The sequence below is a fragment of the Sus scrofa genome, chromosome 7, assembly GCF_054392235.1.
Source record: "Sus scrofa isolate SSC_HxYL_T2T_F1_AM1 chromosome 7, Sscrofa_HxYL_maternal_Yorkshire_Landrace_v2.0, whole genome shotgun sequence".
NCBI lineage: Eukaryota > Metazoa > Chordata > Mammalia > Artiodactyla > Suidae > Sus > Sus scrofa.
Genome location: NC_139389.1, coordinates 2534099 through 2640698, shown reverse-complemented (window position 1 = coordinate 2640698; position 106600 = coordinate 2534099). Strand labels below are relative to the sequence as shown.

The window sequence follows — 106600 nt, the reverse complement described above, 5'->3', positions numbered from 1 at the left end:
TAATAGGTCTGATATTTTGATTTATTGAACCTGGTAGATGCAGTTCCTGTACGTTAACCCCTACATGACACTCAATCAGTTGTCACATCTATAACTTCTCCATCTAACCTCCTATGAATGAAAAGTTTATCTTTTATTCTTGTACATATTTCTTTGTTTTCATTTCTTCTCACCTCACCAAGTTGGCCAAAGTGGAAAAGTCCAGTAACACTGAGTGTGGTAAGAACATGAGGAAGTGTAACCTCTGGAGTTCCACACGGCTGCTGGGAGCCCAATTTAGTGACCCCTCGGCGCCGGCAGTGATCAAAGGTCCATTTTGTATTTTGTTTAGGAAACTTCCAGAACCACTTTCCTTTGGTTCTACTTTATTTTCTACGGCAAGTAAACAGCTTATCATTCTAGACATCGCAAAAACTAAAAACTGCTCTGCACCTTCTATACTTTTTTGGGGAAATGGAGACGCCAAGGGGGCTGGGAAACCAATTCAAGTGTTTAACAGTTTTTGAGTAGGAGTTCTCATTGTGGTTCAGCGGATTAAGAACCTGACTAGTATCCACGAGGACGCAGGTTCAACCCCTGGCCTCACGCAGTGGGTTTAGGATCTGGCGTTGCCACGAGCTCTGGTGTAGGTCACAGAGGCACCTCAGATCTTGTGTTGCTGTGGCTGTGGTGTAGGCTGGCAGCTGCAGCTCCACTTTGACCCCTAGCCTGGGAACTTCCATATGCCACAGGTGCAGCCCTTATGAGACACAACAAATTTTTTTAGTAAGTTTATTATAAGTTCAGGTGTATCTGAAAATATTAATAAAGAGTAAGCTTACTCATCTTCCATTATATCCTGCACTGGTGCTGCTTTGTAACCCTGTGCGTTTTGTTAAGAGAGCTGCCCGCCCCCATCCCTGCTCTCCAGGCCTAACCTCTTGCATCTTTTTGCTCTGGTAGGGACTCCGTTCAGCTTAGCCACTCCCACCCCCCTCGTTTGCCTATGAAACAACCACCCAACCACCGAGGGAACTTTCAAAAACACCAGTCCCTGGGGCTCCCCCCCAGAGATCCTGATTAAGTTGGATTTTGAGCCACTGTGTCACACAATTCGACTTAGCAATACAGAGGTTTACACGAGCCATTCATGGCGCAGACACACCTGCCTGCACACACGTTGATGTCTATCTTTCGCCTTCCTTCGGAGGCTGTAACTTGGGCGGACTTTTCACATGAGCCATCCTGCTCCCGCCCCTCTGACTGACGGTGCGACGTGGGGAAATTCCTTCATTCTGGTGTCCTGGTCCCTCCTCGGGAAAACGGAGGTGGTAATCACAACAGACTTTTCAGCGCTGTTGCGAGCATCCAACCGCATTATACATGCACGTAAAATGGAGAGCAGTTTGCAAATGTTAGTCATCCTGGGTCTCCCGCTCAGCACGGCCATGTGCTGTTTGAGGTACAGCCGCAAACACTCCTGTGCGTGTGGCGTTGTTGTCATTTCCTGTTTATTTGTGTATGTGTCCTTATATTTAGAACCTAAACCTCAATTCAATTAAGGCTTTTTTTTTTTTTTTTTTGCTGAGGGGAGAACACGGTCTATAGTTCTTTATTATATTTTATTTTCTCCGTTTCCAAAGACAAAGTGAGAGTCAGAAAACATTGAAGTGAGTGTATTAGCAGAAACATAGTTTATAATTTAAAGAATGTTCTTCTCTTGCAGTAAATATTAACACTGGCCAGGAGATTTTGGACGTGTACACATTACATATGTATATGTGTGTGTGTGTGTGTACATTTCTGTAGTGTGTATATACATACAGGTATGTGTGTATATATATACACACACGTGTATTTACACACACACATATAAAATATGTGGCAGGAACCTGTTTTGCTGTGTTGACCTTTGATCTTTTCCTCTCCACATCTCTCCTTTTCCTTCCTACCACTTTCAAGTACCTACTTGGCTCACTGATACTTGGTCGATTGTCTGATGGGCGGGTTGTGTCAGGATCAAAAGCAGAGCTTGCCTGTGAGACCTTTTTAGTTGAGTTCCTAAAAGCCTAAGCCCAGAGTTCCCACTGTGGCCCAGTGGGTTAAGAATCCAACTGCAGGAGTTCCCATCGTGGCGCAGTGGTTAACGAATCCGACTAGGAACCATGAGGTTGCGGGTTCGGTCCCTGCCCTTGCTCAGTGGGGTAATGATCCGGCGTTGCCGTGAGCTGTGGTGTAGGTTGCAGACGAGGCTCGGATCCCGAGTTGCTGTGGCTCTGGTGTAGGCCGGTGGCTACAGCTCCGATTCCACCCCTAGCCTGGGAACCTCCATATGCCGAGGGAGCGGCCCAAGAAATAGCAACAACAACAACAACAACAAAAAAGACAAAAGACAAAAAAAAAAAAAAAAAAAAAAAAAGAATCCAACTGCAGCAGCTCAGGTCACTGTGGAGGCCCTGGTTCGATTCCCGGCACAGTGAAGTGGGTTAAGGATCCAGTGTTGGCTGTGGCATAGGTTGCAGCTGTGGCTCAGATTCGATCCCTGGCCCGGGAACTTCCATATGCCACGGGTGCAACCAAAAAAGAAAAAATAAATTAAAATGAATAAATAAAGGCCTAAGGCCAAGCCAGTGAAGGGATGTGGGGCACAGACAAAACCAAAAACCATGGTTTCTCCCGCCAGAGACTGGGGAGAATACAGACTTTTCCCATCCCCAGTCAAAAAGAAGCTTTGCCTGGGCTTAGGAGAGAAGTGGACAGCGAGAGGAAAACTGTACAGGGAGGTGTCGAGCCCTGAGAAGAGGCTGGGAGGGCACCTGGGGAGACGATTTCAGTGTCCTCGCCATGACAGGTAGAGAGCAGCTGGACCTGAGAAGGGTGGCTGGTCTCCATGGCAACTTGTGGGAGCAGGTGGTGATGGAGGAGATTTTCCCATAACTCCCCGTGTCTCACCACGGTATAGGGTCCTGCAGCCACGCTGTGGGCATTGTAGTGGAGGCAGAAGCTCATGAAGCCTGAAGCTAACATGTCTTCATAGCTTGTGAGCCAAATAGAAATTAAATGGTTCAAGAAGCTAAAGAAATTTCTAATTCTTGGACATTTGGAAATGTGGGCTGTCATTTACAACTGCCACATGGATGCATATGTGCATATGTGCTTAACAGCTACTTAGATTTTACATTTGCATTTACACACACCCCCAACACAATTCAAGGTACTCTGCTGGAAGTGACCCTTGTATTTTTCTCTCTAGGAGGGAAAATGCCCATGAATCACCTTGGACTCCACTGGGAATGCCCTTGAGCATTGCCGTGGAGTCCAAGTGCAAGGAAGACATCACCTGGGGCTCTCAGCGAGGTGACAGCCCTGTAGTAGAAACGCAGAGGTCAGCCGCTAAAGGACAATATTATATAATGTTAATATTTTCCCATCACTGTTATGTTTTAGCTGATAGGAGAGTTGATATAGTTTTATGGGAAATTAGGAATGATAAAACTAAGGTCATCTAGTTAACAATGGCAAGTGGACGTGATAACAGCTAGTGGCAGTGACGTCCATAGCAGGGGCATCGCTGGGTTTTTTGAAATGAGTCCTAACATGAAGCCCATGCGGGAGTTCCTCCTGCGTGGCCTGAGGCCCGGGCCCTCAGAGACTCTGGCTTTGCGTTCTTATGAGAAGGAAGCGACACAGTGGGGAATAATGAAGGAAATTTGCCAGAAAAGAACGTTGTTTGCATCTTGGAATCATGACTTCCTCCCCATCATGTTCCCTTTGCCCTTCCTCCCGCCTGCCGTGCCGCCAAGATATCTTTTAATAGAGACGTCTGTCTGTGATGCAGCCTGGTTTTGCGATCTTGAAGACAAAAGCTGCTTGGTGACCAAGGCAGAGGTGGGAGGCAGAAGACACCAGGCTCTTGACGACCCCCTTCAGCAGGTGGCAGTTGCCCACGGCTGCTGCCTTGGGGTTCGTGCTACAAGAGGAAACTAACCTCCTTCTGCCTTAAGTCACTGCGGTTGGATGTTCTGTTTCCTGCAGCTAAACGGGTCCCTCCCATCACATGAGGACGGCTAAGATGCTGAGGAACAAGATACACTCTGGGCAGGTCTCACTGTTCATAACAGTGAATGCCCGATTCCAGAGGTTGCCCGGGTGATTTTGAAGACTGTTGGCAGAGACCTTGTCACATGAGGTTGGATGGCCACTCCTTTCACTCGCAGTGGGGGTGATTAAGGGCCTCTGCCTGGAGCAGAGGTGCCAGTGTTGCCCCAGTTTTGCTGTTCATCTCTGCTTTGCACTATTAATATTCTTCAGTCTAGAGAAACGTTTTTTCTTAAATCCTTTAACGTCATCATTGTGTCTTATGGGAATTCGATTAATTAAAACATTGGGATCAAGACATGCATGAAATCAGAGTCAAGCAGAGAGCAAAAGGGGCCTCTCCTCTGAAAGCCAACAAACAAAGGAGAGCCCTGGTCCCTGCCCCCCCCAGACGCAGACGCCGTCCCTTCCTCAGGACCTCGCAGCCGTATGTGATGTACGCATGAGCAGAAGCCTCACTGGTAGTCTGAGGTGAAGCAGTAGAAGAGCTTAACTTACTTATTTTAGGAATTAAAGTAAATATGGACAATGGTACATTGGACGTTCTGAAGGGATTTCTAAAGGAATCTTCTGTTGTAATACAGCTAGATTTTGCATAAATGCCTCCCTTCCAAAGTATTTCTGAGCCATTGCTAAGCTTGCAAGAAAGTCTGGGAAATTTTCAAGGAACCAAAGTAACCAACTCTCACATCTTATTTAAAAAATTAACTCAACATGGATGATGCACGTATGTGTAAAATGTAAAACCAGAAAACTTTCAGAAAAATTTATAGGATGAAATCATCAGGATCTAGGGCCAGGCAAAGAGTCCTGAGACTTGGCACCAAAAGCGTAATTCATAAGAGGAAAAACAGTACGTTGGACTTCATCAAATTTAAAAACCTGCAAAAGACCCTATTATGAGGATGAAAGGCAAACTGCAGATGTGGAGAAAATATTTGCAAACCACATATCTGACAAAGGACTAGGATCTGAAATATATAAATAACTCTCAAAATCAGCAGCCAGAAGCCAAACAGTCCAGTTAGAGAATGGTGAAATGACACAAAGCGACATCTCACTGGAGAGGATACACAGACGGCAAATAAACATAGGAAAAGACGTTCAGAATTTTTAGCCACTGGAAATGCCTATTAAAGCCGCAATGAGCTATTACTACATACCCATTGGAATGGCTAAAATAAAAATCAGTGACAACCCCAAATGCTGGTGAAGATGAGGAGACTCTAGATCATTCGTACACTGGGGTGGAAGTAGGAAATGGTGTAGCCACTCTGGAAAACTGAACATGCAGTTGCCATGTGACCCAGCAACTGTACTCCCGGGCATTTGTCCCAGAGAAATGAAAACTTAGGTTCTCGCGAAAATCTGTACATGAATGTTTCTGAGAACTTTATTTGGGAGTTCCCACTGTGGCTCAGCAGATTACAAACCCAACTCGTATCCATGAGGATACATGTTCAATCCCTGGCCTTGCTCAGTGGGTTAAGGATCTGACATCGCTGTGAGCTGTAGGTCACAGCTGCAGCTCCAATTCAACCCCTAGCCTGGGAATGCATATGCTGTAGGTGTGGCCTTAAAATTAAAAAAAAAAAAAAAATTTCTGTAAATCAACTCTACTTTATTAAAAAAATACAAAAATGAATTCCAGATGAAGCAAAGATTTAAATAAAGAGGGGAAAACTCAAAACACATATAATGTATAAATAAAACCTGAGAATCTAGGGAGAGCCTCCATAATGACTTTTGATATCTGGTTCTGTGAATCATCTAGGCTTTAATTCTCCAGATTATCTTGGCCATTTGGGGCTCCGCTCCCTTTGAACATACACCATAGGGTCCATGTGTCTACAGAATAAAATGCTGGGATTAGACTTAGAATTGCATTGAGTCCATAAGAAATTTGAAGAGAATTACAGTCTTTAAAATATTGTCTTCCAAGCCATGAGTTAACTTAAAATCCTCCATTTCTTCAACAAGTTATATATTTCTCAAAAATGTTTTACAATATCTATTGTTGTGATTTACATGTCTTTACTTACATTGATATCCAAATCAAGGTTTCCCAACTTCAGCACAAAAATAGAAAAAAAATTTAAAAAATTAAAACAGAACTTTATTTGTAATACTCCAAACTAAAGACAAGCTGGGAGTTCCTGTCGTGGCGCAGTGGTTAGCGAATCCGATTACGAACCATGAGGTTGCGGGTTCGGTCCCTGCCCTTGCTCAGTGGGTTAATGATCCAGCGTTGCCGTGAGCTGTGGTGTAGGTTGCAGACGCGGCTCGGATCCCGCGTTGCTGTGGCTCTGGCGTAGGCCGGTGGCTACAGCTCCGATTCAACCCCTAGCCTGGGAACCTCCATATGCCGCGGGAGCGGCCCAAGAAATAGCAACAACAACAACAGCAAAAGACAAAAGACAAAAAAAAATAAAAAAAAAATAATAAATAAATAAATAGATAAAGACAAGCTGGATATCTTTTATTATTTATTTATTTATTTTTTGTCTTTTTGCTATTTCTTTGGGTCGCTCCCACGGCATATGGAGGTTCCCAGGCTAGGAGTTGAATCAGAGCTGTAGCCACTGGCCTACGCCAGAGCCACAGCAATGCGGGATCCAAGCCGCATCTGCAACCTACACCACAGCTCACGGCAACGCTGGATCATTAACCCACTGAGCAAGGGCAGGGACCAAACCCACAACCTCATGGTTCCCAGTCGGATTTGTTAACCACTGCGCCACAACGGGAACTCCCTGGATATCTTTTAATAGGTGAATGGTTTGGGGGAAGAAAAAAAAAAGTGATCCACACCATGGAATACTATACAGCAATAAAAAAGTGATAGGCTATTGATACAACAATCTGGATGAATCTCCAGGTAATTATATTGAATGAAGAAATTTTATCCCCCCAAGTTACATATATGATTCCATTTTTATAGCATTCTTTAGAAGATGAAATCGTAGGATAGAGAACAGATCAGTACTCAGGATTAAGGATAGGGATGAAAGAGATGTGGATGTGTTTATAAAAGGGCAACACGAGGGATTCTTGTGATAATGGAGAAGTTCTGTGTCTGACTGTATCAACGACTATCTCCTGGTGGTGATATTGTACTCCTGGCAAATACTGTTTGTCAATATGTTTTCATTAGGAGAAACTGGATAAAGGGTACGTGGAGTGTCTCTGTGATATTTATTACAACTGCATATGAATCTAAAATTATCTCAAAATAAAAAGTTTAATTTAAAAAGGTAAATACGTAAATAAAACAATGTGTTCAAATCAGAAGACGAGGTATAAGCAAACTTGGGCAGTAAGAGTGCCAAGCAAATACAAACGCCAGCAGTTGTGGTCAACCGAGTAAATGTTAAGTCTGAGGCAAAAGGAAGGATCTAGAAATAAATTGGGTTTCTTGACTATCTCAGGAGTAAAGCACCCCCAATATAGGCCCTCATGATCCCTACAGATTAAGTTCAACCAAGTAAAACATCATAATAGAAGAATTACCGAATGCACAAGGAAGTAAGTCACCATAAAGGGGAGCCAATGGGTACAGTCGATGAAGATTGAGATTCTCGAGAACATCAGATACTTGTTACTTTTCTGATACAGGGTGGAAAATGGCTATGATTAAACTCAATAAAAGGTGAAAATAAAAATAAATAAATGTAAATAGATTAAACTTGCCATCAAAAGACAGAGGTTGGCAGAGTGGACTAAAAATAGGATCTAACCATATGCTGCCTGTAAGAAACTAACTTTAGAGCTAAGAACACATATACATTGAAAGTGAAAAAACGGAAAATGTATTTTAATGCAAATAGTTACCACAAGAGAGCAGATGTGGCTATATTAATCTCAGACGAAAGAGTCTTTAGGTCAAAAACTTAGGAGAGACAAGAAAGGATATTAGATAAAGATAAAAGGGTCCGTTCACCAAGGATTTACAATACTTATAAGCATACAAGCACCAAACATTATAACTCCAAAATCGGTAAGGCAAATATTGATAGAACTGAAGGGAGAAGTAAATGGCTCTCCAGTAAGAGGAGGTTTTTTATAACAGTCTAAACCACACAGAGATCAGTAAGGAAAGAGCAGACTAGAAAAACATTACAGATCAATTGAACCCAATAGACGTGTCAGTAATAATGCTCCACCTCTAACAAACCGAACATCGTTTTTCTAAAGGAACGTGGAACATTCTCCAGCAGAGGCCATGTGTTAGGCCACAAGACCCTTAAAAATTCTAATAAGATTCGAATCACAGGCCGTATATTTTCTAGTCACAGATGAATGAAACACGACCTACCAAGATGAACAGTGACGAAACAGAAAATCCGAGCAGACCCGTAATAGCAGAAGGAGACTGAGTCCGTCGCCAAGAGCTCCCAACAAAGAAAGGCCAGGGTCAGACGGCTTCCCTGGTGAGTTTCATCAAACATTTTAGAAGGATTAACAGCTCTCTTTCTCAAACTCTTCCAAAAATTTGAAGAGGAGGAACCCCTTTCTAATTCATTCTATGCGGCCATTATTACCCTAGTATCAAAACCAGACAAAGATACCTTAAGAAAAGAAAACTGCAGACCAATATCCCTCATCACTATTGATGCAAAAATCCTCCCCAAGATGTTCAGCTAAACAAGTGGGATAAAACCAGAAAGCTCTTATAGAGGAAAACAAAGCAGGAAAGTCCTGTAATGCTGGGTTTGGTAATGATTTCTCGGCTATGACGCCAAAAGCACAGGTAGCCAAAGAAAACGTAGGTGAATTGGAGCATGTTAAAACTTAGGATTTTGTGCATCAAAGGAAACTGTCAACAGAATAAAAGGCAACCCACAGAATGGGAGGAAATATTTGTTAGTCATTCATCTGATAAGAGGTTATTATCCAGCATAAACACAGAACCCCAGAAACTGAACAACAAAAACAAAAATCTGATTTAATAATGGGCAAGGGAACTTAAGTAGACATTTCTCTAAAGAAGATGCACGGATGACTAGTAAGTACTTGAAAAGATGCTTAACATTGCTAATAATTAGGGAAATGCAAATCACAATGACAGTGAAATACTACTTCATACCCTTAGGGTAGCCATTATTTAAAAAATGCAAAATAGCAAGTATTGATGAATATGTGGCAAAGTTGGAACCTTCATGCACTGCTGGTGGGAATGTACAGAGGTGAAGTCATTGTTGAAAAGAGCATAGTGGTTCCTCAAAAAATTAAAAATGGGATTACCGTATGATTCAGTAATTCTGCTTCTCCATATACACCCAAATGAATGAAAGCAGGACTCAGATATTTGCACACCCATGTTCATAGCAGCATCATTCACAATTGTCCAAAGATGAAGCAACCTTAGTGTCTATTGACAGATGAATGGGTAAACAAAATGTATGTACTTACAATGGAATATTATTCAATCATGAAAAGGAAGGAAATTACAACACAGTTTACACCGTGAACAAACCTTGAAGATGCTATAGTAAATGGTATACTATTTAATAAGATTTGAGTCATATGAAGTATATTTTCCAATCACAGTAGAGTAGTAAGTGAAATAAACCAGTCACAAAAGGACAAGTGTTATATGATGTCACTTATATGAGGTACCTAGAGTTGTCATATTGATAGATACAGAAGATAGAATAGTGGTTGCCGGAGGCTGGGAGAAGGGCACAGGGGGAGTTAGTGTTTGAAGGGTACAGAGGTTCCGTTTGTGAAAATGAAGACGTTCTGGAGATGGGTGGGGCTGGTGGTTCCCCAACAAGGTGAATCACTTTAATGCCACTGAACTGTACCCTTAAAAATGATTAAGCCGGTCAGTTTTATGTTACATACATTTTTCCTCAATAAAAATTACAGTTAATATAAATAGAAATTATAACACTTTCCCCAAATCTTGGAGTTCCTGTCATGGCACAGTGGAAATGAATCTGACTAGGAACCATGAGGTTGTGGGTTCGATCCCTGGCCTCGCTCAGTGGGGTTCAGGATCCGTTGTTGCTGTGAGCTGTGGTATAGGTCGCAGACGTGGCTCAGATCCTGCATTGCTGTGGCTGTGGTGTAGGCCGGCGGCTACAGCTCCGATTCGACCCCATCCTGGAACCTCCATATGCCGCGGGTGCGGCCCTAAAAGGACAAAAGGCAAAATAAATAAAAAATAAATTCTTTCCCCAAATCTCAGTGGATTATTTCATGCACCATGTGGGTCCATGTCCTCTGCTTGGACAGTACGCACCTAGAGTGTCCCCGATCCACCAAAGAGTTGAGGTTTCAGCTTCCTCTCGCCTTAGTCATTTAGTGGTGAATCTGTAGGACAGCTGGAGAACCTAATGGGCGACCTTCCAGAAAGCCCGGTAGACTAGACCACGTGGAAGATTTCTCCATTTCCGCCATGTGGTAGCGCAGCCTCCCGTTTTACCTGCCCCCCAACCCTTTCCTCCCGTCTCCCTGATCTGAGCCCTGTGTATCGTACTTTTGTCACCAGGAGTTTGAGTTCCCGTCATACGTGTAGTTTCATGTCAACATGCCTTCATTCGTTTGTTTGGACCATAGTCGGGGATTCCATTTCTGCACCTGAACATAGATTGTCTCCGATGGGAGGTTAGTTCCAGGACCTTGGATCCAGGACTTAAGTTCCATGGATGCTCAAGTCCCTTCTGTTATATGGCGCAATATTTTATATAACCTATGCGCATTTCCTTGTATGCTTTAAATCATCTCTATTACTTGTAGCACCTAATACAATGTAAACGATATGTCAGTAGTTGGCAACGTGCAGCAAATTCAAGTTTTGCTTTTTGGAATTTCTGGAATTTTTGATCCACGGTTCGTTGAATCTATGGATGCAGAACCCGTGGATAAGGAAGGCTGACTCTACTCGTTTTTATAGAGGAAAGTGTTCTCCAACTTGAGTGAGTCCCAGGATACTTACTAGTGTATTTTCGGATGAACCTGGTCTCACCGTGCATATAATACAAGACAGGCACATTGTGGTTATGGCTTGGAGAAACAAAACTATCCAGTTCGGTGGGCTGGTATCCAGAATCAGTGCCTTCTGAATTGACCCGTGGCAGTTAATGCATCTGACGTATCTTGGGATGCTTAGCTGGCATATGTGGAATCGCCACAACCCCAGATATGAGTATTGGCTTTGTTCTGATGTCTTTAGTTCCACATGTGTTCCCACTCCTCTGCCAGACCCACAGATTTTATTTATCTTTTCTGCATCTGTTCCCAGATTATTTCTGTTTAGCAGAGAAGCAATATCAAGAAACCCTACTGTGTTAGTAAGTTTATCAGACAGCAATAAAGCTGGTCTACTGGCCAGAAATTGTGGATGTGAATTTTTTAGTTCTTTTTCTTTTTCTGTTTGTTTCGCTTTTTAGGGCTGCACCCGCAGCATATGGAGATTCCCAGTCTAGGGGTCGGATTGGAGCTGTAGCCACCGGCCTACACCACAGCCACAGCAGTGTGGGATCTGAGCCATGTCTGTGACCTACACCAGAGCTCACAGCAACGCCGGATCCTTAACCCACTGAGGGCGGCCAGGGATCAAAGCTGCAACCTCGGGGTTACGAGTCAGATTTGTTTCCTCTGTGCCACAAGGGGAACTCCTAAAATATATCTTGTAAGGACTAATTTCTAACATTAAAAATCTCTTGACTTTGAATCAGCCATGAACTTGTGACTCATGTTACATAACATCTTTACATTTGCTAAGCAGTTCCATTCACCTTTTCTCATTTAACTCAACCATAAATACTGTGTAGCTCTCATTAATTCTGTTTGATAGGGAAAGTAACTGATGTTCAAAGCTCCTGAGAAAGTTTTTCCTATGGCTCTTAGAAATGTGCTAGAACTTTCAAAATGGGTGAAATAAATCATCCTAGCCATTCTTCATTGGGTGCCCCAGGCCCCTGGAGGTGTGTGCAGATATAGACAGTCTGTGTCATTCAAAAGATCGTCATGAGACTATTTTATGTCAGTGATGATAAGTCGAACATGTTTTAGTTTATTTGGAGAAGCATCTTTTAGCCAGACATTCGCATTCATGGTCGTGTTGGTGCCAAGTGAGGGCTGCACGTCCCGACATTGTAACTTTACGTTTAGTGTGGCGTTTCTCAAGGTAGGGTGGGCAGAACTCTTCCAGGGATCTCTGGGCGCTCAGACGGACCAACCCTGAGCAAAGCGGGACAGAGGAACACAAAGGTAACACGTGAGCATCCGCGGAAGGCTTCTCCTTCCTCTCTCCTGGAAGACGAACGCTTCGTTGTTGTGTGACTGGCATGTGATGGAGAAGGGCAAGGAACTTGAAATGATTTACTTGTATTTCAAAGAGCAGAAAGCTTTGTACTGAAGGAAAGTAACAAGTCCAGAAAGGAAGCAAAAGCAGGTGGGGAAAAAGAAAGGGATGGGGAGAGATCGAGAGAGAGAACAGCACAGGGCTGCTGCTCCATCTACAGTGGAAGAGAAAGAAAAGGGAAAATGTAATAAATTCATTGAGTAATAAAAAACAAACCGAAAAAAACAAAAAGAAAAGGGAAAAGAGGATTTTAACAAGCACACCGTGCATTAGGAATAAAAATTCACTGTGTTCTCTCTTTTTGTTTTTGTTTTTGTTTTTTGTTTTTTGTCTTTTTAAGGCTGCATCTGTGGCATATAGAAATTTCCAGGCTAGGGATCAAATTGGAGCTGCAGCTGCCGGCTTACACCATAGGCACAGCAACCTGAGATCCGAGCTATGTCTGTGACCTATACCACAGCTCATGGCAACGCCAGATCCTTAATCCACTGAGTGAGCCCAGGGATTGAACCCACAACCTCATGGATCCTAGTTGGGTTCGTTACTGCTGAGCCACAATGGGAACTCCACTTTGGCATTTTTTTAGGGACTGTTTTAAAGGCTTGAGCAGCTCTGCAGTTGCTTTGGGTGTTAGACTGGTGTCGGAATGCAATGCGTGGTTGACATGGCCGGTGAAACATCTTCGCTTTATCTAGATTATTTTATTAGTTAACTTTGGATCTTCTGTGAATGTCAGAAAATATCAGTGAATTAAAGGAGATAAATATTTATCTATATTGTTATAAAGGCAGCCCTTTAGGGATTTGGGCTTCTATTTGTTAATTCTGCCACATCCTAAACATGTGGTTTTTACCTCATAAGTCAAGATGGCTGCCCCAGCTCCATCTGTTACATCTGCATTCCAGCTGGCAGAAAGGAGAAAAGTGGGAGAAAAAGCAGCAAGAGGTGAACGTTACTGTATCTTAAAGAAGATTCCTGGAAACATTACAGGTTTATATCCCATTGGCTAGCAGTTAGTTCATAAACTAAACCTAACTGAAAAGGAAGCTGGAAAAATGTAGATTTCGAGGGACCATATGCACCCAGCAAAAACGACAGAAGACGAGTATATATATTAGGATCAATTTACAACCACTCCATCTCCCTGGCTCCCTCACCTCACATGAGCACCTTTCTTTTCTCAAATAGACCATAATTTTCCCCTACTTGGAAAACAAGCAGACGAGCTCCCGTCATGGCTCAGCAGTTAACGAACCCGACTAGCATCCTTAAGGACTCGGGTTCAATCCCTGGCCTGCCTCAGTGGTTGCCGTGAGCTGCTGTGGTGTAGGTCGCAGACGCGGCTTGGATCCCGAGTTGCTGTGGCTGTGACGTAGGCCGGTGGCTGCAGCTCCGATGGGACCCCGACCCTGGGAACCTCCATATGCCATGGGTGAAGCCCTAAAGAGACAAAAAAGAAAGAAAGAAAAAAGAAGCACACAAACTGCAGAGCCCCACACGGTTCTGAGTCATCGTGTATTCACCACGTATTTTATTGTCTGTATTCTGATGCTTTGACCTCCTGGGACTTGCTGACCACAGAGAGACTGGCCCTCTCACGTTTAGCCAGTTCCTGGAGATAGTAAACAGTTTACCCACAGGGAGCCTTTCAAACGCAAACCAGCCCACGGAGAGCCCACCGCTCCACCTCCTCCTGCATCAGCCCTCCTGCTCTGGGCCAGGATCCACGGGCCCTCACCCAGGGCCACTGAAATCATTCGAACCAGCCGATCCTAAGCCTGCTCGGCTGGCCTCACCTCTTGCTTCCCACAGAAGCCCCAGGCGAGGCTCTTCCCACAGCTCCCCCTCCCCTGCCCCTGGCCCCAGCTGACCTGGGGCCTCTGTGCAGCCCCTGCGGCTGGTGCCTCTCCCTTTGGGATCAGTGAGTAACAAGTTATCTTTTCAAAGACAAGCTTCTCCTGATCTGTGGGCCTTACCATACCTAAAGAACAATAAAACCTGTATTTCTGCCCCGTCTTCTGTGGTTATCTACGTGGGAAGAGAATCAGGGAGAATGGATATGTGTGCATGTGTGACCGGTCACTGTTGTACAGCAGAAATGATCACAGCCTCATAAATCGACTCGACTTCCATGAAATTAAAAACAAAAACTAAAACGAAACTGTATTTTAAAACATAGTTCAGGAGTTCCCGTCGTGGCGCAGTGGTTAACGAATCCGACTAGGAACCATGAGGTTGTGGGTTCGGTCCCTGCCCTTGCTCAGTGGGTTAACGATCCGGCGTTGCCGTGAGCTGTGGTGTAGGTCGCAGACGCGGCTCGGATCCCATGTTGCTGTGGCTCTGGCGTAGGCCGGTGGCTACAGCTCCGATTCAACCCCTAGCCTGGGAACCTCCATATGCCGCGGGAGCGGCCCAAGAAATAGCAACAACAACAACAAAACACAAAAAGACAAAAAAAAAAAAAAAAACATAGTTCAGGAGTTCCCATGTGGCTCGGCAGGCTAAGAACCCCACTAGGATCCATAAGGATGTGGGTTCAATCCCTGGCCTGTCCCTCTCTGTTAAATATCCAGCGTTGACGTGAGCTGGATGTAGTGTAGGTCCCACAGGCGGCTCAGATCCCTCTTTGCTGTGGCTGTGGCCTAGGATCGGCAGCTGCAGCTCTGATTCAACCCCTAGGCTGGGAAATTCCAGATGCTGCAGGTGTGGCCCTAAAAAGAAAAAAAAAAAAAACAGAAAAACCGCATAGTTCAAAGTCTAATCTGTCTGGGTGATACACAGCCTTTTTCCTAGTGCAGACAGATGCCTCCTGTTCTGGTGACCTATAAACCAGGAGAGGAGTGCCCTCCCCCTGCACCCCCGGGGCACAGTGTGAAGTAGGAACAGGGCAATCACAGAGGAAACTCCAGCAAGAAATTCAGTAGAGGGAGAATGGGAAACAGTACCAGCCCCGGGAGGTTAGAACGGGGGAGGTGCGCTCCTGTCAGGAGTGGGCCCCCAGAGTTTCTAGTTCAGCAGGGGGCCGGAGAATGTGCACCTCTAACACATTCCAAGAGGATGCTGATTCCGCCAGTCTGGGGACCACGCTTTGAGAACCACTGCTCTTGGGAAAGAAGTGGCAGCTGGAGGATGGAGCTGGCAGAGTGAAGTCTCCTCCGTCCGAGGGACCAGCTCGAGTGGCCTGCACCCCCCAGTTGGTCCACAACCAGCATCATGCGACGTGTTTTTGCTTGTCATGTGTTACACTGAGGCTTATTTCCCAAAGTCTCTAAAGTGAAAGGCGTATTGACGTGGGACCCGAGTGCGGGGACCAGGGGCTCCTAGGCTGCGCCCAGTGCATCCACAGGACCAGTGGCTCCTAGGGGGTGCCCAGCCCATGCTCACTGAGTGCATCTGCAGGACAGTGGCTCCTAGGGGGCACGTAGTCCACGCTCCCTGAGTGCCCCACGCTCCGTAGGTGCAGTTGGGAGCTGTAGGCATTTCGTCTTTCATCCCCTACGCAAGGTGGGTGGAGTTTTCTCCCTGTTCCACAGATGAGGAAACAGTGACAGAAGCTGGTTTAAGCAAATTGTCTGAGGTCTCACAGCCAGTTAGTGGAGGAGTGGGGCCTGAGCTCAGCCAGGCTTCTAACCACCACACCCACCGTCCACACTGACTCCTGGCTGCCCCCTCACGCCTCTCTTCTGTGGGGCCAGAGAGAAGACTCCTTCGAGGAAATTCCTGGGAGGGGGGAGACTGTGTTCCTGAGGGAGCACACGATTCTCCGTGTGGGGGAGGGCACCCCCCTTCCCCACCCGCCCTGCCTGGCGGCTTGGGGATCAGCCCAAAGCTCAGCATCTCCAGGGCTGCCTGCTTCCTTCCTAATGGGAGGTAAGCTTTATTATCAGTCGGGGATGGGGAGGCCAGCAGCTCAGGAGATGACAGCCATTGAAAGACGGCTTGCTGTGCTCACTGATCCCAAGACGCAGGGCCACATGGGGCGCACCAGGGTCAGGCGTGAGGCAGGGGGAAGGGAGAGCCTTCATGTGGTTGGTTCCTGTGGGAAGGAAGCCGTGAGGCAGGGTGAGCAGACTTAGGACTGGCCAGTTAGAGTCATTTCATGGGACTCTGGGGCACAGGGCTGTCCCTCGTTGTCTGGTCCCCAGCCCTGGGTGATGAGGGCTGAGAGCTGATGGTGGTGGGGCTATGGGCTGGGTTGGTCGGTTTGCCTCTGAAAGGCGCTCACAGGTGCGTCTTTACGGCTCTAGGCCTTGGCTGACCCTGGGAGGGGCACTTCCTCCAGGGCCCCCCCAAGATGCCAAAGCAGCCAATACAGAAGCTAGGAAATGTGAGCATTACAGAAAGCCACACACAGGCTGCGTTAGGAACTGCTGCTCTGTTCAGCAGCCCAAGCCTGTGATCAGAGAATATCAGAACAAGGAGAGCAGCCCGCATGCGGTATAAGCAAGGACGGTCTTTCTTGGTATAGACATAAAGGGATGCTCTTTGGGGAGGGGTGAGGACAGCATCTCAGGGCGCAGGCAGGGCAGGATGAGCTGAGATGGGCTTGGTGGGATGGCGAGAGCGCCGTGAGCACAAGGAATGACCCGTGTACTCCCTGGGGATGGACAGCTCTGAACAGGTGCCTCTTGCTCTTCAGCGGTGCCCCTACCCTGCATGCTCTTATTTCACGTGATTTCAGTGTTTTCAAAAGAGGCAGTTCGAGAGATCTGCCCCTCACAAAGGATGCCCCACCCCAGTCTGGAGCCTCCCCCCTTCTCAATTTTGCACTGGAGGGATCGCCAGCCTCAGCAGGATGTGTGTCAGTTGTCCAGTCCCCATTCCTGCAAACGGCAGCCCATTAGTCACCCCTTGAGGATGGTCATTTGAAAGGGGAACTCAGAGTTCCCTGGTGGTACAGTGGGTTAAGGTCTGGCATTGTCACTGCTGTGGCACAGGTCACTGCTGTGGTGCAGGTTTGATCCCTTCCATGGCATGTGGTGGACCAAAAATTTTTTTAATTAAAAAATAAAATATGGAGTTCCCATTGTGGCTGAGTGGTTAACAAATCCGACGAGGAACCATGAGGTTACGGGTTCGTTCCCTAGCCTTGCTCAGTGGGTTAAGGATCCAGCGTTGCCGTGAGCTGTGGTGTAGGTCACAGATGCGGCTTGGATCCCAAGTTGCTGTGGCTCTGGCATAGGCTGGAATCTACAGCTCCGATTAGAGCCGTAGCCTGGGAACGTCCATATGCCACGGAAGCTGCCCTAGAAAATGCAAAAAGACAAAATAATAATAATAGTAATAATAAAATAAAATAAAGGGGGAACTTGTCTTCGGGGGGGACCCCTGGCCCTGTGAAGAGGGGCACATCTGGAGAAAGGCCAGAGTGGGCCCAGTCACCCGAGTCTAAGCCCTGTACCCTAATGAAATACCACTCATTCTCATTGCTTCGGGGGCTTCTCCCGATGTTAGAGACACAAAACTTGCCAGATCATCTGGCCTTATCTTGGGCTTGAAAAAAATGGGGTATAAAGAGTGTCCCCAACTTTGAGCCCTCCTGCTGTTTGAAGGCCCTAGGACCCAGTGCTGTGGCAACATGCTTTGTGAAGGGCCAGGCCTACGAAGTTTCAGTGTCCAAGGTGGAAGAGTGACCTCTCTGTGGGAAAGGGATTCTTTCAAGAAAGCAGAGTCCCTCGGGCTTCAGAGCTGCTTGGGGGTGATTCAGGGAGCGCCAGCTTCACGTTTAAGCAAAGCCCCCAGCCCTCAGATCCACAGCGTCAGCCGAGAGGCTGCCAGGGAGACTTTTAAATGCAGGGCAGGGAGGGAAACTAACAACTTTGCTTTGGCCCGAGGATCTAGCAACGCAAATACAGAGTGAATTGGAGTTAGGCTTTGGTGCAGGAAGAATTGAACGACACAAACATGAAATGGAAAATCCACTTTCTGCTGTCTTTCTGCAGCCTGGACAAGTGCAGAGTTTAGTCTCAGATGGCCAGACTCACCAACTTATAAAAGGGTGTCAAGCCAGAGTGCTGTTTGTGCAAGGAATTTGAACTCCAAAGGACCGCCTTGCCTGCGGAGGTGCCTCCCGTAACCAGGCGGGTTGAGTCAGGTTTAGAACCCAGATTTGTCCACTAGGCTGAGAGGGCGGCTCCAGGTAAGACCTCAGTTAATAGAGTCTTGACCAATGGCAGGGGGAAAGTGGCTATTTGCATATTTTACTATTCATGACCTCCAGACTAAAGGAACCAGAAGGCCAGCAGGTGCTAGTCTGTCAGGCTGCCCTTTCTGAAGGGAAAAGCAATTTGGTTGGTGGATAAATAGGCATTTTATGTGCTACCTTATTCTGCTGGACCTGAGGTACCGTCAACTCCAAGTGTGGGAAGTACTTCTCAGAGGAAGAGGAAGAACTTTGGTGAGAGTTATTAACCCAAATGCCCAAGATGCATCTATGGCACTGAGATGGAGAGCCAGTGGGCAGACCCTCCTGGAAAAGGAGCAGGGTGAAGTCCCAAGAGGACAGGGACCCAGGGAGGAGGGTCAGACTCCTCGATTCCTTGTTGGCCCTCAACCAGGAATGGGCGGGGACCCCAACGTCCCAGCCGGCAGCAGGCAGACTGGGGTGATGCCAGCCCCGGGGCTCTAGGCTTGTGGGTGCTGAGCTGTCCTTTCCTGCTCGCCCAGGTGAACTGGGTACCGGAGCAAGCTTTCTAGGGCGAGGCGTTCTGGAATTAAGGATTCATGAAAGATGTCATCAGAAGCTGGGGCGAGGCAGGGTGTAGCGTGGTAAGATGGGGTAGGAGTCTCCAGTCTGAGCGTTTCTTCTCTTTCCAAAAACATCCTCTTCCCAGCTGCCCCGCCCACACCTCCACCCAAACAGAGCAAACCAACTCCTAGGGCTCCGTGCGGACTTCCCTCCGCCTCCTCCTGCAGTTGCTCTCAGGAAAGACTGAACCACCAGTCGTTCAAACTCTGGGACGCTTTCAGGGCAGATAGAACCTTCTGTTTTTCTACATAAGGACTCCAGTTTTCCCAGCACTATTGTTAAAAAGACTGTCTTCTCTCCGTTGACTTGCTTTTGCTCCTTTGTCAAAGATTGCTTGACTCTGTGTGAGGGGCTATTTCTGGGCTCTGAATGCTGTCCCACTGCTCCATCTGTCTGTTCTTTCACCATCATGTTCTCTTGATTCCCAGAGCTTTATAGTAAGTTTAAAGCCAGGTCGTGTTTGTTCTCGAACTCTCTTCTTTTTCAGTATTGTATTGGCTATTCTGGGTCTTTTCCCAGGAAAACATTGGAATCATTTTTTTCAACATCCACAAAATAACTTCCTGGGATGCCTAGTGTGATTGTGTTGAATTTATAGATCAGGTGGGGAAGAGCTGGCATCTTAACCATATTGAGTCTTTCTTCCTATCCGTGAACTTGGAATATGTCTCCGTTCATTTAGATCTTTAATTTCTTTCACCAGAGGCTTGTAGTTTTCCTCATTTGGATCCTGTATGTATTTTATTAGATGTGTGCCTATTTTTGTTTTTATATGACAAGATAAATGGCAAAGTGTTCATTTTTTTTTAAGACTTTTTAAAGAGCAGTGTTGGGGTTACAGCAAAGTTGAGGGGAATGTACCGAGACTTCCCATGTACCCCGTTCCTACACATGCCCCGCCTCCCCTGTTATCTACACCCCCCCACCTCCAGGCGTGCATTTGTTATGACACTAACCAGTGTCCATAGTTTACCTTGCAGCTCACGCTTGGGGTTAACATTCTGCGGACTTGCACAGACATGTAATGACGTGTATCCATCACCTTGGCATCACACGGAGTATTTTCATTGCCCTAAAGAGCCTCTGTGCTCCGTCTTCATCCTTCTCCCCACTGCCCTCCAACCCTGGCAACCACGAATCTTTTCACTCTCTTCACAGTTTTGCCTTTTTCTGGGATGTCATGTTGTTGGAATCCTACGATATGTAACCTGTTCAGATGGGCTTCTTTCATTGCGTAATATCCCTTTTAAAGGTCCTCCTTATCTTTTCACTGTTTTATCGCGCATTTCTTTTTGGTGCCAAATAACACTCCATTGCCTGGATGGACCACAACGTATTCACCCGATAACCTACTAAGGGAGATCGTGTTTGCGTCCACATGTTGGCATTTATGAATAAAGCCGCCATATCCATCCTCGTGTAGGTTTCTGTGTGGACATCAGTTTTCAACTGCTTTTGGTAACTACCAAAAATTATGCTTTCTGGATCACATGGTAACATTATGTTCGATTTTGTAAGAAACGGCCAAACTGTCTTGCAAAGTGACTGCACCATTTTGCATTTGCCCCAGCAGTAAGTCAGAATTCCCGTGGCTCCACATCTCAGCAGAATCGGTGCTGTCAGTGTTTCGGATTCTGGCCATCCTAATAGGTCGCAGAGGCCGCACGTTGCTGTTTTAATTTGCACTTCCCTGAGGCTGTCTGATGGGAGGAGTGCTTTCATCTGCTTGTTTGCCGTCTGTGTATGGTCTTTGATGATGTATCTGTTAAGGCTTTGAGCTTTTGTTTGTTGACTTATTGTTGAGGTTTAAGAATTCTTTGTATGTTTTGTATAGCAGTCCTCTATCAGAGGTGTCTTTGGCAAATATTTTCTCCCTGACTGTGGCTTGTCTTCTCATTCTCTTGATGTTGTCTTTTGCAGAGCAGACAGTCTTAATTTTAATGAAGTCTAGCTTATCGAGTCTTTCTTCCATGGGTCAAACAAACCTTTACTGTTGCATCTAAAAAGTCATTGCCATGGCCAAAGTTATCTAGGTTTTCGCCTATGTTATCTTATAGGGTTTTTGCAGTTTTGCATTTTCCTTTTAGGTCTGGGATCCATTTTGAGCTGATATTTGTGAGGGATGTGAGCGACTGTCTTTGCTTTGTTGTGTCACCTTGGCTCCTTTGTCAAAGATCAGGTGACTGTATTTATTTTGGTCTATTTATGGGGCTCTCTATTCTCCCATTGATCTATTTGTCTATCCATTCACCAATACCATACTATCCCGATTACTCTAGCTTCATGATAAGCCTTGAATTCAGGTACTGTCACTTCTCAAATTTGTTCTTCTCCTTCACTGCTGTATTGGCTATTTTTGGTCTTCTGTCTTTTCATGTAAGTTTTAAGATCTACTTATTAATATCCACAAATTAACTTGCTGGGATTTTTATTGGGATTGCGTTGAATCTATAGATTAAGATGGGAAGAACTGATGTCTTGACAATAGCGAATCTTTCTATCCATAAACATGGAATCTCTCTTCATTTATTTATGTCTACTTTAAAATTGTTCATCAGAGTTTTGTGGTTTCCCTCGTATAGATCTTGTATATGTTTTGTTAGATTTATACTTAAGTATTTCATTTTTGGGGTGCTAATGTAAATGGTATTATGTTTAAATTTCAAATTGCACTTGTTCATTGTTGGTGTATAAGAAAGCAATTGATTTTTGTATATTAACTTTGTATCCTGCAACCTTGCTATAATTGATTTTTAGCGTCAGGAGGTTTTTGTCCATTCTTTTGGATCTCGTCCACAGTCAATCATGCCATCTGCGAAAAAAGCTTGAGGAGAAGTCTGATGTAATTCTTATCTGTGCTCCTTTATAGGTAAGAAGTTTCCCCAACTCCAGGTTCTTTCAAGATTTTCTCTTTGTCTTTGGTTTTTTTTGCCATTTGAATATGCTCTGCCTAGGTGTAGATTTTTATTACTTATCCTGCTTGGTGTTCTCTGCCTTTTGGATCTATAGTTTGGTTTCTGTCATTAACTTTGAAAATTCTCTGCCGTTATCACTCAGATATGTCCTCTGCTCATTCCTCTTCTTCTCCTTGTAGTGTTCTCATTACATGTGCCCTAATACCCTTTGTAATTGCCCAACACCTTTTGGATATCATGTTCCTTTTCTTCCTTCTTTCCTTCCTTCCTCCCTTCCTATTTCTGTCTTCCTTCCTTCCTTTCCCCCTTTCCTTCCCTTTTCTTCCTTCTTTCTTTCTTTCTTTGGCCGCACCCACAGCGTATGGAAGTTCCTAGGCTAGGGGTGCAGCTGCAGCTGCAGCGGCCAGCCTACACCACAGCCACAGCAATGCTGGATCCTTTAACCCACTGAGCAAGGTCAGGAATCGAACCCACATCTTCATGGATACTAGTCAGGTTTGTTACCACTAAGCCACAACAGGAACTCCCCCTTTTCTTTTTAATTATTCTTTTTTCTTTGCTTCATAGATTTGGAAATTTCTACCGACCTAGCTCAGAGCGCATGGATGCTTTGCTGGTCTGTGTCCCGTTCACCAGCAGGCACAGCAAAGGCTTCTTCATCGCTGTTGCAGTGTTTGAGATTTCCAGTACTTCCTTAAATTCTTTCCTACATGTCATTTCTCTCTGTTTGCATCGCCCATCTGCTCTTTCCTTTGCCTGCTTTTTTCCATTTGAGCCTTTAGCATATTAATCAGAGTTGTTTTAAATTCCTGGTCTTCGAATTTCAAAAAGCAGTGTCATATCTGAGTCTGGTTCTGAGTCTGGTTCTGGTTCTTTGTCTCTTATTTAGACATAAAAAAATTTTTTAGCACACCTTATAATTTTATTTTTAAAGCTAGATATTATTTAATGGCCATAGAAGCTGAGACCAGAAGGCTTTTAATGTGGAGGTCTCTGTTTATCTGGCTAGGAGTTATTTGGTGTTTGTAGCTGTACCTGTCAGAGCCCTCAGATGCCTCCCGTGCCTCTGTTTTTGTGTTTTCAGTTGTCTTGGGGTTTCCCTAGAGACTCCCTCTTTAAAAGGATCTTAGCCTTAGGGTTCTTTCAGCTGTCTCCCGCAGACATTAATAGACAGGATGCTATGGATTGGTGGGAAGGTGCAGCGAGTCCTGTGATTGAGACTCAGTCTTTGGGTGAGATGATGCCCCTGCGCCGTGACCTTCACAAGTGCTTCTCAGCTTTTTATTCCCCTTCCCGGGTGCGACAGGGAGGCTTGTGCTTCCTCACATTTGCTAAGTCTCTGGTAAAGCAGTTTTCTCTGAGGGAAGCCCTTTGTGAATCAGGAGGGGCTCTCTGGGTGTATTTTTAAGTGGCTCTTTTTCCTCTGCCCCTGGTGGGGGCTGGAGGGGATTTTTCTCTCACCTTCGCCCTGAGAGCCTGCTGGATGCCCCACCCCCAGAGTTGGGCCCCCCTTGGGCCACAAGCTGCTTCCCACTCAGCCTCAAACAGTGGTGGTCCGTTACCACGGAACTTTCCCTGACCTTCAGCTGCCTGCCCCGGGGGCTTCGTGCCTCCAGGAGGCTGTGGTTCTCTGGGCCCAGCTGCGACTTTCTGTACCTCCCTGTCTCTCAGTGTGGGGGCAGCCGCCCGCCCTGCGACCACAGTTCTCTCAAGGATCTAGGAAGAGCCGTGGGTTCTCCGTGTGCTCAGCTTTCCCGTCGTGGGGTGGGCGTGATGACTTCCGAGCTTGTGACGTGTTGGGGCAGGGACGTCGGAAGTCTAGGTGACTTCCGTGTGAGGCATGAGATGAGGCGAGCGCTCGTTTTTCGGCTCACGGGTGTCCGAAGTTTCGGCACCACGTGTGAAGGACTGCTCTTTGTCCCCGCAGTTGCTCTTGCTTCTTTGTTGATTGATCTCTCCCAACCGACCTGAGACACTGACGTTATGGCATCAGATGCCCGCATGTACGCAGGCCCGTCCCTGGATCCTCTCAGTGGCATTAACTTGTCTGCTTCAGTGGCTATTAATCGAGGACAGTTTTGCCCCCAGAGGACACTTAATAAAGTCTGGAAACGTTTGTTTGTTTTTTTTTTTTTTTTTTTGTTGTTGTTGTTGTTGCTATTTCTTGGGCCGCTCCCGCGGCATATGGAGGTTCCCAGGCTAGGGGTCCAATCGGAGCTGTAGCCACCGGCCTACGCCAGAGCCACAGCAACGCGGGATCCGAGCCGCGTCTGCAACCTACACCACAGCTCACGGCAACGCCGGATCCTTAACCCACTGAGCAAGGGCAGGGACCGAACCCGCAACCTCATGGTTCCTAGTTGGATTCATTAACCACTGCACCACGACGGGAACTCCTGGAAACGTTTTTGATGGCCGCAGCCGAGAGGAGAGGGGCACAAATGGAATTTCAGCCAGGAATGCTGCTCAGCATCCTACAGTGCACTCAACAGCCCCCCACAGTGAGGAATGACTGGCCCCAAAAGTCTGCCAGGGGAGCCAAGTGAGAGCCCTACACTTCGCCCACTGAAGGTGCTGCAGCATGCTGCTGAATATTAAGTAAGCGTTTTCCTTCACATTATCCATGCTTTCCCCCAGGACTTCTCCCGACTGGGCTTTCATGACCCCTCCTTCCTCCCACCCCTCCACAGGAACTGGAAGGTCCGTTCTTCTCGCTCAGGCTTTCTCGGCCTCGGTGCTGTTAGCATTTTGCCGTGGGGGCGGTCCTGGCCTTGAAGGATGGTTACATGGGCATCCCTGGCCTCCACCCGCTAGAACCCAGTGGTGCTCCCTCCCGCATTCGTGAGATTGTCACATGTCCTCTCGGGGGCCAAGCCACCACACATGAGAACCCCTGGCCGAGATGATAAAAAATGAGTCCTGGAGCTCCCTTGTGGTGCAGCGGGTTAAGCATCTTGGGTTCCTGCTGTGACCCGGGTTCTGTCCCTGGCCCAGGAACTTACATATGCCATAGGCATGGCAAAAAAACCAAACCAAAACAAACAAAAACACTCCTGTTGGTGTTTTTGTAAGGTTCACATGAATTTTATGGATTAAGGATATTTGACGTCTTTGCCATATGAGAGCTGTCTAAGAACACAGTGTGCTTCTCCTGTTAGTATTTAACTTTTCTGTGCACCCTAGTAGAGATTTACTATTTTATTTCTGTAAAAACATGCACATTTTAAAAAGTTAATTCCTATATGTCTTACAATTTTGGCTTCAATTATAAATGGTATATTTCCTTCATTATATTTTTCAACTTTTTTTTTTTTCTCTTTAGGGCCACACGCAGCATATGGGGATTCCCAGGCCAGGGGTTGAATCGGAGCTACAGCTGTTGGCCTCCGCCACAGCCACAGCAACACCAGATCCGAGCTACGTCTGCGACCTACACCACAGCTCATGGCAGTGCCGGAGCCTTAACCCACTGAGATTTGTTTCCACTGAGCCACAATAGGAACTCCTCCACTGGTTATTATTTGTACATGAAAACTAGTGATTTTACTTCTTAGGTTAATAACTGGCCACCATACTGATCTCTTTTGCTAATTTTTCCTTATTACTTTTAAATAAATTTAGGTTTTCCAAAATGAAAACCTAAGTCTGGACATTATCCTTTTAGTTCTTTTTTTCCAGTTTTTGCACCATTTATTTCTTCTTTCTTTTGTGCAGTTGTGTTTACTTGGGAGACTCCCAAAAAACACTGTCCAATCAGCGTATGATGGTGACATCTTGTGTTGTTCCTTCTTCAAAAAAGTGCTAATTATCAAATCTGTTTTTCTGTGTGGCAGTTGTTTTATTCCTTTCAGTTCTCTCCAAAGTAAATGTATGCAGCAACTTCTCTTGCAAAGTTTAAGAGCAGTGTGGCGTTTACAGCTTAAGGGGAACTAGCTCTGTTAAGAACACAGAACATTTGCCGTCTTAGTCTTTGCTGCAAGGGGGCAGATACGTTTACCTGTCCAGGGATTCCTCCCAGACATTGGCTCAGGAGCTAGTGCTGCAAAGAAGCAGGGGCCAAGGAGAGGGAGCCAGGTTTCTGAGTCAGGAGGGGGTGGCTGTCTGTAGCCTGCAGCACCAGGTCTGGGCGCCAGCTGTCAGGCGCCCTGGGGCAGCAGTGTCCTCACCAGCCCATTTCGTGGTGTGACTGTGTGTGTCCATTCTGGCTGTGGAGACGCTGAGCCGGGTTCTCTGGCCTGTCCAGCAATCCCCGGCCTACCCGATTGCTTTTTTTTTCCCTGCCGAATCCGTCCAGAATTAGTCACTGTTCCATCCCCTTCAGAGCCCTGACCGCTGCGATGTCTAGGCCGCCCATGCAAACTGGGTTCCCTGTCAGGTCTTCTAACCTCCCACGCTTCTCCTTCAGACCATCTGTGATTAAACCGGAGCGACTGTTTCTGTCTCCCCACTGACGAGGCCTCACAGGCCCGGGATCCTATCTGTTTGCCATTGAACTTCGCACATGAACTCAATCAAGTAAACAATAACACTGATAAGACATGAAAGTAGAAACTTCATGCTCGGAGTGAAACCCAGAAGGATTTGGCAGACCAGGTCCCTTAAGCCTGTTTCTAGGTGACCACAAAGCATGAGGTACTGGAACCATGCCAGCTTCCCCGTCCCTTGATCACTGTGTCCCCCAGATACGCTCAGATCACATGTCTAGGTTTGGATGCCGTAAATCCTAGTTGCACGAGAGAAGGAAAGCCACCGATGCCAATCATAGGTCACTCCCCTGACGAATGCCGTGCCCTGTTCCCCTTTGTGTCAAATGAACGTTACCTGCCCACGTGGACCATACCTTCGTTTTGCCGTGCGCCGCTGGAGACCACGATGGCACCTGAGTGACCGCAGACGGCGTGTTCCGACCACGCTGCTCAGGACATGTACAGTGGTTTTCTGCCCGGTCAGGAGAGGCCTTTGTTGGCCGTCAAAGCTCTCAGCAGTCAAGAGTGACAGCTCCTGCAGACCATGTGTCTGGGACCGTGACAGGTGTCTCACATGCCAGCTCCACTCTTGGCTGACGGTCCCGTGACGCAGGCCTCTGCTCTTTCTCTGCCTCTGCCATGTCTGGGCCCTCCACGGTGCTCGCCTTGCGGCAGCCCAGCAGGAAACATGAGCAGTCCGATTCCAGTGACCCCTTCCCGCATCCTGAAGCTGCTGCACGGGCCCAGCTTTACGGCCGGGAGAGGCTCGGGGAGGCTCAATGACCCGTTTCAAATCGCATCCTGTGTAGAGGGCAGATCTGGGATCCAAAGACATGTCTGACTCTGGATCCCAGGCTTCCAGCCTCTACACTCTTGTGTCCCCTGTTTCGTGTAGTCTGTATGGTAGACACATGTCCCAAAGAAGGCACAGCCAGGAAGATTTGGGACTCGGGTCAGAAAGCGGAAGAGCCAGGGTGAAATGAAACGAGATTAAGCGCGTGGCGCGGAGGCTCGTTGCTGCGATACAGCAACTTGTCCAGTGTCCAGTGTCCATGAAGAAGACAGACTGCATCCAACACTCAGGGGCAGAGAACCGTCAGGGTGGCTGTGATGGTTCATTTTCTGTGTCAGTGTGGCTAGGCCATGGCACCTCGGTTTGGGTCAGACATCGGTCTCGATGGTGCCGTGAAGGTATTATTCCTTTTAGATGAGATTAGCATTTACATCAGTAGACTCTGAGTAGGCAGATAGCCCGCCCTAAGGAGGGTGGGCCTCTCCCTATCAGGTGAAGGTCTTGCGAGAAAAGGACTGAGGTCCCTCAAAGATGAGGTGACTCTGCCTCCGGATGCCTTCAGACTCAAGCTACACATCAGCCCTTCCCTGGGCCTCCGGTCTGCTGTCGGCCCTGCAGAGTTCACACTTGCCAGCCCCTACAGTTGCACGAGCCAGTTCCTTCATATAAATCTCTATCTATCCATCTATCCATCCATCCCGTTGGTTCCGTTTCTCTGGAGAATCCTGACTACCACAGTGACCGGGTATAGCCTCCAGAAAACATGCCTGGTCTGGTCTGCAGAGCCTGAAAGAGAAGTGTGTGTGTGGTCCCAGCACAGGATGCTTCTGTGCTTTCTAGATCAGAGAGCAGGGCCCTCCAGTGCACACCCCCCTGAGGGGAGCCAAAGGCCGGGTCTATGCATCTCTGCCTGTGGCCAGGGGTCTGGTTCTAGTACCATCTCTCCAGGAGAGCATCTCTCTCATGATGCCCTGTGAACCACCCGCTGCCTGTAGAGATGCGGGGAACATGACCCAGACTCTCCCCACGTTCTGCTCTGAGTCTGGGCTCATCCGGTGACATTTGCACTCCCGACTTAGGTCAGCTGGAGAGTATGTCCTGGCTGCAGCAGGAGCCGCTCGTGGACAAGGGCGGCAAGTCGGAGCTCTCACTGATTACTCCGCCTCTTTTCAGTTTCTTAGCAGTGTCCTCTTAGAGACCCTCCGTGGTGTGGGTCCTTGGAGAAGGATTTCTGTACGCTGTCACCAAGGAAGACTCCCTGGAGAGCCGTCATCAGGGCTGCTCAGCCCAGGGGACCTGGAGCCTGGGTTACAGCCCACAGTGGCCCAGCCCACAGCAGGTGTGGGCTTTGTCCCATGGCTGGGGACATCTGCCGGCTTTTAGGTGCTTCTGGCTCTCCAGCTACTGCCAGGCAGGAAAGCCAAGGAGCTGGAGGCCAGAAGAGCTGCAGGTGCTGCCGTTTGCTTCAGATGGCTCCAGTGGGATCTGGCAGGGCGTTGACACCCTGCCAGGTTCTGCTGTGACCTCGCTACGACCTGTGATGTCTCACCTGCCAACCTGAGGAGCCAGGATCCACTGGTCTAGACCCAGCGTCTACCCGTCTCTCCTTTGCCATCCTTGGCACACTATCCTGAGAAGTCCTCTCTGCTCTGGGTGGCACTAACAGAGACACCACCATTCACTTCTCACATGGACAGGGGCGACGGCTGCCAGGCCTGTGTCATCCGGACATCTGTTTAGGGACACGTTATTTACCAGGTGACAACCAGGCATCTGGGATCCCGGCCTCGGTGGGGAGAGGACAGACACAGTCCCTGACTTTTTGGAGTCATGTGTGGCTCTGTACAGCCACCCCAACTAAAAAGACTCAAAATGCAAAACCCAGCGCCTCGGACCCACGGGCTGCAGTGCGAGGGCTCAGTAGCACATGAAGCTGGTGGCTGCTGCCCTGGCTGTGCAGACACGGGCGTCTGGACCCTCCCGTGTCCTGTGAAGCTCTCAGAGGACATTCACACCCGCGATGGCACTGAGCCTGGTGACATCTCTGGGCTTACTGTCTCTGGCTGATGGAGTTGCTCAGTAGAGGGAGACCTGAGGCCCTGGACGCTGCTGCTCGCCGTGAGGAGCTGGCAGTTGGTGGAGGGCAGCCCGGCCTGTGGCTCTCTGATCCCCGGGCAGCGCACTTCCCGGCTGCCGCAGCCTGTCCCAGACACCCGCGTTCTCAGGGCCCTGCGATGCCTCAGGCCGCCCAGCCTCGGGCCGCGGCCTGACATCCCTGCTCTTACAAGCAGCCGTGCCGAGGGGACATCTGACACCTAAAAATACTGTCTCCAGCACAGTGCAGGACGTCCCTCTTGCTGCACCTCCCTTTTGCTGGTAAGTGCAGAGGCCAGCGTGTCCATGTGAAATAGTAAAAACAGAGCAAATGCAAGCGCCGCCTCCGAGACCCCAGACGCCGTTCCCGGCACTTCACGCACAGGCATCGAGCTCCCCTTCACAGCCCCCCTGTGCTGCGGAGGCTGTAATTATCCCCGATTGACAGAGGAAGGAAAGAAAGCCCTGGGAGGCGGGAGTGACTCGCTTCACGGCTCGGAGCTGGCGAGCGGTCGACCCAGTGTTTGAACCCAGGCCACCTGCTCTGGCTCCCAGAGCGCTGGGCGGGCTGCCCTTCGGCCTCGCGAGCACGTTTCTCTTTGTGGTGACCGCACAGCACTGAAGACAAACGCAGTGCGAGCTTGGAGCCCGGACACGCAGTCGTTTGTAGAGGCAAAGGGTCAGGATGACTCACCAGACCCATGCATTTTCTGAAGCTTTTTGAAAAATGCCCTTTACATAATAGGCTTATTCTTTTTATTTCTCATTACAAGTGTCCACAAATAGTCCACAGGGCCCAAATGAATGGAAGGCAGTTTTGATGATGCTGGAGCTTCTATTGTCAACCGTGCCCCTCCTGGAGCATCAGCCAGGGCTCTCGGCCAAGAACAGAAGCCTCTCTGGACAGCGAAGGCTGAAGGGGATTTGGTACCAGGTCTTCGATGTTCGCACAGTTGCTGGGCTCTGTCTGGGAGGTGCAACAGTTCTCGGCCCCAGCCTCCTGGTTGTAGCTTCTGCTCTGAGTGGGACCTTTGTCCCGGGGCTGCAGAGGGCACAGGAGCCGACACTGACCCCGCAGTACTGAAAGGTTGCTGGTAACGGCGGCTGCCCAGCTCCACCTCCCACGTGGCTGCTTCACATCTGCCTCTCTTTCTACTTCTCCCTGCCTCCAATTCACATCCGGCCTGAGGGTCTCACCTTGGCAGGTCCTCATGGCTGGACAACCCGGGAAAGGCAGCTTTTGCCTCTCTGGCCTTGGCACACCACCAGGGGGCAGGATGGATGCTGGGAGAGCCGGCCTGCAGGTCCCTCCTGCGGGCTACTTAACGGTCGAACTTCTCCCCAACAGCAATAGCAACAGCCTTCCCTGACATAAAGCCGCTGCCCTCATACCAAGATGCTCGTCCTTTCCTCATCAAGGAGACCCCTACTCCCCCAGCCCGAGGCCCTCTGCCCTGCCGGGGCCGGGAGCGGGGCGGGGGGCTTTTCTCCTCGTCCAGTTCATTCGCAATCCAGTTTTGACGTTTTGATTCCGAGACCCAACGTCAAAGTACCCCGTTAACAACCAACAATGTGTAGGCAGACCTGGTTTTACTGCACTTTCCTTTACTGCGCGTCACAGATAATCGAGAGTTTTACCAATTGAAGATTGTGGCCACCTCCCCGGAACACGTCTGTTGGGGCCATTTTTCCAAGCGTTTATTCACCTCATGTCTCTGTGACATGTTTTGGTAACTCTTGAAATAGTTCCACTTTTGTTTTGTTTTGTTTTTTCTTTTTTGGCCGCCCCGAGGCATATGGAGTTCCCGGGCCAGAGATCAGATCTGAGCCGCAGTTTCAGCCTAAGCTGCAGCTGCAGCAGTGCCAGATCCTTAACCCACTGCATCTGACTGGGTATAGAACCCACGTCCCTGCCGCTGTAGACACACGTTGAACCTGTTTCACCACAGCAGGAGCGCCTCAGACTTTTTGTTTGTTATTATATTTGTTAGAGGGTCTGAGATTGGTCATCTTTGGTGTTACTGTTGCAAAAAGATTCCAACTCGAAGACTCAGATGATGATGAGCGTTTTTAGCAAGAAAGCATTTTTAAATGAAGGTATGTACACTCTTTTTTTTTTAAGCATAATGCTATTGCACACTTACTACATGAAGGTATATTGCAAACATAATTTTTATTGCACAAGGAACCCCAAAGTTCGTGTGCCTCACTTTGTCGGAGTATTGTCTTTAGTGTGGTGGCCTGGAATCGAACCCGTGGTATCTCCACGGTGTGCCTGTACTCTTTGTAACATGACGGGGGCAGAGAGAAGGCAAGCGGATGAGCACGCGTTAAGTCCTCACCTGGCAGAGAGATGAGGAAAATGCCTGAGTGCCTATTACAATACTGGTCCTTATGCTGGCCCAGAGTTAGCAGGTAGAAATTCCTTTCTCTTCTTCCCATTTCTGGGCTTCTTCTGCCTTTGATCCGATCCTCCTTTGGCTGGGATTCTTTCCTGTGGAGGTGATGGAAGCCCTTAGGCATGAGCGGCCTGCGGTCTGGCTGTAAGAGTGACAGTGAGATGTGCTGTCCCTCTTCCTGTGTTCTCGTTCTTTCGGCCACTGGTTCAGGGCCCATCCTACCCCCTGGGAACCGGGCGGCCTCACATGGTGCATCTCTTCTGTGACTCTTCTGTAGGCAAGTCTACATTCTTTAAGACGGGCTGTTTCTGGAGTTCCCATGGTGGCTCAGTGGTTAACGAATCTGACTAGGAACCATGAGGTTGCGGGTTCGATCCCTGGCCTTGCTCCGTGGGTTAACGATCCAGCGTTGCCGTGAGCTGTGGTATAGGTCGCAGATGCAGCTCGGATCCCGCGTTGCTGTGACTCTGGCGTAGGCCGACGGCTACAACTCCCATCAGACCCCTAGCCTGGGAACCTCCAAATACCCTAGAAATGGCAAAAAGACCAAAAAAAAAAAAAAAAAAAAAAAAAGACGGGCTGCTTCTAAGTAATAAGAAGCACAGTGAGACCAGTGATCCCCTGGGCAAAGCCAGTAACGCCTCTTTTGGTGTGAAATCAAATTCCTCGGTCAGAAGCAATGCTGAGTGGAATCACGGATGAAACGTAACTCTGTCAGCCTCTGCTGCTGTCTTTGGAAGACGGAGGGAAAGCCTGGACAAGCAGATCCATTTCTCGAAAGCGTCTACTTCATGAAGAGGACACACTGGCTCTGCCGTGGTGAGCGGGCTCTGACGCCCCCAAGCTGTGCGGGTGACCGGCCGTTCCTCCCAGGAGGGGGTGACCGGAGAAGGAGGCTGAGTAAGGTCCATAGACCAGTCTGCACCAGCTGTGTTTTAGTGACTGTCACATGAGTTCCAACAGCTCCGTGCTCCGGACCCTTCTGAGACACGTGCCCGCAAGTATTTTTCCCGAGCATCCCTGCCAGTAATTCTCTTGTTTTGAGGTGTCCATGCCCTTGACCACCTGGCCAAGTGCTCAGGTACTGCTCACGGGTCCGCACAGACCCACCCATGCAGCCACCTTGCCTTCCAGATAAAGTGGACAATCAGACGGACCCCTTGAAATTCCGCTCTGGAGACAACTCCTCTTCCTGCTGTGTCCAGGCCCCCTCCAGCCAGGGACGAAATGCTGCCTGGTCTCCTCGGAGGAGAATCCACGTATCACGCAGAACTGTCCGGTGACCAAAGTTGAATTGTTTCTCCCCCATCGGTCTGGTCCTGCAGAACATCCACTTGAGGCCACAGGTGTAGCTTGAGAGCGAGGTGGTGACGCTGCAGGGCCAGGAGCCACTGGTGGATGCCAGTGACTCGCACCTTACATTCGGGACTTGCTCGGGCCCGTGTGGACACCACTGCCGCTGCTGTTGCGGTGCTGTAGCGCGTGAGGACCGCTGGACTGACAGGTCAGCAGGACAAGTTCACCGTGTGCCTCTCATGCCTCGTGTGCATTCAGACTCTGAAAGGGAGCCGCGAGCCAAAGCCTCCAGGCGACTGGCATGGATTTATTCCAAACCCTGGGTGCCTGTGCCACTTTCCTCCTTCACATCTTGCCGCGGGCTCGGCGCAGCCCCGCTGGTCACACACACGTTGAGATATGAGGTCCGAGCTCCCAAGTGATGAGGCTGCTTGTTCCGCAGCCTGAGCCGCCTGGAGACGCCCTCCCTGGCCTCGGGCCCCGCTCGGAACTGGCTACCTCGTGGTTACCTGGTAAATAACTCCGACAGGTACGCCCAAGGCTGGAGCAAGTTGTCGCCGTAACAAGATATTCATCAGGCTTTGCACCTGGTTAACGGGGCGGGGGCGGCTTCGAGGCCCAGAACTTGTATTTAATTTCAAAGAGGCTACGGATCACGCCCCCCATTGCCGTGCCGTGTGCCAGAAACTTGACTCTACCTCCCGCCGCACTGTAATGTCTTTTAGGAGCTCACCTCCCACATTCCAGGGTACCTATGTCGCATCGAGGTACCTCGGAACCTGCTATTTCCTGCTCCCGAGTCCTGTCAGCATTTTATGATCGCCGCGGTGGGTCGGTGGTGAAATGTTCCTGGACCGAACATGACGCAGAGGCCCAGGACTGTGGAAGGCTTGAAGAAGGCAGTGCAAGGGAACTGTCGTCCTTGCCAGGTGACACGAAGGTGTGCTTGGTGTCCTCTGCTTCTGGGGAGAGAGGAGGGGCTGTCCCCCAGGTCCTGGCAGCTACCTCGTCTTGCTCCAGCAAACAGTCTCCCCTGGAGGTGCCTCTGCAGTGAGCACCCATCGGACGGGCACTCGGTGGGATGCCGGTCTTCTCCGCAGCTCACAGGACCCCCACGCCTGCATCTTTCAAGAGTGATCTGCTCAGAAATCCCCCCTTGGACGAGGCGTTGCCCACGGTGATGGTTGCCGCTGGGAGGGGGATTTCCATAGGCTTCCCCTCGGGGCTTCAACCCTTACCCTCAGGTCCCCAGGGCAATGTGGGGATCCCTAAGCACGTGGGTTCCAGGGTACAGACCAGGGGCTAGGACGGTGACCTCGGAGGACGGCACATCCAGCTCCCAGGGGACACAGATTGATCTGAACCTTTTCTCTGTTCTTTTTTACGGCCATACCTGCAGGCTGTGGAGGTTCCCAGGCTAGGGGTCGAATTAGAGCTGCAGCTGAGGTCTACACCACAGCCACAGCCACACCGATCCTTAAGCCACAGAACAAGACTAGGGATTGAATCCAAATCCTTATGGAGACAACCTTGGGTTCTTAACCTGCTGAGCTGCAACCAGAACAACCTGCAACTTTTTTATCAAGTAACCTTTACAAGGGTCCCATCTCTCTGGTCAACCCCTGAGGCATTCCCCGGGACCCCCAGTGTTGACACGGTCTTGGAGCCAGGACCTCAGGACTGGGTACTTAATTTCATGCTGGCCAGAGGGGCATGATCTTGTGCAGCCGGGCCGCTGTCACAGCATCTTGCTTCGGAATAGCTGTATCCCCTCATTCTATGGCTCTGAACTGCCCTGGGGAGGGCCAGAGGTCTTGACGCTGAAACCATGAGCTCGGCCCTCAGGGTCAGTGTAACGGCCTCCAGCCACCTGGCCAAGCAGCTTCATTGGCTTGTTTGTTTACTTTTATATAAATCAAGTAGCTATATAAATCAACGACTTTAGTTCCAAGGACCTCAGGCTCATAGTTCCTCGGCAGTGATTTTGGGATGAAATCAGTCAGTATGGATACATTTGTTCCAGATTATGTTTTGTTCTTGAACAGCTGGGGAAGATTCTGTTGGGTTGTTTGGTTGACTGAAACGTAGGTTGCCGGCCTGAAATTAAATGAAGACGCCAGAAGTTGTTAGGTGTGTTTACCCGGGGAGGTGGGACAACTGAATGTGTTAACCTGCCTGATCATCTAACCGTGTCCCCAGAGGGGCCCAGAAAAATGCGCCAGGGTCAGAATGCCAGCATCGTTAAAGGGACCACAGCTGTTGCCCACTGTGGACGAGGGAGAAGAGGCAGATTCCAGCTGCCTAAATCGGGGAGGACCGGCCCCCGAGGCAGGGACCAGCAGCAGAGCTGGCGTGTCAGAGGCAGGATGCTGCGACTCCTGGAAAGGCCCGAGGGCCCGAGGGGTGACCTGATCTCCAGTGGGGATGATCAACCATGGGTCTCTCCCTGCGTCCTAAGCTGCCAGAGGAAAGAGTGTCACTGGTGATTCATGTCTCTCTCGAAGCGAGAATCACCTCGACCTCTGGTCCCACGCTTCTCTTGGTAAGCACTGCGCAGGGCTGCAGGGTGCTTGGAGCTGAGCCCATCACACCCGCATGTGCGTTTGTGTGACAAGCTCGGATCTTGTCAAAGGGCAGGTTCTGGCTCAGCAGGCCTGGGGCGCGGTCTGCGACACTGCAGGCCTCCCGGGCCCCCCGCGGTGCTGATGCTGGCGGGCCACGGCTGGCCCGGGCGTGGAGGAGGGCTGCCCCCTCTGCCCCAGCTCTGCTTCCGTCGGAGCGGCTCCCGCTGGCCAGGAGTCTTCTGTTAGATTTCATTTGAAACAAAAGCAGTTCTAATTTAAAAAGGGTCTAATTTTTTTAAAACACCTGGTCTAAAGATTCCGAAGAAAATGTTGATTAAAAAAAAGAGAGAACTGACCAAGCCGCTGTCCAGGTCCCCTTGTTAAGGGAAGGGGGGAAGGAGTTTTACTTTGGGGATTCCTTTCTGACATAGTTTTCAGTTATTCAAGAAATCATTGTTGGAGTTCCCGTCGTGGTGCAGTGGTTAATGAATCCGACTAGGAACCATGAGGTTGTGGGTTTGATCCCTGGCCTTGCTCAGTGGGTTAAGGATCCGGCGTTGCTGTGAGCTGTGGTGTAGGTTGTAGACGCGGCGTTGCTATGGCTGTGGTGTAGGCTGGTGGCTACAGTTCCGATTAGACCCCTAGCCTGGGAGCCTCCAGGTGCCACGGGTGCAGCCCAAGAAAAGACCAAAAAAAAGAAAGAAAGAAAGAAAGAAATCACTGTTTCGAGGCCCTTCTGTGCAAAGCGCTGTGAAGGCTGAATTTGCCTCATGTCGGATTCGCAAAGTGAAATTCTCCGTCTGCGGCTGTTCTGACCGCGGGAACTGCTCCCCTAAAACTGCGGTCACCTCTGGGACGTCGCAGCCTTCCTCCCCGGGTTGGGGTCCCGGCCGGCATTTCCTTGTGTGTGTGCATTTATGTCAACCTGTCGCTTCATTTCCATCTCCTGCCACAGGGAGGGGGCATCCCTGCCCCAGGCCTGGAGCACCCACAGAACCCTCCAGGTGGCGTTTGAGAGGCCCCTTTGTGAAGGCCACACATGCGTTTGGGTGAAATGTTGAGGCTGTGGGGAAAGGCGGGGAACGTGGCTTCCGAGGAGACTTATCACCTGCGTGTTTGACGTGCGTCTACATTTTGGCAGATGCTGATGGCTCTCAGTTCCCGAGAGACAGACTCTTTGCTGCTGGTTCACCTTCTCTGGGTCGCGATTCCTAACGCGTTCGTGTTCTATCTGTTCTTTTCACATTACACCCAGGGCTCCATTTAAATGGCACCTCCTCTGTGATGGCTTGTTGACGGCGGCGTTCTTGTCGGAAATGACTCATCCCTTCTCTGCCTTCTCGTGTCGCTCTGCAGAGGCGCTCCGTAGACTTCGAGTATTAATAACGGATAGTAAATTTTAGAAAGATATTAGACTGTCATCGTTAAAGTAACCCAAACAATTTGGTTAATACTGTCCACTCGATCTGATAAAATACTTAATTAAATTGTGGACCTGCGGCGGGTTTTGGTACTTTTATCACAGCCCTTAACACAGCCAGTCTTAGATGGTGTGCTCTCTTTTTTTTCCTGGCATGTCTGTCATTTTATTTAGTCTTCCTTCCTTCCTGTCTTTTTTCCTGTCTGTCTGTCTGTCTCTTTCTTTCTGTCTTTCTCTCTTTATCTTTTTCTACTTTTTTTATTTATTAAGGCAGAGTTGGTTTACAGTATTGAGCCATCTCTGCTGTGCAGCGGAGTGACCCAGTCGTACGTATGTATACATTCTTTTTCTCATACTATCTCCCATACTCTCCTTTCTTATAGCTTGTGAGCTAATAGAAGGGAAAAGCACATCTATTTATTCTTCACATTAAGCCTAATTATGGCACCGCATCTACAAGCTGTTGAAATGTACAACATGGTAAGTGAAATTTTACAAATTTCTGTGTGAATACAGTTTTCTGAGGGAGGGATCGGTAGCTCTTTAATTCCTTTAAAGAATCTGAGAACCTACAGAAATTGATGATAACCTGTGGCGTAAAGACTCTCACAGTGAGTCTGTTTATGAAGCAAAGCCCCGTTTGTAACACTCCCCACCCGTGCACTCATTCGCAGGTCGTGAGACTTGGATTCGGGGGTGTTTGCTGTGCTTGAAGTGGGCACATGCGTATAGAGTGGCTGGATGATTCTCTGCTGTGGAAAATAGCGGCTCCCTGCTGGCTGGCGCTCTGACCGGGGCCTGTGCAGGACTCGGCACTTCTGCTGGGAGATGAACGGAGGCAGGGAGAAGGGGTTGCAAGCCAGGCAAGGGTTGCAAGCCAGGCTACGTCCTGCGGCTCCCATGGCGCTGACCTGGAGGGGACGCTGGAATTACTGAGCCGGATGAAGTATGGGGGAGTTCCCACCGTGGCTCAGTGGGTTAAGAACCCGACACAGTGTCCATGAGGATGCAGGCTCAATCCCTGGCCTCGCTCATCGGGTTAGGGCCAGCATTGCCTCAAGCTGTGCCATAGGTCGCCAACGTGGCTCAGATCCCGTGGCCCACAGCTGCAGCTCCAGTTTGACCCCTAGCCTGGGAACTTCCATGCACCACAGGTGCAGCTGTAAAAAGACAAAGAGAAAAAAATGAGGTTTGGGGATCATTGCTGGCTATCAGTTATCAGTGGACACCGGTGACCTCCTGTCTCCCGTGGCTACTAGTGACTTAACATTGCCTGTAAGCTAAAGTGGCCTCTTTTAATTAAATGTAAAAGATCAAACTCACAAAGACGGATGAGCCTTGTGGCTTGGGCTGGGGTTCTGGCCTGGGGGAGACTCTGGTTGGCCAGAAAGGGCAGGATGCCATTTTCTAGGCTCTGCTCCATGAAGGTACCCCGGGGGGGCTGTCTTTAGGGGAGAACGGTGACTTTCTCAACCAGGAGGGCAGGGGATCCCCGTGAAAGGGGGGGCAGGAGAGTGACAGGGTGTGAGGTCCGAGACCCCTCTGGGGGTCTGCCCTGTGCTCCCCTCCTTACCCCACCCGAAGCTGAAGCACGATGCTCTGTGAGGAGTGAAATCATATCTGGGCGACACACGGTGCTTCTTGGCGAGACGTGTGCTTCCCGGGCTGCTGTCCCGCCCGCCGGCGCTCGGGAGTAAACTTTGCTCGGCGTGGGCTCTGCGACCTGCAGGTTCCAACTTTCGGCTTCCTTCTCCTACTTCCCCCGCCTGGGCGCTCTGCCACGCGCGGGGTGTGAATCCAGGTGGAAAGCAGACGGCCAAGCGGCGACCTCGGCGTAACGGGTCGAATGCTGCTTCTCCCTGCAAAGCGGGAGCGGGCTGGGGAAGGCACTCGTGTGCCTCATTCCCGCTGATTCCTGAGCAAGGGCATCCAGCCACCTCTTCTGCCCTCGTGCTGGAGAGCAGAGAGAAGCACAACTGGGAGTTCTGCCAGAGGGCCCTGGCGCGTCCACGGGCAAAGCCAGGGACTTGCTGCCGTTCAGCTGCACGTGTGCCCGGAGCGTCCGCCCCGCTGAAGAGGGGGAGGCCTGGCTAACAATAGAGCTCTGTCTCTCCCCAAGCTTTCTGGAACAGCGGAAAAGAAGAGCAACCTCGGCTCCTTGAATGCAGCACCACGGTACCTCCCGCGGCGTGGAAGGTACTCGCTGAGTGCTCGAGGGTAAGTGGGCTCTGGGAACCATATAAATCCAGGAACACACGTACACGTGTACACACACACACACACACACACACACACACACACACACATGCCGCAAAGAGCTGTTCCTGACAGCAGCACTCTTGGATCCTGTGAGCTGCATAAGGTCCAGCAAAGTTAAGTAACTTACTCAAAATCACACAGCAGCACAGAGAGGGCTGCACTTATTTCTAACTGTATTTGTGTTCGGGGGGCCCACAATTTAGCCAGGGCTGCTGCTGCTTTGGGCCCTCTTTCCACCAATTTTCTTTTGCCCCCCGCAAAAGAAGAACCCAAGGAGAAGAAAGTTTACATGAAGAGAAGCAGAAGAAGAGAACCCTGTTTTCTCATTTTGCTCGGAGATCTCTAAACCCAGAAGAGAATCTGCGTGAGCGCGTGGCAGAGGTGGGAGCCAAGCTCCAGGGCCACACGCCAGGGACGCGGCTTCCAGCCCAAAGTCACGGTAGCCTGTCCTGCTTCCCGCTGCCGTGGGGCCTCAGGTCCAGGCACGCGCTCCCAGCCCCACCGTGGGAGGTGCCAGGAGGAGACAGAGCCTGGCATTCAGGGAGCCTGCAGGCCTGAGCAGCTCTCCTGAAGCTGAGCCGTCGTGCTCAGAGCCCTCGGCTTCCTGCTGGGTTCCGGCCGGAGTCTCTGAAATCAATCGGGTCAAGGTCAAATGGCCAAACTCAGGAACGTGGGTTTAGAGAAGAGAACGGACACCGTGCAGCCGGATCCCAGCTGTGACTCAGCGGAAGTTCTGGACAGAGGAGGCCTTACGGAATGTTCGTGGGTGAGAACAGAACTGCGGTTCGTGGAATGGGCCGGAACGAGTAGACAGCGGGGCTGAGGAGGGCGCTGGGGTGGGGGGGGACGTGTGATGTGATGGGGACGCTCCCCCCTCCCCACCCCCCGTGGAGCAGCTCTGAGGACCGTGTGCTTAAGGACCGCCTGCTGGAAGATGCTCGCTTCCCAGTAGGGGCCGGGGCCCCAGGAAGCCTAGCGGGGCGTTTCCCCCCTCGGCAGGGGCCGAGTCTCTGGGCCGGACCCCTAGACTGTGCCTGGCTCCTGGCTTGATGGAGGTGGCACCCGAAGTGGACTGAGGTGGAGGGAGGGCTCCTGGCTTCCAGCCACTGCCAGACTCAGAGAAGCAGAGTTGTGGCAGGAGGGGACAGCTGGCAGGCGTCCCTTGCTGAGGTCACAGCAGCTACCTAGGCGGTGGCCTTGGTGGCCCCCTGACTCCAGGGAGGAGCTGCACTCCAGGAGTGGTGCTGAGGCGGGAGGGACGGGGCCAAAGACGAACATGCCACAGAGACTCTTGTCCTGTGATGATCGCACAGGACGTGGCAGCTGAGGACCGGGGTGAGCCAGGTGTGCCAGGGCCCCCAGGGGCTCCCCTGGCCAGGCAGGACCTTTGGCTCCTGCGACAGCAAAGGGAAAACAGTCACATGCCCACTCTGACCAGGCGGTCAGGGAAAGGGGCAGGAGGGCCCCTTCTGCCAAGTAGATGGACTCCTGCTCTTCTTTCTGTTTATCCTCCCCTGTTAAAGTGTTAACGCCCCTTCCGCAAGCTGTGCCAGCATCTCCACCCCTTCAGATGCCCAGCTGGCTCTCTCTCGACTCCAAGACCATGCATTTATTGGGAGTTATTTATGTGCAAGGCCCTGTGCCTGGCGCTAACACCAAAGCAAGATGAATGGACGCGAAGCGGGTGGCCAAGATCAGGGCTCAGGTTCACCCTGAGTCGCGCCCTCTGCCTGGGTCCGGCACGTCTCGTCTGTGGAACGGGCGGGACCACGCCTGCCTCGTGAAGTGACTCGAGGTCTACATGTGATTGTTTTATAAAAGTCTGCATGGTGCCCGGCAAGTGACAGCCCGTCTCTAGATGAAGGTGCCCCCCGCCCCTCGCTGAGGAAAGGGGCCCAGTAGTCAGACGGCAAAAAGGGTCGTGGAGACCTCAACTGAATCCCAACCCGGGGTGCGTACTTGCTCAGCAGTCCACGGCCACGCGCTGGAAGTGCAGCCGGAGAGGACACAGGCACTTCAGCAGAGGAGCCTGTGAATAGGGCCTCGCGGGGGCCGCCGGTTTTGATCAACCTCCTGCGCCAGTGGGATGGCACAGCCCCGCCCAGGGGCCTCCTGGCTCACAGCCTGCTCAGAGGATGGGGCTGCCTGGGTGCACGGAAGGAGGCAGAGGGCCAGCCTGGGGGGCCCTAGGGGACCCAGTGTCATCCCGGAGGGCACATTTCAGGGCCCTCCAGGGCTCCTCCAGGAGCAGAGGCTGTGTAGTCCCTGACTGTCCCTGTAGGCAGTTCCAGAAACTCTGTGTCTAGGTGACATTCTTCAGTGCCCCGGGGCCCGGGAGCGGCCTCTTTCCACGTGTGTTCCCACAGCTGCAGGGTGTTTAAATTGGGCCCCACTGTCCACTGAACAGCTGAATCTTGGAAACTATTAAAAGAAATACATCACACGGTAGCTTGGAAGTACTGCTGTGCCTCTGGGCGTCACTCAGACTCTTATTAACGTGTAATGCCTGGTCTTGAGCACAGCCAACGACTGTCAAGAGATCAGGGAGGGACAGGAAGGCACAAAGGGGTCAAAGGACGTGGCGCCCTGGGCAGGGAAGGCCGAGCAGAGAGTCAGCTGGGCAGAGAAGGTGAAGACGCACATGGGCCGGCCGTTCCCCCGCAGAGATCACTTTGGGGACAGAAAGGAGGCTCCCAACGCCCCCCGCCCCGCTGCCGCCATGAAGACTGGAGCCAAGTAGGGCTGCTCCAGGGGGCTCCCTTCCCCCATTGCCCATCCACCACTCCGATGAGCAGCCAGCTGTGTGTGCCACCCCCGGAGCTGCCCTGAGCCACTCTGAGACCAGGATGGAGCATGTGATGCAGGGACAAGCAGGTAGGGAGACCTCCAGGCGGCTCTAAGAGGGTGGTCACGGCCAAGGCTTCCGTCTTCGGCTCCCTTGGGCAGTGCCTCCCCAGGACATGTCCCCACGGCCTAGGAAATGCCAGTGGGCTGTGGCCGAGACATGGGGTCTGCACCCTAACCCTGAGCATCGCAAAGGGCCAGGCCCCTCGGGAGGAGCAGGACAGGGCAAGGCCTAAAGCAGGAGGAGTGTGAGCCCCGCCTGGAGCCTGGAGAAGATGGGGTCTCGGGAAGGGAGGTGAAACGGGGAGATCTGGGCCACTGGGGGTGCCATCACCTCCTCCTCCTCCAGACTCTGGCCCTCGGGGCGCTCCCACGAGTGGAAGCATGGAGGGGGTGGCAGGGGCCAGGGGCAGACCCAGATTCACTGCCCAGCGTCAGGGCATAGTAAGCGTTCAGTGCGGGTGTGGAGGCTGCGTCGCCTGGGTCGGCTGAGTTGGGTTTCCCAGGTCCCCCCCCCTCCCCTTTCCCATGGAGGAGGGAAGGGCTGGCATGTGCGTCCCCAAACAGGACCGTCCCTTTGTCTCGATTTCCCTGTTAGGAGCTGCTTCCGGGGAGCAGTGGTCAGACACCCAGGCCGGCCTTAGCCAGAGGCTGGCCAGGGGACCAGGAGTGCACCGCGCAGGTGTGCGGGCGGCTTCTCGCCAGGTGATGGAGAGCCCGGCCGGCTGGGCTTATTTATTACAGAAGGCCTGGACCCACCGGAGAGCAGACACTGGTACAGCCTGAGCAAGGGGGACAGGCCCTGGTCCCCAAGAGCCTACTGTCAGTACCCAGTGAGCACACAGGTGTGGCCACGTGTGGATGTACAGTTTGCACTCCGTGTTTCACCCTCACAACGGCAGGAGCCACCTATGGTCAGTTCTGCTGGACACAGGAAGAAGCTTAGATTCATTCAGCGAGGCAGGGCGGGCAGGCAGCCGGGGTGTCAGCTGCCTTTCTTTACCGCAGCCTGCGCCTGAAGCAGGAGTCGGCCGCGGTCCTGGTGCCCCAACGCAAGTCCCAGACCCCTACGTCAGGGTTGCCCGGGGAGCTCCTTAGACCTGCAGGTCCCATCCCAGCCTTGCTGGAGGAGATGTTCAGGATGGGGCTGAGGCGGGGTCCCTGCCGGGTGCCCCGCTGGCCGCAGCTGGGTGTGGCCAGTGCGTTCCCAGGATGCTCTGTGGCTCACGTTCAACCTCCCATGGCCGATGATGTTCATTTCAGGTTTTTTTTTCAAAGAGGCTTCAAAGGAGGAGCAGCAAATTCAGAAAGAAGGCTGCTTTTTGAGCTGAAACGGATTCACGAAGAGAAGTTCTCCAGGCAGTGAGCAGGCAAATGCTGGCCCCCTGCTTTCTGTGCCGTGTGGCCCTTCCAAGCGGACGTGTTATGTGCCAACGTGCAGACAGGAGAGCCGGGCACCCCGGCCCCAAAACAGAGGCTGTGGAACCGCAGCCCCACTTCCGTCCGGGACAATTGCGGGGGCGTCTAACTCTGCTCGGAGTTTCTGTGCCATCGGGGTTCCTTAGTCTGCGGTGGCGGGAAAGCCCAGTGGCCCACAGGCTTAAATCATGAGGAAATGTACTCTGTCCTATCACAAGGGCTCAGAGTCAGTCTCTGGAGGTGAGTAGTTCAGGGCTGCAAGGAAAGAACGGGCCAGGTTCCTTCTGCCCGGCCACCCCTGGTGTTGGCTTTATTCCGGGCTGGAGGCAGTGCTTGCCCGGTGATCCACAGTCTCTGTAAAGAGAGCAGACTTCCCCAGAAGCCCCCTCAGATGCCCCGGGTCTCGGATAAGCAGCCTAAGACACCTAGCCTGAACCAGCCCCTGGCAAAGGGAGGAGGAACCCACGGTGGGCCTGGACCACTCAGGATCTCTGCCTGGGCCAGGGCCCCGGTTGTGGCTGGGCCTCCCCTGAATCATGTGTCAAGGAAGATGGATTGGGTACCAAATCGGGGGTCTGCTCCGCAGCGGACAGGTGGGTGGAGGAAACTGGTGCAGGACGAGAAACTAACCCACGACAGCACAGCTTCTTCCCAGAAAGGGGCTGGTTTGGAGACTGACTGGCATGGAGCTAATCCAGGGGTGTCTGTTCCCCTAAACGAGAGCAGGGCCTTACTGCGCCCTGCCCACCCCCAACCCCTCTGCCCGGCCCTGCTTCTCCTGGCCGCTCCCCATCCGAGGGAGGGCTCGGGAAGCAGACACAGCAACCATCGGGGAGGGAGGTGGGACAGCCGGGGGACAGTGCAGAAAGCTGCCCCTGGTCCATATCCCCGCATTCCTTCCGGGGGGCACCCAGGCCCTAGACTGCCCCTGCGGGGTAACCCTTTGACCCCTCTAACACCCGAGACCTCTCCATGGAGCCGAGAGCACCCTTCCACACTTAGGGAACCTGGCAAAGTGCCTCAGAGGTACAGAGACCCGGCCAGCGTCTGCTGGATGGGTGTTTGACCAGCTCAGCTTTGTGCTCTTTCCCGTTAGACTTCCTGCCAGGGATGAGGCGAGCTCTGAAGAATGTACTGGTGAGGTCAGCGGAGAGCCGGGACTGGGTCCTGGTGGAGCTGCGGTCCGGTCAGCCCCTCAGTGCAGTCAGGACCCGGTCTGTGGGGACCGCGGCTGAGATCAGCCCTGGCACCCGTTCAACCTCACGCCATGGGGACGAGGGAAGCTGGCTGGCGGGGCTCAGGCGCCTCTGCTGTGCGCTCGGGCCTCAGGCCTCAGGCACCGAGGTGGGGCACGCCCTCCAGTTTTGAAGCCTGGAGTTCCCTGGTGGCAAGGCGGGTTCAGGATCTAGCATGGCTGGGCCTTGGCACTGCTTTGATCCCTGGCCTGCGAACTCTGCGTGATGTGAGTGCAGCCAAAAAGAATAAAATGAAATAAGCTGAGAAAAATTTTGTACTAGAAAACATCTATCTTGGGGGGCAGATACTACCAATATAAGAAACTCAAGTTGAGCTTCAGAAAATACCGATACAAGAGCTCAGTGGAGCCCAGTAGGCACATTGTTACGTGAGCGACATAGTACACTGTGTGGGGGAGGAGACGGGCTGCAGTTTATTTTATTTCATTCTATTCGGCCGGAAATGATAGGCATTTATTCTTTCACTGTTCTGGAGGCCGGAAGTCCGAAGACAAGGTGTCAGCCATGTTGGGTCCTTCTTTTTGGAAAAATTTATTTAAAATTAGGAGTTCCTGTCATGGCTCAGTGGTTAATGAGTCCGACTAGGAACCACGAGTTTTCGGGTTTGGTCCCTGGCCTTACTCAGTGGGTTAAGGATCCGGCGTTGCCGTGAGCTGTGGTGTAGGTCGAAGATGCAGCTTGGATCTGGCGTTGCTGTGGCTGTGGTGTAGGCCGGCGGCTACAGCTCCAATGAGACCCCTAGCCTGGGAACCTCCATAGGCCGTGGGAGCGGCTCCAGAGAAGACAAGACGAAATAAATAAATAAATAATAAAATTAATCATAGTAAAATACATACATCATAAAATTTAGCAATTTGTCATAAATTTTGACCGTTTTGAAGCATAGAGTTCAGGAAGGTGCATGTGCACGCACACACGCACACAGTCACACACTCACACACTCGTGTTGTTGTGCAGGTCGTCTTAGATACCTTTTTAACTGAAGCATAACTACTCCAAAAACGTGCTCAAATCGTGGAGACAGAGCTCGGTGCCTCCTCAGAGTGGACCTTCCTGGATCATCCAGTCCAGATCGGAAGGTAGGCTGTTATCCACGCCCAAAAAGGCCTCCGCGTCCCTCCCGGTCGCCAGCCACCCACGTCCCAAAGGGAACCGCCATTTCGTTCTGCCGCCATCAGAGTTTACCTGGTTCTGAACTTTGTCTAAGTGGAATTAGATCGTCTGCACTCTTTTGTGTCTGGTTTCTTTGGTTTCAGGTCATGTTTTGAGAGACTCCTCCATGTGGTAGTGATGGCAGTCCCTCCCTTTTCAGTGCTGCGTGGTAGTCCATTGTGTGACCACCGCACGATTTATCCATCTTGCGGTTGATGGATACTTGGCTGGTTTTCAGGCTGGAACTGTAGTGAATAACCTTCCTTACTGGATCAGTGAATGCTTCGATGGGGATTTTTGGTCATGCCCTTACGTGCACGTTTATAACGCAAACCAAGAGTAGAATTGCTGGATGGTGGGTTCAAATTTAGTGGATACTGTCCTAGAATTTTCCAAAGTGGTTGTACCAGTTTCTGTTCTCGCCAGCAGGATGTTAGAGTTCTAATTGCTTTATGTCTCTACCAGCTGTTGATTTTTTTTTTTTTTTTTTTTTTTTTTTGCTTTTATGGCCACACTGAGGCATTTGGAAGTTTCTGGGCCATGGATTGAAATCAGAGCCACGGTTGCAACCTACACTGCAGCTGCAACAGTGCCTAAACCTTTAATACACTGTGTCAGGCTGGGGATAGAATCCTAGCCTCTGCAGTGACCCAAGCCACTGCAGTCAGGTTCTTAACCCTCTGTACCACAGTGGGAACTCCACGTTTGTCTTTTGAATGTTGTCCTTCCTGCTGGATGTGCCCTGGAACCTCACTGAGCTTCAATTTGCATTTTCCTGCTGAGCAGTAAGGCGGAGTCCCTTTTCTTATGCTTACTGGCCATTTGCATATCTTCTTTGATGAGATACCTCTTCAAGACTTTGACCTCTTTTTTTAAAGTTGGGTTTTTTTTTTTTTTCTTATCGATTTGTAGGATTTCTTTTTTGTCTTTTTCTAGTGTCGCTCCCGTGGCATATGGAGGTTCCCAGGCTAGGGGTCTAATCGGAGCTGTAGCCGCCTCCCGACACCACAGCCACAGCAATGCCAGATCCAAGCTGTGACTGTGACCTACACCACAGCTCACAGCAACACCAGATCCTTAACCCACTGACCGAGGCCAGGGATCGAACCCACAACCTCATGGTTCCTAGTCGGATTCGTTAACCACTGAGCCGTGATGGGAACTCCTGCAGGATTTCTTTATATATTCTGGGCAGAAGGCTTTCATTGAGCATACGTATCACGAATACCTTTTCCCACTCCATGGCGTGCCTTTTCACGCTCTCTCCTCATAGTGGCTTTTGTTGATCAGAAGTTCTAGACTGTGGCACAGTCCAGATTATCTGTCTCCCTTTAAGATCTGGGTTTTCCGTGTGTTCTGTCTGAGAAACATGTGTCTATCCTGAGTCACGAAGATGTTTTGCTATTGTTTTCTAGAGCTTCATTGTTTTGCCTTCCGCATTTGAATCTATAGTCTGCCCTAGAATTGGTTTTGCATATGACGGGAGTTCGAATCACTTTTTTCGTTGTTTGGTTTTGGACTCAGCTTTGCTTCTTTCAAAAACCAATCATTGTGCTGTGTCAAGCTAAACGAATCAGACCTGCCAGAGAAGCCTGGCTTCCCAGAACCAACCTCCGTATTTGTTACTTTGTCCCTAGGTTGAGAAAAGACTCTCCTTAGTCCAACCTGTAAAAAGAAGAAAAGGGCTGGGCTAAGCCGCATTTTGTTGACAACTGTCGAGTGATAGGAAACTGCGTACCCGTGGGTCTGGAACTTCCTAGAGCTCCATCCTTACAGAGAGGTCGCTCTCTAGTCAATGCTCTTCTGGGGGTTCGTTTTTCTAAAAGTGAAACGTAGGAGTTCCCCGGTGGTGCAGCAGAGGAGAGACCCAGCATTGTCACTGTAGCGGCCTGGGTCCTGCTGTGGTGAGGTTTCAATCCCTGGCCCTGAAAGTTCCATCTGCCTCAGGTGCAGCCAAAAAAATAAAAATTTTTGAAAAGTGATGTAAATAGTTTCCTTTTGCTTGAGTTGCAGCGCCTGGATCGATGAACTCCTGCCTGGCGCCGCTAGTCGTAAAGAGCCGAGGGTCACCCGCCTGGCATTCCTCTCGGGCCTCCCTGCTCCTGGCTCACGTGACCATGCGGCTGCCCCTGACCAGGGGGTACTTCCCCCCCGGTCCCATCACTTGCTCGCTGGGTCCTGAGCTGTCTTCAGCCGAGTCTAGGCAACGACCCCGCTCATCTCCGCGGCTGAAGTCAGGTGGGGAGTCCTCTGAGAGGGGCGTCGTTCCGGCAGGGTTCCCCCTCTCCTCTCTCGCCGGTCCTGCCCAGCACGCCTCCCGGGCATTTTGTCCCCACCTTCTCTGCGGCCTGATGGGTCCCGCCATTGCTGTCCCGTAGCCTGTAGCTGGAGAGTTCCTCTCCTTCGGTGCTCGGGGCCGCATTTTCTCTTTCTCCCCCTTTTCACGTTTTATGCCCCTTATGTATAATCTTCAGGAGCTTGATTGGGCTGCTATTTTGTTTTGAAAGTGATGTTGCTCTTTTTAAGGAGCCAGTTCATGTTTTAGCAAAAATTCATCTTTTGAGTTTGGGGGCCCTTGTGAGTCCTCTGATTGATTTCATGACGTCATCTCCCCACCCCCCAAAACAAGGGCTGAAATTTTACAAGGCGTTGCTTCTACAAAAGCAGCTTTAAATTAATCTGGTTTAGAGAAGCGGTCAAGAACTTTGCAGCAGCACAGCCTGCTGCCACGGAGTGCCCCGCGGTTGGGAGCAGGTGACGCCAGATCCAGTCCCAGGTGTGCAGTCAACGAGGTGCGCGACCGACCTCACTTTTCAGGGTCTCCGTTTTCGTGTCAGTTGAGTGGAGGAATGGGCTCTTGGGGGCAGGTTCAGCCGTAATACTGTAGATTTCGCTGCAAATGGACGCCGCCAAGGTTGAAGAGTCAAGACTATGTATGAATCAGTCATAAAGATTTAGTTCACTTTTCTTAAGGTTTTATATTTTTTAAATCTGTATATGGAGCTATTCCTGTAATAGAAGCCAACTAACTAGGTTTCAACACACACAGAGCAAAATGATGCAAAGTCCGAGTGACGGCGTCTTCGACTTAGTCGTAGTCAACGTGAGGGTGTTGGTGAAGGGCAGTAAAAGACGCTGGCCCCTTTTTTTGGCGCTGATTTCATTATTATTTTTTAATTTTATAAGTTTATTTTGTATAGGCTCATTTAAATATTGATATTTCCATTTTACACTATTTACCTGAGTTTTGAAAATAGATCTTGAAATCAGAGGTACAGCGTCCACTGATTGTCCTCCTTTGATAGGTAGTTTAAAATACATTTTAGGGAGTTCCCGTCGTGGCGCAGCAGAAACGAATCCGACTAGGAACCATGAGGTTGCAGGTTCCATCCCTGGCCTTGCTCAGTGGGTTTAGGATCCGGCGCTGCCATGAGCTGTGGTGTAGGTCACAGGTGCAGCTTGGATCTTGCGTTGCTGTGGCTCTGGTGTAGGCCGGTGGCTACAGCTCTGATTTGACCCCTAGCCTGGGAACCTCCATATGCTGCCCTGAAAAGCAAAAAAAAAAAAAAAAAAAAAAAGCTCTGGCAATGTAGAATTCTGGGGAGTGTTTGCTGTGTCACCATGCACTTGTTGGGCATTTTCTAAATATGAGGCACTGCAAAGATGTCAGAGACATGAAATAAGACATGGCTGGAGTTCCTGTCGTGACGCAGCAGAAACGAATCCAACTAGGGACCATGAGATTGCGGATTCGATCCCTGGCCTTGCTCAGTGGGTTAAGGATCCAGCGTTGCTATGGGCTGTGGTGTAGGCCTGCAACTGTATCTCTCATTGGACCCCTAGCCTGGGAACTTCCATGTGCCACAAGTGCGCCCCTAAAAAGCAAAAAAGAAAGAGAGAAAGAAATGGCTATTGTCCTTAGGAATTCTACAACCTGCGGGGATGAATGAGACTTAAAGAAGTGAACATGCAAATCACAATAACAATGTAAAGAGTGATTAAAGACCCTGATTCCCAGGCGTTTTTTTAGACCCTGATGAAATGATACGCACGTTCATTGGGAAGAAAAAAATGGGCAGAATGGCCAAGAAAAAATTGAAAGGATGATAGGCAGTGATTGGGAGGAGGGCAAGCTCACCCTGCCGGTTACCCCCAAGGACTGTGAATCCATTGCAGTGATAAAAGTCTGCAGTCATTTGGGATCAAAAAAGATAATCAAAACAGATTCAAGTATGTGTGTGTGCCTGTATTCAATGTATGATTTTAAAAATGGCATCTTTAAATCAGAGAAAAAGATGATATTAGATAATTGTTAAACTCTTTGGAAATTATATGAATAGATGCTTCACCATACACATTCAAATAAATCCCATAAAAACTGAAGGTTAAGTATAAAAATGAGCACAAGCACACACAGGTGAGTATTTACGTAGTCTTTAGTGTGGGAAGGGCTCTTTAAATGAACACATCTTAAAGGAAGAGATTGTTGGGTTGGACTAATAAGAAGCGGAGCAAACATTTTGTGTCTCAAAAAGCCCAGATAATTTTAGTCTATGATAGAAAAGGTGGATCAGTGTTGCCTGGGGCCACTGTGGAAACCGGCCGAAAGGGGCATGGAAGGATGTTTACGGGTAATGAGAGCGTTCCGTTTCGGCTGTGGTGGTGGTTACACAGGCGTATGCATTTGTCAGAACTCCCGCTTCACACTTTGAGTGACTTCATTTGAGTCATGTAAATTGTACCTCAATCAAGTTGACTTTAAAGGCCGTGTACAGATCATTAAAAGGCAAACCGGAAACGAAGGAAATTATGTGCAACACCTGTGACAAACTGTCTGAAGAGGAAAAAGAGGAATATCCAGTGTAAAATGGGCAAAGGACATGAATGGGGAGAAGAAAAACAGAGGAAGTCTGGGAAAACCAACTCAACCCCGCCAGGAGTCACAGAGCGTGAAATTGAAGCACGCAGAGGTCAGGCTCACTTACATACGGGTGACGAGGAAAAAGAATACTATGCGTTGGTGGTGAGCATGTGGTGAAATAAGCACTCGCTGATAGGTGGCGTCCGGGTGCAGTGTAGTGAGCCAGCAAACACATTCAGATTTTGAAAGGCACCGGGCAGGTGCACACAGGCATCCTCACGTATTCTTAGCCTCCCGTCTCCATCCTAAACATCAGCTCATCTGTGCCTTCATCCCATCCTACGCCTCGCGCCATCTCTCCATGTTCTAACTGCTACTCTCAAACTTGTATGTGCAAGACGATGCATTGCAACATGTATCAGGTGGGCTTGCTGTGTAACAAACCACCCCGGATCTTAAGCAGCCATTTAATCAGCTCACAATTCTGTGGATCAGCTGAGTGGTTCTTCTCACCCAGGTCAGCTATCCAAGTCCTGCTGGGCTCGGTCATGGGTCTGTGGTCAGCTGGCGAGTTGGCTGGTCACAGTTTGCTCTAGGATAACCGCACTCACAGGTCTGGCCGTCAGCAAGCTGTCGTCAGGGGGTGACAGGGTGACTGGGCCACATATCTCATCATCCTGCAGGGTGAGCTGGCTTCGTCAGGTGGTGGCCATTGTAGGGTTCTCAAGAGCAGCCCGAGAGCCACCCCCAATGGGCAACCATACCTCCAGTCTCCGCTGGTGTGCACTGCCTCACGTCCTCTTGGCAAATCAAGCCCCATGGCTAGCAAAGATTGGAGGACTGGAGAAGTACACTGTGTGTCTTGATAAGGGGTTTTACAGTCTGCCACGACACTGTTCAATAATGACCTTTAGAAACCGTCTAAATGTCCCCAAACAGGGAAGTGATCAAATAAAAACAGTTCAGCAGTGGAGTTCCCACTGAGGCTCAGTGGGTTAAGAACGTAGTCTCCGTGAGGATTTGGATTCGATCCCTGGCATTGCTCAGTGGGTTAAGGATCCAGAGTTGCCACAAGCTGCAGCAAAGGTTACAGACATGGCCGCAGGTAAAAACAAACGACAAACAAACACCCCCCCCCCCAATTCAACCATGCAGTGGGCAATGAATGATATTATAGGAAAAAAATTCTTTTTCGGCAGCACCCTAAACACACGGAAGTTCCCAGGCCGGGGATCCAATCTGAGCCACAGCTGCAGCCTATGCCACAGATGTGGCAACGCTTGATCCTTAGCCCCTTTAGCAGCTGGAACTCCTATAGAAGAAAACTTGATATATAAAGGTGACTTGTTAAAATACAAAACAAAATATTCTGCATAAAATCACTTCAATGAAAAAAAGAATGGAAAAAAAGATGGCCAGAAGGACAAAATTGGAAATATTTTCACCCCATGTCTGAACAGAAAGGTTATGAGACCTATGTTTCCTTATACTTGAAGGTATAGGCCGGTCTCGTCTCAAAGCCTGGCTCTGCCTCTTGTTACTTGTTACTGAAACTCTTTGTCTGTAAAGTGGGGGTTGCACTAGAACCTACCTGTTAGGTTGTCGTGAGGATTAAATGAGATACTTCAAATGAAGGGCATCACAAATGGCCAGGCACGTAATAGTCACTCAATAAATGGTAAATACGAATTCTTTTCTTTTCTTTTTTTTTTTATTTGCTTTTTAGGGCCAAACCTGCGGCATATGGAGATTCCCAGGCCAGGGGTCGAATCGCAATGACAGCCGCTGGCCTACACCACAGCCACAGCAGCGGGGGATCCAAGCCATGTCTGCGACCTACACCACGGCTCACGGCAACGCCGGATCCTGAACCCACTGAGCGAGGCCAGGGACGGAACGCGAAACCTCACGGTTCCTAGTCGGATTCGTTTCCACTGCGCCACGATGGGAACTCAGTCATTCATTATTTTTATAACTAAAGCATATAAATATTGTTTTTTTACATTTTGAGACATAAACATAATTGTATTTACTTAGCATCCGTTGATTGAGGAAGTACATGACAAAGGGTCAATAATCCTTGCTAACATTTTCTCTTGGATTTGGGTTTTCTTAATCCCATTAATATGAAAAGTAGCAGCTCATATAATATGTGATGCGTATTTACTACGTCCACAGATGACGTGTGCTGTGCATAGGGATTTGAAGCCCTGCCAGTGGTTTTTATCTCACGGGTGGGAGCCAATTACTTGAGACAACAAAAGAAAGATGGTACAAAGCAGATCCTGCTCGCTGGCCAACTAAATCCTCGAGGCAGCAAATGGGTAATGCAGGCAGCCCGATCGTTCTTAGGCTATGTCAGACTTATTCTCCACTGCAAATGGCACCAGCGAGTTGCAGGACCCCCAGCAAGGACCAGCCAGGGTGTGGTCCTCCGGGTTTTCCTGCCCCGGGGGCTGGGAGGGAGCACGGAATGCACAAGGCGGATGCTTTCTGGGCACTGCATGTCTGTTATTTGGAAAAAATCTCGCAGGTGACTTTCGGAGTTTGATCCGTTTGGAGTCCACAGCAAACAGCCCAGCTTGTTGCATCCCCAGCATTCTTCCAAACGCCCTGAACCCCCCACACCATGTTCAAGCCGCACAAACCTTTGACGTGGGTGAGAGGCGTGCCCCTTCCAACAGTCCGTTCAAAGCCTGTCTGTTGACAGCAGTGTCACCACGGGAGGTTCTAAGAGGGCACGGCTGCCCTTGATGGCTCCCTTGTGAAAAGGGGCCCCGGGCCCATCCCGACGTCCAGGGCCCACCCCTTGTAACCATCCATAAGTTTTCTTCTTGCGGCTCTGAGACTGCAGGTCCACGGCTTTTCTTTGGATGAATCCGACACGGTTGTATGATTTTCCTTCTCGGCCTCATCGTCCTGGACAGAAGAGGCCACGTTCTGGTTCCCTCCCCGGGAAGGCTGTCCGTCCCTCCAATCACTTTAGACGCCTCGTCAGGGACCTTCTCGCGAGGCCCGGACAATGTCCGCACACTCTGTGCCATGACCACGGCAGCAGGGACTTCTGAAGGCAACACACCCTAACGGGGGCGGGCGTGGGGGGCCCATTCTCTTCCTGATTTCCGTCCCAGCCAGGCAGCGAGGGAGCAGCTAGGGAAAGACTCCGGAGCCCCTAGGGTCCTCTTCTCAGACAGGCGTGAGCCGGCCCCAGGTCAGGACAGTCTGGGGAGTAACCCGAGGATCATCTCTCAGGCCCCTGACGCCCCGTCATTTCACTCCTGCAGGTCCCGTGACCCTGTCCTGCTTTACCCTGACCCCTGGGAAGCTCAGGCCCCTTTACTCTTTGGGGAGAGGGTAGAGCCTTTCCTCCACCCTTGGGAGTCCTAGGAATATAGGATGAAGCATTTGGACTACTCTCCCTGTATCTGCAGTGAGATGAATTTATCTGTGCAGCCAGCCTGCCTTGCGCTCTGGGAGCCTTTGGGTACAAATGAGGCCGTGTTCACGGACACCGAGAGCTCAGCCCTGCAGAGGCCCCATCTGTCTTCACCAACTCTCCCTCCCCAGCGTGTTCGAGGCTCCCAGAGTTCCATGGATTCTTGAGACGGTTCTGATGGGCACTCGAGCACGGCCCAGCGGGACCTCTGCTAGGACCCTGTAGCCTAGAGCCACCGGCTCCCTGACGGTCCCTGAGGCTGTCTCTCCCGTGGAATCACTCAGACTCTTGGGCGCTGCTGCTGCCAAGACAGAGCCAGGCTCCAGCTGGCGTTCCCAGAACAGGGGAAACGGCTGGCCCAGGGGTGCTGCTCTCTGCTGTACCAGGACTCAAGGGCCAAGCCTACTGTCCTCTAGGGCAGTGGTTCCTCTTTAGCCATCTGCTCCTACTGGCCTCGGGGTACACCTTTCTTAATTCACCCTGGCGCTGGAGAAGACAGGGAGAATGCTGTGCTGCATATAAAAACTGCCTGAGCCCTAAACTATAATAGAGCTTGGGGCTCCAGCTCTGTAAACTCAAATAAACCTGAAGCCATGTTCCTCCAGATACACCGGGGCATCGGGGTGGCTGGGTCAGGGGGGCTCCAGTGTTAGCAATACACCCCTGCCTGGAATCACTTCCTAATTTGATCTTTATGCTTCAGAGCTGATGAGGTTCTAGACTCCCAGAGCATCGCATACAATTTGCACAGTAGGCACTGCACAAATCTGAAAAGAGATTAGAAGTAAATAGGGCCCCAGGGTTGTCCAGTGCACAACCTGCACAGCTGGTTGGTGCTTTCTCTGGGGCTCTGCTCTCCTCACTGTAAAATGGATCCGCTCTCCTTTCCAATCCTTGACCCTCAAGAGGTTCAGAGATCCACTTTCTCTCCCCCCACCCACGCTAATTAGCTGTCATAAAAAACGGCAACAGCAAAGAGATGCTGGCAGAACTTCACTCAGAGCATCTGAGCCCCAAGCAGTGTCCTGAGAAATAGCCTCTTCGACTTGTAAGCAGCCACTCCCATCTCTTCAGGGTCTCAAATAATTGGGAGAACTAGAGATCAATAAATCTTGACAGTGAATTAGCGCTCCTCCGACCAGAACCCCTGCCAAACAGCCTGGAACAGGAAACAGAGTCATCACGAGGGTCACGGCCCCCGTTTCTTCTTGACGTCAGCATCTTTTCTGCTGCTCCCTGGTTGGAGACCATCTGTCGAAATGCCCTCCTCCGTCTGTGTCCCCTGTCATCGCTGCGGTAAGGACTGCCGGGGGGGTCTGGGAAAGCCTCTGCATCGCTGTCCTTCTCTGCGGCTCTCGGGGGCTCCGTGCCTCTGCATCGCTGTCCTTCTCTCGGGGGCTCCGTGCCTCTGTGGCCGGGGCCGTTTCTGGCCAACACTTGGACTGTGTGCCCACAATTCAGGTGGCTGCCACTGGGGGACTGTGGCTTTATTTGTTTGCAGAGTCCCAGGCGGCTGCTCCAGACAAGGAGATAACCAGCGGAGCAGTGGTTTGGCGTCCACAGTTTTCCCAGCACAGCCCCTGGGGCCAGGGGAGAAACGGGACTTGAAAGAGTTTACAGGCGGCTCAGACAAGCTGGTCAAAAATGCCAGGGAACAAATATAGCTATATATAGGACTGCCCCGGATCCACCCCTGGCCGCAAGCTTTGATTCCATTCTTGGGGGCATTTTGAAGTCCCAGGCCTCTTTCATCACCCAGCTCTGCTAAATGTCAGCGCTGCTTGTAAAGAACGAGCCAGGCCCTCATTACGCTCTCGTTTGATTTCAGGGCAGCAACAATGAGATAATAACACAGCCCCAGAGTCTGTGGGGTCGTGGGTCAGCGTCCAGGCTCAGCTTTCCCTCTGACCCGCTGTGCCGTCCTGCAGGTCACTTAACCCCTTGTCATTTAAAGGACTTGATTAACAGAGATGAGAGGAAAGTGGCTTGAAAGGCGGGCAGAACTGGGTTTTAACCCCAGCTCCTGTCACTTTCTAGCCGGTCAAATTGCCGAATGCTGGCTTGCTTCCTCTTCAGTAAAATGGGACCGGGCCCACGTTTGACAGGGATAATGACGTGCTTTTTTCACAGAAGAGTAGTCTTCTCTAAGTGCTAGCTTTGCCCTTGTCCGCTTTGTTAAAAACTGGGATTCAGAGTCAGAAAGCCTGGATGACGTCTCAACTCAGTCTCGGTGTGTGCAAGTCACACACTGTCTCTGAGCCTCTCTTTCCACATCTGTGTAATGGTCTTATTGCTGCTGGGGGCGGATGGAACAGTATAAGTGAAAGTGTTTGAAGACCTAGAAGATTGTAGAGTTGGGAGTTCCCTGGTGGCCGAGTGGTTTAAGGATCTGGTGTTACTGCTATTGCTCTGGCTACAGCTGTGGCGTGGGTTCGATCTCTGGCTTAGGAACTTTGGCATGCTGCGGGCATGGGGGAAAAAAGACTGTAGAGTCAGAAAGTGGAGGTCACTCCCCCAGGTCACGCCCAGCTGTCCCCATCTCGCGTCCATGCGCCCCCTCACTGGACCCTCCATCCCTAAAAACTCCCAAGAACTGGGTGAGGATGGGATGGGCCTTCTCAAAGGACCCACACTGTGTCTCCATTTCTCAGTCTGTCTTCTCAGCGAGCATTCTCAGAACACCAGGCCAACCACCACCCAGCCCGGGGCTCCCAGGGACCAGCTGGCAGGTGACTATGCTCTCCCGGGTGTTCCCTGACCCCGGGCGCGCCAGCAGTGAGGGTGGTGGAAGCAGGCATGGCTGCAGAAGAAGCAGGTGAGCCTACTGTCGGAGCCCCAGCCAGGTGGATGCTCAGAGGTCCGTGTGATGGGACCTTGGTATGAGAGCCTGACTCTCGGAGTGGAGGGGGCACCACTTCCCAGGGGCCCCTCCCTGGCTCCTGGAGCCTTGTGACCCCAACCACGTGTGTGACATCCCTCACGAGGGGACACGCAAGCCTCCCTGACCCTGCTGTGGAAACCTCACCACTTCCCTCAGGCCATCCACCTCTGTGACCTCAGCTCAGCCTCCGGGAGGCTGGCCCTGGACACGCATTCTTATAAACGGCTAATTTTAGGGTAATAGAATCAAGTGTAACTGTCCCCTTGCAACACTTTAGATAGACGACCAGGACAGAATTTAGTTAGGTTGAGGTGACTTTAAAAACGAGTTTTCATGGCTGGGGTCTGTGTGGAAACGTTACGGCAATGATGGTTTAGGGTTGTGACAGCCCTGGTGAAAGGGCCCTGTGAATTTTCTTTGGAAGCTAAAAAGCAGTATGCACAAAATGAAAATGTTTTCTAGATATTGAGAAAAGCCTGCATTGATTCTTCCATCTAGTGTTCGTGGAAGTGGTTTCTTCTCTGCAGTAAAGAATCGCTCACAGGAGTTCCTGTTGTGGCTCATTGGGTCCAAAACCCGACTGGTCTCCATGAGGGTGTGGTTGGATTCTTGGCCTGGCTCAGTGGGTTAAGGATCTGGCATTGCCATGAGCTATGGTGTAGGTCGCAGACGCGGCTCGGATGTGGTGTTGCTGTGGCTGTGGTGTAGACCTGCAGCTGCAGCTCCAATTCAACCTCTGGCCCGGGAACTTCCATATGCCACACGTGCAGCCCAAAACAACACAAAACAAAACAATCACTCACTCTCTCGGCGAAGGGAGCTCGGGATGCTGGCTTTACTGAGCATCACATAGAGTGTCTGGTGGCAGGTGTAATCCCATTGCCACCTGGGGGCACCTTCCTCTGGGGCTTCGTCCTCAGGGAGGAAGAGGACAAATAACTCTCTCTGCAGTGACTCGTGTCCAAAGGCTGAGGGCGTTTTCCACCGTGGACAGTGGTCTATAGGGGACAATGGCTTCAGGGCCAGCTAGGCATGGCAGTTGAAGAAGCTTCCCCAAACTGGAGCGTGTTGGGGGGATGGGGGAAAGGGTGGGAGAGACTCGGGACCCGCTTCTGTGGTAGGGATGGCGCACCCAGAAGTGGGACTGGATGTGGGCTACTCTCTTTTTTCTTTGGCCGCATCTGCAGCATGTGGAAGTTCCCGGACCAGGAATTAAACCCACACCACAGCAGTGTCACTGAGCTGCAGCAGTGACAACTCCAGATCCTTAACCCACTGCACCACCAAGGAACTCCTGGGGTTACTTTTTAAGTTGGAAGGGTGACCCCTGGCAGTCACCCATACTGAAGCAAGTTTGGATAAACTGACTAGCAGCTTCCATAGAGATGGCTCTTGTTTCCTGGTTGGTCCTGCCTGGGGGAGGGGAGAGCCCTGCCGGTCCTTCCTGTACCAAGTGGGGCCCCCTCGGCCCCACGCTGCCACCTTCTCCTGCTGTGCTTGTGGGATTGAGACATAGAAGGACCTATCAACATGCACTGAGTGGACAGGCCTGGCGGCGACTTAAGACTCGCCTCTCATGGGACGCTGGGTTGGGCACATCCTGCCGCCCTCGCAGGACCTCCGCCTAACGCCGTCTGGGACTCGCCTGGGATCTCCTTTGAGCCGTAACATCGGCTGAGCCAGACGTCAGCCTTGGGCGGGTGCTTTCAAACAGGCTGGGAGTTGTGCCAGGTCCGAGGAAGGGGCCTCGGGGCCGGGGAGGGGCTGGAGAGACGGAGGGCGTGGCTTGGGGTCCTGGGGCTCCTCCCCGGGTCCTGGGACCCCTGGGGTTGAGCCGGAGAACTTCACTCTCCCGGGCGTCTCCGCGGTTGTAGGACTCCACGTGGGGATCTGTTGGAGAATAGAAAGGGCCCTTCTGCTCCGGGGAACAAAGAAGGCTTGAGAGGCCGAGGGGCCGTGCAGCCCAGGGCCCAAGGGCGGGGCCGCCGATCAGCTGGGGAGCCCTCTGGCCTCGGTTTATCCGTCTCTGAAGCGGGGACTACCGCGGGACGCTCCGCGAAGGCTGTTGGGAGGTCGGATGGCGAGAGCTGACTGCGGGCTGATTCCGATGTGACCACTGCTAAGCGGACCGGCCATCGTGGGCTTCTGAGTGGAGCGATATCATGATTAAATGTTTAAAAATCTCTCTCTGGAGGTGTATTGGAAAATGGACTAGGACAAGGGTGCTAGGCTCGACACCCGAAAGTTATTATCGAAAGTTATCCCCGGCGTCTGTGTAGGGGCCTCAAGCAGCGGCGGCCAAGATGAAGCCGAGTGAAAATATTAAGGAAGCCGGGCAGGAAGGGACCACCTGCTGACTGGGGGTCGGGGGAGGAGAAAGAGTTGGGGGATCCGCGTCCCGTCGGGGGCACAAGCTCTGGATGTTTAGGAGGGAAGGAGCGTTTCCGGGAGCAGAGGGACCTTGCGGGGCCGCGGTCCTGGCGCAGGTGGCCGTCCGGGGTGGACTGCAGGTCTGGGCGGAGCGCGGCGCGCACGGGCACATGAAGAACTGTGGGCTGTCGTGGGTGAAGGTCAGCAAGGAAAAGCTTGGGGAACAACAGAGACCAGTGATCACATCCATCAGAACGCAGGTGTGGGAGCGGAGTGGGGCCAGCGCAGAGGGAGGGGCGTGTCCCCGGGGCTCTCAGCTCATCCAGTAACTGCAGGGCAGCGCGGGTCTGGGGACAGACACACTGGTGACACTGGCAGCCTCTCACTAGGGCATCTCCTCGGGTTGGCTGCTCGTGGAATCGGAGCCTGGCCCCACCTCGGAGCCCAGCAGAGTCCGCGCCCAGGCCAGAGAGCACTCGCCAGAGGGAGTGTGAGTAAGGAGGTGGCTTTTGATGGCTCTCCAGACACTCAGCATGAGTGACAGCTCAGCATGCAGCCGAATCCAAGGAAAGGGGCCTGAGCGGTGCCCCCAAATCAACCCCTACCACTGTGCCCCCTCTTCTGTGGCCCCTGCCGCCCCATCCTGATGCTGGGGACTCAGCAGGCGCTGGACAGAGTGGAGACGGAGCGCAAGACTGTCCTGTGCGAAGGCTTCCCGAGCTGGGACGCGCTGAGAACCCGCCTGCTTTGACCGCGCGCTATCTCCCCGCCCCCAGCCCCACCCCCGTCCGTAGCTCCACCCCTCCCGGCTCCACCCCCTCGAGTCCCCCCCGCCCCCCAGCCCCAGGAGTGGGAGGGCTTTCTCCTGGCTCTTCCACCCCCTGGTAACCCATGCGCTCAGTTCAAGCCCCTCCTCTGGAAAGCCCTGGAGCAGTCCCTACTCCAGGCAGCCGAAGTGAAGGACAGTGGTGCGGGGTGCGGCTGCCAAGTCCTTTCCGTGGCTACAGTCTCGGCTCTGGGCTCCCCACGGCTGGATCAAGTCTGCTTATTCTGCGCTTCACGTGATGCAGTGAAGACAGTGCAGTCCTCAGGGGGTGTCCCACTCTCAGACTTCAGCCTTCCCTGGTTCTGACCATGGAGCTGGGGTCAGGCGGGCAGCACACAGGCCTCCGGAGCACAACCAGGACGAGGTTCAGAGCCGACAAGTGGGGGGTTGGCAGAGTCCGTGGAGCCTGGAGGAAAAGGCCCCCCAGACCCCTTCCCTCAGTTCAAGCCCCTCCTCGCCCCCCCCTCCCCCACCAGATGCCGCCCCATCCTGGCAGAATGAGGCAGCCCCGGGACCTCTCCCTGGGCCCCCCTCCCCACTGGCCTCCAGTTGGTGCCGTCAAGGGGGAGAGCAGCTGGAGACGGGTGAGGCCGGGGCGGTGCTGGGCTGCAGCTAGCTGTCCACCTCTCGGCAATTCTGCATCCAGACCTCACTTTGGAAGCTTGAAATAGGCGATGGGGAGAGAAATCGCCAGGAAAACAGACAAATGCTACAAATTTTAAGGACGTTTCCCCGAGAGCTAGCTATTGAACACTGAGCACTGGGTGGACTTTTATTCTGCTGCTCCAGTTATGGAGTAGCTTCGAGCTGACTTTGACCAAAGGTCATTGTTCTGCAAGTAGCCATCTTCACACACTGGTCTTCTGGGCATGCACTCTCTCGTGGTTCCCAAATTGCCCCCCACCTTGTAAGTAGCCCCCTTACTGATAACCTTCAGATTGTCTTAATGACTGGCCACCTGTCTCCTGCAGAGATCTCGGCAGACACAGTGGGAGGCAGATGAGTCACAACCACTGGCCACGTCATTGTGGGTGTGGCTGTGAGGTGTCCAGCCCTGGCCTTAAATTCTCACCAGGCCATTCAACACCAGCCCGGCTCCCAGCACCTTGGTCCTGCCTCCAAGTGTGATGGTTCCAGAGCTTGAGCCTCCTGCGGAGGGAGAGAGAGAGGAAATCCTTCACCTAGAATGACAGCCAAAATCTGTTTTTTAAAAACAGCTTTTTCTCAAAATCTTTGCCCATTAATGTCTCCTCTCCCAACAACTCCTCTAATACTAGGACATGAAAAAAAAATCGCTTTTCCAAAAGATGACTTTGGAACCTCCAGGCTCCAGTGCAAATCCGAGGGAAGAATCCACACAAGGTGGGGCCAGGGTCTCCTGCTTTGGCAGCTGGTTCAGAGTGAAAAAGTCCCAAACCAGGGGCTCCGAACCTTCGCTGCACATTCCCTCCCCCCACCCCCCCCAGGAGCTGTGGACAGTCAGACACATGGATCCTGTCTGTGTGAGCACAAGAAACCACCCCTCTAAGCCATCATCTCACCGGAAGGGTGAGCAATGGTACCTGTCCCACGGGATCGCTGGGGACTAGCTGGGCGCTAAAGAGGACGTGGCCCTGGCTCACCCTCCTCCCTCCCCTCCTTAGCGCTCCCAGCGCTGTCCTAGGAGAGAGAGTACAAAGCAGGCCACTGGGAGATCTGGACAACTGGCTTCCAGAAAAGTGGCTTCTGGATCCCAGCATCACCTGGGAACTTGCTAGAAACCCAGATCCTCCAGCATCATCCCAGATCCACTGACGGTGACATCCTGGGGTGGGGTCCGCTGTTTATCCTTCAGCAGAACGCCCCAATGGTTCCAACTCTGCCAAACCCGAGACATTGCTGTCTTTATCTGTGGGGACTTCTAGAGGCGTCAGCTGCCTCTTTCCCTGCTCTGGCGCAGGTTGGACCCTTTAGCTGAATGGACTCCCCTACCCCATGGACCAGCCCTGGCCTTAAATTCTCACCAGGCCATTCAACACCAGCCCGGCTCCCAGCACCTTCCACCGGCTCAGCAGGAGTTGTTTGGTTGTCTGAGCACTGGCTGGATTCCAGGGTTCACTGCCCATGGAACTGGGGGGAGACAAGCACAGGGGTGGAGTCCCCAGCGGATCCAGGGCCATCATTTGGGGAAGAAATTACTTTCCTGTTTTGGTTTTGAAGTGGCCACTGCACTGACGGGTAATGACTCCGCTACTTCCCCCCCGCCCAGGACACAGAGGCGGACAAGAGGTCTCCTTTAAGGGCCGTGGGTATGTGCGTGCGTGAGGTTGCTGGCATACATGCCTGTGGGTTTGGGGTCGGTGAGGGCGGGTAGCTGGATTTGAGGAGAGAGAAGGGCAAGCCACGTCTGCGTAATAAAAGAGTTGTGCTAAATGGTCTGGTTTGGAAGTTTGGGACCAAGAAGGGCCAGCGCGGGGATGTGTTGGCCATGGAGATTTCCCAGCCCAGGGTGCTGGGCTTCTCCATGTGCTCAGCTCTCAAGCACGGGGGGGACGGGGCTCTTCCTGCTGTTACCTGGGGCCCCCGCAGACCCTAACCAGAGAGAGGCTCCCCCCGCCTCCCCGGCAGGCAGTCGGGCATGAGGCTGCGCTTTCAGGAGCCCCCCCGGAGAACGACCCTCCTGCTGGGTTAGATGCAGGTGTCAGGCAAGTGTGAATGCGGGCTGGAGAGCAGGCCTTTAGAGTTCCAGCTGGAACCCAGTGTCCCTGGCTGGTGGGCTCTTGACCTTATGAAATGCCTTGGGCTTTTCCCTAAACTGCATTCCTGTCCACCTCTGTGAATTTTATTGAGGCTCCCACACCTACGAAGAGGACTCCGGGATCTTGAGGGCATCGCCTATGCAGTGGATGCAAATGAGCTCAGGCTCTGGCTCACAAAACATGAACTCAACCCCTTGGCTGCTCTTCATTTCGAGGCGTCTTCTCGAGGGACCCAGCAGCAGTGACGACCACAGGGCATGCAAAGAATGAAGAGCCGAGAGCGTGGAAGTTGCTCTCTGCGGGGCAGCCTGGTCCATCTCAGCTGCTGCCAGTAGTTCAGCCACGAGCCGTCCTTGGTTGGCACTTCAACCTGCAGCGTCCCAGGCCATGGTGTCCAAGTGGGGTTTGCAGATGACTCTACAGCAGCAGAAGAAATGACGGGGACCTGTCCCTTAACAGAAAGGGCTCCAGAGCTTTTATCCATAGATGCAAGTATTGCAGCAGCGTTTTCACTGTGAAGCCCAAGCGGGAAATAGCTGAGCCCGTGACAAACACCGCCCGGCCCTGACCCGCCAGCTCAGCCTTCAGATTTTCATCCACAAGGGCTCTTCATGGGGCATCATTTTCTCTAAGTGTTTTACATCCTGAATATATAGATATTCACACGGACTCGGTGTCGCTCCTCATAGCATTAGGATGGTGATGGTTGTGGGTGAATTAAGGGCCGTGATCATAAACGTAAAACGTGTCTAGATGTTTGTGCGTCACGGCGGGGAAACCGCTTTACAGCTCTGCGTAAAACCCTTGTCAACGTCTACGGAATTGTTTTTGAAAAGTGAGGTTCTGGTACCAACGGAGATTTTGGGGGCAGAGACGTTAATAGAAAACACTGGATGCTGTTGCCATGGGGACCAGCGAAGGTGAGGATTGGTCCCTGCTGGGGCCTTCCTGGTTTGGTCAGAGGCAGGAGGCCAAGAGGGATGATTCTTCATGAAAGTAGAAGAGAAAAGGTGACGACGAGGGGACGGTGGGGGTGGGACCCTTCCTCTGACTGACGTCTAGAGCCATCTCCCTGCTTGGGCGGGAAACACACATGCCTCAGCTCCTTCGTTGACTTTGTCAGGAAAACAGGGGCAGGGGGCTGGGAGGAGGCACCCCCTGTACCCTGGCAGTGACCTCTCTGCCTGGGGTGAGCGGCGGGGGTTCCAGACACACTGGCAGAAGGGGCCAGACCAGGCCGATCTGGCTCCCGAAGAATGGTTATCAAGACGACGGCGAGGCCCAGGTACCTGAAGCCCTGGGTCTCGTACGTGGACTGGGGCTTCTCCATTGTGCACATGGGGACAAGGCTGGGGTGAGGCTTGTGCTCCGGAGACAGCCCCTCCCCCAGGACGGAAGTCCCATCCCTGCCCAGCCCCCTCCCTGGCCTGCTCCCCTCACTCCCTGCAGCTCTCCCCCCAGCACTCCCACCCCAAACAGCAGGCACCTTGACCCCAAACAAAAACCGCAGAGCAAACGGGACCTCCATGAGCTCCCCAGGCACACACCGTCCCCGCCAGCACCCACCCTTTGAGCTCCAGCTTCCCGGCCCGGGTCCCATAAAATGAAGGTGCCATGCTGTTTACCCTTCGGAAAGCTGAAACGGGAGGCCACCAAGGAAAAGTACGGAACGGAGTAAAGTGGAGGATTCTCTGACCAATTTTAATAAACCAAGTTTCCATGGCATGGCAATAGCCAATGAAATCATTGCAATGATTTGCAGTTAAGACTGGCTCATGTTGGGGACACACATTCAGCCAATTCTTCTGTTTTGCGGACCCTGTTATAAAAACCATTTGGAATTCACAGTTTTATGAAGTGATTGAGACCCAGTGGAGGTTGTAATGTCAGTGAATTAAAGACCAACCGTTGTATTTATCACGAGAGAGCTGAAATCTTTAGGTCGACGACCACAGACGATGTCAAGAGATCAAGCAGCTTTTTGCAAACAGAGTTATTTAGGGAGGCAGGTTGGGAAACCATATGACCTGTTGATAAAGCCGCCCATGGTATCAGGTCACCCAGTGCACAGGCAGCGTGGTGTTCCGAGGACCCAGGGACAGGCACAGAGCAGGGGGTGGACATCCCAGGCCAATGCTTGCTTGTCCGTAACTTTGCCAATTGCTTAATCACCAAACTTCGGGTTTCTCATCTGAAAAACAGGCACCGACTGCCTGCCTCATTGGGTCACTTAGGGTTTAATTCAATAATGTCTACAAAGCAGCCAGCATGATGCTTAGAGGGGTGTGAGAACCCATCAGACGACCCCCGCTTGTCTGAAAGAAGGGCTACAGTCCTGACTTTGGTAATTCTAAGTGAATATTTATATAATACTTTTTTTTTTTTTCTGAAAGAAGGGCTACAGTCCTGACTTTGGTAATTCTAAGTGGATATTTATATAATACTTTTTTTTTTTTTCTGAGCCCTTGGCATATGGAAGTTCCTGGGCCGGGGGTCAAATCCAAGCCATAGCTTTGCCCTACGCCACATGTGTGGCAACACTGGATCCTTAATTGCACCACAGCGGGCACTCCTGTATAGTACACTGTAAAACTGTAGCAAAGATCACAACTGAATCTGAACAGTGTGTTATTTCAAGCTTTCCTGCCCTCTGTGCGTGTACTAGCACGCACGTGAACACAGATGTGCCGGCATTCCATTCCATTGTACTGTCCGTCCTGCTTTTTGCCCCATTCAGGGTTATTTTCACACAGTCTAGATATGGGCATTCTTGTATTTCATCTGTGAAGGCTACAATACAGAATATCACAGAAGCTGGAGGAGGTGCTGGCCCATGATGCTAACATTTGCTTCCCTGAAGCCCCAGGGTTCTAGGAAACTCACCAAACCATAAGACCCAGTCAGATCTGTTAGCAAGTCACTTACCACCTGCCAGGACCCTCCGGGCAGCCGGGCTTGGTCTTCAAAGCCTGTGTCTGGCTCCTCTCCAGAAGCCTCCCGTCCCCCTCCGTTTGCCCCCCTCTTGCTGAGACCGCTCGGTCCCCGGTGCCTCTTTCTAGGACGGGTTTTCCAGCCCCTGCCTATTAACGATGAGCCCAGAAGAGTCTCTGTTGGGAGTGGGGGGCTGTCCTGTGCACCCCAGGACGTATTTCCACATCTCTGGTCCCGACCCACTCGATGCCGGTAGCACCTGCCCACAAATTATGACAACAAAGGCGTCTGTAGAAGTGGCCGCTGTCCCCTGGGTTGAGCACCGGTGTCACGGGACGTCGTCGGTTTGCTCTGAGCGCCCCTGGCTCGGCCTCCACGTCATTCTCAGCACCGTGTCCTTCCCGGGAGCTTCGTCTCCATCACAGGACTGGAGCTCTGTGGCTGATGCGGAACAGAGCACGTGGCGGCTGGACCAAGCAGGGGGATTTCAACCCAGTGTAGTTATCAGTAGGATAAGGAAGGCCGTCGAGCATAATGGAAAGTCCCTCTGCCTTTCCAGGGCCGGCCGTTCATCGGTAGCCGAGAACAAGTGACTCTGAAGGCCACTGGGAGGGACCGTGTGTCGAATGATGGACTCATCATCCGGCGTTTATGGAGCCGACACCTGGGTTTGGCACATGGCCGCAGGGGAGTGTCCGACAGGCGTCCAGCCTCGGGGGCAGACCAGCGCAGACACCTGTAAAACCCCGTGGTTTCACTGGCAGACGGATGGATGCACGAAGTGTGGTCTATCCACACAGAGAACTAGGATTCGGGTTAAAAAGGAAGGAAGCGCCAAGCCAGGCTACACGGTGGGTGACGCTTAAGGACTTTATGCTCGTTGAAATAAGCCGGTCACAGAACAGACACTGCAGGTGCCACTTAACCAAGGAAAGCAGCCGAATTCACAGAGACACAAAAGAATGGGGGTCGCTGGGAGGAGGGGGGTGGGCAGTTCCTGCTCCTTGGTGTCCTGGACTGATGAGTTGTGTCCCCTCCAGATTCTTATGCAGAAGCCCAACCCCCAGTGGGACTGTAATTGGAGATGGGCCTCAGGGAGGGGACCCAGTGAACCCAGACGGTGAGGGTGGGGCCCTCAGAGGACCCTCCCCCTCCCTTTCTCTCTCTCTCCCCCTCCCCCTTCCCTCCCTCTCTCTCTCCCCCCCTTCTTCCTCCCTCCCCCCTTCTCCCTCCCTCTCTTCTCTCCCCCCTCTCCCTCTCTCCCCCCTCCCTCTCTTTCTCCCTCTCTCTCTCCCTCCCCTCTTCTCCCTCCCCCTCCCCACGCAGGAGCAGAGAAAAGCCCACTCCAGGACTGGGGCGGGAAGGGAGCCACGTCTTCTACAAGCCAGAAAAGAGTCCCCAGCAGACACCTTCCCGACAGCACTTTGATCTTGGCCTTCCAGCCCTGGAACTGTGAGAAGGTCACTGCCTTGGTTTAAGCCTCCCTGTCTGTGCCATTTGTCACAGCGGCCAGAAGACCAAGGCAGCGGGGTGGAATTTCCATCCAAGATGGTGGGAAGGTGAGAACGTTCTGGAGAGGAAGGCGGTGCTGGCTGCACAGCAGTGGGAACTACTTACCGCCACCTCGCTGTGCCCCAGAGTGTTCAGATGGCACGTTTTGTGTGGGTGTATTTTGCCACAATAAAGAAGCCACACACACAGCGGTACCTGTTGTCACAGGGGGCAGGAGGAGGAGGCTGGGGTGGGAGGGAAAGAGTGGGCACCGCGGAGAAGCACCCAAGGAGCAAACGCCCAGACAGGAAGCGGAGGGACCGGCGACTTGTGTGCTGTCGCTGGAGTGGGAAGTGGCGTGCGAGGCAGGAAGCAGGTCAGTGACAGGCCCTGAGGCCACGGCCGTGAGCGCCTAGAACAGCCTGGAATGGCCAGGAGCCCAGACTTCTTCCCGCACATGGCAGGGGCCGTTCAAGGACTGGGGACAGGAAATAGTGGCCAGAGGTGTGGCTGCGTGACGGATGGATGCGAGGCCCCAGCAGGTCGTGAACTCCTGTGCGAGTGTGAGCGGCATTCTGTTGTCGTTATTGCAGGGACAGCTGCAGGTGACACACAGCGTCTGGTTCTGCGGAGGGTTCTGGGGGGCAGCGTGGCTCACAGAGGCCGGGGCAGGAGGCTCGCCTTCTCGCCCAGGAGACCCCTCTGCCTGGAGGGTGTCGCCGGGATGAACAAGGGAGGTGACACGCCTGGGACACAGCCTCGGCCCCAGAGACAGCGGGTTAGACACGAGCGCCGGCCAGGCCTCGGGCTTATCGATGGGGCTGTTACAGTCAGCGGAGTTCCAGAAGACTCGACGCAGAAAAGACAGGACTCTGTGGGGCGTGAGGAGTGACGGGAGGGAAGTTGGCCGTTTCGAAGAATGAGAGCCGCATGGCTCCCGGCTTTTACTCAGGCGGCCAGGGCCCTCCCCACCCAGCACCAGCTCAGCCCCCAGGGGTGAGCCTCCGCCAGTCCCCCCGAAAGCCTGGGGAACTGGGGGGGAAGCCTGACTTTAGGTGAGGGATCCGTGCCTGGCAACAGAATCTTCTTTCCCTGCTGACTTACCTGAGAACCTATAGGCCGTCCGTTGGTTTCTGATAGATTTTCACTTTGAAGGGGGCACTTAGAGCTGTCTCTGTACCCCACGCTTCACTTGTAGCCCCAGGATGGACACGTGTGCGCGCACACACACGCACATACACACACACACACACTCACACACACACACACACACACACAGAGCCCTGTGAGGCAGGTGGCTTTTAAAGGAAGGCCGGGGCAAATCCTTGAGCAATCATTTCCCAGGATTGCTGTTTTGAAAGTTCAGACGAAGAGCAGTGAGGGTCACACTGCAAACACCAGGCAGCAGGTAGGAGGTTCATGGTCACAGGTGTGCAGAGGTGAATTCCGTGAGATACTTAGTGAAGGAGTTTCTCTGTCATTTCAAGGCGAGGGGTTTTTTGTTTGTTTGGGTTTTTTTTTTTTTGCCAATTTGGGGTCATCTTCGTGAATTCGGGGTGTTCCTGAGCCTGCCCCTCTCCCCGGTCCCACATCTCACCCATCCCCATGGCACTAGGGGGAGGACCTGCCTGGACCCCCGCCCTGTCTTGGCTGCCCCGGGGATGGTCAGAGGCCTGGGGTCGGCAGCCTCTGGCCCGGCTGCTCTCCTGCTGCCCATGGTCCTGCCCAAGACGTGGGGCTCAGACCCCCCACCCCTCAGCCACTTGCTGGAGCTGCTGGGCTCAAACCCAGGGCCATTTCTGGTCTGTCCCCGTCCTGCCTCAGGTTAGGAAGGGCCGTGCCCTTCTGCAAAGCTGCTCTCTTCAGCTGTGGCACATCCAGAAGAGAGCCGGCCACTGGACGTGCGCTGGGGGAACAGAGTCCTCGTTCCTAGGAGAGGATCTGGGAGGGGTCTCCCTGGCCTGAGAGCACCTGTGTGCAGTTAACGTGGGAGGGCGGCCGCTCCGCGTGCCCTCCTGTCACGTGAGGATGTGAAAGTAAGAAGCTCGAATTAACATCAGTGCAATTTAGGAGTTCCCGCTGTGGCTCAGCAGATTAAGAACCTGACTAGTATCCATGCGGACTTGGATTCCATCCCTGGGTTAAGGATCCCGTGTTGGCGTGGCTGTGGTGTAGGTCACAGACACGGCTCAGATCCCGTGTTGTTGTGGCTGTGACTTAGGCTGGCAGCTGCAGCTCCAGCCTGGGAACTTCCATATGCCGCAGGTGGAGCCCTAAAAAAAAAGAAAAAAAAAATTAGTGCAATTTTGACTTGGGCTCAAGTGAGTCATGTTAATGCGACCTTTCACCCATCAAGCACCACTCCCTCCAGTGGGGTGGCTCATCCCCCCCTTCCTGTCCTGAGTCCCTTTCCTGTTCTCACCTGGACCACAGGCTGTCGGGCATCGAAGGCACACTGCCCACAGTCAGCTCTAGCCCAGCTCAGCCGTGGGGAAGTGGCAGCTGCAGTGCTGGCTAGGCTGATTGGAAGGATTTCCAATCGCCTCTTGCTCCCATTTCCTTGGAAGAAACCTCCAGTGGTCTCCACGGGGAGTTACAGGACCCGCTCAGGGTGTTTCCCGCACCACTGCTGCAGACGCCGGAAGGGGCTCTGGGACCTGGGACAGCACCCCCCCCCAGCATCCACATCCCCAGAGGAGAATCCACTGGGCACCGGAGCCTGCGGTGCGGACCTGGGCCCTGCTGCAGACGTCTCCCCACAGAGCCAACCCTGAGGCCGGACTCACAGCAGCAGCAACCACCCGGGAACTTTGAAGAATGAGGTTTATTACTCTCAGGTTCTGGAGGAGACACGGCTTGCCTGGCCCCATGATGAGGCTGTTGGGAGGCCGGGAGAGGAAGAGAGAGAGAAGGGCCTGGGGTTCTACCTCTACTGGGTCCAGGGTGGGGTGCCTAGGGTTTGGTTGGTTCGTTCTTTGTGGGTGAATTTATAACAAGAGAGCAGGAATTAAAGTGCAGGAGGGAAAGCAGGGCCAGTTTTATCTTTTATCTTATCTGGGTCACCCCTGGCTTCCTAAAAGGGGAACTTCGGGTGGAGTGGCGGCTCTTTAGCTCCCCGTGAAGGAGAAGGGGGGTGTCTTTGAAGTGGAGGTTTAATGTCCAGAACTTACACTCCCATCAGAAAAGCTAATTGTCGGGCACTTACCCTGCAGGGGTCATCTGGGAAATGGCTGCTCCCACTTGATCCAGTTGTTTTAAGAGGCCCTGAGCCAGAATCATGGGCTCCTCCACCCTGAATCCCTGACCCACAGGAGCCACGTGAGGTAGTCCGTGGTTATTTGTTATTTTCAGCTCTTCCTTTCCGGGATCACTGCGGAACCGAGCAGGGCCCTGCGGGCTCCTGGGCACTCAGGCCTTTCTGGGGCCTCCATTGCTATTTTCAGGGAATAAGCCTCTGCCTCGGTGACCCGTCCTGAGTTCCAAAGGGCAGTTGCTCATCGGGGAAGGGAGGGGACACGGGACCTGGGAGACCAGCGTGCAGCCTCGGGGCAGGTCCTGGTTCCCCCTCAAGGAGCGGGCCTAGCAGTGTCTTTGAGCCTTTCTGCAGAAGTAAAACCCCCGACAAATGGAGGACCTGCTAGATGAAGCCTTCTTCATTCAGGAAGGAGGAGAGCCACCAGCACCCGTCCTGGGGCCACCAAACACCAGCTTTGAAAGACATCGCAGGCTCGCCTCCACCCTGACACGTATCTAGGGCCCGATTTTCCACTCCCCAAAACTATGAAACCACCTCCTAACCTCTCCCAAGGCAGGCGCAGTCTTTAAGGCACTGGCCTGCTGTAGCCCCTCTGCCCAGCAAAGCAATAAAGCTGTTTCTCCTTCACCCCAAACTCTGTCTCCAAGTTTCTATTCAGCACCAGAGGACAGAGGCCGGGTTTCGGGAACAGCTGGTTCTGTAGGCAGAGGAGATGCCGGGAGCAGAGGCAGGAGGCTGAGGTCTGGATGCAGGGCTCCGGGTTGCCCGTGCATCTGGGATGGGTCCCTGTGGCTTCATACGCTGGTGAAGGGAGCAGGGGTTCTGTGTTGGGAAACTTGACAAATGGGTCGTTCTGGAAAAATGGTCCTTAGATGAACTGACGTCCAGTGAATCGATTTTCTGTGAATCACCCAGAGCTGGGATACCTAGTGGGCTTTCATTCTGGAATCCTAGAGCCAGAGTTTCCGAAAGAATTTCCATCGCGGTGTGTTAAGGTGGGGTGGATCGGACTAAGTAATAGGTGGTAAGGACAGGGCTCACCTCTCTGTGTGTCTTCCCCCCCCCTTCCCCCCTCCCTCTCCCTCCCCTCTTCCTCCTCTTCCTTCTTCTTCTCACCTACCCCCCCCCATGTATCTGGGTCATTGTAGAACAAATGTAATCAATTTCCTATCCAGAGATAACAGTACTGCTTTCCAGCATCTGTGACTATGTTTGGGGGTAAACTCACCTCTACGGGATGATGAGAAGGATGTAATTTGCAGGTAAAATAAAAAGAGAAATTGGAGTCATAAATACCATCTCCCCAGATGCTTAAAAGATGCCAGTACCCCTCTCCCAAAGATGTGGGTTCCTCCTTGTACACAGCCTTCTTGTGCCCGCGAGCAGGCAGCCGCCGCTGCTACGGAAGGATTCTGCGAAGCCCAGCTTGAGAAGCCCAGTTTCTCCCAGTGAAGTGGGGAAATGGGAGGCGGGGTTACTGGGCACCCTTGGGGTCGCGGCGATAAGAGCATGGCCCCTTAATCCTCCCCGCTCCCTCTAAGGAAGGTTCCGCTGACCCCATTGCACAGATTGGCAATTCATGTGACGGTGGTTAGGCAAGTTGCCACGAGTCACCTGGCTGGCGATGGGGACCATGTCCTGAGCTGGCCCTCGGTTCTGGGGCTCGTTCGTGCTCTGCTGCCACATGAGGCCTGCATGGGCATTGCGGGCGATGCCCCCCAGCTCTAAAGGCATCGTGGTGAATGCACAGTGCTGCCCAGGAGCAGGGCTGCCTGAGGGCTGAGGCTTCCGGAGGATGAGCAGCGAGCTGAGAACCTAATTACAGGGGGAGGGACGTCCATGACCGTTGGGGGATCAGCCCTGCAGAGTCTTTTGGAACCAGAGCCTGGGCCCAGTGTCTGATCCCGGCCCGGGGCTCTCACAGCATCTGCTGCCTGGTTTGCAGCTTCTGTGTCCCTCTTCCCCCAGCTCCCTGAGGGCAGGGCCATGGCCCAGTGTCCTGGTGTCCCCACCCAGCGGCCAGCCTCACTGAGGGATTTCTGGGAGGATCCGAGGCTCTAACTCTTGGGTCTAGGACTCAAGCGCAGAGCTGGGGCACAGAAGGAGCCCCCCAGCTGCCCTGGGCTGGTGGAGGCTCGATGGCATCTCCACGTGATGAGCCCTCTGGAAGCAGAAGCAACAGGCTGGGAGCAGGTGCAAAACCCGCAGCCTGATCCTGTGCTGAGTCAGGCTGAGGCCTCCCGGGGGCCCTGCATGGAATCAGGGAGGCCCCTCCTCAAAAGCATCTCTAACAAGATGCTCCCAGGCTTTTCCTCTCGTGAGCCCCAATCAGAGTTGTCTGTGCTGCAAACCTGGTGTTTGGTAGGCAGGTCTGCCAGGCAGCCAGGCAATGAGTCCACAGACACAGGCTGGGCCCCAGGGAGGGCCGCCTCGGGGCTGAGGACAGGATGTGGGAGAGGACAGGACAGACCTGCAGGGTGGCGTTCCGTCCTCTCTGCTCTCCTCTGGGCTCCTTCCTCCCCAGGCTTCTCCTTTTCCACATTGTCTCCCGGTCTCTGCCTAACTCCCTCCCTCCCTCATCTCAGAAGCAGGTCTTATGTCTAGTCTTCCTCCTCGTTTCATAGCCCGCCGTCTCCATCAGTCCCTGAACTTTCATTCTCTTTTATTATTTTATAATACCTTTATATGCCATCCCCTGCCTCCAGAAAGGACCTATTCTAAAGGGCTTAAATATGTCTTCAAGGAAGTCTCGATGCTGAAAGCTATGGATGGGGTTATTCTACGTGTGTGCGTATTTCCAGGTATAGTCATTTTCTTTCATTAGACTCACAGATCAATCCGTGCAGCTTGACGCATCCTTGGCCAGCGCGTGCATGAGCGCAACTGTCCCAGTCATGATCTGGAAGACCCTCCTGGCCCCAGAAAGCTCCGTCGTGTCCCTTTTTCGTCAGCCCCCACCCTCTGGAGAACTAGTGTGGAGATTTCTACTTCCCACATTCATTTCCTGCTCTGGAAGTGGAGTCGCCCACTGAACGGTCTGTCACGTCTGGCTGCCTTCGGGCACCCCTGCGGTTCACCCCTCTGCGGTGCTGAGCTGTGTCCCATCGCGCAAGCCTGTGGACTTTGTCCATCCACCAGTTGGCAAGCGCTTGGGTTCACTCACATTTGACTGGTAGGAATGAAGCGGCTGTGAACGTTGGGGCACAAGTCTTCTTCTGGATAAGTACCCCGGCGTGGAATCGCGGGGTCCCTGGGGAAATGCATGCTCAACTCTACAAGAAGTTGGGATGCTGCTCCCAAATCCTGCACCGCGCCATTGCCCGCAGTGCTGGTGGATGGTCCGCGCTCGTGGGCGGCTGAGAACATCTCATTGCGGTTCGGACTGACCTTTCCCCTGGTGGCTTATGAAGTTGGGGATGTTGTCATGGGCTTACCGGCCATTTGCCTTTATAAAGAGTCTAGATCCTTTCCCATTTAAAAAATCAGGTTTATATTTCCACTGAAAAATTTTAGAAGTTCCATCTGTATTCTAGACTTCTGCACTATAAATACTAGGAAAATACTTTTCCCTAGTCTGCAACTTGCCTTTTCATTTTCCTAACGGTGCCTTTTGACAAGCAGACATTTTTATTTTAACGAACTCTATCGTCTCAAGGCTTTTTTGTTTTGTTTTGTTTCCTGGCAGGGGCTTTCTGGTATGACCCAAGAAATCTTTGCCTGTATTCCCCGAAGTTCATGAACGTATTCATCTCTATTTTCTTCTAGAAGGTTTCTATCTTGAGCTTTGAAGTCTAACTCTGTGATCCATCTTGAGTTCGTTTTTATGTGTCATATGACGTAAGGGTTGAGGTTCGTTGTTCTTTCCATACAGTTGTTCCAGCACCATTCGTTGAAAAGTTTTCCTTCCCCCACTGAATTTCCTCGAAGCTTGTGTGTATAACTTACATTAACGGTATTGTGCTACAAGTTCCACTGCTGCTTTTTTACATTTTTTAATTAACGTATAGTTGACGAACAATTTTCCTTTAACTCCGGCTGTACAGCAAAGGGACCCACTCCTATGCACACATACACATTCTTTTTTCCTCACACTGTCTTCCGTCAGGGTCTAACCCAAGAGGCTGGATAGAGCGCCCTGTGCTGTACGGCAGGGCCCCATGGCTTATCCGTTCTAAACGTGATCGTTTCTTAATGTTTTCACTTCATGCAGCGTCTGTAAGACCCTCCGACACTGCCACGGTCAGTCATTTAACTGCCCACCCATATGCATTCATTTAATCATTCAATAAATAGTGATGCGGTGGTGACGAGCACAGAAACTGTCTCTGTTTTCATGAAGCTTATAATCTGGTGAGGGTACTGGCTGGAGTACATGCAGCCAGTGATAAGCGCACTAAGAAGAGTGAGGTGGGGAGTTCCCGTTGTGGCGCCGTGGTTAACGAATCCGACTAGGAACCATGAGGTTGCGGGTTTGATCCCTGCCCTTGCTCAGTGGGTTAAGGATCCGGCGTTGCTGTGAGCTGTGGTATAGGTTGCAGACGTGGCTCAGATCCCGCCTTGCTGTGGCTCTGGTGCAGGCCGGTGGCTACGGCTCCGATTGGACCCCTAGCCTGGGAATCTCCATGTGCCTCGGGAGTGGCCCTAGAAAAGGCAAAAAAAAAAAAAAAAAAAAGAAGAAGAAAGAAGGAAAGAGTGAGGTGGGATGCACAGAAAGAGGTTTTTTGATATTGAGCTGGAGGACCTGTGTATATACTTTGGGTATATTTACCCCTTATTGGTCATACCACTTGCAAATATTTTCTCCCATTCAATAGCTGGTCTTTTCATTTCGTTAATGATCTCTGCTGTGCACAAAGCTTTTTAAGTTTAATTGGGTCCCATTTGCCTGTTTTCGCTTTTGTTTCCTTCGCCGGAGGAGACAGATCCAAAAAGAAAAATTGCCGTGATTTATGTCAGAGTGTTCTGCCTGTTTTATTTTTAAATAGATTATTTGTGGTTGTTTTATAATTTGTTTCAAATGATCCCAGTGTCTGAAGTCTTTAGAGAATACATCTATTTTGGGTTTTTTTTCCTCCGACTCCCATTTAGGGAAGCTTGCTTTCCCGTGATTTTGATGTATCCATATATTTTTAAATTGTGCACTCTTATTTGGCTGAATTCCTTGTGGAGGCCTGAGGGCCCGAATCTGGGATGGTTTCTACCAGAAAGAAATCGCGTTTGATTCCGTTGACACCCAAGTTTGCTACATTTGGAACGATTTTAATTTCATTTGATGTATGCATTTATTTTGTCTTTTTAGGGCCGCACCCTCAGCATATGGAAGCTCCCAGGCTAGGGGTCCAATCGGAACTGCACCTGCCAGCCTACACCACAGCCACAGCAACGTGGGATCTGAGCCACATCTGCAACCTACACTGCAGCCCACGGCAACACTGGATCCTTAACCCACTGAGCAAGGCCAGGGATCAAACTCACATCCTCAGGGATACCAGTCAGGTTCTTAACTCTGGAGCACAAGAATGCCTAATTATAAACGCATGTTTCTCGCCATTGAGGCGGCATAAATTCAACACCAGATCCAAGTGAGGAAAGGCCAGTGATTAGAAATTCTCAGGGGGTTATTGCTGGGGTCATTCAGCAGATGTATTTCTTGAGTGACTCCTTCATCTCGGGCAAGGGTGTTTTTTAAGTTAAGCCTTTTACTAAAAATGGGACCCCTCTGAGCGCCCTGGCTTCACGGGAAGAGGCCCAGGGGTCTCTCGGCCCCCAGATCTTGCCCACCCTCCTATGACAAGCTGTTAACACCCAGCGATCCAGGCTCTTGGGTCCCCGTTTGCCCTAGAACGTTCCCTCACGTACATCCCACAGGCCCTCAGCACCCAGGTCCAGGCTCTGTGCCGGGGCTGGGGCTCCGGCAGCGCTCAGGCCATCAGAGGCCCCTGCCCAGGGAGCCCGCTTCCTCAGGAGGCGCCTGCCTGTCACCTTCACTGACAGCACTTGAGTCAACACGTCATTTGCCGACGGAGCGGGTCCAGACTTGCTTGCAGAGGGACGCGAGATGCTGTTTTAAAACGTTGCAACCTTTATCCAGCCTCACGATGTTCCCGGGCCGCGTTTTCCCGGCTGTCTCGTCCGCAGGACGTCGGGAAGCAGGCAGATCCTTGATTTTTAAAACCCGCGTGACTTCCGTTGCTTCTCCTCAGCCACCTTCATGGTTCTAATACCGTTTCTGAGCTGCGGGAAGGTACACAGACGCTCACTGAAACGTTGGGCTCTGTTCGCTCTGTTCGCTCTGCGCTGGTGTGATCTGTCGTGTGATGGGATGCTGTGCGCTGTCCTTAAATTTCTCACTCTCTGCTCCTGGGAACTCAGCGTTCCTTGCATCTGTCAAAGCAATAACTGCCCTCCTAACCATAAAGAATTAGAAAATCAGAAAACAAATATATTAAACACGTGTTTTCAAACCTTGGACAACGGGCAGCACGAGCCTGGGATGCCCGAGAGAAAGGGATCCTTGGAGGGAGGCCTGCGGTTACCCCAGCTCGTGGCCTGGAGCTGGTTTCTAGGCTCAAGGGCAGGGGGGGGACCCGGGAAAGCGCAGCCGCTCCCCCCGTGGTGAGGGAGGCACAGGATTGGGGAGGAGGAAGCGTCTAGAATTGGCTGGACCCTCTCCCAGGGCTGGAGAGGAGGCAGCGATGCGGAGACAGAGGAGGCCCCTGGGGTCTTGCCGAGCAGACTCCCCGGCCCCAGGGAAGGCCCCGCGGGAGAGCGCTACACCTGGACTCCTGGAGGTCCCACAGGGTGGGACGTGCACAACCCCACCAATTACGAGAGACCGTACAGGTCAGAAGGCACTGGGGAGAGTTCTTGGAAGGGCCACCGATCCACAGCAAAGCCACGTTGTGCCTGGCGTGAGGCTGCTCTGGGTGCAGCCTAGTCAGCCAGGAAAGCAAGGCTGGGAAGGGCCGGTCTGCTCGGCAAGGAGCTCAACTGCAAGCCGGGACCCAGACCAGTGCCTTCGAAAGGAGTACGACAAAATCTAGCCCTCACCAACCTAAAATTTCTTGCTGCTCGACATTTCAGTTTTGATTACAATTTGTATCAATTAATCTTTCTTTTTTTTAAAAAAAAATTTGTGTGTGTGTGTGTGTTTTGGGGGCCACACCCGAGGCACATGGAGGTTCCCAGGCTAGAGGTCCAGAGCTGTAGCTGCCGGCCTACACCACAGCTGAGCCACAATGGGAACTCCCTTAAAATATTTTTTTCACTGAAGTATAGTTGTTTTATAATGTTGTGTTAGGGAGTTCTCGTCGTGACTCAGTGGTTAACGAACCCGATTAGTATCCATGAGGACATGGGTTTGATCCCTGGCCTCACCCCGTGGGTTAAGGACCTGGTGTCGCTGTGAGCTGTGGTGTAGGTCGCAGATGCGGCTTGGATCTGATGTTGCTGTGGCTGGGGTGTAGGCCGGCAGCTGCAGCTCCGATTTGACTCCTAGCCTGGGAACCTCTGTGTGCCATGGGTGTGGCCCTGAAAAGCCAAAAAATAATGATAATAATAAAATAAAAATAAAGGAAATTTAGAGGGATTAGGTACCAGACTACTCAGCAAAATATATATATATTTTTTATTTTTAGTGTCATACATCCCAGCAGCTACGAAGAATATTCTAAATTAGTGCTTCTCAATTGTTTTTTCATTGCTGTCCCCCTAAGGAGACTTTTTAAAAAGCTTTTTTTGTAATTGTTCCATCCCTATGAAATTTTAATACTGCCCTTAAACTGACACCTCTTTAAATGCCAACGCACGAATGTATATAAAACACAAAGAGAATAACATTTTCCTGCCCCGCGGGGTCAGTAAATACCCCATTGAGAACGTGTGCTTCAGATCCTATGCAGGCTATTCCTTCAGTCACTTTAGCTGCTGCAAGTAGCACCTTCGTGGTTATTTGCCTGCCTTGCCGTTTTCTAGCAACAATAAATTAGAAGATAAAGAAAAAATGTTAATGTGTTTAGTGACCAAAAAAAGAGAAATATTTAGGGATCAATCTGACAAAAGATGTTGAAAATTGGGACACTGAACACTATAAACAGGGCTGAGAGGAGTAAGATATCATTTCAGTAGGGAGGTATGGGCACCCCAGGAAGACTCCAGTGCTACCGTGGTACCGATTCTCCCCACATCCATATATGGATTCAATACATTCCAGTAGGATGTCCAGCAATTTTTTTAGTAAAAATTAGCAATCTAGTTCCAAAATATATATGGAAATTAAAAAATCTAGAATAGGAGTTCCCATTGTGGTGCAGCGGAAACGAATCCAACTAGGAACCAGGAGGTTTTGGGTTCGATCCCTGGCCCTGCTCAGTGGGTTAAGGATCTGGTGTTGCTGTGAGCTGTGGTGTGGGTCACAGACGCGGCTCGGATCCCGAGTTGCTATGGCTCTGGTGTAGGACAGAAGCTGTAGCTCCAATTTGACCCCTAGCCTGGGAGCCTACATATGCCGTGGGTGTGGCCCTAAAAACCAAAATAAAAATAAAATTAAAATCGAGAATAGACAAAAAAAATTGAGAAAGAACGACATTGGAGGATTTACACTGATTTTAAGACTTACCACAAAGCTATAGTAATCGACACTGTGGTAATTGTGTGGAGACAGGCATATGGACCCACGGAACAGAACAGAGAGTCTAAAAATAGACCACACACATATGGTCAATTGCTTTCTGTCCAGGCTGCCAAGGAATTTCAATGGAGAGAGGGCAGTCTTTCCACAAAGTGGTGCTGGGATAACTGGATATCCATATGGAAAAACAGGGACACTTACCTTACTCCATATAAAAAATTAACCCCAAATGGATCTTATACCTAGCTGTGAAAACTAACACTATAAAATTTCCAGGAGGAAATCTTTGCCATCTTGAATTAGGCATAGAAGTCTTAGACATGATCTCCCAAAAAAGCATAAATGTAAGAGAAAAAATGACCAATTGGACTTCATCAAAATCAACAACTTTGAACCTTTGAACAACATGGTTAAAAAAATAAAGACCGAGAACATATGTGACATAAAGTACTAGTATTCAGAACGAACGTGTAAAGAATTCTTGCAACTCAAGAATAAGACAACGACAGGTAAAAAATGGGGAAAACATTTGAACAAACAAAATACACAATGACAAAAACACAAAAAAAGATATTCAACATTAGATTACTAGTCATAAGGGAACACAAATTAAAACTACAGATATACTGTAACAACCTAAATGTCCATTGACAGAGGAGTGGATCAAGAAGATGTGGTACATATACACAATGGAATATTACTCAGCCATTAAAAGGAACGAAATACCAGCATTTTTAGCAACATGGATGGACCTAGAAATTATCATGCTAAGCGAAGTCAGTCAGACAGTGAGACACCAAAATCAAATGCTTTCACTGACATGTGGAATCTGAAAAAAGGACAGACTGAACTTCCTTGCAGAACAGATGCTGACTCATAGACATTGAAAAACTTATGGTCTCTGGAGGAGACAGTGTGGGGGGCGGGGGGGATGTGCTTGGGTTGTGGGATGGAAATCCTGTGAAATTGGATTGTTATGGTCATTATACAACTACAGATGTGATAAATTCATTTGAGTAATAAAAAAACTACAAAGATACTAATAATGCTATAACATATGTAAAGTTCAAAACAAAACAAAAAGGACCATCCCAAGTGTTGACCAGGATATGGAGCAACTGGAACTCTCAAACGTTGCTGCTGACACTGCAAAATGGTACAGTCCCTTAAGTTAAACCTTTTTTTTTTTTTTTTTTTTTTTTGGCATGCACCTGCACATGGAAGTTCCCAGGCAGGGGATCAAATCCAAGCTGCAGCTGCAACCAACACCACAGCTGCTGCAATGCCAGATCCTTAACCCACAGGGCCACAGCCGAAACTCCAAAGGTAAACCTATATTTTCTGTATGACCCAGCTTTCTGGCTCCTAGATATTTAACCCTCCACCCCCTGCAAAAGAGAAAACATTGCATATAACATATTTGTAATAGCCCAAAACTGGTAAACCACTCCAAAGTCTGTCAACTGAATGGCTAGTCAAATTCTAGTGCATCCATACAACGCAAGACCCCTCAGCAATGAAAAGAAACAAAGCACCCATCCCCTCGCTGAGGAATCTCAGACGTATCACGCTCAGTGAAAGAAGCCAGACCCCAAAGGAGCCATGTCATCTGATCCTATTTGTATGAAATTGTAGAATTTCAGCAAAGGCAAAACTATAAAGAGGGGATCTAACTGTGGGGTCTGAGAGGGAGGGGGAGGGGAGGGGGATTCTGTAATGGGTCATTAATGAGCTTTTTGAAGTGATGTAATTATTCCATATCTTGATTATATTAGTGGTTACAAAACGTACCCATTTGTCAAAACGCCAGTCAATTTCGTTTTATATAAATTAGTAAATCAGGGTTTTTTTTGTTTTTTTTTTAAGCCAGAGTCCTAGCTTTTGAGCCTCTTCCTAAATTTAGGAATGAGCAGTAGGGCTAGGGGTTTGGAAGGATCTCCTGGGTTCGACAGCCCCTCCCCCATTTGCAGCAGGTAAAGATCCCACGTGGGCGCTTCCATCGTCAGCGATCGGCCCCACCGGCTGGGCGCGGCCAGCGGAGCACAGGCAGGGTTCAGGGCATTCCTGATCTCTCCGCGGCCGTCACTCCTTGACGCCTCGCCCCAGCCAGGCTCTGGGACGTCCTAATGCACCTCCTCACCTTTGGCTCCAAGCTGCGGCTGTTACTGTTCTTAACGCCCCCCCCCCCCCAAAAAAAAGAGTGAGCAAAGTTGGAGAAGAGAAGGGGACAGGGCGACACTGTAACGCCAACGCTCTCCCGCAACCCGCTCCCCAGCAGCCGGGCTCTCCCCCCTGGACCCCGCTGCGCCGGAGGTGGCGCCCAATTTCCGCTCTCCAGTCCGGGCTCCATCTGCTGTCCCCTGGCTTCTTGGGTAGAGCTCCAGGGAGAGAGCCAGCCGCCGTGCTCCTCCGAGACCCCGAAGTCAGCGAATCCCAGACCCATTTGTGGCCTTGAATCTTTGTGTTGGATAAAACCTGGATTTGGTGATAAATGTATGAAGCTATCCCAGCAGTTCTGGGGGCGGCTTGGGAGGGGGCTGCCCCAGGGCGGATCTCAGAAAGGTCGAGAAAGGAGGAGTCGGTGCCATGGAGGGCACAGGGGCAGAGAAGGGGCCGGGTGCCTTTGGCGACAGGAGCAAGGGACCGTGGGAAAGCTGGGGAGCGGGGCGGGGGCCGTTCAGGGACCCTAAGACCAGGTAGAACGCTGGGCGATGAGACCTACAGCTTCCAGAGTCCACCTCCTCCTTTGACAGCTGAGGGGACGAGGCCACGGCCAGTCACAGCGAGTGAGCTGCGGACCTGAGGATTCTGTTCTCCTGATGCTCAGATCAGCGCTCTCTGGTGACAGCACGGCCCGGTGTTCGTGCAGGCGGGGAGTGGCACGTTTTTCTGAAACTGTCTACGAGTGGAGGAAGGAATGCCACAGCTCAAATCACTGGAGAATGACATCCTGGTTGGGTCTTTGCAGCCGATGGTGTCAAAGAAGCTGTTCCGACCCAGTGGATTCGCACACTGCCTGTCCAGTCCACTCCTGCACAGTCAACTCAGTCCCTCCCCCACGCAGGCTGCTTCCTGCCCCAGATGCAGGTGAGCATCCAGCCAGGTCACTTCGGCCCTGAAATGTGCAAACACGGGCTGGACCTCTGGTCTCCCTTTCTCATTGTCAGGTTTGGTTCATATGCAAAGAACACACTTTGCACCACTTTGGGGACTGACAAACTGCTCGGGTGGAAGACAGCTGAGGAGCCCTTGCTCTGCGGCCTCTCGTCTCTGACCACTAACTTTTTTAGGTCACAAAGAGAGACAGAGAGAGCTGAAGAAATTGTTCTCGTTCTCCTGCTGGAAACTGAGTACCTTATCCTATTCTTCGTTCTAAACATCTCATTTCTGCCCTTTCTCTTCCAACACAACAACCATCCGTCGGGAATCACTCCCGGTGAACTGCAGAAATTACACCCCAAATTCCCAGCTTGGCCATTGATGTCGCATAAAAGATCCTTAATGGAGTCCCCATTGTGGCTCGGCGGTAACGAGCCCAGCTGGTATCCATGAGGATGTGACCTTGCTCGGTGGGTTAAGGATCCGGCGTTGCCGTGAGCTGTGGTGTAGGTTGAAGATGAAGCTCGGATCCCAAGTGGCTGTGTCTGTGGTGTAAGCCAGCAGCTGCAGCTCCCATTAAACCCCAGTCTGGGAATGTCTGTGTGCTGCAGGTGCGACCCTAAAAAACAAAACAAAAGACAGACCATTAATAGACTTCTATTAATTGAACGTTTATGAAACAGGCCAAGAATACCGACTGGGTCTCTGTAGGTCTGCAGCAGACCTGAGCCTGGATTCTGAGCCAGTCATCCTTTGAGCCAGGACAGTGGACAGTCAGCATCTCACCTTTGTTAACAAATGCATCCCCATTATCTATTCATTGAGGTGATATCTATCAGTGTTTAAAAACATATCCTGGAATTCCCTTCGTGGTGCAGAGGTTAACGAATCCGACTAGGAACCATGAGGTTGCGGGTTCGATCCCTGCCCTTGCTCAGTGGGTTCAGGATCCGGCGTTGCCGTGAGCTGTGGTGCAGGTTGCAGACGCAGCTCAGATCCCGCATTGCTGTGGCTCTGGCATAGGCCGGTGACTACGGCTCCGATTCGACCCCTAGCCTGGGAACCTCCATATGCCATGGGAAGCGGCCCTCGAAAAGGCAAAAAGACAAAAATAAAAATTAAAAATTAAATAAGTAAATAAATAAAAATAAAAACATAGCCTAAACTCAAAGTTTTTTTGGTTTTTGATGAGTTTTTTGTTTGTTGTTTGTTTTGCCACACCCGAGGCATGAAGTTCAAGTGCCAGGGATCAAATCTGAGACACAGCAATGACATTGCCAGGTCCTTAACTGCTAGGCTACTAGGGAACTCCTTAAACTCAAAGGTTTAATCTTGGCTTGTGTCCAAATCTTTAGGCTGATTAGATAAATCAAAAGGAAATTTATTTTGGCGGCAGCAAGTATGCATGGTTTGTGCCCAGGTCCCATGCACTCCACTTATTGGTTAAAAAAAAAGCCCAAACACATTTTGCTAAGATATGCCCCCACCACCCACGACACACTTCCCCCCACCCCCAATGTGAAATATGAAAGTATAGTGTATGGAGTTCCCATTGTGACTCAGCAGTAACAAACCTGACTAGCATCCATGAGGATGCAGGTTCAATCCCTGGCCCCACGTGGTGGGTTAAGGATCCAGTGTTGCTGTAAGCTGTGGTGTAGGTTGTGGTCTCGGCTTGGATCCGTCATTGCTGTGGCTGTGGTGTAGGCCGGCAGCTGCAGCTCCGATTCAACCCCTAGCCTGGGAATTTTCATATGCTGTGGGCGAAGCCTCAAAAAAGACCCCCCCCAAAAAAGTATAGTGTAAATCACCCTGGAAACATGTGATGGAAGGAAAATTTACACTCTGGTTAAGATAATAAACACAGGTGCTCCCCAGTAGCTTAGCGAATTAAGGATCTGGCATTGTCGCTGCTGTGATTCAGGTTGCTGCTATCACATGGGTTCAATCCCTGGCTCTGGAACTTCCTCATTCCAAAGGCACAGTCAAAAAAAAAAAAAAATTATAATCCACACATGCTGATGACTATTTTTCTAAATGCTTGTGCATTTTTTGCGTTCCTTCCTTCCTTCTAACGCAGAGTTAATGACACATCCCGGTTCCCTCCGGTACAGAAGCACCTCAATCTTGAAAACGTTTATTTCCTCCAGGACTGCTTATCTGCTGCGGTAATTACCAATAAATCTCTCAACATGAGAAATCGCAGGGCGAGCGCCTCTGCGATGAATAGAGAGGGTGGCTGTTTCGTCTCCATTCGTCTTGATAATTTTCATCATCACGTAAACAGCCAGACACATTGTCATGATTCATGTTCAAGAGCCTACCCAGCTCAGCGTGGATTCTGGAGAAATTCTCCCTAATAAGCTGTTTTGTGAGGGCTGAAAGGCAACAGTGGGAAGCGCTGGTGATGGTCTGGACTTGTGAGTGAATGCGTGAGTGGGAGAGAGGAAGACAGAGGGACGGACCTCTGCGATCAGACGCACGGAGCCCTGGATCTAGTCGATGAACCTCCTTCTCCGCCGAGTGGCTCCCTGGCTACTACGCTCATCAGAATCCCGGTTCACCTGAGTGAGCAGACACCAGATACAAAGTGTCAATTCCAGATGTGTGTTTCGAGCACTTCCTCCCTTAACATCCGAACATATACAAGGATTCAGTCCACGGGATCCCTGAAGGACTCCTGAAAAGCTGGGGTGGGGGAGGTACTCTAAAAATATCTGAGCACTAAAGGGATCCTATCCTGTTCCCAAACGAGCCCAGACGACTCTCATCTCAGCCCAGCCGGAAGACAATCCTCAGTGTGAGAAAACACTTCTCAGGCTGGCACCTGGAAGAAGCTAGGATTGCCTCGCTGTCTCCAGTGAACCACCTTCCCGCCCACGAGAGAGGTAACGTCTAAGTGCCAGAGACGAAACCCAAGCAGATGAGATGTGCCTCAGTTCCGAGCCCAGAGGAAACCAGATGCTCCCCGGGCTCCTTCCCTCCAGGGCAGCGCCTGTTCTTACTGTATGTGGTTATTTTTAAACCCTGGTGTAAAATATAGGATAGCCCAGCTGTTCAGCATCACACCCAACATAAGGTCAATTTTATAGAGCTGCTCTTCCTTGAAGAGCTAACGTTAAGTGGCCCAAAAGGCCAGTTTTCCCCGCTAATAAAGGCTTTTCTTCTTGGAAAGTTGCCATTTTGCTGTGAAACTTCTGTCTCCCTATTTTACTAATGCAAACTTTGAACTGTGAAAATCTTGCCGGATTCAATTTTTATACTTTCGGGGCTCGGATTACAAGGTACAGGCGTGGCTCAATTATGTCCATTAATAACCAACGGGGCTGGGTGAGTCAAATCCACCTAGAAGCCCCAAATCGTACAGAGCCCGGATTTAGCCAACTGCACTTCTTTTAAATCTTTGAAATGGTCAGAATTCGCATCTCAGCTGTGAAATAGTCAAAAGATGGGCTGTCCTAAATAGGACGGTCGGGGTGGGAGGGATCCAGCCCAGACCAGGAGCCAGACGCCCCTGGGTTCAAATCCAGACCTGCCATTGGCTGGCTTAGCTGAGTCCATGCCTCCCTCTTGTCCTCTTTCAGAGAGGAGGGAACTGCTGTGAACACTGGAAAAATTTACAGCGTAGAGCTTCTCAGGACGTGCCTCCTGGCATCTGCCTTTCACATCATTACGGAGGCAGAAGCGCTTCTCCGTTGATCGTCAGGCATTTCCTGCGGAGCAAGGCTCATTTTACAGATGAGAAAACCAAGGCTTAGAAGGGTTACATGATCCTGCTCAGGGCGACACAATTAGGAAGGCAGAGCGGGGCTTGATCACTGCAGAGTCCCCTCCACGGTAGGGGTTCCGCTTGGCTTCTGTTCTGAGCTGGACCGGAATGTGTATTTTTAGTGCTTTGAGTGCGCGCCGTCGCCTTCCCTTCATCCCTCCTTCCTTTTCTCCCTTTCTCCTGTCTTCCCACAGGGTATTTTTAGCATCTCCCAGGGCTAGAATGCCCTCTTGATCCTCAGGAAACAGTTACACATCATTAAAACGTGGCTCAAAGCTTTCGACCCGTTTTCCCTGGGGGCTCATCAGTGGCCCCTGCCAGAGTCACCAGCCCCGCGCTGTCAGACCCTCGCAAGTCACAGGTTCATTCACCTGCCCACAGAGAGCTCCAAAATGAAGTTTTCCCAGCTCCCTGTCTAAAAGCGGGCCTCCTGTCTTCTGGAAGACACCCTGGCCCAGTTGGGTTCACCCCTAACAAGCGTATTCTTTCCAGGAGACACAAAACCCTCAAGGGCGCCGCGTGTTCTAGAATTCCCCCCGACAGCGCAGGCGTCCGTGTCATTTTATTCTTTTTGAAACAGACAATGCGTTACACGTGAGTCCAAATGTGATTTTTAAAGATGGGCGTGAGGGCTGCCTTTTCTCCGGAAGGAGGAGGAGGAAGAAGAGGAAGAAGAAAAGTGCTCCCTCAGCAGAAGGCCATCGCGCTGGAGCTCTGTCCCTGACTGACCAGCACGGCATCGCCAGCGCCAGCGCCGCCCGGAAACCTCCCCACGCAGGCCCTGGACGTCGGCGCAGCCTGCGGGGGGACCCAGCGCCCCTGGTCCTCCTGCGGCGTGTTCAGTGCGCGTGCGCGCGAGATGCTGCGCGATTCCTCCCCGCGGGCGGCGCCGGGACCCCGGACTCAGAGGGAAACAGCCTCGGTCCCCAGCCGCCGCGAGCTGCGCGGGACGTGAAGACGGCGTTCCCAGCGGCCAAGGTGCCCCTTTAGGTGGCGTTCCTGCCGTCCCGTGTTCTGGAGTGGATGCTGGCGGGCTCGCAGGCTCAAGAAGAGCCCCAGGAACCGTGGGTAAGGTTTCGGGGCCGTGACGAGTGACGCTGAAGAGGGACTAAGGCGACCTCGTGTCTCACTGAAGAAGAGCTGGGCCTGGCAGCTTCCCCCTGCCTCCCCCCCCTCCTGTCCACAGCCTGAACTTGATTCAGGATGTTCCACCCAGGACTCGATGTAATGGGTGCCGAGGAGAAAACAGATGGAAACGCTTTTGCGGACTGGGGAAGTGGACAGTGAGAGGCTTTTAAAATTGATCCCCCCAAACTCAAGGACGAAGGTGTTTGGAGAGTGGCCTGCCAGTCCCACGCATTAGGTAGAGGGGCCCGTATGACCCCCAGGCTCCACCCGGAAACCTTCCTGAAACCCCCAAATCTGTGAGACCCTGTCATATCTGGGGCACAAGGCATTGCCCGGCGGGGGGTGGGGGGTGGGGGGGAGTGTGAGAGAATGCAGGTCCCTGGCCCCACCTCAGAGACTTCTGTTTAGTAGAGCGGGTGGGCTGGGACTGGGGTGTTTCCCAAGGCTCCCCAGGGGCCCTGAGGTCCCCTCTGACCTTCTCTTGTCACCTGCCCTGCTTCCCTTCTTCAAACTCCTCATGCTGTGGCCACGAGGCTCCCAGGCACATTCACAGATGTGGCCACACACCACAGAGGTGCCCGTTCCTGGGCCTGAGCCCTGCTTCTGAAGGATCAGTAGATCTGTCCTTGGACAGACGCATGACGACTCCCAGAAAATGGTCCTTCTCGTCGAAACTTGGCCAAGCAACCTGTCATGGTTCGGAGGGGGGGGGTCCAAAGCATCCTTGCTCCTCAGCCTGTGCAGTGTGCTCTCAGCCTCTGGCCCTCCCAGCCTGGCTGTGCTGTTGCAGGCTGCTGGACCACGACCACATTCCCTGGCCGCAGAAGGTGACGGGAGGGACGCAGAAAGAACAGTAGTGTTCGGGGGGGGGGGGGGCACAGGGTCAGGCTTTATTCTCAAGAAAATGACCCCAGTGTGTGAGCGCAAGAAGCCTGGAGTGAGGGAGACCAGTTTGGAGGCTACTGGTTTGGCCAGAGGTGAGCTGGCAGGTGCCTGAGCTGCGACCGGGATGGGAGGAGAAGACGGATGTGCGAGCCTTGGCTGAAAGCGCGTCAGTGGCTGGGCGACAGACTGGAGGGAGGAGTCAGATTTGGTGACCGGAGAACTTAGAGAAATTCCAGTGTTTACACCAGATGACCGAGGATCTCGTGACCCAGGAAAGAACAAAAACTGCTGGTCCAAGGGAACTGACAAGGAAGGACCCAGTGACCAGGGGAGACAGTTGCCTTAGAAACCATGGGATGTGCTGAAGCTTATTTTTCAAAGCCCCTGCCACCGACCTGGGAATTGGGCGTGTAACGCTGACAACTGTCAGCAAACTCTAGCCTGTGCAAGGAAATGAGGACAAAGAGTGAAACAACGATCTTCAATGATTTCTGGTTTGACAAGAATTGTGACTTCTCCACAGTGGAGCTTATGCCTTTAGCCAAAATGAAGAGTTGCGTGGTTGTGAAGGGGACACACGTGAAAGCGGCCTGAGCTTCACTTATAACTCCCTAAGATCTTTATCATGATGAAATAAATATTAAATAAGTACTAATATCTCTAAATAGCTATTATTATTAAATTAAACAGACAGCCGTCAAATAGCTTGGTAAAGGCTTTATAATTATGGCTGTCATAATCATTAATGTAATTTACCAAATGGCAGAAACTACTACAGTTTGCTTGGTTCCTTAAAAGGCATAAGAAATTGGTAGGAAATGCCCAAACCCTGGAAGGGTTTTTATTACAACCTAAGAGGACACTACAGTATTGTCATCTGACAGTGAAGAATTCCTCATCTTTTACAAAATAATACTTCTTCTGATTGTGCAGATAACACATGGTCATTATAAAAATGTTAAAAAAAACCATGTAAAATAAAAAAAAAATGAAAGTCAGCCATAATCCTAATAGACATAGCTGTCGTTTAGAAACATTGTGACATATTTTTCATCTTTTCCTATAATTAAGTACATTTTTTAACATATGTGGGGTCGCATTGCATGTAACATTTGTTTCATAAGTTCTTTTGCTTCCTATTATAATTAAAATCTCTTCCACTATCGTTAAATATTCTTCAAAAACATGATGATAGTAGCTCTTTTTCAGTTCTCCTTCGGTAGAAATACTGTGGTGAGGATAAAACATCAAGATGTTTCATTCATTATATCCTTAAATGCAGTCGAGGCAGCTGGGCATTCTCGACTCTTTCATGCAGGTCTTTGAGGAGAAGCCCTCTGAAATGACTTTCCCTGAACTGACTCTCGGAAATAACTGGCCCTCAGTTTATTCTGTTTTTCCAAGCACAGGCTGAATCCTCGAAGCTAGTGGACTACCGTAATTCTCAGACTAGGAGACGACCGTGTTACAGGGACACACCTCTGCCTTCACCAGTCGATGTGTGTGCTCACCAAGAGTTAGTTACATTTGTCCCCACCCTGTTCATGTCAATAGTACACATATTATAATAATTCTAAATTGTAATTACATATGATACAAACCAACGCTATCACAATGTGGAAAGAGTTATTTCCGTAAATGTCAAGTAGCATGCTTTGGAAATACTCTGTTAAGGCAAGTTAGTTAAAATATTTTTGTTTAGGGAGTTCCCATCATGGCTCAGTGGTAACGGGCCCAACCCGTATCCATGAGGACTCAGGTTTGTTTGATCCCTGGCCTCACTCGGTGCGTTAAGGATCCGACATTGTCGTGGGCTGTGGTGTAGGTCACAGATGCACCTTGGATCCTGCGTTGCTGTGGCTGTGGTGTAGGGTGGCAGCTGCAGCTCTGATTTGACGCCTAGCCTGGGCACCTCTGTGTGCCAAGGGTGCAGCCCTAAGACAAAAGAAAAAAGAAACGGCATTTACAGATGTTCTGCACTCGCCAGCCTCGTGAGATTTCTCATCTGCAAATCACCTGTTCACATCTTTTGCCCTTTGTTCTCCTGTGGCGGCTGCTGCCTCTTCCTTGTTGATTCCTGGGCCTCCACAGGGACTCAGGAATTCATCTTCCCGATGACACAAGACAATCTTTCTTCTCTTTTTTTTAGGGCCACACCCATGGCTTATGGAGGTTCCCAGGCTAGGAACTGGAGCTGGAGCTGAAGGCCTACACCATAGCCGCAGCCACCCCAGATCCGAGCCACATCTGCAACCTACACCACAGCTCACCGACACACCAGGTCTTTCACCCACTGGGCAAGGCCAGGGATCAAACCTCCGTCTTCATGGTTGCTAGTGAGATTCGTTTCCGCTGAGCCACGACGGGAACTCCCAAGACGGTCTGTCTTTACTTAACACCTTAAGCTCAGTCTTTCCTTTCAAGGTCCCCATGAGTTCAGCTCTGACTCCTTATCCCTACTTTATGGTTTCAGACGAAGTGGCAGAGGCAGTTAAGGTATCATTCTCAGAGATCACTTCCCTCCCTCCGTCAGCTCCAGGCAGCTGGGAAGGATGAACGGGAGGGAACTCTGTACAAACACAGAGTGGTGCTTCCTGGAGTCACACACTCCACACCAAGAAGCTTTCTTTTTTTTGGCTGAAACTGCAGCACATGGAAGTTGTAGAGCCAGGGATTGAATCCGAGCCACAGCTGTGACCTACAGGGCAACAGTCAGATTTTTTTTTAAGCCACTGCACCAGGACAGGGAGCGAACCCACACCTCTGCAGTGACCCAAGCCACTGCAGTTAAATTCTCAACCCACTGCCCGACAGCGGGAACTCCTGGGATTTTTAAAAAGGAAAATAAAAAAGACTTCCCTGGAGTTCTCATCGTAGCACAGCGGAACCAAATCTGACTAGGAACCATGAGGTTACAGGTTCGATCCCTGGCCTCGATCAGTGGGTTAAGGATCCAGCGTTGTCATGAGCTGTGGTGTAGGTCACAGACATGGCTCGGATCCTGCGTTGCTGTGGCTGTGGCGTAGGCCGGCAGCTGTAGCTCCAATTGGACCACTAGCCTGGGAACCTCCATATGCCATGGGTGTGGCCCTAAAAAGTAAAAATAAACAAACAAAAGATTTCTTTGGCTCTGGGCCTGCGGTTTCCTGAATAGTTTGGTTCAGTATTCTACTGGTTCAAAAATATTTTCAATTAAGAAAGACAAAATTCCCTATCCCAGATTAATCAAAAATCACTTTAAGTGACTTAAATTAGCAACAGGAAAAAAAGCTTCACCAACCTGAAAATTAAATTAAGCAGCATTCAGTTTATTATTTGAGAGTGCAAGTCGAAGGAAAATCTAATAGAAATGTCTTCATAAAACAGCATGGGCTTGAACCTCCCTACGGCAGAATTCAGTAACACCTGCCACGTTGGAGTGTGTACTGAGCCCTGGTTCAGAAGATGCCTCTGAGAACATCCCTGGATCCCGTTACCCCCAGTAACTCGTTCCCGCCAGTTCCTCCCTGCCACGTGGCTTAGTGCATGCTGTTCCCTCTGCCCAGGACACCCTTCCACCCTCTCTTCATTTAGCTTCCTCCTGCTGGTCCTCACATCTCTGCACATCGTGGCCTCCTCAGGAAGGCTTCCCCTACCTCGAAGACCCCAGCGCAGATGCCCCTCTGTCTGCAGTCCTGGTCCAAGGGGCATCCATGAGGCAGGACCCAAGGCTTCTGTCTCTCTAGACCCCCTACTGCTGGCCCCTCGATGAACGTGTGCTGAGTGAATGGGCGGCACCAGGAATTTGCGCAGGCGCTGGAGGGCAATGGCCGTGGAAGCCTTTGCGCTATAGCAGGTGCAGACGCCTTACCTGAGAATTCTGCTTTTCGGTCATTAACGCTGGTTCCCACTGCCCAGATGCTTTTGGTTTACCTGGGTCTTGCTGTCAGAGCAAGGTAAAAACTGCTGATGGCACCTCCTGTTCTGATAAAATTCCCAAATGCCAAGAGAAGGGGGCTCTGAGGTGACACTGGACCCATCCATCAGCAGGTCAAGTTTCAGACCAGCCATCAAGAAGCTCTGACCCCACAGTTCCTATTCATGCTTTTTTTCCTTTATGGCCAAACCCACAGTACATGGAAGTTCCCAGGCCAGGGACTGAATCCGAGCCACAGCTGTGACCTACACCACAGCAGCAGCAACGCTGGACCCTGTAACCCACTGAGCCCGGCCAGGGTTCAAACCCGCACCTCCTCAGTGACCCAAGCTGCTGGAGTCAGAGTCTTAACCCACTGCACCACAGCGGGAACTCCCCCATTTGTTTTTACATTTGGCAGGAGGTATAATCGAGAGAGCCCCAGATCAAGCAGGAGGTCACCTGAGGGAGACGAGAGGGATGGGAAGAAAGAAAAGACTCACAGAGGAGGATCAGGCCTACGCGTTGCTCCTCCCCGGAGCGGCAGCCGCAGAATCCCTGGTACAGCCACTCCGCCTCTGTTCCCTTGGTGGACTTAGCCCTTCACCCAAAGAAGCGCTCCTTGGAACAGTTACTCTCTAATGCTTTCAAACATACTTACGAAGAAAAGACTGTGAATTCCCTTTTAATTAAACAATAGTCTGTGTATATTAAAAGAAATGGAGCCTCAAGCCAACCAGAGAGAATCCAGGTCCGTAACAGAACCGGGCCCCATCAGAGACGCCCGAGGCCGGAAGGCTGCTGTGTGGTCCAGCGTTCTCCCATCTGTGGTCCAGAGGCCGTCGCAGCATCATCCACAGGGAGCTTTCAAGTCAACTTCTGGGAGTTGCCCCGGTGTCCTTGTCATCCGCATGGTGCCCAGATGAACCTGACAAACTCTCTAGTTTGGGAGCCAGACTCCCGGTCTGGTCCAGCCCCTGCTTCACAGAAGAGGAGGCTCAGGCAGGTCCCGGGGTGGGGGTGGGGTCTCAGCAGCCGGGCAGCTGGGAGGAGACGGAATCTCTGACCCGGGCCTTCAGACAGCAGACCCAGAGCTTTCCGCCAGGCCTGCTGGGGCCGGAGATAAAAGTAAGTCCTGCGGGCCAGCGATCGCTGCTTTCCGCTCCGCCCGCCCCTTCTCCACCCTGGGATGGTCAGCATCCTGACCAGCGGCCTCGCAGCAGCTCCAGCCAGAGGGGCTGGGGCTGGGAAAATGTGCTGCCCCCCCGGTCCTTCGAGACCCGCGGGTGGGGGAGACGGTGGGGGGCGGGGAGGCTGACTTCCCGCGAGGTCAAGGCACTGGGAGTGTGGTCAGCTGGGGACAGGTGGCCTTTGGGTAGCATTTCCCCATGTGTTCACAATACCGCCAGCTCGTCACTTAATCAGGAATTTTTATCTGTTCAAATGTACTGCAGATGTTCACAGCCTGTCTGGAATGTCACTGCCGTGTTAGGAGTTCAGGCCCCCTGTCATGTCTCGGGCTATGCAGTCCTCACAGAGGTGACAGGAGCCACCCGGGCTGCAGGCTGCATGGGCAGCACAGGCAGCAAAATCCCCACTGCCCTTGAGAAAGCGGTTTGGTTTGTTTTTTGTTTTTTTTTCTCCAGAACTGAGAGCTATGCCATCCTAAGTGAGAAGCAGCGCTGCGGGGGCTCAAGGGGCGGGAGAGAATATTACTCAGAATAGCCTTCCTGCCTTGACCAGGACTCTGACCGCAAAGGATGGACTTGAGGAGGGTCCCCTTGGGGAGCTGAGCCATTCCTGACCCCAGAAAGGACGGCGGCCTGTGACCACACGGGTGGCAGAGTCAGCCAGGGCCTGGGGGCAGGGGGAGGCGGTGCATCTGTTTAGTGACAGGACGTGGGGCGGAAGGTCCTCCTGGAAGCCGGCGGCCTGTGCACTCTGGGGATGTGGGGCCACCTGCATCGCTCAGGGCAGCTTCCCAGCCAAGCGTCGCTCACTCTCTTTCTGGGAGTGGATGGTCCCTGGCCCACAGGACAGCCAGAGCCATCCTTGCCCCTCCAGCTGGGTGATGGGACCTAGAAGCCTGTCTGGGGGCACTGGAGCTGCGGTTGCAGGGGTGGTCAGAGGCACCCCGTTCCCCTCTCCTGGGCACCCACCCTGGGTGTTTTCAACTCTGGCTCCTCAATTTGTGTACATTGTAGTTTACTTCTGTTTCGTTTGGCCGAGGAAGTTCCAGGCCAGGGGGCTCTCCCGGGGAAACTCCTGCTGTAACCCCTTCTCCTGTACTGTTTTCTCGACCCTGCTTTCCCGGCAGGGCGCTACATGCTGACTCATCGCATCCCCCTTTGCCTTCACTGCCCTGGTCCTCCGAGCTCTTCATCTTGAACGTGATTTGGGCTCTCATGATGCTGGCACCCAGTGTCTGGGGTTGAGGTCCCATCCGAGCTTGAGGCTGGAGGGCCTCGCCAGAGCGATGGCCCCAAGGAGGAGGTTCAGGAGGAGATCCAAGATAAACCCTCTGGCTTCTCCCGCCTGGCTGCATAGTAATGTCACCATCAGTGTCTGGTGGGATGGCGTTGGGAGGCGTCGACTCTAGAGGCTCAGTGAAGTGTTTGCTTCTTGGGCCACATGTGCAGGGTGCGTGTTTGGCGCACGTGGGGAGACGATTTTGTACAAATGGGTGCCATGGCAGCAAAGAAGTCCACTGGTTGTTGTCACCCTTTATCAGCTTCAGAGGCGTTCCGGGGCTTAATAAGTGCTTTTAACACCAAACTAAAATATAGGAGTTCCCTGGTGGCTCAGTGGGTTAAGGATCACTGATGGGGCATGAGTTTGATCCCTGGCCCGGGAATTTCTGCATATGCCACGGGCAGCCAAAAAAATAAAGCGTTTTCCCAGATGGAAACCCAGAAGACCCCCCACTCCCCTTGAGCAGTGGTAATAGCTGCTCCTCCTGCCAGCTCACCGGTTCTAAGTTGGCATCCTTCCACAACAGGCTCAGGATGCCCCAGAGCTCCCCAGAATGCGGTGGTGAGTGATGGCCAGCTGGCCGGGGCGGGTCCTGGGCTTCTGAGGGTAACAAGAGGCTTCCAGGAGTCAGATGCAGCACCTCCTTCACTGGCTGGTTCCGCACATGTTTACTGGGTCCTGTCTTGAGGTCCTTCAGGACCCATGCGAGGCTTCTCTCCCAGCCTGTGTTTTCTGCACCGCAGCTCCAAAACCTGGCTCTGGTGCCCGTGCCCGCCTGTGGCCGGGTCTAGTTTACTGAAACGTCACTCACCCCGGCGCAGCCTCCAGCTAGACAAAGACGCACTCCGGCAGCACTTGAAACTGCCACACTGGGCTTAGAGGTGCTATTTTTGCAGGTCCCTCTCTGCCCAGCTCACACCGGAGCCCATCCTGAGCCTGGAACCCTGTCTACAACCTTCCAAAATGTGTTAAGCTAGAGCCTATTAACTGCCAAACAATCGTGAGGGGAACCCGCGTCAGATAAGCTGCAAAGAACCAGCTTATCTGACAAACATCCCTATTTGTACACAAAGGTTGAAAGCAGATTGACTATGCCCAGAATAAGCCTTATTTCAAGGAATTCCCTACCCATTTACGATAATCCTAGACGGCAAGCAAAACGCTGCTTAAATGAAATGCACTTTCCCTGGAGCCTCTCGGTGAAATTGTCTCATGGAGCCGGCTTTAGTGGTTGAGGGACGGCCCTTCAATAATGCGTTATTTGAACTAATGGATTTTGAAGGCCCCATTAAACTCTTGACAATTTTTTAATTGAGGGTGGTGATGGTTAAACGGCCATCTGACATGATCTAAAAGTTATGATGCAGAGACAATATGACACAACAGACTGAGATGCCTCTTGCTTCTGGGGCTGGGATCACCTGAGCGCAGACAGGACCGCAAAGAGGAGACTAATTCTTTTTCCCCACGGAAAAAGAAATGACAGCTTGTCACCCAAACAGTCACACCTGAACCAAGACACTCCACTGTTGCTTCATTTTAGCGTCCCACAGTCAAATTCAAAACATTATCATTGAGAAGGGGTTGGAAGGCACACGATGGTGATAAGACAGAAAGGTGCCAAATACACTCCTTCCACCAGTTTTTTTTTTTTTTTTCTTTTTTGGCCGCACCCTCAGAGTCCGGAAGTTCCTGGGCCACGGATCAAACCCGAGCCACAGCTGTGAGGACACCAGATCCTGACCCCGCTGAGCCATCGGGGGCCTCCAGCTTCCACCATTTTTACTGTAACGTCTCTGCTTCATGTTTCCGCAACTTGTTAGTGAGGAGACGGGTGTGACTCAGCTCTTCACTGTGACAGAACTCTTACCCAGATAAGTGCACTGCCTTGTGACACATGGATGACTTCGGGGCGAATGCCCGAGACGGACGGGTCCCGTCCAGGTGCTTCCAGAGGCCTGGGCTCGGAGGCTGCTGGGGCTTTACGGATGGCTTCCAGCTCTGAGCCCAGCGTCTGTCTGTCCAGCGCCCTCTCCTCTCACCCTGTTCCCTTGCTTCTCAGCGCAAACACCCATTCGCATCCTGATGTCGGCTGAGCACCTCCCGCGAGACCCGTCATCCACGCCCCAATCTTTGTGAATGAACCAATGCATCGATGATGACAGTCCCCAGACGGGGCTGTCCCCCCAGCCAGGACCTGGCCGGCCTCCCTGCTGCCTCTGCCTCCCAGCTGTGTTCCGGAAGTTACTCCGGTTGCATTGTTTGGGTTCCGGAAGGATGTATGTCTTCCATTTATTTTTATCATAGGCTCCTTTTCTTCCTCAAACTCACAACTGCTCCCAGGAAGCCAGTCGTGGTGAACTAAACACAGCTTCTCACTCTCTATTATCCACACCACCCGTTGAACCCCACTTCTGTCCTGGGGGGGTCCTGACCCCTGGCACACACACCCCCGCCCCCCGCCCCAGGTCTCATTCCCATTTCTAACAAGTTCCCAGGCCACGCTGTGCAGATGCTGCTGGTCTGGGGTCCCACTTAAGACCTCGGCCCTGCTTGCCTGGTGCTAAAGTCCTAGCTGCCTCCCCAAGTCCACACCACCACATCTAGAAGTCACTTTTGGGCTTTAGAACATTTAAATGCCTTATCCTGCGGCAAAGCAGAGCCCTCGCCTCTGTAGAATTCCCTGGCTATCAGCGGAGCGGCTCTGGAAGCTGAGGCGCCCTTTCTCTGGCCCTGAAGGAACCGGCCCATCACCTTGAACGTGCGCCCTGTTTTGCACATTTAAGTGTCCGCAGCTGGTGGACGTCTTCCTAAGGAGGCTGGTGGACACCCGTCATGACTGCCAGCACTTGGGGCTGTGCTCGGGCGCCTGAGCTTCTGGAACAATCCCTCCTACTCTTGAGGGAGAAGCACAGGCTCTCCCAGGAGCCTGGACGTTCCCTGGCACCTGCCTTGCTGAGAAGAGGTCAGAGGATATGGCTGGAGCCTCAGGACTGCAGAGAAGCCATGTGTAAATGTGGGTGCTGGGAGGCGAGGCCACCGGGATGCTCCTAAACCCCTTAGGCCTGTTCTGTCTGAGCCCCAGACCACGTCCCCCCTCCCCACACCTCCTGACCCCACAGCATGCGGGGTCCCCACGGAAGGGACCAAGGCGAGAAGAGCCAAGAGCCAGCGATCCCTCCAGAAGACATGATGGAGTCTGCGGATTCCCTGCTCCCCAGCCACAGGGGCAGGCTGCTGCCTCACCTGGAGCCAGGTGGCCAGGCTCCCAGGCACCCCCGGGTCAGGGGGCAGAGAGACAGCTGCGTGCTGGTGCCCACCCGGCAGGCCCTGGAGTGGACGTGCTCCCCCATGGCAGGGAGCAGGGGTGCTGGTGCTCTTTCCTGGAGATGAGACGTGGGCCATCTGAGGCAGGGGGCAGCCCGGGCGCAGAGTCTCCCTCCCGGCGCAGAAGCAACACCTTGGTTTTAAACTCCAGCCTCCGCAGCAGTGACGCTGAGTTTCTGTGGTTTCAGGCCCGGCTATGGTACTTGGTTTCCGGAGCCTGAGAAAACGCACACAGACGTCTCAGCTTCTGTTATGGAATCTGTCATCTCCTGATGCTGCAGCTCAGCGGATCAGTCTCCTGATGAAGCCCGAGGCCATCTCAGGAGTCCTCTGGTCCACACCCACTGTGACACACCAAGAACTAAACCCCAGAGAGACCACAGGACTCGTCCAAAAGCAGACAGCTGGTTGGCGGCAGAACCAAGCACAGAAGCCCCGTCTTTTAGGTTTTGCCGCGCCTCCTTCCCACCAAGATGGAACTTCAAGGACCCCCCTCCCCCGCTGGGGGGGGAGTTGGTCAGCACAGAATCCACCCCACAAAGCTAGAACTTCTGTCCTTGTTTCCCATCGGAACCACCACGAAGGCTCTGAACGCACAGCAGTGGCCTCTCCCCAGACGCGCCAAATCCCATTTCTGGGGGTGGGCTCTGAGAATCTGTTTTATTTTAAGAGCTCAGCCACTTTGGGCAGCCTTGCAAGGGATCAGACCCCGTCTGCCAGCGGCAGGGCAGGGCCTGGGCTGTGGGGCACAGGCCTGGGGCAAGGGCTGCCAGCTGTGGGACCTTGGGCATGTCATTGGACTGTCCGAAGCCCAGCTGCCTGTCGGTGCAAGAAAGGCCATGCCCTCCCTGGCCTCGTTAGGCTGCAGAGTTAAGAGAAAGTTCATGCTCAGCTCATGCCAGGCGCCTGGCACAGGGTCAGCACTGCTTGGGATTTAGCTGTGATCGCATCAGTATTCGTGACACGGACAATCTGTGGTCTGGAGCCACACGGCCCCTGAGGTCAGAGCCTTTCCTGTTATTTTTCTCTAAAGAGGTCATAGTATCACGATGCTCCCCGTCTGGAGGCCTCTCTCCACCTGTCAGTGTCCTACTCCCGCTTCCTGGTCCGTGTCCCCTCCTCGTGACACCTGCCTTGATTCTGGACTCAGCCCGCGGAGACGGTAAATTTCTGTGTTTGAGCGCCACGCCCCCGCCCCGCCCCGCCCACACCTACGGCACTTGGTTTCGGGAGCCCTAGAGCCACGTCATGACCCCTTCCCACGTCCCCAGCCCCTACACTGAAGCTCCTTAGGACGGGTCACAGGCGGATGGGCCGTGGTGGCCGATGGGCCGTTCCCCATCTGTCTGGCCCCACATGCAGCCCTGAGATGCTCGGGGAACTTCCCACGAACCGGATGAAGCAGGAACGCGTGTGAGTCCTAACGAAGCCTGACCCGACTCCTCTGCGGCCGGGAGCCGGGATTCCGGGTGATGGTCAACAGCGCCTTCCACAGGAGGACGAAGGGACCAGGGGAGACGCGCCGGGCAAGGGCGGCCTCAGCCTCGGATGTAACAGCAGAAGGACCTCGGTCACGGGTTTCTGAGAGATGCCTCTGAGTCTGCAGCAACTGCACCAGGCGTCTGGCTGCGGCCCTGGGAACGCGAGCAGCGCGGAGCCCCGACTCCCCAGAGTAAAGAACGGGGGTTACGGGGAGACCAGCACGTGGCCGTACTGATTCCTGTGTCGCGGAGGGAGAAGACCTGCCACAGGTGCCACCCGCCGGCGCCCACGCTTCTCATCCCCGACGTTCGGGTACCAGTTGGGCGAGATGAGGGAGAGAGAGAGTGGGATGAATGGTGCGCTGCGGGGCTGTTTTTCTCTTACTGTCTCCTTTCTCATCCCTGTAACGTCCTGACCTGAAAGGCCATCTCTCTCTCTCTCTCCTCTTAATGAAACGGGGCAGCACAGGTTTCAGGGAGGCGATGTCACTCTTGTCACCGCTGGGGACAGGAACAGGGGCAGCTCTCGGGGTCGAGGCCTCCGCGACACAGATGAGCAAAACCCACCCCAAGTCTCCGAGCTTCTCTTTGCCGTAATCTTCAGCGTCTGCCCCGCCTCCCCCGGCTCACCAGCACCGATCGGCCCACGTTCGGGACCTCGCGGACCTGAAACGGTCCCACCACCGAGCACTGACCTGACTGTGGACAGACAGACAGAGGTTTTCTGTCTGCTTCGAGGGCTCCGCTTCCTCCCGAGACCCAGACTCTGAACTTTGCTTCTGCTGCCCTTCTCGTCACTCCAGATGCTCTCCCCAACTGCTGCCTGTCCCGCCTGGGGTCTGGGGTGTCTCAAATTTATTTCTTTCTCTCCTACCGTGGTCCCCACTTTAGCCTAGACTCTTTTATCTGCATCTCTGCAACCTGCCTTCTGCCCCAAACTTCTCACCTCAACCTCAGGCGTGGATCTGCACTCAGACGCCAGCACACTATTTATCCCGACATCCAAAGTCCTCCGCCTCCTGACCCTTCTGGGCCTTGTCGAATATTCCTCTCTCCCTCCATCATCCATCCATCCATCCACCCATCTGTCCAGCTCACTCATTTATCTATTACCTCTCTGGCCGTTTATCCAGCCATCCGTCCATCTCTATCTATCCATCTATCACTCTATCTCCCAATCTGTGCATCTCTCCATTATCACCTTCTATCCTCCCACGTAGGCCTTTACCTGCATCAGGACCACGTCCCCTTTGCCCCAGAACACTTCGATTCATCCCGGAGACCGTGCCTCAGGACCTTTGCACCTGCTGCTCCTCCCGGCTGGGACAAGTGCAGGTCCTAACACGGTGTGGCTTCGGAGCCCTTCCCTGATGTGCTCCTCTCTTCCACCATCACATGATTCCCCGTCTTTGAGGCGCTGCCTGGTTACCGGTTTGTCTCCTCCACCAGCTCCAAGTGCCGTGAAAACAGAGACAAAATCCGTCTCAGTGCCCATTCCATGACTGTGCCTGGCACACAGGACATCCTCAAGGAACACGTGGCAGCTGCTGTCACTGTCCCACCAGAGCCTCTAGTCCTCATCGCCTTAGTCCAGGCTGGTCCCACCTCCAGCCACCAGGACCTGCGCCCCTTTGTCTGGGTATTTCCTTGAGCCACCAAAGCCGGCTCTGCCTACTCCGGCAGCAGGACAGAAGTCCCGTGGGTGGGGTAACTCTGAGCCATGCGTTCTGCACTGGATCCCGAAGTTTCCCAGCATGGTGACGCCCCCTCAGGGGCAGCTGACTTCACAGGCCCCCCCTTTAGTGGCCTCCTTCATTCTCTGTTTTACTTCCTCACTTCAGCTCCCCAATAAAGGACTTGCTCTCAAATCCCTTATTGGGAATCGGCTCCCCCAGGAAGCCACACTATGATAGAACGCTTGCTGAATGAACAAGTGAGCCTCTGTCCCAGTGCCCCAGGACCCACTCCATACACCACCCGGGCGCATGAACACGACTGCCAGCATCCTTGCGTGTTCTGCACCAGGAACACAGGTACCTGGCAGGGGATTTCCAACCTTCACTTCTGTTTCTACTGACATCCGCAACGAGACACACCAACAAGGACATTATTTTACCTAAAAGCGTGCTGTTGGGAGGTGGCACCACAAGAGATGGTTAGCTCGTAAACCACAGAGCCCCTGTGGACGACTCACCTCTGGCAGTGGAGCCCAGGGCTGGCGAGATCAACCGCCAGACAGATAACACGACTTATTTTCCACCTGCTTGGCCCTCGGCTGGCATCTTGCAATCTTCCTTCCCGTCAGAGACCCAGAGCCACTCCGGTGTGTCGCCCAGCCATGGAGCAGAAGCAGAAGCTGGAGACGGGAGGGCAGCTCGGGGTTATAACTTGGAAAGGGATTTGCAGCACATTCCACCCCGCCCTGGGCTTCTTTTATTTCCCCACCACACTTCCCCCACGATTCTCTATTTTTTTCCCCTTCCGGAGCATTAATAGGTGTCTGCCGGGCGTGGGGAGGCTGCAGCGCAGTTCACAGGCTGGTGCCTGCAAGGGGCCCTCTGAGGTCAGAAAATCGACGATCCAGGATTTGATGTTCTCACCAGGCCAAACCCAGCTCCACCTCTGAGTGGGGAGGGGGCATGGAAGGGGAGGTGGGCCCTGGGAAAAGAGATATTTGTATTTCCCTCCCCGTCCCCAAGAGAAATACTTTAAAAATTACATTTAAATGAATGTTGACTGGGTAAAGAAAGAGAAGAACTCAAGGTCGTTTGGGGTCAGGAGATGCAAACCATTCCCTTTAGAATGGGGAAGCCACATGGTCCTGCAGCGCAGCGCGGGGAACTTGATACGCGGTCCCCGGGCTAGACCGTGATGGAAGGGAATTTTAAAAGAATGTATGTAACTGAGTCACTCTGCTGTTCCGCAGAGCACAACACTGCTAATCAACTATACTTCAATTTAAAAAATCTATTTCAAAAAAAAGTATTGGGCGTTTCCCTCATGGCGCAGCGGAAACGAATCTGACTCGTATCCATGAGAACGAGGGTTCGATCTCTGGCCTCACTCAGTGGGTTGAGGATCTGGCGTTGCTGTGAGCTGTGGTGTAGGCTGCAGATGAGACTCAGATCTGGTGTTGCTGTGGCTGTGGTGTAGACCTGTAGCTGCAGCGCCAATTGGACCCCTGGTCTGGGAAGTTCCATATGCCTTGGATACGGCCCTAAAAAGCAAAAACAAAAAACAAAAAGTATTGAAGAAGAGGGAGCTATTTGGCCAGATTTAGTGTGTGTGTGTGTGTGTCTGTGTGTGTCTGTGCAGGGGGGAGTGTGCAGGGGAGGGGGAAGGAAGAGATGGCCTCACCCTTCCTAAGTCCTTCTAGCTGGTCTAAGAATTAAACTGACCTGAGATAGATTAACAACAACAACAACAAAAATCAAAGAAAAGTTTAAAAACATATCCATGGCAGAGACCCAGGAAAACTGAGTAACTCGCCAAAATGGCCAAAACTTTCCCTGTAAATGCCATCTTCAGCTGGGGTGGCGATGTGAGACCTCAAAGGCTGGAAGGCGGTCACACAGAAACAGGAAAGCAAACGCGTAACCAGTGTTCGCTGGGTCCTGCAGAGACAACGGGGCTCAGAGAGGAACGGTAGCAGACCAGCCTGCAGTTCCTCCCGCCGTCTCGGCGTGCAATGTGCCCTGTCCTGGTCATTTCCTTTCTTCCCATCCACATTCTTCAGGCAGTTAAAGAGCCCAAGGGGTCCTCAGAGTCTTTGGGGCCTTCAGCATAATCAGCCTAGGCGTTCCCTGGGGGCCTAATGATTAAGGATCCAGCATTGTCACTGCTGTGGCTACAATCGCTGCTGTGGTGTGGGTTTGATCCTTGGCCTGGGAACTTCCACACGCCAGGGGCGCAAGAACAATAATATCATAATCAGCCTAAATTAATCCTTCTGCCTAAGAGTCACATTTGGGGGCGGAAACGTTTGCTCCCCTACTGTATTTCCACTGTCACTTGAATTGGTCCCCTCCTCTCTCACGCTGACACATCCCCCTACTTCCAATGCCCACCTCTCAGATCCAACCACCTATCAACCTCATTCTTCCAAATCCCACCATTCAACCCTCCTCCCTAAAACCAGGGGCTGCCAGGTGCCTCTAAGGGGCAGGCCCAAGCAGAGCTCCAGAACCTTCCTGAGAGGCCTGAGGGAATGGGGGAAGTCCCACGCCTGGTTTAGAGGAGGCAGCCGTACCCTGGCACCAACTTCCTGCAGGAGCACAAGTCCAGTGATGTCACATCTGCCCGGGCTTCCAAGAAAGGCTAGAAAGGTCCTGACTTTAAACTTTTTATGAATTAAACAAAGCAAGTTCCTAGGATTGAAAAACAACCATCTCGTGGCCACCAGCGTGCAAGCTCCAGCCCTCAGGGTCAAGTGTAAGCCCATGAGCGTGGCCTCCCTGCCCTCTGTGGTCCTGCCTATTTGTGTTTCTGTCCCAGTCCATCCCTTCTCCACAAAGCCCCACATGCTCCAGCTCAAGTTAATAGCCAGGAACCAACCCGGAGGGGACAGGTATGCCTGGACGTGGAGTCCACGTGGAAAGTGCACCATTTTGCTTAGATTTGCTTATTTAAGGTGGCTCCGAAGGGGATACGGGGCACCAAGCCCCCCTTGGGCTCCTGCTCGGCCCATGCCCTCCGGTTTCCCTCTGCAACTTAAAAAACCCCATTTCCTTTTAGGGGCTGTTCCGCTATGTTCTTATCCACCCAGCAAACTGGGGTCCGCCTTCAACCCGGCTCCACCTTCAACCCGGCTCCGCCTTCAACCCGGCTCCGCCTTAAACTCCACTTAGATTTCCCTGAAGACGCCCCACAAAGAACCCCCCCCCCCCGCCTTTACTCTGTACTTTGCACGCATCCCGCTGTAACACATGGCATAATGTCGTGTGTTTAGTGCTTCTGGCACCCGGCTCCCCTTTCCCGCCGTGAACTCACGGGGGAGGCGGGGGTGCTGTCATGTGGTACCTGTGTCCTCGGGGCCGGTTTATACAGCCTTCCTCCTACTCTGTATTCCGATGTCTCGAATTATCCATCACACTTCCGCCAACACCCAGACATCCAGTAACTGCTTGTCGAAAGGAAACCAAAAGAAGATCTGAGACTCCACGTGGCCGGGCTCCAGGCTCACAACTTCCTTGGAGCCGCGCCCCCTGCCACCTGCCTCGCCCGCTTCCTAACCCAGATTCCGCGCCGCGGGTCAGGGCCGCGGGGCTGCAGGTGGCCGGCAGAGCGCAGTTAGGCGCGGCCGCGTCTGGCCAAGTAGGAAAGGGGACCGCTGGGTCTGAATGCCCAGACGCGCTCTGTGCCCAGCAGAAGCGAGAGGACGTAGGATGCGGTGGCCCCGCCTGGGAGGGGCGGGGCCTGTGGGGCGGAGGTGGCAGAGGGGGTCGCTCCCAGACAGCAGCGGGGATTCCTGCCGAGACGGGAGTCCTGGGAAGGGCCTGGCGCTGGGGGTGGATGCGACAAGCTTCTCTTTCTGGCCAAAGTCGTGGGTGGGGTGTGGGGTGACCTCTGAGATGCCTGGCCTTGTGGGCAAGAGGAGCGTGGGCTGGGACCCCCGCGGATCCTCCTGTGCTGGGCTGAAAGCGGCGAGGATGCCCTGCACCCTGGGGTCGGCTCCATCTGCCAGAACCCCGACAGTGCCTTGTGCCCAGGTGCCGGGCAGGTGAGGGAGGAGTGACTTCTGACTGGGTCTGACCTGTATCCTGGACTTGAAGGACCCGTGTCAATCCGCAGGAGGGGACCGGGGTGGCCCAGGAGTCTTTCCTGGGATCCCAAGCCTGGGGGGGAGGGGGTTTCCACCGGGGCGGCAAGAAGTGTTTGGAAAATGTCCCCTTAACCAGAAAAGGGATCTTGCCGTTGATATTTGAAACCCCTGGGGGAAATGTCTTCTTTGTAGCAGGGACTTTGGGGTGGGGCGTTATTTTGTGTTTACTTTGCATTATTTTAATGCACGTTTTATTTGCATTACTTCTGTTAATCCTCCTAGTGCCTCTGGGGAGAGGCACCGTTTTCAACTATCAGAAACTTGTGCTTGCAGGTGCCCAGCTGCGTCGATGAGGTGCCCCCCCAACACACACACCTGCACGTGCACACACGCCCTGCTTTCCTTCAGGTGGGTTGCGGTCCTTTCAGGCCTCTGTCCGGCGCCCTTGGAGGGAGGAGGTTAGGGTGAGGTGGAGGTGGGGGGAGCAGAGGAGAAGAGGGGGAGGCTGCCTTTGCCCCGGAGGGCTTGGGTCTGGCTGGAGTGGGGCTGGGGATAAAAGGGCCTGAGGCCCATTGGATTTTCCGAGAAAGACTCAGAGGCTCCCAGGCAGCGTTTAAGGTGGAGAAGACTTTCCTCCCCATCCTGTTGAAACAGCATCCCTCTCGAGTTCCCTGGTGGCCTAGCAGTTAAGGACGCAGCATTGTCACCACTGTGGCACAGGTTCAGTCTCCGGCTCTGGAAATTCCACGTGTCCTGGGCACAGCCAAAAAAAAAAAAAAAAAAAAAGTAGGAAGCAGCATTGCTCTGGTGCCCCTCGGGCAGGGAGACTCAAACGAGCCCTAAAAAGCATGCTTTGGGCAATCCAGTGTCCCGCCGTCTCCTGGAAATCCAGCAGAAACAAGTCTGGCTGGGGGTGGGGACAAGTGCAGAAGAGGCAGCGGGGGACGGGTGTGACAGAGCAGGTAACTAGCTGACAAACTGACTCTGGACATGTGAGCCCCCCTCTGGGGGCTCAGAAGCAAGTAGGGGGTACCCTGAAGGGGCTCCTTTTGGCAGCGAGATCTGGGGGCTCAGGCCACAGTAATTTGTTATTAAAAGCAAGTGTTATCAGACACAACCTAGAATAGATTTACAAGGAGATCCTGCTGAATAGCATTGAGAACTATGTCTAGATACTCATGTCGCAACAGAAGAAAGGGTGGGGGAAAAATGTAACTGCAATGTATACATGTAAGGATAACCTGACCCCCTTGCTGTACAGTGGGAAAATAAAAAAAAAAAAAAAAAAAAAAAAAAGCAAGTGTGACTTTCGTTACTGACACAGGCCCAGGCGCAGTCACCTGGGCAC

The 106600-nt window shown here is 52.0% G+C and overlaps 2 long non-coding RNA genes across 4 annotated transcripts; one reads left to right on the top strand and one right to left on the bottom strand.

Moving 5' to 3' along the window:
• The first annotated feature begins 41797 nt into the window (after positions 1–41797).
• LOC146401141 (uncharacterized) lies at positions 41798–101359 on the top strand. Its single transcript, XR_014809514.1, has 3 exons — positions 41798–42219; positions 45822–45943; positions 92633–101359. It is a non-coding gene; the product is annotated as an uncharacterized LOC146401141 (long non-coding RNA).
• On the bottom strand, positions 80614–104901 carry LOC106504303 (uncharacterized). 3 transcript variants are annotated; one of them, XR_014809510.1, is made up of 5 exons: positions 104724–104901; positions 104511–104610; positions 101686–101847; positions 100720–100940; positions 96237–100157 (listed from the first exon to the last, which is right to left on the bottom strand). It is a non-coding gene; the product is annotated as an uncharacterized LOC106504303 (long non-coding RNA). The 3 variants fall into 3 exon arrangements; XR_014809509.1 differs by having other exon boundaries at positions 96237–100190; positions 104724–104847; XR_014809511.1 differs by lacking the exons at positions 96237–100157; positions 100720–100940; positions 104724–104901 and adding an exon at positions 80614–83153 and having other exon boundaries at positions 104511–104650.
• Between the last annotated feature and the right edge of the window lie 1699 nt (positions 104902–106600).